The sequence below is a fragment of the Pseudochaenichthys georgianus genome, chromosome 13 (genome assembly GCF_902827115.2).
Source record: "Pseudochaenichthys georgianus chromosome 13, fPseGeo1.2, whole genome shotgun sequence".
NCBI lineage: Eukaryota > Metazoa > Chordata > Actinopteri > Perciformes > Channichthyidae > Pseudochaenichthys > Pseudochaenichthys georgianus.
In genome coordinates this window covers 27498634-27642812 of record NC_047515.1, presented here as the reverse complement: position 1 = coordinate 27642812, position 144179 = coordinate 27498634, and the positions used below count along the sequence as shown (strand labels likewise).

Sequence of the window (144179 nt, the reverse complement as noted above, 5' to 3'; positions counted from 1 at the left end):
TGGATGGATGTCCTCTGGGTCACTCGGTCGGGGCCGGAGAGCCTGGGGTTGACAGTCAGCCTCCTGCGTCTCGGGTCCCCCTTTTGGCGTCAACAACCTGTGTGGAGAAATCTGATACAAATCCCTCAAGCCTACGCTCCGGGCTCTGGGGCCCTCGGCTGTTTGACCCACCAGTGCGTGGCCACTTGGAGCCTGTTGGTGGGGTGTCTTAAAACAACAGACGTCTGAGCACAGGTTTTCTAAATTAATTGTGCAGCTTCAGAATCTTAATACTTGGACTGTGCCAACTAAATAAGAACCCCAACATCTTTAGGTAAACTAAATAACATATTTCAATAGCTCTGAATTTCTGACAAGCATCTGTGTTTATTTTTAAATGAAATACCTGAGATCCCATTAAAAATCTAAATATGATTTGAACTGCTAATGCTTCTGGTAAAGAAACACACTAATGTTATGGATTCAAAAACAACCAAAATCACAATACTAACAAAGTGAATGGCTTCCTGGTGATACTGCTTTTACCCGTCAGTTCTTAGATATTATCCCGCTGAAAAAATGAATACAGAATTCCCACCAACTGTCATCAAATGTCTTTCTAAATGTAGATGAAATGTATATCCCCATAATGACCTAAACAATAAAGTCTATGGCTTTTACTTCTTTACCAGGCTAGTTACATGATGTTGTCCAAATTACATTCTATCTCATTACATTACTATGTTTTAACTTTAACTGTAAATATGTTCTTTCTACATTTCAAACCTCAGTTACTTTAATACCTGTTGAAACATTAGTTGACACATTACTCACAGTTCAGCTTCTTCAGTATTCCATTCTGGACTTACATCTCTCTGGTAGCCCCTTGGCCACTGATTCTTTATCTGTGTTACCTGCTATAACTCAATCAATATTAGAGACATGTCAACATTCATCAAACAGTGTGTTATCCCCAGATATGGAGCAGGTCAATTCTAAAACTGTCAATCAATGGTCAGATTGAACAATGGAGTTGGGCCAGCCGGTTCCTTTCAGTCCCTAAATAAAAAAAAAATGTACATTGTGAAGTTTACACTCCCTCTTTTTTACACATTATCTCATGTGTAAACAAAATCCTGCATGGGAAGAAAACCTTCAGGTCATTTTTCCAAATGTACATCCATAATTTCCCCAGTAAACACTTCAGTGAAATGAAGTGTTTTCTCTCCATCTTTCAGTCCTAAAAGAAACAGAATCTTCGTGTTTTAGTTTGAGTTTCACATTCTGCAAACCGCCACCTCCTGTGGGAGTGAAATATCATCAAGCAGATTAGATACGGTTTCCCCTTTTTTTGCAATGTTAGGAAACCTCTCATTTCACACATTATTATCACACAAAAATAATGTGTTAGTCCAAAACATGCTTGATTAGTAATTGTTTTAAATCATGCAGTTGCACTGATCAGATGCAGACATACACTCACTCACACTGTCAGGTTGTAAAGTCAGGTTTGGTCAGGTTCACCGCAGAGTCAGTCATTGACAGTGCCTTCCCAAGTTACCCTGTCGGTCAGTTGGTCTCAGTCTTTTTGGCCATGTGTCGTGCTCTGCAGAGACTCTGATGTTCCAGCACAGGCCAGCATCCTCCGTCTATAAAAATCTGTATATATGGAGCGCCATCATTTATTAATTCACAATTCCAACTATAATGTTCAAGATATCTCTGTTTTCCCAAATTCCCTGAAAAGTGTTAGCCAAAAAATGTCACTTCCTTATTGTACTACTACTGCAGTTCATTAACACCTAATCAATATCAACACGTCTAATAGATGTAATTCAGAAACTTGTGTACATCACTATTATCTTGTGTCAAAACATTACTAGGATCTGTAAAGCTCTGCTATGTATTCCATAACTCATTCTATTAATGTATCTTCAATTCTGGTGCACTTAAAGAACAATGTTACCCTCTTTAACAGTGCGTGGAACCCTGGGTGTCCTGAACATGTAACAATCACTCCTTCCTTTATCAAGGACCTAAAAACAGAAGTAATTTCATCAATGGTTTGTAGCTGAACTTAGGAATCATCCCTCATGGTAGGTATGTTTTTACTTTTTAACATCTCTAAATGTCAGTTAATTACCAACTAAATGAATGTCCATTAGGAGGTGGTGCCGCTAGTCCTCTAAACTCATAATCTGGTGCTGTGCGCTTCCTGTGAAGCTGCAAGTAAGATTTTAAAACCCACTGCAGGGTGGGTCGAGTGACCCCTCCTCCCTATTGGTCGTCAATAATATGCACCCTTAATGGGTGATTGAAGGCCCCACATTATTTCCCATTTCAGCATCAGCCCTCTTTACTCTAAAATTACTTTTTAAATAGGAATATGTAGAAATGGAACAAATATTCAATCTTCAGAAAAGTTCTTAACCAATGTCTATCTAGTGACCAGCCAACATATTTTAAAATGTCAGATGTATAAAAATAAGCCTAAATACTCCCTTACCATCAAAGTCCAAATCTAGACACAAGGCGAACAGTTTTGGTAACGGACAATTTAATCTAAAAACAAAACAAAATTGGACTTGTGTCCTTGTTTTTTGTTCTTCAAAATACATTAGCAAATACCCTGCGAAGTATTCGCAACCTAACTAACCCTCCCTAGGATATAAAATCCATTAATCCCTTTACTCATAGTTAGTTTATATGTCTAAATTATTATGTGTGACCTAATAATCAGATGTCTTGTTTGTCAACCAAGAATATTAAACTTTAATCTTTTCAGTATTCCAGACCATCGTTTAAACAAGCAGCCTCCCTTCTCAAACACTAACGTTATTGTTGTACACCACCCTCTGGAAAACTCTTGCACAGTTATGCTGTCAAATCATCGCATATTTTCCTCAGAGTCTGAACCGTCTGAGACCAGCCTGTCTCAAGATCTTGTCACAATGTGAACAGTCAGTGATGCATTGTCCTCTGCAGCTGTAGCCAATAGGATCAATGAAACTCTTGCACTGGGATGTCCTGAGGGGGAAGGCACCTCTGGATCAATGTGCTACAGTCAGCAGACACACTTGTCCTCTGCACAGCAGGAATCCCCAAAAAACTGCTGTTCCTCTTCCCACCACTGTTGCCTTGGCAACGAGGTACACGCAAAATGTCAAACCCTCCTCAGGTGCGTTCTTTGCACAGTTCTTCTGTTTCTGTAGTGAGCAACTCTTCACCAACACACTGATTCAGAGTACAACCCAAAGGTGGCGCACAACTATCCAGTGCCGCTGTAAATCACAATAAAACCAGCAACTGGAGATAAACTCCATTTAAATCTCTCCCCCAAAGGGTTACAAAATAAAACGGCTGAGTGTCTATATGGTGAGGAATGCTGAAACATGTGAATGTTAAAACAAATCAATGGCAGTAGTCTACCCAGATTCTTTACTCCATTAAAAGTAGTAAAACCACATTGTAAAATCTCTTTTGTCTAGTTGAAGTCCTGCTTACTTCATCTTTAAAATCTTCTTTAATTTGAAACCACAAAAGGTCTTTAATGGTATCAATTGTGAACTTCCTTAATATGAATTGTAAATGCAACATATGTTCTCTTTAGAACACAGATATGACAGTAGCTGCTGAAACTGGTTAATAGCAGTTTTCTGTCAACCTAGTTAAGCCTGTTGTTGTTATATCTAGTAAATATATTTTTATTTCATGTTTACTCACAAAACAATATGACATTATTTAGAAACAAGTTTTACTCTCTTACCAATAGAGTTGTTCATCAGTGAGTTCAACAGATGCAGCCACCCCCGCTTGTCCCATAAATAAATTGGTTGTGGTTACGTCCCACATGGACATAGCCACCTCTGTGTCATATGCATATGCATAACTTTGGTCGTCTTTTCTATCATAATTTAGCGTTAGATGGGGAGGGTCTGGAGGGGAACCATAAGGCCTGAGGAGGTTAATCCACGGCTTCCATTGTTGAAAAATGGAAAATAGTCCTGGCGTGTTGTCCTGGGGCCGGTCGAGCAACCCCCAGTATATAGTGGCATACTCAGTTGCATCTGAGATTGACCCAACAACATCTGAGAACCTGCGACCATCGCATTGGGTGCAACGTGACCCTGGACTTGGTGTTGGGCCTGTGGGGCTGCCTCATGGGGTTTCTGGACATGCTGCACTTCTGCTGTGTACCCTTGTCCATGCCCTCTCTGTCCCCCTTGTCCCCGCCCTCTCTGTCCCCCTTGTCCCCGCCCTCTCTGTGGTGGGGGCCCATGTGGGCATTGCCTGTACCAGTGGTCGGCCTGTCCACAGGCGAAGCACCCCTGCTGTGGATTTTGGTTCTGTCCTGGAGCTGCTACAAACCCTCCTCTACCTCTAGCTCTGCCTCTGAACCCGCCCCTCTGTTGCTGAAAACCATTATTGTAGCCATATTGGGGCTGGTTATAGGACGGACCTTGGTTGGGAAAACCCCCTTTTTGGTTTGGCTGCCTCGGTGCCTGCTCTGCTGGCTCCAAGGGATGAACAATCAACTGTTTGGCACTCTTCATACTCTCATAAGCCCTGACACCTTCTGCAATTAAGTGAAGTATTTCTTCCTTTGTAGGTGGTTGTGCTGGCACGTGCGTCCCTATACTGTCACTAGAGCGTTGAAACTCCTCTCCCTGGGTCGGGGTTTGGACTGCGACCAGGACTGGGGGAGTTTTGGCCGTGAAGGGGGTAACAGCTACTCCGTTCATGGCGAGTGCTGCATTATGACAAAGCCTCCGTATTTTATCTAACTCCTCCTTTTCTTTGTTTAGTTTCCTCCGGCTTACTAATCCGTGCTTTTTTTGGTTTAGGTCACCCAGTTTTTTTACAAGTTGTCGTTCATAAACATTTAGAGCTGAGCTTAAATTTCCTAGAGCTTCATCTCCTCCCACTATGTCTTCTTCTATCATTATTTTTATGGAGGAACCCAAGGTCGGCACAAGCCTTTTTCTTGTCTCCCTGTTTGAGTCCACTGAGAATCAATCTCTCAGTCTGTCCCCATTTGCTCTCGGAAACTTCCGGGAATTGGGACGTGTAAATCTTTATTTTTAAACTGTCCCTCCATGGTGATTATATCTTATTTATCTGACTAGGTTGCTATGTGTTCAGTGTTATTTATTAATATATTGGACAATACTCGTCGTTACTCCTAACGTAGTTAATGTATTTATTTAACTGTCCTGCCCTTAATTCAAATGTGTAACTATTTTGAGTGTAAAAAACTGAAGTATTACACCCCCACTTTGAATGATGTATATTTATATATATATATATATATATTATATTATATTAATCAAGAAGTACTACCAGAAGCACTTATAATGCTATTAACGGACTGGCTTACCGAAAGGCAGTTGAGTAGTACTTGAAATGTTTTGGCTCTATTAACCCAGATATATATTTCAATTATCCTGTGTTCTTATTTTTTATTTTCCTAGTCTAACGCACTTATTGTGAGTCGCTTCGGATTAAAGGCGCCAGTCAAATGGAATGTAATAATGCAAGAAGTACTACAAAATACCTCCACCAGATGGCGGCACCTCACCAGTTCCACCTCACTTGAGGGGAAAGATGTTTCTGAGAGCAACCAGCTTAAACTTTGCGTATTTATCTGGTCTTTTCTCCCTTATTTATTAGTAGTTATTCACATAAAATTATTCCCCGTACAGTCTATCGAGCTTTTTTGGTGCGATGTTTATTTCAACAGATAATGCGACCTTAGAATGCGCTTCGACACGGCTTTTCAGCTATGTGACATCCTCATGGAGCCGAAACCCAGGTCAACAGAATCCTTTATCGTCACGTTTAGCTTCTTAGATTAATAACCCCACAGAACAAGAGAACGAGATTCCGTTCGTTTCAAAATGGCTTTATGAAATTTGCGTATCTCTCCCTTGGATTTATTACATATAATACACTCCAGCGTCCTATGAGGCTGAAGAAGTATTATTCAGTTTCGTCCTGGGTGGATATCATTTCTTATGAAACCCACTGGACTTCCGACTTGAAATTGCCGACTTGATTTCTGTAAAAACCAACGGGGCCCTGCACCATTTTCTTACATTTCTCGTCGCTTCACGTGTAGCATATCCCCTAGGTTCTCCACCTTTGCTTTATCATCATAGAGTAGTCCAAAGTTACCTACTTTATTCTATATGTACTGCATAATTATACCACAATTATAGTCCGTCGTTACCTATCTATGCTAATGTATGCATTACACTATCTTATTTGATTAGTAGTCCGTCGTTACCTACCTATACTAATATATGCATTGCATTATTTTATCATAAAGTCTATGACACTGAGAAATATTCCTGACAACTCTAAAAAATTTGAATATATCCAAATCACAGATTTCGAGTGTAACGGGTATCCGTGCTTACCTGTGTTTTTGTATAGACCTCTGTTTTTAGTTGTCAGAAGTATTTCGAGGTGCCCCCCTGGACTGCTTCGTCCGCTGGCTCCTGATGTGACTCTCTGTGAACTCCCACTCGCTAACGTCGGGGTCACCACTTGTTGCGAGGTGGGGGTGTTTACAACCCAACTCCTCACCGCGTGTTGTTTTGACGAGTCCTGCTTGAAATCATAACAGGGAAGGAATTAGAAGACACCAGGATACCAGTTAAACAATAATCCGTTTTAATTAAACAAAGTAGTAATAATAATGCAATACGATATAATATAATACATTACTATACAATTCAAAGAATCATATAAGCAACGTGTGGAGTACTCCCGCCCTTATTCACGCCCTGCGGACATCCTATCGTCTTGTCAGCGCATGAAGAGAGACCCAACCACCAGAAAAACATTTCCCTAATACAAAGAAGGGGTGGCGTTTCATTGGGGAGATACCAAAACGCTATCTCACAGGGAAATCAGTGCCTGGCAGCTTTGAAAGCCACAGGTGTTGGGAAGGCACCTCATTAAAACTCAAGGAAAATGTCCCTCCCATTTGTAAAACATATCGATGGTTTAACCCAGAAAACATTATCAGGGATAATCTTTACACTCCAAACAGAAATCACCCTTAATTCTGCATCTTCCTTCTTCACAAATAGCTTAAAACACTCTTTTGATAAACAGGTAAACAGTCAAAGAAAAAACTATTGTGCTCATCTATTTCTAACAAAAAAGGGAACATTGTTTCAGAAATCTATAAAAAAACCTCTCTATATTGGAGAGGAAAAATGTACCTTTTGTTCCTTCAACTATTAACACACAGGAATGTATAAACTCACACATATACTTATTCCAGATACATAGATTTCCTTAAAACCTGGCCTGCCAGAGATCTCAAACAGAATTTCCTCTCCCCACCCTATGTTGCATACCTCGACTTCCCCCACTGCAATAAAACTTATTTTTACAGCCCTTTGTCTCTCGCCATTTTAGTCCTCACATAGAAGGAAAGGATAAAAACAGAGAAATCACTATAAAACACAAACACATGTATTGCTTGAACAGTATTCACTTAACTGCTACTATTTGATAATTACCAGGGAAACTCAACAGACCTCTTTTAGTGTCTGGAGATTGCACCAAGACTTTCTGCCCTTTTACATATATCACACCTCTTTGGTACAATATCTCACATCAATTTCCACAATAATAAAATATGACAATCATGAATGTCTTTCTTTTTATGAAATCAGGATCCCACATTTGTTTTAAACACTTGCAAATTATAAATGCTAGAAACCAATGGATTGATATAATATTTACAATGTAAAGTCCTGTACTGCAGGTGCTGGTAAAGAGCAATACAATGACAAAACCTTTCCAAACAAAACAACTAGTTGGTAGGTAGGTACGTAGGTAGGTAGGCAGGCAGACAGATAGACGGATAGATAGACGGACAGATATAGATAGATGGATATCATATATAGATAGATACTTCATTCATCCCAAATTGTGAAATGTGTGGAAACAAGTATAAACACAATAACATTAAATACAAATGAAAGCAATAGACAGGAATATATCAGTAGAAAGGACACAATGAATATTATAACATGTAATGGAGCCTTACTATGAAGGCTGACCTAAATACGGTGCTTTTCTACAGATTACTTTATTACTGCACTGGTAAAGTAAAATTAGGCCGATTAATAAGATGTGAAGTGCTTTGTAACTTTGACCCGCTTGACTGAATACACAACAAACAATGAAGAAAGAGTTTTATCTGGGCTGCTTCGCTGCAAGCTGCTCCCCCGGGACCCGGAAGTGGCGTATAGCCTGCACTTCAACATCAACGAAGGTGCTCGAGATATACTGTATTGAACCAATAACACAAACTAACTGTATCACTATAACATGATGATGAGGGTGATGGTGATGAAGAATGCATCTAACGTTCCGCTGTTCATTATAATACAAAAACAGAGCATTAAACAAACCATCATGCTCTTACTTTGAAATCATGCGGAAATGTAGTCATCAGCGGGCCATCACGTGGTTTCCGAAAATAACCGAGTGACACGAGTAGATTTTAGCCGAGACCGGCGGAAAATATGTCTCAAAATTCCGTGTGTGTAAAAAGACGATCCGTGAACAGAGATTTGAGATCCGTGAACAGAGAGTTGAGATCCGCGAGCGCATTTTTGGTCCACAAATACAAAATGGATTCACAAATGCCTGATCGAAAGTTGTAAATGTTAAAGAGATATTCACTGATCTTTTTTTTATTTGTGAACATATTTAGCGTATTTGCAGATCCGTTTTACACTTGCAAATGTATTTGTGAGTTTGCAAATCTTTTAAATGCATTTGTGGATGTTGTTTTACATTTACAAATCACATATTTACACACAAATTATTTTTATGTTCACACAAATAATTATGAGACATATCTATGCCCATACACATTGCACTCATATTATTCACCGAAACCATGTAAAGCCGGTCCCGCATGCTGGCTCTTACAGAACCGGCTAACTCCCCTTTCGTGTATGTACAGCTCTCAACGTGTCCAGACTTGTAGTGATGTTCACCTCGTTTTATACTTTTATTCTCATTCTGAAAGAAACAGGTACAATTTGCTAACGTGACGGCCGTCTTTGTGATGGTGACGCGTATTGTGCGAGACCAGAGACCTGTAGTTCACTGAGCGGTTTCACACAAAAAAATGTGTAACTTCACAGTTTTACGACACATTTTTATTTTTTTGACTTGCAAAATATTCTTTAAAATTGACAAACATCATATGTGTCATTCGTGGCACAATTCAAACGGGATCAAAAGATAACTTTTCTCTCTCCATTGACTTCAATGTATAATTTTACGCTTCCGGGGTCCCATGGAGGCTCCCGGAAAGGGAGGGACTTCGCCTCTCTATTCCCATCACTAGAACGAATGACTTCTTCTCAAGGGGCAAACTCTGGGGAACAGCCGGGAAGCCAATACGGAAGTGCCACACACTGCAGTTCATATATTGGCCGATAGGCGATGGCTGCAGAAAGGAGCAATTTCCATAGACCCCCATGTTAAAATGCCCAACTTTACAGCAGAAAAAAACATGTTTCTGTCCCTGGCTCCATACATTTTTATTATCGATATAGTTAGATTCCACCTTCATGATTATGGATCTGTGAGTAGGGTTGGGTATCGTTTGAATTTCCACGATTCCGATTCTACTTTTCGATTCCGGTTCTTAACGGTTCTCGATTCTGATTCTTTGAGGGGCATGGTAAAAAAATGATACATGCTTCTTCCATCAAAAAAATTACATTTATTCGAGAAACTTTTACACAGGTTAGTTTAAAGTAATATTCACATTAATCAGTCTGTTTATATTCACTGCTATGTAACTTTAACCTGAGAACCACTGAAGCTACAACAGTGCAACAGTCCAACTTTTAAAAACAGTTCTTGTTGAGAAAAACAAGCATATCTGCCTTCTCAGGCATACCGGGAAGAAATGTTTGAACATTTTGAAGTAAAATGCTTCAATCTGGTGCACACGCAGAATTACTAGAGACTAGATCTAGGGTGTACAACTCTAAACACCCATATGAAAAAGATCGGTTTACATTTTAATAATTAAATAACAAATAGCCTACATGTAACGCATTTTATTTTTGTTGTTCATTCATATCTTATTTTACTATTTTATTTATGCATATTTTTTTATCTCTCCAGTTTAAAACGATATGTCTGGTTTACTGTCCTATAGTATACATTGGAATGATTTCAAACCTGTTTTATCCCAATAATTATAAAAGAGTGCCTTGGAAATATGTGTTTACATAAATTGTGATCAAAACGTTTGAGACCCACTGAGATAACTTAGACTAAAGTGAACTATCTAAACACTCAGAGTCCTTTACCTCACTGAGCTGAAGTTATCAGCCTCTCAGTCTGACTGGAGAGGACTCTCCCTCCACATCATTGTAGAAACATCTTCTTCTTCCGTTAGAGCAGCTAGCACCAGATGCTAATAACAACAGCGCCGGTTCCAGTGCACCCTCCCTTTCTCCCTCGCTCACGCGCACTTTGGCTGTGAGCTGCGGTTGCCAGATAAGCCAACATCCCCCATTTTCATCACTTGCAGCGCCCATCGTACAGGGCAAATGAAAAGTGTAACCGGGATGAAAAGGGTGTTACATTGACTTAATTATGAATGTTGTTACGACCGGCCGAAAATTAGGATGAGCACCAACGGTCAAAACATTTATTTTTTCTCCCAGAGGCAGCGCCTCCACAGATCTGGCGCCCTAGGCGAACATTTATAATGCCAGTGCGACGGGCCGGCCTGGTCTCAGGTTACACTGTAGGAAATGTAGGCCCAATCCTAAACCACTCCCTCGACGCTACCCCTCCGTGATGGAGTGAACTCCGTCTGTAGCCACACTCGCAGCTCAACGAGGCTCCCTCCTGTCAGATGGAGGAAGTAAATACAGCAGCAAGCTTTGGGACGGCCTCCCCTCTCTCCGGCAGAAACAGGAAATGCCGTAACTGTATGTAACAACGGTTTCAAATCAGCATCTCTTAGACAAAAAGTTAAATGAATAACTCAAATAAAAACATCTTTCATTGTGTTTCAAAGCTCTTTTAGTTTTAAACCTGATGTTTATAAGCTTCTTAGTTTTTGCAACGGTCTGTAAATATACACAACTTTATAATAAAATGCACACATTTACCTTTTTCTAGACTAAACACATGTATGATCCTAAGAAAACATATGAGGTTATCATGAGGCTGTTAACATCGCAATTTATCAGTGGATGTTTGCTGGAACTACTTGTAAACAGCGTGTTTCCTGACGGACATACACAGCGTGACTCCGGTCAGGTAGAGACCGGTCTCAAGTCAGCACCGCTGCAGACTCGCTGTTTGAGGGCTTGATAGCCCACTCCCCCTCCACACTCGTTGCTTTGGAACAGCCCTCAATATGGCGGACCCTCCGCGTGAACGCGCAAACGGAGGGGTAGGGTGTAGGGGGCGGTTTGGGAATGGGCCTTAGATACAACGCTACATTTCCCCGGAGAGCGGCAAGAAATATTTCCTCAGGAATCGAAAAGCGGAACCGAAATTCACATTTCTAAATGATGCCGTTGGAATCGAAATGTTGGAACCGGTTCCGAACCGGAACCGGTTCTCAGTACCCAAACCTATCTGTGAGTGAATTGTTTTCTAACACGACCCTTTTATTTATATTAGGTCTTAAAGTGTTTGCATTAATTAGGGCGTGGTCACGTTGATGGACACGTACATGCCTCACTGTCAGCTAACAGCAACTTGTCCACTCTGCTAGGCTACAACCATAGAGGCTACAACGTTAGTTAGTCATAGTACTGTACTTGACCCTTTAGCTTTAGCCGTGTTCGTGGTGATATACCAGACAATTAAGATGTCGTGCTGTGCGCTTGAATGTACTAACAGAACTTCCAAGAAGTCTACTCTCAGCTTTTTTCGGTGAGTAAAATGATAATATTATACATGTTAACCCCGTTAGCAGGTGTTTGTGTGCTTGTTAGCTTAGCTTGTTATGTAGCTTATTAGCCAGCTAAGGACGTAACCCTTTATACATGTGTATATATACAGTTTAGTTTATGATTCAGCCTTGGGTAAGACGTTTATAGTCTACGGCTATGACGCCCATAATGCTAAATGGGAGCAAATGTTAAAAGGGGACCCAATTATCCCAGTGGTGGCCGCCGGAGTCCGCCGCCGAAGCTAACCGGAGCCGTAGCTAGCCCTTTGCGGCTCCGTTAGCTTCGGCCAGCGGCGGAGCCCGGCGTTATAACTGGAGATCAAGGAATGCAGCGAAACGCGGAATTGGTTCGCCTGCAGCCTGCTATAGTATTAGCTAAAGAAATGATGTTGAACAAGGCTTATTAAGCTGAACATCGCCACAATTGTTCTGCTATGTATCGGTACTTATTTTATTTTCTTAACGTGTGAATGACAAGCATTAAGAATAACAACAAATAGCTATTTATCTTGCATATTGTCTCGTTTGATTATGAATGTAACGCTTATATAGTGGAACTACACTGTTTTATCAAAACCAAAGTGCCACGGAGTAACTTGGTAGGCATGTATTTCAGCAGGAAATGTGCAACCCAGATTACATTTACCAACACAGACTATATAGAAATATTTGTAAAAGTTGTTCATGCGTTATTAAGTGAATATGGCATTAACCCTCCTGTTGTCTTTGGGTCGGTTTTCATGTATTTTTGAATAAAGGTTTCCTTTAGGTGATCCAGACAGGCTGGACCAGTGGGTGCTGAACATCCGGAGGAATACATGGACCCCCAACGTTTCTTCTCGCCTGTGCAGTGCACACTTTGAGAGTCATCCCTTCAGCACGGACTCCTGGGTACAGATCCTTTTTAAAAAAAATAATAACTTGGTTCCATTTGTGAGTGTAAATTGTTGTTACTAATTAAATACATGTTATACATCATACAATGCTAAATAATTGTTATGGCACAGCTTGCACATCAGTGATGAGTAATGTTCTTTTGATTAAAGGCCAAATTAAGATTTTGCCAGTTAAGTATAGAAACATAGAAATCGATTTTTTTTGCAAACCATCACATTTCTCTTCATGTATGCAAAGACTCTTTATCATAGATAGAGAATTGCCATTTCCCCCACATACTCTATGTTAAAAACAGATGAATTATATTACCTTTTTTTACATTATTTTAATAGCAACATTCATTCATCTGTTGTCATCTTATAACTTATTTATCTTAACAGCTATCACTGTAAAAAAAAAAAAAGATTTAATTTAATTTTACTATACAATATTTATCTTTACATTTTGTTCTTGCATATGTCTTATTATATTTACGTGTATATAGATTTCTGCCTGCACTAATTTATTATTCTTAATTTAATTTTGAATTTCTTTTATTGTTTTATGTCTTATATAACTATGTTGCATTGTTGGAGGAGCTCGGGACAGATGATTTGCATTGCCATTCCTACACTGTAGCCTATGTGCTATCAGTGTTGGGAAAGTTCACTTTCTACATGAACTAGTTCAGTTCACAGTTCACATATTTTAAAATGAACTAGTTCAGTTCATAGTTCATAATTCAAAATTTTGAACTAAAGTTCATGGTTTCAAAAATGAACTAATTTATAGTTCATAGTTATTTTTTCAATACGTTGCTGCGAGCTATTATTTGTCTCCTGTACGATGTTAATGGGCCATTTCAATGTTTACAATATCCTCAGAGGGCCGTACAAGTTATTGACCTCTGCTTAAAAAACTAAAATCACAGCCCATTCATTTCATTCTGTGCAAAGAAAAAGCAACCTCTGAATCCAGATATCTCACCATGACTCGCGCATGCATGCACGTGCAGGGTGTGGCGTGACCACCAAAACAGAAAGATAATTTATGGACACAAGATGTGTGCAAATGTATTTAGTTTCCTACAGTATCCATGTGAACATGATTTAAGTGGGGGGGACCTAACCTCCTCTAGGGGGGTCCGGGGGGCACGCTCCCCTGGGAAGATTTGTTGCACTTTGAGAGCAACATTAGGAGATCTATGGACACATCTCTCAACACCCAAACACAACTGTAAGCAGATTTTCTTTTAATTGATGGATATTTGACAAATCACTACCCTTTCAAACTGTATTCTTCTTTATTAATAACTGTCATATAGTATTTTATACCTGTTTACTTTATTCTCTTATTTTTTTATAACTATAATGATCATATAAAGATGTGCCTTTACCTCACTGGTTGTAGACAAAGCTTCTTATATTCGTTAGCATAGCTAGCTAACCAGATGCTAATGATAACAACAAAGTTATTGACTGTATGACAGATGAGCAGATCGCCACTGGGCTTTCAACTAAAGACACAGACACGCAGAAACTGCGGCATGTGTATGGACTTATCGGTACTGCAATTTCTGAAGTGCTGGAGTGGCGTTCTGGTGCTCTCCGTCAGAACTGCACCCCTGTCAGTCGAGACATATACCACGTGATGACACGTTAGGCTCGTGTTGTGTTCAAGGACCCTGACCTTGGCCAGGAAAAACAGGCACTCGCTTGTTTAATTTTTTTGCGGTCTAGATTTCTTTCATTTTTTTATTTTTTGCGTGTGTTTATAAATTACCTCGAGGGCCGTACCAAATTGTCTCGCGGGCCGTATACGGCCCGGAGGCCGGAGGTTCCCCACCCCTGCCGTAGAGTCTCACTCTGAGCGAGTGCTGCTGCAGCTGCTCTCAGCTTCGTCCATACTTCATTCAATATGCTCGCCGGTTCCGCGGTTCCACATTGTTTGTTGTGAGGAGTCTGATATATTTAGTATATTTATATTTTAGTGCGACAGCCAGGGGTGACAGGCGCGTACGCGTCACAGGCAGCTTGCTGTTGCCAGATTGGGTGGTTTTCCGCATTATTTTGAAGCCTGTTTACGGTGTGTTTTAACTGGGTTTTCGGCTGAAAGGCATATGAAATCTGGCACACTTTTGAACGCCGTTATAATACAGTGCTGAGAATGAACGCACTTTTGAACGCCGTTATACAGCGCTGAGAATGAACGCGTTCTCAATTACGTTCATCTAGCGGAAATACAGTACGTTCAGTTCACGTTCGCCCAACATATGAACGCGTTCATGAACAATCGTTCATTGAACGCGTTCAGGTACATCACTCTGTGCTATGACATAAATCCTTTGAATCTGAATCTTGGAAACACGTAATTGTTGAATAGATTAACTGCATAGTTAACATGTTGGCCCTCTATTGTCTTTTATAATGCACTCTTACATTTAAAACAACATTATTCAAAAGAAAGTTGAATATCTACAGACCTCAAAAAGTTATTTTATGTGTTTTTGTTTATTATTTTTATTAGGGAAGGAGATGCCTGAAAAACACTGCAGTGCCCACCATTTTGTATTTCACCAAAGAACAACAGCCTGGAAGGAGAAGCAGGTGAGTAGCAATGACGAGGTCAGTGACAGTCCTAGTTCGACTGTTAACAGCAAGGAGGAGGAGGTTGCAGATGGAGACCATGGTAGTGGTGAAAACAGTCTTGCTGCTGATCAGAGCAATATCATTATGATACAAGGCACGCCTGAAGAAGCCTTTGTTGTTCCACATGTGGAGCGTAATGACATTCCAACAGCCAATGCTTGTGAGGAGGATGTTGGTTTGGGTAGCAGCAGCCAACAAACAGACTCCGCCTCTGTTCACTCTCACACTTGGGCTTTAAACCAAGTACTGAATAGTTTGTGCACACATTTCTAACATGTGATCTTTCTTTCATGTAGGACGCTTGAGGGAAGTTGCAACGCCTCGGCCAATGGGATGTCTTCTCCACGTGAAAGACATTGAAGGCATCATTTATAACTTGAGACAATTTTCCAAAAGTGATGACTTGTATTGGCTTAGAGGCAGTAATGGATTACATCGAACACGAATCAAGATCGTATAGAGAAAAAGGGAAGTGTAATCCTTAGATACAGAGGAAGAGATGTAATCGCATTAGTTTGACTTTTCTAATAATAGGGAAACTCAGGATTACAATCTTATTCAAAACCTAAAAAGAGCATATAGTGCTTGTTGTAAAATGATCAAATGGTATCTCTTCTCTGGAAGCCGTACTGTTCTGTAGGCTAATACTTTCATTGTGAATCTGTACACCTACTGCCTGAATCTGCTTTATGGTATTATATTATACATTTCAGTAAACACATCATATTCATATTTCTCTCTCCTGTGTTTATTTGCATTGCATTTGATATTGAGGTAATCCAAAAGAAAAATAAAGTTATCAGGTTACATTACTTTTATATCTTGATACTCACATGAAGTTACTGGTTGTGTTTTTGGCAAGTAGCCCTCCCAACCCTGTACATAAGTTATATCATTTTAATTACTGATACAGGTGTTGCACATCTTTAATTTATTTTCTAGTGTACTTAAGTCATACAATGATTCGAAACCTTTACTTTTCATAAAATGCAAGATGTAACTTTCAATGTGTGTTTATCACATTTTCAATGTGAAATAGATCTGATTAAATAAAAAGTAAAAGCACAATCTTAAATGTTGACATTTATCATTTTCCTATGCTTATTGTTAATGTACTGTAGTGGTGTTATAAACAAAATGTTGTCGTAAAGGAAATTAAGATAAGTTTATTTGTTGACAAAAGATTTAAAGTTGATGCTCACAACATGTGGGAACATTTATGGAGAAAAATGTTTCTATTGTAAAACAAATATTTATTAGAAGAAGAGCAGCCATGTTAATAGTGTTATGGCTACAGATGTTATATCTAACTCAACATTAGCCATGACAGTCTGGGCTTAGCAAGGGCCTTAGAATACATACTCTAAAGGCCAAATCCAAAGACAGTGATACTGACATTTTAGCCGTTCACAGTCTTTGGAGGTGGTCTTTCAGGCAATTGGCTGGTGACTTAAAAAAAATATCATTTCCCCTAGGGGTGAAATGAACTCCATCTCGCAAAAACATCTTCTTTTTTCTTAATGCTGAAATAAATAAAAATGTTTTAATCAATATAAAAGCACCTTTCTTTTTCTACAGTCATATTTCATTAATCACATTTAATTCACGCAACACTGGCCATATCTCTGCTAGTTTACAAAGTTTAGTTACAAATGACATTTATATTTGAAAAACGGTGAAGCACTTAAAAAACAATTGTATAGTGTAGGTTCAAGAACAGAGGCGGATTTAGGATTGTAGGAGATCCGGGGCTTAGCCCAGGAGTTGTTGGGGGGGGGGGTGCAGGGGTAAAGTGCTATTTTTTTTACAAGTGGGGGGTGGACCAAACATCCTTTAGGGGGGTCGTCACCCGCCCCCCTGCAGGAGAGGGGAGCGTGCTCTGAGATCAGCTGCTGGGCTGCAGCGGGGAGAAGAGGGGGAGAAAAAGAGATCTCCGTCCTCCGTGTTTTATTCTTATATTATTATTATATAGAGTCGTTATTCATTTGTTTTAAAGCTAAATAAATAACAAAGAAGACCTTTGACCGGCACTTTTCTAATTTTGTCCAGAAGATTTAAACTTTAACGGACATGTTGACCGGCGAAATAAAAATCTAACTGAAACTCTGCCGCGCGGTCCCCTCGTTCCTTGGAAGAGCCGGAGAGGAGGGTGTTTGTCATCTGCTGGTGGACTAACCGGAGAGAATTACAGCGAGGGAGGGATTGCATTGAATTACAGCAGCGGGAGCAAACGCTTGCCTCGGGGAGGGAGAAAAAGAGCCAGAGCAGAGTATAAACAGAAGGGCAACCATGCGCGGGAAGTCTTCTTCGCTGCTTTTGTGGCAGACTACAGCACCACTTACAGGCCTGGCATATGTACTACAGCGTTTCCAGCGCAATGGTCGGCCGTGGCCCAACCCCACATTCCTCTGATAGGTGGAGAATTGACCAATAAGCGGAGCACCACTTCTGTGACGTAGAAAATAATTCAAGATCAGTCTGTATCAGATCCGTTGCAGCCCCGTTTTTAGAGATTTGGGTATGGAGGAAAAGAGAGAGGGTTGTGTTTTCTGTATTGTAAACAAATATTTAATTTTCTCTCAATCACAGTCCCTTTAGATCATGTCATTCTCCATACAATACATGTGGGATTTCTATTGCATCCACTTAATCTGCAACGAAAAACGCCAACGCAATTTCCGCCATTGCAAACCCAGCCAGTCAAGCCGACTCCGACTCCGAGCTGTCCGATTTAAGACGAGCTTTTTGACACCTCCCCCAGCTGCGATCGGCTACTCTCGTCTACTTTCGAGGCGAGCCGCAATAGAGAGGCGAAGTCCCTCCCTTTCCGGGAGCCTCCATGGGACCCCGGAAGCGTAAAATTATACATTGAAGTCAATGGAGAGAGAAAGGTTATCTTTTGATCCCGTTTGAATTGTGCCACGAATGACACATATGATGTTTGTCAATTTAAAAGAATATTTTGCAAGTCAAAAAAATTAAAATGTGTCGTAAAACTGTGAAGTTACACATTTTTTTGTGTGAAACCGCTGAGTGAACTACAGGTCTCTTGGTCTCGCACAATACGCGTCACCATCACAAAGATGGCCGTCACGTTAGCAAATTTCACCTGTTTCTTTCAGAATGAGAATAAAAGTATAAAACGAGGTGACTACAAGTCTGGACACGTTGAGAGCTGTACATACACGAAAGGGGAGTTATTCGGTTCTGTAAGAGCAGCGGGACCGGCTTTACAAGATGTTGGTGAGTAATATGAGTGCAATGTGTAACGTTAATGTCAGCTAGCTAACATTAGCTAACAAGGTACACTAACGTGTTTTGTTTCAGTAACTAGTGTTCTCCTTTAGAACTTCGTGGTCTGTGTGTGCTGTGGATAACATTAGTGTTCACAAGAACAAGGTAAACTCCCGTGTTTTGTTTTAGTTGCTCTTCAGATTGAAGCGGCCAGTTTTATATCGACTACAGGATATTCTATACTGTATGTGTGATCTCCTTTTACATCTCGTTGTGTCATTTGAGTTTATTTGCTGTGTGTAGATTCAAGGATTTTGGTGACATGAACATGACCATCGCGGAGGCAGTCCAGTTACCATCCTTCTGTCTCCGTGAGGAGGGTGGGTCATATATTCTCAAGGAGAATCACCCATACTGGCACCAGGTCCAAGGGCAGCTGCACATCACAGACTGGAGTCTCTGCTACTTTGTTGTGTGGACCACGAAGGAGGCGATCATCATCCCTATCCCCAAAGACCCTGCATGGCATGGAAATCTCCTCCTCCTGGAACAATTCTACAGCCAGCATATGCTCCCTGTGTTGGCCAGTAGAGAGGAGGACATTTAAATAAACATACTCTTAACACCCTCAGACTCTGCGTTGTGTTCCGTATGTGTGATGGGGTGTTATGCAGAGGGGAGGAAAACAGGACACAGCAGATTGGGATTGTGGTGGAGACGCTGAGCAGTTATTTAATTGTTGCATGTAATTATTATTATACTGCGTGCTTCTTAGTTATTTTGCTGTAACATGGATCTGTATGTAACTCTATATTCACTTGTTATCTACCACACTTCCTTCTACATCATACACCATCATTATACATGATGGTGTATATAGGATATATATATTTGTATACATTACATATCTGTAAATTGTATAATTTAATTTTTCGTATTTGGGATTGTTGGAAACGTCTTTTTGATCTCTCTGTCTATAAACACAAACTGAGTAAGATTGACAATAAAGTTGACTTTGAAAAATATATATATTCTTTATGAAAATAGTTGACTGTTGGAGAAATGAATCCAAATGAAACGTTGGACTGAACTACAACTCCGCCTTTAAATCTCTACGGACTGTTTTTCAGTGGGATGGCAAGTTCCTATCTTTAAACATTTATTAGTTTTTTCTAAGAACAGATTTGATTTTCTGAAGTTAATTTAACTTTGCCGACCATGTAAGGTCATTATTAAAAGGTACAATCAATTTGTTTAGGGTTGACTAAAATAATGAAAAACATTCATTTGGATAATTTACTGACAGAATAAGAAACTCAATAATGCTCTACTCACCTGTTCCTTTTTATAAAGTGAAACAGTTGAAACGATAGATTTTTAGTAAACTTAAAAACAACCTTCTCCAAAAGCTATCAAGGAATATACCGAATACTTATTTTAGAACGTTATTACATATTATTTGTATATAGTTTGAATGATCCATAATTGACAGAAGCTTGTGTTTACACTGACCCGTTACTCATATATTAATGTCTTTGTAACTTCAGTAAACCACTACCTCACTCATTTCTTTCATTCATCACAGTTCAGTAAACTAAGTGACACATGAACCAGTTGAATCATTATAATAACGTAGGATTGTAACTCTTTGAAACTGTAGGTGGCTCTTAAAAGAGCCGTTGTGTTTGGGTGTGCTGGTCTCAGGTCAGTCTAAGCCCTCTCTCCGCGGATGCAGCTGGATGTCCTTGGGCATGATAGTGACCCTCTTTGCTTGGTTCATCTTACTGGGGGGCAGCTACATGGATGTCGGTGCAGTCCACAGTCATTGTGCAGTTGAAGGCAGAATGGATGAAGGCAGAATGAATGTATTATTGACTCCGAATGAAGCACAACTTCATGTCATACAATACATTGACTTTATTTGTAATTGTGTGAAAACATATGAGCATAATGATTAGCAAGCAGGACCTGCAGGAACAGAGCACGGTGATGGATGGACCTGGGAAGAGAGAAGAATAAATAAAACATATCAACTTCATTTTCGGATATTAAAAATCAAAACAAGTTGCCGGTCCTACAGTTTTCTAGTGTGTAAAGATGATTTCACTTGACCTATGCACAATATCACACTCAATACATGTGTGTCTCTGGGGGGTGCATTGTGCCTTTGATGTATATAAATAATATATATACCATAACCAAATACTATTACGTACAGTGGAAATCAGGTTGCCAGAGCAGGTCAGTGTGTATGTTCCTCAGGGTCTCAGCAGTTACAGGTGAGGGAAAGGAAATAAAAGAGAAAAAGGTCAGTAACAACACTTTAAAGTAACACAACAGTAACACTTTGAATAATTATCCCTTCTAATAATTTTCCAACAAACAGATTGACTCACCCTTACTGTCATCACAATGAAACACGTCCAGAAGAATCTGTCATGCAAAGCTCCCTGCCTGCCTTCGACTCTCCCTGACTGCTTCCTTAGCACCAGGTGGATGGCGCAGTAGGCTAATCTTCAAATGTTTCACGAAATACTTACCATCTACTCTTACTCTTACTTCATGTAATAAAATAATAACTTCATGGTAAGGCTACTAAAAATGACAAGGCTAAGTAATGTGATGCTAACTAACGTGCTCGCTACTCGTCGCTACTAGCTAGGTAGCTAACTTGACTATATGTTCCATGCACAACATGTGTATTACCTGATATGTTTGGTCCAACGACTCCTGGTCCTTTCATCAGACGGGAAGCGATAGAACGAGCAAGTGGTTTGATCACTTATGTGATTACAACCTGGTACAAAGCACACATGCATCTTGTAAAAGTGAAATTATTTTTAGCAATCTCTTATTTATTGGAGGGAATAAATCGGTTATGAGATCTTCTTCTTCTTCTTCGCTTTAATTACGAGTCGCAACCACTTGGAGCATTATCGCCTGTGACATCACTTACGCGAGCCAGAATGGGATTTGGGATTTGTAGTCTTTGTAGTCGCGTATTTTTCATAGTCTTATATTTCAACAGTTTTACGACAAAATGTGACTTTTTTGACATGGAACTTATTGTTTAAGATTTACAAACATCATATGTGTAGTTCGTGGCACAATTCAAACGGGATCAAAAGATACGTGTTCTCTCTCCATTGAATTCAATGTTAATTTTTCGCTTCCGGGGTCCCATGGGCCGGAAGTAGATGGGCGTGACTTCGCCTCTCTATGTGTCTCAAACAAGCCTATTACATTGCAGTTTAAGTGTCGCCAACTCCGTTTAAGAGATCTATCCCCCGTCTGTGTGCGAGGGGGCGGGGCAGTTTACACACACGCAGCTGCTACATGCAGCAACACACACACACGGAGGAGATGGCGGAGAGAACGCGCTCCGAGGTGTGGTTAAACTATAGCCGTGTCGATGTGGAAAATACTCGTTACCAAAAGTGGAATAATAGTTTAGCATGTAAGGGCGGTAACACATCGGAGCAGCGGGAGCGGTATTGCAGTCGCTTTACCGCACCGTTGTGACGAAAAGGGAGCTGAGCCAGAAGGCAAAGCTCTCTGTCTACCGGGCCATTTTCGTTCCTACCCTCACCTATGGTCATGAAGGATGGGTCATGACCGAAAGAACGAGATCGCGGATACAAGCGGCCGAGATGGGTTTCCTCCGCCGGGTGGCTGGTGTCTCCCTTAGAGATAAGGTGAGAAGTTCGGTCATCAGGGAGGGACTCGGAGTTGAGCCGCTCCTCCTTCGCGTCGAAAGAAGCCAGTTGAGGTGGTTCGGGCACCTAGTTAGGATGCCACCTGGGCGCCTCCCTAGGGAGGTGTTCCAGGCACGTCCAGCTGGGAAGAGACCAAGGGGTAGACCTAGGACCAGGTGGAGGGATTATATCTCTTCGCTGGCCTGGGAGCGCCTTGGGATCCCCCAGTCAGAGCTGGTTGATGTCGCCAGGGAAAAGAAAGTTTGGGGCTCTCTGCTGGAACTGCTACCCCCGCGACCCGACCACGGATAAGCGGGAGAAGATGGATGGATGGATGGATGGATGGGCGGTAACACGAGCAATGTGTCTAAACATTTAGCAAAAGTGCTCCACATTCAGACGGAGGAATGCACCGGGGCCCTTTCTCATTTCTCGAACTCCCCTCCTCGACTCCTATCCTCGATACTTAGTCCCGCCCACAGGAGATGCGAGCGGAGGAGCCGAGGAGGGGAACCGAGGAGAGAGGAGGGGAAGCAGCAGGCGGTTAGAGAAATGAGAACTCGGCTGCAGTCGGATAGTTTAAAAATCAGCTCCTAAGTTCTAACCCTATCGTCTATTCCTTGACCTCTGAGTGAAACGTCACGGGGTTAAGGGATAGTGGATAGGAGAATTCAAAAGGACTTAGGAGAAGAGACTGCGGTACTTTAGAGAATCCGAATGCACTTTCACTATCCGACGTGTTTATGATGCGCCAGCGGACGTCATTGTGTGCGTCTGCTGCTGTGGGGAAACTATGGAAACCACAGTTTTCTATACAGCGGACTACAACATGGATGTTTAATAAGAACGAGGGACTGATGTGAACTCATCTAGAGACTCTGCTCCGTGCTCTGATGCTGCTGCTTTGCTTTATGAACGTGGACAACAGAGAAACAGATTCTTCATGACCAAAGTTGGAATTGAAATAAAAAAGGAAAGTGAAACTTATGCTCGTCACCCTCTCCCTCCGGTCCACATTAATACAAATTATCCCAATACGTATGATTGTATGAACTAAAGATCTTAAAATCAATACAGATGTATTTATTATAAACATTAGTGGTCCTTAACATCTATCACTGTGTATATCACCATTCAAACATCTTTTAAAAGTTGAACAAACCCCACACAGCTCAGTAAAGACTGAAATGTTGACTTTATTTGATAATTTCAGTGAAAACTAACGTTCATATTTCTCTTTTTGATTATAATACTGATGAACGTTCAAAACAAAGCACTTTGGCAACTTACCACCTATGTTTTAAAATGCTTAATAAGCACCGTAACTTTCATGATATAATTTCTCCGTCATAATCGGTTGTTTCCGTGAACGGCCGACTGTTGAGTGACGGCAAATGCTGCGGCTGCAAGGCATTGTGGGGCAGCATTTTCGCTTCTCCTGTCGGTTAGGGAGGTCCAGTGGTTCCTAAGCTAAAGGAGGTTATAAAGGAAGTTTGAAACCTCCTTTCCTATCATTCTCATCATTCTAGAGAATTCGAACGGCACTTATCATGGCTGCCACTGAGGGACTTCCGGGTAATTTCACTCCTTTAGGAAGGTTCCTAAGCTAAATGGACTATTCGACTTCAGCCCTCCTCTCCTCTGAGCGGTCATTTTAAAGAGACGTCCATTAATGATGACAGGAGGCAGCAGCCCTCTGTCTGATGGACAGATGTGTTCATGACCACTTATATATTTACTTTGATTCATTCACAGTGCGGTATAATGAGACAATAATGGCTACAGATGCGGACACACACACACATATATATATGTATATAAATATATACAATTTCAGAATCAAGCAGAGCACTCTCATAATAACGTAACACTATCAGAGACTGGATATATCCCCCCCCCCCCCCCCCCCCTCTCTGGTCGCTACAATGTGGAAAATAAATTACGGGCCAAAAGTTTTATTTACAAGTATTAAAAGTAAGCAGAGGACACCAAACCAACTGACATCTGTCTGTCTGCTGCATCGACGCACACACTGTACCACACACACCTACACCACACACACGCATATACAGCTCCTAAAACAGGCTACAGCCGTGGTGTATTTTATTGTGAAGCACTAAATGGTTTTAGAAAAATATCGACTCTTTGTTTGTAGATATCTACTAAACTAAAGCAAAAGTAGGCCTGTTCTACTGAGTGATATATATTATACACACTGCTCTGCTTTCTGCACGGACCTCACAGCTGTTCTCACTGTAAACATCGCGTCGCGATGAAAGCAGTTAATAAAATAATATCCAGGGGATGCATGCAGAGCTGTCATTGGCTGAGATAAGTCCGGCCGTTCGTCACGAGTCTTTGAAACATCTCTGTTGCCGGAAATGCATCCACGAAGCAGCCGTGGAGGACCGTGGAGGACCCATCAGTGTATCCTCGGTTATAGCTCCTCCAGAGAGCCTCCTCGACGCTCGATCCTCGGTCCTCGAAGTGCATTTAGAGAAATGAGATGTCCTTCAACATGGGGCGCTGAAATTCATTTCCGGGTCACTACCGGAGGACCGAGGAGTCGAGGAGGGGGATTTGATGAAATGAGAAAGGGCCCGGGTTCGACCAGGGGCGCCGAAAGGGGATGAAAAGTTAGGACGATTCTAAGGGGCCCGTGACTGACAGGGGCCCCAAAAATGTTTGGAACATTAAGAAAAACAGTTTAAGTCACCTTTCATCAATCATCAACAATTAACATTAATATAACGTTAAATTGATAATGTACTCACTAAACTTACGATTCATTTCACTTTTTTTCTTCCAGAAGTGAATTATCCAAAGCCTTTGTACACCCCCCTCTATTTACATGTAATGGTTTGGTCCTGCCTCCAAACACTGTGCGGCACCCGGCGGCACCGCACTTTCTGGCAGAGAGTGAGAGCATGTGAGGAGGGATGCTAGTACTTACATGTGTACGATGTCTCAACGACTAACAAAGTCAGGCTTTCAAAAAAGAAAGAAAAGGAGAGAAAGACAAGAGAGAGGGACTAAAGGGTGACAGTATGTCACCCAGTTTTTCAAAAGAAAAGGTGGGTGTGGTCCATGAGTGGTGGAAATGAGTCTGTTAGCTAAGCTTAGCCCATTGTAAATAATAATTGTAATGTTTTGCAGACATTAAGTAGCCTACTGTTAATATATTCACAGAAAATGCAGAGGTTTTTCATTTCACTCCTCTTTTAGCTGACATTTAATAAATGCAGGTACGTTTTTAGAGAAACTCCGATGATCTTCTCTGCTGTCCTGACCACTCTCTGCAGAGACTTCCAGTCTTTGGCGTTGCAGTCTCTCGACCAGATGGACATGCCGCTGGTCAGCATGCTCTCTATGGTTCCTCTGTAGAACGTGGTGAGGATGGGAGGGGGGAGCTGTGCAGGAAGTGTAGGCGCTGCTGTGCCTTCTTAAATAGTGATGTAGTGTGAGTGGACCAGGTCAGACTGCTTGTGATATGCACCCCCAGGAACTTGGTGCTGTCTGTAGTCTTCACTGCTGTGCCGTTGATGTGGAGTGGTGGGTGACAGTGATTTTTGTTCCTGAAGTCGACAATAATCTCTTTTGTTTTATTGACATTCAGGATCAGGTTGTTGGTGTTACACCAGTCTGTCAGATGTTTCACCTCCTCCCTGTAGGCCTGTTCGTTGTTGTCCCTGATGAGTCCCACCACTGCTGTATCGTCCGCGTACTTTATGTTGTGGTTGGTACTGAACCTGGAGCATAAGCATAAGCGCTATCGATAAAAGTAGTAGTACCGTTAAAGCCTTAACAATACCCATCCCTATGTGGATGTCAGTTTTACACACATTCTGAGGCCGCCGTGCCTATGTTTTTTGTTTTCACTGCTAATTTATGCTTATGTTCTATTAGTGGCAGTGCATTAAAAAATCATTAAAATCATTAATGAAGTTTCAGCTCAGACCCCACGCTTAATATGTCTCCCCCTGGCCCACCTACATTTCTCCAGGCCCACCCACACAATAATTCCTGGCTACGCCACTGGTGTAAGAGTCACGTTTCTGAATCGGGCACTCTGAGTGGATGCAGTCACAGCCAATCGGATTCAGAGTGTTGCCTGTCAGTTCCGTTGCCTGTCAGTTCCGTTGCTATGGTTCCGTTGTTATGTGTACTGAAACGAGAGCCGGTATAATCCCAAAAACAAAATAAAAATTGGAATACGTTATGTTAGTGTCTTAAAAGTAGACTGAGGTATGAAGGGTTAACGTTACATCTTAGGATAATTTTTAGTCATGTTCTGTATACATACTAACATATAAGGGTATCGACTTAGTGTGGTTTATCTTTTTGTTGCTGCTTTTAATTTAAACTGAGCTGTTGTGTTCATCAGTAAAGTGGAACTTCTGTGTGAACTATTCATATCTTAAACTGCACTGTAACTTTTTATTCATGTGTTTTTTCTTTTAATGTTTCTTTTATTATCTTTTACTGTTTTTAAATGCCTTTGTCTGAATGTCTTTCATTTTTGTAAAGCACCTTGAATTGCCTTGTGTTGAAAGGTGCTATATAAATAAACTTGCCTTGCCTTGGTTACTCCATGTTTACTAGCTATAAGATTAACGTTACAGTACATCACTCTTTTTCACTTCTTACTCAGTCAGCCAGAGTGCAGATATCACCATTAGATTCACAAACCTGAAACATCCATTTCTTCACTGCTGGTGATGACATTGTTGTCAGCTGCTGCTGCTGCTGCTGCTGCTGCTGCTGCTGCTGCTGCTTGTGGCGCCTGCTTCGATGAAAATAACGTTCTAATATCCATAACTTTATAGGCTATTAGCTTAAAACTCGTCAGGCACTAGGAAGGATCACTTCTTCTTCAGGGCAGGGAAGGCTACGCAGTACGCAGGCTAATGTCCCGCAGCGGCTGCCTCTCTGGTGAACTCCGGTACTGCACATTACTCCCGAGACATTTAAAAAAAATATATATATTTTTACTTTTTTTTTTTTTTTAAGTGAAACATCCGGGGCTTTTCAGAAAACATCCGGGGCTTGAGCCCAAGTAGCCACCCCCTAGCGCCGCCTCTGTTCAAGAACATTTAAATCAAAAGGACAAGTTTTGTAAAGTTACAGGGTATCTTACCTTCAGAATATGCCGGGAACGAGGAGCAGTGACCGCAAGCTGGGTTGTTAGCATAGGTTGTTAGCTTAAGGCTGCGGCCACACGAGGACGAATTCGGTCGTTTGCGTTACTGTTTAGTGTCATATAGACCGTTCGGCCACACGAGGACGACCGAATACGGCACTAAACGACTGAGGAAACGATAATGGGTCCCAAGGTGGATAGAAAGGCATACGCAACTCTCTGGGGGGTCAAATGGCTCCGTGTGTACGCCCTATCCGAACATTTTCAGATCACTGATAGTGATTGCGCAATAGCCCCACCTCTTCTGCTCACCTCCGCTTACCCCGCGCCATTGCTGAAGTGTTTCGCCACCAACAACAACAACAATGGCGGATCGCAGAGTTGCTATCGTGCTCCGGACGCTATTGACCATGCTACAGTTGTTTGTGCAACATCTACAGCAATAATGATGAGGCAATAGCCCCGCCTCTCCCCACCTCTGCTGCTCACCCCCGCGTCAAAGTAAACTGCACCCTGAATTCAGATTATTTATCTTTCTCTCGATATGGACCTAAACGCGAGTGAAGTCTAATCTGACAGGACGGAGACACGCAGCTCTGCTCACCTGCAGCTCCTCCCGCTGCAGCAAAACACACACTTCAAGTCAGATCATCACCCTTAGCTATTTTAATTACCTCTCAAACTCCCTAAACTTATTTTTTACTGTCGGCCGGGTCACTCATTACTGGATCAGCTGCTGCATGAGACAGACACTGACGCTGTCCGAAGAGAAGGAGGAAAAAGAGAGGCTCCGTGTATTTTATTATTATAATATATAGAGTCGTTATTCATTTGTTTTAAAGCTCAATAAATAACAAAGAAGACCTTTGACCGGCACTTTTATAATTTTGTCCGGAAGATTTAAACTTTAATACACGTTCACTGGCGAAAAACTCTGCCCGGTTCCCTCGGCCCCCACCGCGGAGAATAAACAGAAGGGCAACCATGACAACCATGCTTCTTCGCTGCTTTTGTGGAGGAAGTTACAGCGCCACGTACAGGCTCCTGCATATGTACTGCAGTTTCTCCAGCGGTTGGAGCTAAACGGAGCGGTCTCGTGTGGCCTTTTAAAGCCCCACCTGTTCCTCATCGCTCCAATAAAATGGTAGGCCAAGCTTAAAATTGTCAAATGTATCGTTCTATAACAGGGGTCTCCAACTATTTTTAGGATGAGGGTTACTTTTAAAAAATAAAACAAGTCGTGAGCTACTTTTACTCCTTTTTTTTGTTTTTTTGCAGTGTATATATTTAGCACATTTTAACATTATTATATGCTACCTTTAACCTTTGAATGCTTTTTGGGTCTGTGGGACCCGTTTTCAGTGTTTACTAAAATAAAATGTATGCAATTTAATTATGTTAACCTGCTTTATTTGGTGGTGGACGTCACATCCTCGAGGGTCCGGGGGCATGCACCCCCAGGAAGATTTTTTTTAAATGTTGAAGTTGAATGCATCAATCTGGTGCACTTTGAACTAGGGCTGCTCAATTAAATCGTATTTTAATCGCAATTACGATTTTGGCTTGCAACGATTATGAAAACAACATAATCGAAATAAAACGATTTTATTTATTTTTTAAATAGGTTTTTCAGTTGAATTATACTTACTTGTTAAAAACATACCTTTCAAATTATTTTCTTCAATAAATTGATGTTTTTCAAAGTAAATGGTTAATCGTTTTTAATAATCGTGATATCAATTATTGACCCAAATAATCGAGATTATGATTTTTGCCATAATCGAGCAGCCCTACTTTGAGCCCAACATGAATTTATGGATACAGCTCTCAACACTCAGATGAAAGGGAGCTGTATACTTTTCAATAATCCAAACATCTTTAGAATACGATCACAACCAATCATTTAAACTTGTTTATTCTATCTTATGTTACCTAGTTAGCATTCTTTCTTTTTATTTATGCATATTTGACTAATCCCTCCCCTTTTAAACTTTTTACTGTCCTATAGTACACATTGGAATGATTTCTTACTTTATTTTGTACAACTTTATTAAATAGATAAAGGTGTGCTCTCTCTCGCTCCACATTGCTTTTCTTCCCGACTGCAACGCTGTTGTGTGTGTCTGTGAGAGCGTTTCACACGTGTGTATGAGAGATTTTTACCAGTGGCGAGCCTGTCTCTGAGGGCCTAAGATATTCTACAAAATAATATTTAAAAACATTAAAACAAATTATATTTTTCTTTATATATTTTTTTTAAATATGTTTTTAGTAATATTTGTCAATAGTTTCACCAAAAATAACTTGATTAAATTGTATTTAAAATAACATTTCCAAAGAAATTAATCCTTTGAATAAATGTGAAAAAAAAATGTAAAAAAAAAATTTGAATTTTTTTTTTTTTTAAATATATATATTTTTTTCGCGACCCACCTATCACATCTCTGCGCCCTACCAGTGGGGCGCGCCCCACACTTTGAGAAACGCTGGCTTAGCCCCACCATGAGAAATTATGTTAAAGTAAGCAAAATAAAGTCTGCCAACTCGCGCGGAGTAAATTGCACAGACAGCAGATTGATTTCAGTCGCCACGGTTTTGAAAACTTTTGTCACGTAGTGATCGTCTTCTCAATAGAACATCTTTGATAACGGCGTGGTGTTGGTGCAGGAAGTCACGACGCAGAATACTTTTTCTGTAGTACAGGGCAGAGCCATATCATAGTAATAATCTTTTCTATAGACGCCGGAGGCGGGCAGCGTCAGGTAAAAGAAGTTATTTAGCCTTCTCAAACCTGAGCCTCACGCGCCGCCTATGGGGGATGTGCTAGTTACTTATCCGACCGGCCCACTTCGGTACCGGTGTTCCGGTTTAACTGGTTCCCCGATCAACTGGTTGACAGATGTGGAGGCGTGGCCTTCGACTGAAATACACATTTCGATCGCTTCTTCTGTCGTTTACATAAATCTTTTGGTATATTTGGCTGGATAGGAACACTTTGATGCACATTCAGTACCAGTGTGTGAGGTTGTGGTTACGATGGCGATATCCGGACGCGAACAGCGAGGACTACAAAAAGAAAAACGAGTTGACATGGGCATGTCTGTTCAAAACATTGCGAGCTCCAATAAATCATTTAAACCAGCTATTGTTGGCAGACTTATTACTGAATATCGTTCTTAATGTGATACCAAGTCCATCTGAGACCTGTGTACACCTTCAGACAGCCTCCAAGTGAAGCACACGTTGTTTACTCACAGTTTGAAAGCAGCGTGGAGAAGTCTTCAGCTGTGTTAAGCTGTGATCCGCTCGAATAAATCCTTAAAACCAGCTATTGTTGCCCGAATTATCACTGAATATCGTTCCTAATGTGATACCAAGTTCATCTGAGACGTGTACACCTGCAGACAGCCTCCCAGTGAAGCGTACGTTGTTTACTCAGAGTTTGAAAGCAGCGTGGAGAAGTCTTCAGCTGTGTTAAACTGTGACCCTCTCAGGTAAACTGTGACCCTCTCAGGTAAACTGTGATTCGCCCAGGGAAAATGGGATCCGCCCAGATTAAACTGTGTTACATCTTCTGTGGCTATCTACCAGCGATCATGTTTAATATGAAAGACACACACATATACATCCCTTATAAAAACGGCATTCTCTAGCACTCATCCAGATCACATGTGACTGTTAACTCGTTTTGCAAAGATAGCAGCAGAAATGTCATTGCTGCATGTGCAGGGATATTTAGACTTTAAAATGCTGATGGGTCATTAATCTTGGTCTCGGCAAACAATATTAGGAATCTTCTATTCCAACTACATAATATTCAGTGTCCATCGACATGAAAATAACAAAAAAGTTCATGCTGGACTCAAACCCGAGTCCCAACAGCGAAAGTCACTCCAGCCCTGCACGTTATGAGTGCGCCACGGATCAACACGATACTTCTCAGAGAATCAAAAATAAAATAACAGTGTTCAAAACACTCACGTCAATTACATTACATGACATTGCATTTACCTGACACGTTTATCTAAAGCGACTTACAATAAGTGCATAAGACCAAGAAGATACAAACTTGAAGAAAACTTAATCATAAAGTACATCAGGTTTCATAGAGCCAAAATATTGCTTTGTTAATAATTCTAACGTCAATAAATCCTTTACAAACTATTCGTGTTGTCAGTCTTACATTTGTATCACATATCGTTATTAATATGATGTCGATTTGATACCCGTTTATACTTGTATAAACAAGGATATCTGATCTCGGCGGGTCTTAATGAGGCTTGATACAGACCTCAGTCAGTATACTATATTATAATATGTATATTATGGCTTAAAGTGTACATACATTCGCTCACATTATAAATGATGGTCGGGTTGCATTTTTCTGGAACTTTTTAACAAGGTTAATCTAAAATATTGTAGTGTGGTGGTTCAATATGTCGTGTTGATCCGTGGCGCACTCATAACGTGCAGGGCTGGAGTGACTTTCGCTGTTGGGACTCGGGTTTGAGTCCAGCATGAACTTTTTTGTTATTTTCATGTCGATGGACACTGAATATTATGTAGTTGGAATAGAAGATTCCTAATATTGTTTGCCGAGACCAAGATTAATGACCCATCAGCATTTTAAAGTCTAAATATCCCTGCACATGCAGCAATGACATTTCTGCTGCTATCTTTGCAAAACGAGTTAACAGTCACATTTGATCTGGATGAGTGCTGCAGAATGCCGTTTTTATAAGGGATGTATATGTGTGTGTCTTTCATATTAAACATGATCGCTGGTAGATAGCCACAGAAGATGTAACACAGTTTAATCTGGGCGGATCCCATTTTCCCTGGGCGAATCACAGTTTACCTGAGAGGGTCACAGTTTACCTGAGAGGGTCACAGTTTAACACAGCTGAAAACTTCTCCACGCTGCTTTCAAACTCTGAGTAAACAACGTACGCTTCACTGGGAGGCTGTCTGGAGGTGTACACATGTCTCAGATGGACTTGGTATCACATTAGGAACGATATTCAGTGATAATTCGGGCAACAATATCTGGTTTTAAGGATTTATTCGAGCGGATCACAGCTTAACACAGCTGAAGACTTCTCCACTCTGCTTTCAAACTGTGAGTAAACAACGTGTGCTTCACTTGGAGGCTGTCTGAAGGTGTACACAGGTCTCAGATGGACTTGGTATCACATTAAGAACGATATTCAGTAATAAGTCTGCCAACAATAGCTGGTTTAAATGATTTATTGGAGCTCGCAATGTTTTGAACAGACATGCCCATGTCAACTCGTTTTTCTTTTTGTAGTCCTCGCTGTTCGCGTCCGGATATCGCCATCGTAACCACAACCTCACACACTGGTACTGAATGTGCATCAAAGTGTTCCTATCCAGCCAAATATACCAAAAGATTTATGTAGACGACAGAAGAAGCGATCGAAATGTGTATTTCAGTCGAAGGCCACGCCCCCACATCTGTCAACCAGTTGATCGGGGAACCAGTTAAACCGGAACACCGGCCCATCGGGATTCGTCCCGATGGCCAGTCCGCCACTGCACCCAGCCCACGTAAACTGTCAACGGGGGGAGCCTCGCTGCGGGGAAACGGTGGACCTAGTGTCCCGATCGGAGTGGGAATAATAATAATAATCCGTGCATTTTATCCATTAATTTCCCCAACATTGTGGTAAAAAACCACACGTTTAATCCACGTTGTTGGTGTACTACAACTACAAAAAGCATCGGTTTGTTTTCTCATCAGGAAATGTAGACCGGCTCAAACAAACGATTTTTAATCATCATCCTCACTCATCATTTAATGTATCATATGTTCGCCGAATTGACATGAAAGCACTAATACATGTAGTTTCATCCACTTGAGTTTATAACCACAAAAATAATCGATTTGTTTTTATATCACATCCGACGGGAGGAAATTCAGCAGCTCTCACTCCCGATTTTTAATCCTAATGTAATCATCATCTTCACCACGATCATTTATGTTTATGTCGCCGAATTGACATGAAAGCACTGACAAATATGAATATACTGTAGTCAACTTCATTAAAACGTTATTAACGTGCCTAAACTCAGTAATTCACCATTTCTACGCATGACACAACACACTTTGTCCGTGTTTGGCTCTCGAAGCGTTCCCGCATTGACGTCACTTCCGGCTTCCCCCAAAACTTCAAAATGAGTGAAGGAATTTCCCCGCGATGTTCGAAATTATTGATATTTAACGAAACGGTATCGCTTTTTCTTTTTTAAACTGACGGTTCGAGATTACTAGTAGCCCAATATTTCATTGCACAACAGTTGTTGGGATGGTGTCACAGGCTCTTTAAGGACTGCCCGATGGCCCGGGGCCATCTAGTATTTAGCTCAGGCAATGAAGCCTCACCTGCTGGTTGCCCGATCGGGCAATCTATTATGCCAGTATCATGCAGCTCGCGGATCCAGTAATGAGTGACCCGACAGTAAAACTAAACATATCTATAACTCGTTTAGGTAGTTTGAGAGGTAATTAAAATAGCTACGTGTGATATTCTAACCTCAAGTGTGTGTTTTGTTCCGCTCACCGCTGCATGTGGTTATGCAGAGCTGCGTGTGGTTATGCAGAGCTGCGTGTCGAGTCTCGACTCGTCAGCAGCAGCTGATCTCTCTCTCCCGTCAGATTAGACTTCACTCGCGTTTATGTCCATACCGATCAGATCCAGCTAGTTCTAGCTAATGATATGACTACCTGCTTATTAAAATACACCTACACAATAAGTGTTGCTATGCAACTGGGTGAGGCCACAAAGTATAGCGCAGCATTATGCATTTGTTTACATGCCCACCGGAACCGAGGCATTACCAACAGATCAACGCACAATCAACCCACACAGGACATCTCTTTCTCCACATTAAGTGTTAGACATTAGAGTTGACTATTCTTGTCTGTCACATACTCTTCTTGTCTGTCACATAAGTGGCGCAACTGAAGCGGTATTGCTCTAAAGGGAAATTATTTTGACCGAAGATATTTAGATTTGCCGGCTAACGGGAACTCTGACGTGTGCTTCGCGGATGCGCTCGGCTCCTCTCGACTGCTGCTCGGGTCTGCTCGGTCAGCTTCCGGATGAGGAGGCATTCGTTCGACCAACTTACAGTAGTTAACATTACAAACATTGTTAACAGGGGCCATAATAGTGTAAATAATGTTTGTTTTGGCAGTTATAACTGAATGTAATGTTTTCTACTTTTTTACATCTGGGAAGGCATTTGCCTTCATCAGACGGAAAGTGTTTTGACCAACAACTTAAGTATTTCCTATAGCTATGCAGGGCATGCAAGCGAGCAAACACAAACAAGAACAAACAAACAAGTGAAATGAAGAATACAATTGAAATTGTACAATATAATATTGTGGTGGTTCACCTTATAATTCAGTCTAGAGAATGCACCAGACAGCATCTAAGACCTGCAAAAATCAAAATGTTCTAGGGGGACGGAGGCCCCCCAAACCCTTCGTGCCATTTCGTCCGCGTGCATTTTTCAGGGCAATTTCTATTGGGCTCAGGGCCATCTGTAAATTAGCTTAGATGGCCCATCTCCCAAAATCCTTGATATCGTGCACTTGGACTGTAGACCACTTGGAGTAAAATCCATGTGAAAATTGCTTCTCACTGTTCTCAGGTGAAATATGTATATTTGATTAAAAATGCGATTAATTTCGATTAATTAATTACAAAGCCTCTAATTAATTAGATTAATTTTTTTTAATCGAGTCCCGGCTCTAATATATATATATACAGTGCAATAATTATTTCATGCTAAATGAAGCTCTTTTGGATATCACTAGATCCTGTTACAGCATAATAGAAGTACATAACGATTGATGTGTACATTAGCATAATTAATACTAGCTAGCCGCTAGCTGCTAACTGCATAATAACAAGCCATTACCATGCTGTCATGAACGCACGGTGCTGTTACGTGTACGCAAATTGACGTGCTTGATGTGAACGAGCATTTTGGTTAAAGTTGCGCATGCGCTATGAGCGCACATACGGGTACTTCTCAGGCATGCCGGGTAATCTGTGACGTTTCACTCTCTCAAAAGTTGGGCCATTTTGATTAGCAACTCTCATAGGAATGAATGAGGCCCCGCCTCCCACGCTGTATCCAGTTCTTATTGTACATCCATGGTCTGCCGGGCTGAAGTCGAATAGTCTATTTAGCTTAGGAACCTTCCTAAAGGAGTGAAATGACCCGGAAGTCCCTCAGTGGCAGCCATGATAAGTGCCGTTCGAATTCTCTAGAATGATGAGAATGATAGGAAAGGAGGTTTCAAACTTCCTTTATAACCTTTATAACCTCTATAACCACTGGACCTCCCTAACCGACAGGAGAAGCGAAAATGCTGCCCCACAATGCCTTGCAGCCGCAGCATTTGCCGTCACTCAACAGTCGGCCGTTCACGGAAACAACCGATTATGACCGAGAAATGATATCATGAAAGTTACGGTGCTTATTAAGCATTTTAATTTAAACATAGGTGGTAAGTTGCCAAAGTGCTTTGTTTTGAACGTTCATCAGTATTATATTAAAAAAGAGAAATATGAATGTTAGTTTTTACTGAAATTATCAAATAAAGTCAACATTTCACAGTCTTTACTGAGCTGTGTGGAGTTTGTTCAACTTTTAAAAGATGATTGAATGGTGATATACACAGTGATAGATGTTAAGGACTAACGTTTATAATAAATACATTTGTATTGATTTTAAGATCTTTAGTTCATACAATCATACCAGGGTTTCCGTTAGCCGGTAATTACCGGTTTTTAGCTGGTAAAATTTATAAAAAACCGGTAAATTCAAAACCTGACGGTCAAAATGTCTGGTAATAATTAGGGAGGCTCCGATCGATCGGCCGCCGGTCATTATCGGCCGATATTCACTCTTAATAGTTTGATCGGTGCTCTCTATAAAGGCCGATCAGGAGAGCTGGATCTGATCGATATGGACATAAACGCGAGTGAAGTGTAACCGGAGCGAGAGAGAGATCAGATCAGCTGCTGAGTCTGACCGAGACACGCAGCTCTGCAGGATCACCTGAAGCCCCGCCCTCTGTTTAGCGGGCTGCAGGAGAAACTGACGTGCTGTCAGGAGAGAGAGGGGAAAAGAGAGGATCCGTTTCTCCCGTGTTATTATTCAAAGTTGATGTAAACTTCTGAATAATGTACGTTATCTACTACAAGTAGTTTGTTTGAATGTAATAATTATGTTGTTTGTTGTTTGTGGAATCATTTATTGAAAAATGAATCTGAATTTTTCGATCTGTTACGATTATAAACTGAAGCAATATAAAAATGAGCCCCGTGAACTGAGTTTTAAACTGAAGCATATCTGCTCATAGTCCGGTAATTACCTGCTAACGGAAACTCTGCTACACAACTCTTATTATTATTGAAATATGACCGATAAGTTTCAAATTAGTCCGGTAAAATAAATTCTGCCTGGACATTTGACCGGCGAGAAAAAATCCTAGCGGAAACAGTGAATCATACGTATTGGGATCATTGGTATTAATGTGGACCGGAGGGAGAGGGTGACGAGCATAAGTTTCACTTTCCTTTTTTATTTCAATTCCAACTTTGGTCATGAAGAATATGTTTCTCTGTTGTCCACGTTCATAAAGCAAAGCAACAGCATCAGAGCACGGTGCAGAGTCTCTAGATGAGTTTACAGTAGTCCCTCGTTCTTATTAAACATCCATGTTGTAGTCCGTTGTATAGAAAACTGTAGTTTCCATAGTTCCCCCACAGCAGCAGACGCACATTCATGAGGTCCGCTGGCGCATCATAAACACGTCGGATAGTGAAAGTGCATTCGGATTCTCTAAAGTACCGCAGTCTCTTCTCCTAAGTCCTTTTGAATTCTCCTGTCCACTATCCCTTAACCCCGTGACGTTTCACTCAGAGGTCAAGGAATAGACGATAGGGTTAAAATTTAGGAGCTGATCTTTGGACTATTCGACTGCAGCCCCGGTGTCAGTACCAGATGTGTTCGGGCTACCAGATATGTTCGGGTGTATTTCCGTCGCACCCGTCATCCGTCATATCCGTCTACTCACCTCCCTCTGCTCCCAGCGCTCTGCTGCCACACACCGGCCGTCTGCGGAACTGCAGCCGGAGGAACTCGGGACAGCTTGTTATGTGTGGGGTGCTATGGTGGGGTCCCATGTACTTGTGCACATAAATAATGTTTCTAATTATTTACAATTAAAAAATATATATATTCTGCGTTACTTTAGCCAACACTTTTATAAGGCCACTAGATTAGATAATTACGAAATGTGTAGATAGAATACATATCTTTCAGGTTGTTATTTTGTCATTATGTTTCATGTTTTATTTACCTTTTAGTATTTTTATATAGTATCTGAACTTTGGAGAGGAGTTGGGAGACACACGACACATCAAATCACATCTACAGATCAAGACAAAGCGAATGGAAGTACTCCCATACTCCTAGCGTGAAAATGTTTGTGGAAACGTGTGCAAAGTCTCCGAAAATCCTAAAAAATAAGCTCATATTTGAATTCCCCATAAAAAAACAAACATTCAGTAAAATCAAGGCCCCACTGATCATCTACTCTCTAAAACGATTCCAGGGATGTCTGGCTTGAGTTTCTACCACCAGGGAAAGTGGACAAAAGTGCCCGAGATCAGCCTCTTAATTTACCCAGGGCCTAGTGCTTGGCTTTGGGCATGAAAATTCAGGAAACTCCCCTGAGTATTTTATTAAATATCTGAACTTTGGAGAGGAGTTGGGGGACACACGACACATCAAATCACATCTACAGATCAAGACGAAGCGAATGGAAGTACTCCTAGCGTGTGAAAATGTTTGTGAAAAACGTGTGCAAAGTCTCTAAAAACGGAGCAGTGGCTGTGATGCTAGCTTTGCGGCTAGCGGTTAGTTGTTGTTGTTTGAAGTTGTTGCTATGGAAACAACATGACGGAGAAAAAATTAATATCTTCTACATTTAATAACGAACAAAGTAAAGAATGAAGTGTAGGCTATGCCTGTTTGAAGTTGTTGCTATGGAAACAACATGACGGAGAAAAAGTATAATCTTCTACATATAATAACGGACAAAGTAAAGAATGAAGTGTCGGCTATGTTTAAATGTTCGGAATTTGACCATCATGGCCCTCTTGAGTTGCCGTAAAATATGACGGATATGACGGATGCGACGGAAATACACCCGAACACATCTGGTAAACACTAGATGGCTCACACGCGCTGCTGGCCAATGGAGACCGACGTTGCCACTTGGCCGCCATCTAGCTACAGGCAGTGCTCTCATTCATAACATTATGGTTTACTATTTAAATAACCATAGCTTGCTCAATTTTCAACCAATTTTCAAACGGTTTGGTTTTTTATAAACATCAAAGATGTAGTTATGATACTGCATACTTATAATCATGGACTTTCATATGAAAATAACATTAATCAGATAAAGCAATAGCTATACACACACACACAAGGTATTTATATTAAATATTTGCCGATGTATATATTTCCATTTATTTTATTATATTGTCAATATTTAAAATAAATTATAAAATTAAAATACATTTATATTTTATATATACAAATCGGTCTCATGTTACCACTCTGTAAGCCAAGAGTTGTTAATTTAGCAATGCCTTAGCTTGAAGAACAGGGACACAACTAATGACAATAGCATATGTTGGTATATTATTTAGATATTCACACCTTTATCAGAAGAACCAAACCAACATAAAATGTGCTCACAGACAGGCCAGTTCTGTCTAATTTATCACAATTATTTTTGACATGAGATCTTCATATCATCCTAGTTTTGTATTTAGTTTCTAGATTTGTAAACAAATCCAGAACCTTTGAAATATGTTATTGAAAAAAGACCAAGAATAATATAAACTGTACCATATGTCCTTCTGTAGTCCATTTGTGGTTTGTCTTGACTCACCCCGGCTGATATATCACAAAATCCACTGTTTAAATTGTTCCCTATATTGCCCCTATGCCCCTGTAAGGTGTCCTTGGGTGTTATGAAAGGCGGCCCCCCAACATAAATGTATTATTATTATTAAGAAGAACAACTTGGTGTGGTGTGGAGGGGATGTAGGAAGCAGGAGCAGGTGGGGAGAGATGGGGCTTCAAGGTTCAAGGTTATTTGTTTTAAATGTGTCTTGCACACAATAAAATAAAATACTGTATACCACAAAACCAATAAGACACACAGTGACACATGGCACACTAACAATCAATCATCGTCCAGCCTCAGCTTTGGTATTCTTTCACAACCATGTTATGGGTTTATTAGACTGAGCAAACATAAACATATGTGGTGATCCCACGGGTTCTTGTTTGCAGACAGCGGCGATTGGAGCATCCGTAGGCTGCACAAAAGTCCGGCATATTCAGGTACTTCTGTAAACACAAAGCCAGCAAATTCCTGTATCATAATGCAAGCTGTTTTTAACAAGCCAAACCACTTGGAAGAAATCATGTGTAACTTAAGTTATGTTGAAAAGAAAGAGCAGTTCTGCCTCTCCCACTGGTGTAAAGTTGCTGGGTGAACTTTGTAATACTAGGTCTCACTGACAGCCTCTTGTTATTAGCCAGCTAATAAATACAACCACATACACAAAGAAAAGCTGCAATTTCAACATGTCCAAGCATCCTGTATCATAGCCATGCTAATAATGTTTATAATAAACCAAACCGTTTGTAAATCAGTCAAGATTTCAGCGAGTTAAGAGTATTTTTGTGCAGATCACTCACCTTACAACAGCTACCATAACGCGAATCAGAGTAACTGTTGACTGTAGCAAGATGGCGGCCAGTCAGTCTAGTGTTTATATATATCTATGGGTAGGATCATAGATATATATAAACACTAGATGGCTCATGGGAGATTTTCCAGAGTAGCTGACTGGCCGCCATCTTGCTACAGTCAACAGTTACTCTGATTCGCGTTATGGTAGCTGTTGTAAGGTGAGTGATCTGCACAAAAATACTCGTAACTCGCTGAAATCTTGACTGATTTACAAACGGTTTGGTTTATTATCAACATTATTAGCATGGCTATGATACAGGATGCTTGGACATGTTGAAATTGCAGCTTTTCTTTGTGTATGTGGTTGTATTTATTAGCTGGCTAATAACAAGAGGCTGTCAGTGAGACCTAGTATTACAAAGTTCACCCAGCAACTTTACACCAGTGGGAGAGGCAGAACTGCTCTTTCTTTTCAACATAACTTAAGTTACACATGATTTCTTCCTAGTGTTTTGGCTTGTTAAAAACATCTTGCATTATGATACAGGAATTTGCTGGCTTTGTGTTTACAGAAGTACCTGACTATGCCGGACTTTTGTGCAGCCTACGGATGCTCCAATCGCCGCTGTCTGCAAACAAGAACCCGTGGGATCACCACATATGTTTGTTTGCTCAGTCTAATAAACCCAACCAAGTTGTTCTTCTTAATAATAATAATACATTTATGTTGGGGGGCCGCCTTTCATAACACCCAAGGACACCTTACAGGGGCATAGGGGCAATATAGGGAACAATTTAAACAGTGGATTTTGTGATATATCAGCCGGGTGAGTCAAGACCTATACAGTCTATGGTCAAGACAAACCACAAATGGACTACAGAAGGACACATGGTACAGTTTATATTATTCTTGGTCTTTTTTCAATAACATATTTCAAAGGTTCTGGATTTGTTTACAAATCTAGAAACTAAATACAAAACTAGGATGATATGAAGATCTCATGTCAAAAATAATTGTGATAAATTAGACAGAACTGGCCTGTCTGTGAGCATATTTTATGTTGGTTTGGTTCTTCTGATAAAGGTGTGAATATCTAAATAATATACCAACATATGCTATTGTCATTAGTTGTGTCCCTGTTCTTCAAGCTAAGGCATTGCTCAATTAACAACTCTTGGTTTACAGAGTGGTAACATGAGACCGATTTTTATATATAAAATATAAATGTATTTTAATTTTATAATTTATTTATAATTTATTTTAAATATTGACAATATAATAAAATAAATGGAAATATATACACCGGCAAATATTTAATATAAATACCTTGTGTGTGTGTATAGCTATTGCTTTATCTGATTAATGTTATTTTCATATGAAAGTCCATGATTATAAGTATGCAGTATCATAACTACATCTTTGATGTTTATAAAAAACCAAACCGTTTGAAAATCGGTTGAAAATTGAGCAAGCTATGGTTATTTAAATAGTAAACCATAATGTTATGAATGAGAGCACTGCCTGTAGCAAGATGGCGGCCAAGTGGCAAAACGTCGGTCTCCATTGGCCAGCAGCGCGTGTGAGCCATCTAGTGTTTATATATATCTATGATCCTACCCATAGATATATATAAACACTTTTCAACACAACTTAAGTTACACATGATTTCTTCCAAGTGGTTTTGTACGGTGGCCCTGAAGTGCAAGACACCACAGCATTTCAGAAAACACCACAGCATTTCACAAAACACTACAGCATTTCAGAAAACACCACAGCATTTCAGAAAACACCACAGCATTTCAGAAAACGCCACAGCATTTCACAAAACACTACAGCATTTCACAAAACACCACAGCATTTCACAAAACACCACAGCATTTCACAAAACACTACAGCATTTCACAAAACACTACAGCATTTCACAAAACACCACAGCATTTCAGAAAACACCGCAGCATTTCAGAAAACACCACAGCATTTCACATTGGACGGAAAGGGTATTCCTTTAGGGAGAACACTTCTTGTTTGTGATTGGACAGAGCCAGCCAGAGAAGCACTGCTGTGATTGGTTGTTTTTGCTGCCAGTCAAGAAATGACGCTTGTGATTAGCCCAACACATCAGCCGTTAGCTCAGCTGTTAGCACACACTCAGAGCTCACAGCTCCTCGTATCTGTTCAGAAACTGGACAAAAGTTAAACATGTACAAACCACAGACAGTCTATGTCATGGTGAATACAGTCGCTGCTTTATTTATGTCTGTATGACGTTGTTGTGAGCGTGGACGGAGCAGCTACAGGTTAGTTTAGCCTGATGAATCCGATTCAGAAAACACGCATTTTAAAAGCTTTTCGCCTGCCGTCTTGTCTGCAGACTTGTCAAAGCGTTAATTCATGGTTTTTACTAACTGCTATCAGTATGTAGTTACTTCGGCATCACTTTGAAACGTGTATTACAATTAAATCACGGTCAAATATGTTCATTTTGTTGTAGGATTTACATGGAGATACGCCCCGTCCCCTCTCCAGCGCCTCTTGTTTGAATGACAGCATTGACAGGAGCAAACACAGCTGACAGCCGCGGTGAAACTCGAGCGATTAGAGCGATGCGAATATTGGGTGGTCTACCATAGTATTTACATGGAGATAAGCCCCTTACAAACCATGAGTTAATAAAGCATTAATTCTGTATTTACTCCTGTCATTTTTTGTCATGTATTTACTCCTGTCATCGTTTTGTGAAATGCTGTGGTGTTTTGTGAAATGCTGTAGTGTTTTGTGAAATGCTGTGGTGTTTTCTGAAATGCTGTAGTGTTTTGTGAAATGCTGTGGTGGTTTCTGAAATGCTGTGGTGTCTTGCACTTCAGGGACACCGTAGTTTGGCTTGTTAAAAACATCTTGCATTATGATACAGGAATTTGCTGGTTTTTTGTTTACAGAAGTACCTGACTATGCCGGACTTTTGTGCAGCCTACGGATGCTCTAATCACCGCAGTCTGTCTGTCTGCAGTCTATATGAAGATCTCATGTCAAAAATAATTGTGATAAATTAGACAGAACTGGCCTGTCTGTGAGCACATTTTATGTTTGTTTGGTTCTTCTGATAAAGGTGTGAATATCTAAATAATATACCAACATATGCTATTGTCATTAGTTGTGTCCCTGGCCTGTTCTTAAAGCTAAGGCATTGCTAAATTAACAACTCTTGGCTTACAGAGTGGTAACATGAGACCGATTTTTATATATAAAATATAAATGTATTTTAATTTTATAATTTATTTTAAATATTAACAATATAATAAAATAAATGGAAATATATACACCGGCAAATATTTAATATAAATACATTGTGTGTGTGTGTATAGCTATTGCTTTATCTGATTAATGTTATTTTCATATGAAAGTCCATGATTATAAGTATGCAGTATCATAACTACATCTTTGATGTTTATAAAAAACCAAACCATTTGAAAATTGGTTGAAAATTGAGCAAGCTATGGTTATTTAAATAGTAAACCATAATGTTATGAATGAGAGAACTCCCTGTAGCAAGATGGCGGCCAAGTGGCAACGTCGGTCTCCATTGGCCAGCAGCGCGGGTGAGTCATCTAGTGTTTATATATATCTATGATCCTACCCATATTGTACAGACATTCTACCCATAGACAGCACAGCAGAGGTTTCAAGATGCCAGAGCACTGTGTGGCGTATTGCTGTGCAAATCGGCGGACGATTGCGAACAGGGGTCGGGGGATACTACTATGTGCTGACATTAGTGCCTGCAGGCAGGCTCCATGGACCTGTCAGCTCCGGACTGCGCAAAATGCGTACATGAAGCGCTACGTCATGAACGCAAGAAATCTACCCTCGTGGGGGCGTGCTCATGTGATTGGCTTAGAATTGAGGAGACATCTGATTGGCTATAGATAGAAAAAATTACAAGTACGAATCGGCTGACCGTCAGGGGAGTCTCAAAAAACCCACACACGAATGCACAGCGGTCCGTGCACAGAAAGCGGTTTGTGTTTGCAGGTTCAGGGGATTTAAACGGAAAAAACAAATATGTGTGGATCAAAAATACATATGTAAAACTTTTTTCTGGATTTGGATATTATTTACATGTATATGACACGGAACACATTTGTATGTGCATTGAAAAACACAAGTGTGGATCCGGAAATACAAGTGTGAATCCTTCTGTGTGCATGTGTGTATTATGAGACTGTTCTGAGCCCATATTGTCTGGATGTGTCTCTTCTTTTCTAGCACTGCTTGGCCACATGTACCACACTTCCTGCATCAAGCCCCTCCATAACCCTCCTTTAAACTGAGCAGGAACAATGGAGACAGGGCTGCAGTCGGATAGTTTAAAAATCAGCTCCTAAATTCTAACCCTATCGTCTATTCCTTGACCTCTGAGTGAAACGTCACGGGGTTAAGGGATAGTGGATAGGAGAATTAAAAAGGACTTAGGAGAAGAGACTGTGGCACTTTAGAGAATCCGAATGCACTTTCACTATCCGACGTGTTTATGATGCAGCCGCGGACGTCATTGTGTGCGTCTGCTGCTGTGGGGAAACTATGGAAACCACAGTTTTCTATACAGCGGACTACAACATGGATGTTTAATAAGAACGAGGGACGACTGTAAACTCATCTAGAGATTCTGCACCGTGCTCTGATGCTGCTGCTTTGCTTTATGAACGTGGACAACAGAGAAACATATTCTTCAGGACCAAAGTTGGAATTGAAATAAAAAAGGAAAGTGAAACTTATGCTCGTCACCCTCTCCCTCCGGTCCACATTAATACCAATGATCCCAATACGTACGATTGTATGAACTAAAGATCTTAAAATCAATACAGATGTATTTATTATAAACGTTAGTCCTTAACATCTATCACTGTGTATATCACCATTCAAACATCTTTTAAAAGTTGAACAAACTCCACACAGCTCAGTGAAGACTGAAATGTTGACTTTATTTGATCATTTCAGTAAAAACTAACGTTCATATTTCTCTCTTTGATTATAATACTGATGAACGTTCAAAACAAAGCACTTTGGCAACTTACCACCTATGTTTTAAAAAGCTTAATAAGCACCGTAACTTTCATGATATCATTTCTCGGTCATAATCGGTTGTTTCCGTGAACGGCCGACTGTTGAGTGACGGCAAATGCTGCGGCTGCAAGGCATTGTGGGGCAGCATTTTCGCTTCTCCTGTCAGTTAGGGAGGTCCAGTGGTTCCTAAGCTAAAGGAGGCTATAAAGGAAGTTTGAAACCTCCTTTCCTATCATTCTCATCATTCTAGAGAATTCGAACGGCACTTATCATGGCTGCCACTGAGGGACTTCCGGGTCATTTCACTCCTTTAGGAAGGTTCCTAAGCTAAATGGACTATTCGACTTCAGCCCAGGACTGAGTCTTACATTTGTTTGGCCCCTGCTACCATATGCAGTGGCGACTGGTCATTAGGGGCAGGTGGGGCACAGCCCCACCTAGTGTCAGCAGAAAGTATTAAAATAATGATTACAACAAAATGCAAAAAATAAATTAAAAAATATATAAAATATATTTTAAGATCATGTTTAATCATCTGATTCGTCTGTACATTGCTGTTTTAGTCTGTGCTCTTCTAATTAGTGTCTACAGTGTGTGCCTATTGAGCTCTTTAGAGCCATGTGGGACAAAACCTGATCCTGCCCCTCCCTCTGACTGTCTAAGTGAACGGTGACTGCAAAAACTACACTGCGCATGCTCAGAGTATTTTCCTATTTAATGTGTGTGGCAACAAATAATGACCATAGGGGCAAAGTGCTGCCATCCCCACCATACGTCATCTCACATCATTCAGAGCTGATTGGCTGTAAGTACGTGTGCCGCGAAAAGTGTGGTGTGTGAAGAGGAGGAGAGAGAGCTGCAGTGAGGCGTCCTAAAACCAGGAAGTAAGCTGCGCATGGCTTCCCTCGACAAAAAAGCAACGAGATTTCTCCATAGGATTTTAGAAAATAGCTCAAAATAAGATCTGTGGGAAACGTAGCTGTTAGATAAATGTACGTTTTGTTCAGCCGGATAATATCCACATGTTTTTCCACTACTTTATCATTTTCGAATAAAAAATCTATTGATTAGATTAGATTTATGATAGACTTTTGAAACTACAAGAAGATAAGGAGGACTTTTACAAAAAAGTAATAGAGATTTTTGTCCAGAAGGATAGGCAAATGGACTTAATCTTCAAGTCAAGGTAAGACTGCAATTTTATTGAAAATGGGATCTTACTAAGAGAGAACAATTCAATATTTAAATGATAAAATTACATTTTTTTGGGTATCCTTCTGTTGAACTGTCTGTTTAAAGGTAATTGAAGCATCAGACAAAAAAAGCTTTTGAAAATAATATTATATTTTGATTTAATATATTTGTAAACCTGAAGAGTCAGTGCCAGTGCCTCACCAGCCATGAACCTCTCTGCAGAAGCTTATATTTAGACATCTGAGTTTTTTGTGCCCCACCACTTTTGTACATATAGAAACGCCACTGACCATATGTACAGAAGCTGTGCAGCCCCTAACAACAAAAGCTCTGCCACGCGTCAGGATGCTGCGTCTCTTTATTCCCCTGACACTGCCCCCCTGCTGCATTCAATCCTCCGGGGGCTGAGCTTTGACCTCAAGGAAGCAGCAGACCCTCCACACATGGTGGACCTGTTGTGCACTTGTTGGGTGGATGGATGAAGGAAGGGATTTCACTTCGTCATTATCACTACCATACTTGTAAATATAATATATTCAGGCATCCAAAACAAAACATGTTTTCGGATAGGCCAACATTTCTAAAATTGCCTAATACAAATTAAAACATGATCTGCTTAATATTTCTTGTCAGACAAGTTTAATCAGGCTTTGTAAAGTGCTGTAAAATAAAAAATGTAAAGTTTAAATGAATAATTATAAACATCCCTTTGCATTTGAGAAGGATATATTACAAATGATAACCCTTAAAAAACATTTTGAATAAGTGTACAGTTTAAAATAATTGCTCGTTGTAATCATCTTGAAAGTCAGTCAATATTTGACCATACAATATGGAAATTATTTTGTGTATAGTATGATTAGTCTTGAGATATTAGATTATTAAAAGCTAGATCAAACTATGTAGACCTAGATCTAATTAATGAATATGTACATTTTTTTGAATATATTCATCTCTCATACCGATCATACATTAAGGGGAGGAGGAGAAGAGGATATGAAGTCCACCCGCACTTAACATAATGTTAACATGGAAAGGACACTATTACATCTGCAAAAAATGTATACAGTAACCTATGTCCATATATGTTTCTGTTTTTGTAGTAGATTGGTCTACTATAGAGATAAGAGATAAGATATATCCAAGCCCCCAATGTTACTAGATCCTAGCAACACCCCTGGTTACAATAACTTCATTAACATTTTGAATACAGGACTTCATTGAGGTATAAGGATAGAGGGTGTCGTTTTTCTCATACTGATATTCTGAACAATCTGTGCTGTTGTATTTGCTGTAAAGTGTCTCTACTGTAGGCTATTTTTTATTATATGTACAGCACTTTGGCTCGACCAAAAATCGTTTATAAATGTGCTATATAAATAAAACTTGATTTGATTTGATTGACACAGTTTTGCTTTAAGGTTACTCTGTGCTCCTCACACTGACTGAACATATCTAAGTAGTATTTTGTAAGCTTAGTGTGTCTCTCAGCTTTGTGTTAATGTTCCACTATATAACAGCAACACCTTGAGCCTTTAGCGGCAGGACAGGTATCCTTCTGGCTGGTAACAGTTTCCCAGGTGACGGAAGGAAGCCACACCCCCTGGAGACCATGTCATGTGCTGCTGACAGACGGAGCAACCAATTCTCACCGAGGAGCTCAAACCGTCAGCTCCACTCACAGAAACACAGACAGACACTGAGACAGAAACACAGGTGTAATGGACGAACTTATTCCCACCTGTGCGTCTCTATTTTAGCTTTTTTCTGTGTCTTTAAAACACTTTTAACTTAGAAAGTTTTGTTTAAGTCAACTCCTCGGTTTTGCAATTATGGATCGCCTGGATGATTGGAGCTTCAAGACCAAACAAATTGACCTGGAGGAGGATTTCTACTTCGACTACGAGTCAGAGGAAATGACAGATTATCAAGACCCAAATGAACTTGTGACTGCATTGAAACAAAAGGAGGAAGAGGTTATTTTGGCAGCCCAGCTGGGAAACGTATTGCTTCTGGAAAACCGTGAGTTGAAAGAGCGGAGCGACAAACTTCATGAACAATACGCAGACAAGCTGGAGGTAAGACTGTATGCTTTATTTCACAAAAACTGCTTAAACATGTTAAATATAATATGCTTTGTGTTCAAAAATATGTATTGAGAAATCTTTGACGATGTGGTTGATGCTAAAGCTTGAAGTGGGACGGTGAAAATGAAAATGTTTTTAGGATTAACAAATGATAACGCTTTCATTTTTTATAACTGGTATCAGACCCTATAGCCACTGACTATAGTAACAAAATGAATCAAGTTTAAGAAAACAATAGGCCTACAACATATCGGAGTAGCTATAATCCAATTTGTATGTTTGAAAAATACATAGGCCTACAGCTGGCAGTTTCTTTTATATTAGATGTCCAAATGACAACTTTAAATACTCAATTGTGATAATAAACAGCAACATGTGACAAATACATGGAGACAAATACACGTTTGAGAAACAATAGACACCGTTCAGTATCATCTACAGCAGGCTTTACAACATAAATTATATATTCCAAAATCTATTGTTAATCTCAACACCAATACATTATGATACTACTTTGAATAAAGCTATAATTTCCATACAAAAGGAATAAAAACTACTATTTATTTTGTGTTTTTCCACTGACTATAACCGTATCTTTACAGAAATGTTTCGCAGCAAGCTATTTTTACAGGTTGTGAAATAAATTGGCAACCTGCTGCAGAGGAACCAAACCTGACTTGACTCAAACGTTTTATAAAACATCAGAAGTTAACTCGTGCATCTATTACAAGCAAACTGCAGCAGAACCCACATATTTACGGGGAGCATCAGAACACTCCTGAAAGAGATCAGAGATGATTCTCCAAATTCAATAAGTGTCTTTAGGACAACATCTAACAGCATTGAAGTAAGAGACAGCTAGTGAAATGAAATAGTCTGCAGATTTTTAATTGTGTTTATATTTGTTGTTAAGGTGTTGCCTACTGCACAGCATCACATACCTGAGCCTTACGACAGACTAAACAATGGCCTGATTGTTTTTCTTATGGTGAATGCTGATTGGCCCTTCAGATGTTTAAACCCAACTCTTATCAGCGATGACTCGGACTTAAATCCGTACTGTTTACAAAGTGCAATAAAGATGTGGCAAGAAGGTATCTGCCTATGATAGTTTTATCTATAATGAAATATATGAAAACAGATTTGACTGATGTTTCTGTAGCACATTAATTAAATGCTGTACATTTCAGTGCAATAGATAATGTTTTTTATTAATACAAATATCCAGCAATAATTCCTTTTGATGATCCTTCAAAGCTCTAGATTAGGTCTGCTGGCACATTCTGTCCCTCAGATTCCTTTTCAAGACAAAACTTTGTTGACATCCTGTTGCTGACTAGGCACATTTAGAAGCATTATAATTTCAGACCTATGCAAAGTATAAACTGCCTATGTTGAGTTAACCGTCACTCTGAATCTGTGTTGTGTAGGCGCTCGAGCAGGGCAGGCATGAGCTGCGGCAGAAGCTGGAGGGCTGCCAGTCCCAGTGGGAGAGCCAGGTGGGCGAGCTGGAGAGGGATGTGAGGGAGCTGAGTGGCCAGGTGGAGTGGCTGACCCGGACCCTCAGCGAGGCCGAGAGGGACAAGAGCCGAGCCGAGCTGGAGCACAGCGAGCACACACAGAAACTCAGAGATCAGCTCAACACTGTGAGTCCCAATAGAGTGTGTGTAATGTCTGTTATCCTGTCTGAACTGTAGACAGTGGTTAAAGGAGAATTGACTTCCACTGTTAACGTCAGGCATTCAAAATGTTACTTAAATAAAAGTAAGTAAGTATAATCAGCTTAAAGTAATTAAAGTATTAAATGAAAAAGTACCAAATCAGAAAAATAAGTAAGTAATAAGTACCTCTTTACTACAATACTTGAGTAAATGTACTTAGTTCAACACTGACTGAAGAATATTTATAGATTTTGGTTCAAAGTACCTGGCTGCTGCAGGTACCCGAGCCTCTGAGAAACAAACACCGAGCTGTGGATCAGAAGCTGCCGACCTTCGAGGTCAAACCAGATAAGAGGAGCTCTCACTTTATCCTCGCACTGAAACATAATGTTCTCTGCAAACTGCTCAGGTATCAGTCTGAGTCTAATCTGCTCTAAAGCAAGGCCAAACTCTCAAACTGTTCACACACTGAGCAGTGCTTACTGTGATAAGAAGGAACTTCTTCATCTGGGACGGGAGGGCCAGACGTTGTTGGTCCGTCAGTAGTTACTTAACAAAGTTGTTGGCTTCAGGCAAATGATCTGATCTGTGGTTTAGAAGGGAAGCGATATGTAAACAACAAGGGGAGTGAAAGTTAATGGTACGATTTAGATTTATATCTAGGACAGAGGGAGGACAGACTAAAAAAGTCCTGACAAATAACGATTGTTAATCTTAAATCACTTCTGGAGGAAAAACCTCTTTCAAGAATCTTGATTGTGAATTTGTTCTGCTTTCCTTATATCATGGCAAACACAATACATCTGCTTATCTCTGTGTTTTGGACTGTTGATTGAACAAAACGCAACCTTAAGACTCTACCTAGTGAAAGGCATGAATCACTATCTTCTTATATAATAATTGATTGATCGGGAGAAAAATGTGCAGATTATTCTATTATGAAAAGAATCATTAGTTGCAGCCTTACATGAGAATATTATAATCTATTTAACCTGATCCAGTTATTATAACATGAAGTCATCTTACTAACGTCTGTGGGTACCTATATTACGTAATGGAAAAAAGACTTGGCAACATACAGCTGATTCAAATCATTATCAGCTCATACGTCTTCAAGTCAAACATTAATGATCTTCAGTGTAGAATCCTTAGGAAACAATTGGAGGAGAATCAAACTGGTGACATATTTTACTGCCTCTTATCAATGTACATGGAGGAGCTGATTGGATCACACAGCTGGACAACCTTCAGTGTTTTTCCAGCCTGAGAACGTTTCACTAAACATTACAGTCGTGACGTGCTGCGTTACGTACTACTAGTAGAGTGGTTCTTTGTGTCGTTTGAAAATGAACAGCAGACCTGAGCTGGCAAAAGTTAAAAATGAATCCAAACAACAGTGAACCACCCCCCCCATGAGTCAAGGTCCACAGAATAAGAATAATGAATGTCTTGCCCCCGTCTGAAGCACTTACTGAGGAAAAGAGACTCCCTAGAAGTTCAGGAAAAAGTCAATTTAGATAAAAGGTGCTATCTCTGTTCTGTTCGGGGAGAAGGAAGTGGAGACAAATGTTTTATTTGGCATCAGACATGGGCAACTCTGGACTCTGTGTGGTTGTAAACAGTAAGAGGAAAGAGAATGTTTTAAAGAACGAAAGAGAGTAAAGAAGCTCCATGTCTGACGTGTTTTTACCGGACGTGGTGGAAAGAGCTGTTGCTTCTGCCGCGGTGAGTTGTGTCTGTATATCTGTGTGTATGGGTGTTTACAGGCGTTCCCAAAGTAACCACTGGAACAGGGACATGTATTATTTACAGTATGTCCTGATTGCATTTCAGATTATGGTTAATATTGATTGATTGTTGTCTTTATAATATGGTGGAGGAGAGTGCATTTAAATGCCCACATGACGTCTTCAAATGTCTTTTTTCTATACGGCTTCAAACAGAAAACTCATATTATTCATCAATGATAGTAAATATTCACATTTGGGGCGAGAAGACAATGTTAGAACCTGTAAATATGTGTTCAATAATACAATTTACATCATTTCCGTCTGCAGTATTTCTGTTATGGATTGTGAGTCTACACATAATGAAACTGTAGTAGGTTTCAGAGAGCTTGAAACACTATATCCTAACTGTGAGAGTGTAACCAGAGCATGACAGGAATCTGGAGGAGGTGGTCTGTCTGTAAATGGCACCAAGGAAACCTGAGCGAAAAAGAAATGCTGATGTTTACCAGCAAAGCTCTGATGTGAGAGGAACGGTTTACCGTGACTTTTCGTTCTAGTGCATTGGAGGAAGCAGCTGCTAAAAACAATGTTGACGTGTGCCAGATTGTCACATGGGTCAGTGCTAACTGTTTAGACAGAGCAGAGAAAAGTAGGTGTTAAAATATGAGAGTGTTGACTGATGTCAAGAGGGTTTTTATTTCAGATAACATTAGCTATAGTTACTGTAACAGACACACAATGTGAGAACATTAAGGCAAGCTTTAATGAGTTTGTCTTGTTTCTGATTCATGTCAATTAAATGTATCACGTGATTCAGTGAATGTTTAACAAGGACATGTCTAACATCTGATTCTGGGGAGCTAGTAAATTACGACATTATTTACTTGGATTGGAAGAAAAGGGAGATTAAGGTATTTTTCTGCTTAAATTGGACTCTTGTGCAAGAACATTTTCCACCGAAACTGGGATATCAACAAATTGGCTGGATATGAAATGCCATACTGGAAAGGGAGTATGGTTATTCAATGATGAACTGGAATTGATAATAATATTTACTTACAACGTTTCCCGGGCAAAGAATTCAATAACATATCCTTAGGGAGGTTCAGGACATTGGTTTGAACCTGTGTAAAGTTAATAAAGTATTGCCATTTAAGAAGCTGGGAATAGTTCATTTGCCTAACAAATAAATGTTGAATCCTTTAAAATATTGACTGAGTAATTGACTAAATTAAGCTTCTATACTACTTATTGAGATTTCAAAGTCCATATTATTCATTGATTATTGAAAAGAGAATTGGCAGATAATTCGATTATAAATATATTTTCAGTTGCAGGTCAAATATTTGGTCCACTGCGTTTCTCTTAAAGGGAAACTGGGTGTAAAGGAAACGGGTGGCGATTTAGTCTTTATGTGGTAAACACATTACCTTTCCACCTCCTGCTTTCCACCTAGTGTTACATGACCTCATGACCTTGCATCACCTCCCCTGGCTCACAGTGGATCCCAGTGAGTTATTGGATGACTGTGACAAATCCCATGCTGTGAGATTTCCGTTATTGTAAAAAGAGATGCTTGAATTGAGGCGAGCCCCCGTGACCTCTGCCCCCTCCACAAGCATCATGCAGCCCACAGACAAAAAGGGAAAGACAATATCCATTGGGGAGAGATATAAATCTTTCATTTGCTCCTTTGATGTTGCCCCTCATACCCAAACATCCCAGGGGAGAGCTATCTTTTCTGTATGCTCCCTGAGGCCCTCATCTGAAGCTTGGGTCGTCAGCTGTTGGTTACCTCAGCGTTTGGATGGCTGGAGGCTCGGGGGGCCGTGTGAGGGGATGTCATCTCTGTGTCTCTACCAAATGGAGCGTCCTCCTTCCACTCCTGTTTTGGTGATTCTCAGTGGGTCGCTGCCTCTATTGTGGAGTAGGGGCCCGTGTTGACGAGATGAGGCAGCAGTAATGACGACTCACTCATGGACACACATGTTCATCAAGCCCCCCCCCCTCTTTTATCCTCCTACTCAAAGTGTGTCTGCATGCAATGTTTTGTTTTTCTCCATCAGTGCCAGATTTACTCTTGTCTACCCGCTAATTTTAGCCCTCACGCCTGCCTCACTTCCTCCGTACATTGTTGCAAACACGACGTACACACAAGCTGCCCCCCCACCCCCACTCCACTTCACTCTAATGAAGTCCAAGTTTGCCCTCCGCCACACTTTTGTCTAATGTGGCATGGTGATGTCACAGCCGAGACCAAGATGCCCTCTGCTCCATCTGCTGCGGGGGCCAGCCTTTCATCTTGTATATATTATGTGGCAATGATAGGGCCTGACAGGGGCCCGCCACACTGCTAAGTAAGGGGAACTGAGCGAGAGGGGGGAGGGGGGGCCAACGGGTGGGTGTTCACCGGGGCTTCAGATCCGTCAAGATCCCAGTTTTTTTACTTTTCTTTTTATGTTTCGAAATTTGTGTAGGAGAGCTAAGTGTTGAGGAAGTAGCTGATTTCCTGATAAACAAGTAGGACAATGTCAACAAGAAATAAATCATTATTTAAATCTTAATATGACATGTGGTTTGGCGGTGACTGGCTAATCATTTTGTACTCTGGATGCGTGAGTGCTCACAGCAGTCAGGTTGTGACATGTTTTAGGATTGTACATCCCTTCTCACTTGTGAATACAAACATAGTGTTAGAGTGACCAGAAACTCCATGGTGCCTTTAAAAAAAAAAAAAAAAAATCCAATATGTACACATTACACTTCATCACAGGTTCAGTTTCAGTTATGAGTTGTTCAACAAAACAAAAAATGTTCAAATAGTTTTATCTTAAGGAGTTTTAGATGTTTGAAAAAGTTAAAATATAAAAAGAAAAGAGTCAATTTATTAAAAAAAAAAGAGACGTTTTTTAATCTTTCTTTACCCTTTAATCATCTTGTGACCCCTTTCGATTGTATTTTCAAACATCTCTGGGGGTCACTGGGTTCCCATGCTGGGAATATTGTAACCATGAGCAGTTCTTACAAAGACAGTAAAGAAAACAAGCTCATTTTCTTGGTGTGCATGGCCAGCAGCAAAAAACATACCCAACACATGTTCAATTTCACCTAATCCCCACCTTTCTGTCAGGTATCATATTGTGCTCCTTCTCCTCTGGGTCTAGATTACAGGATTTAGAACTATGCTATATATGTGGTTATTTTAAGATTCAAGATTGTGTCCTCAAGTCTCTTAAAGCTCATCCCTCAGGCAAGCTTTGCTAAAAAAGTTTTTGATCCCTCCTAAAGGTAAACGCAATTCAGAAGGAAGGCTGTTCTGAGAATTCAAAAGCCACATGTTTTTGACCTTTTTTTGATTCTCATGTGCTCCATGTATTTGTTCTCTAGGCGATGGCGGTGGAGAGAGCCATGTCCGGCGAGCTGCAAGCTCTGAAACAGGAGCTCCAACAAAAAGGAAGCAACAACAGGCCGCAGGACGAGGAGCTGATCAGTGCCATAAGGGAGCAGGTAACTTACATGAACAATATGTACCACTAAATGCTGCAACCACTACGAAGCTAAATCCTGAATTTTAAAAAAGGATGGTCAGCTAAAAAAATTCAGTGCTGTGAGCATCGTGTTCTCCCACAGACACGACGACCAGAACAAAGTGCACCAGCAAGTCTGTGTGTTCTCATATTCTATTTCCTGTCAAAAGTGGTGATTGTGTTGCCAGCTGCTGGTTCTTTTTGCTTTACCGTGTTGCATTTAATTTGAGTGTTGCGATTTAAGTTTTGAAATCAACTTTTCCATTACATGAAGAACATAATAATATTCAATAAAGAGATTCAAAAGAGATAATATCCGTTCTCACACTTAAGCTCTTAAATGACAAATAACCACCCTCAGAAACCTGCAATTACAAATCCACATTCTTGTTTGGATAAACATATTGTTAGAAAAGACCTGTCTACAGTAAACAATGAATGACACTGATGTTTAATGCAACAACACTTGTGGCTCCTTGTTTCCAAAATAGAGAAAGAAAGTGACATTCTCACGGTAAACGATGGAAAGCAGCTCCCTTTTGTTTCTCCAGGGAAAACAAAAAGAAGAAAATCACATATTTCAACATTGGTTTGTTGATATAGGAGTTTGTGAGAGTTTTCCTGGCAGATATGTGGTAACTTTTTTTATCATATTAAGATCTTTGTTTGTGTGCTTTCAGGTGCTGCGTCTCACCCAGAAGGAGCAGGTGCTGGAGGAGCGAATAGAGAGTGTGTGTCAAGAAAACGCAGATCTGAGGGCGAGTTTGGCCTCTTTACAAACACGCCTGGCTCTGCACGACCAACTCAAACAGCAGCACAGCCAGCAGGTACATAAACAAACACACACAGCCGGGGCGACACAAAGCAGCTCAGTGCCGTCGCTGTATTGAATGAAAGAGCATTCGATAACAAAGGGATTTTCTGCTCCCTGCCTGGCAGCCTGGGTTTCGGCAGGATGGTGGAGAGCTTTGCTAAACAATCACCTCATCCCCGGCATTGTGTCTTTCCCTCACAATTCTGGATTCCTCACATGTTCGTTTAGTTTCAGGTGAGGCTGCAGGCTGGAATCTGGCAAGTCTGTATTTCTGTGGCACTGAACAGTAGCAGAAACTATTTTAATGGTGGCTTTTTAAAAAGCACACATGGCCTTGGGTAAAACACTTTTGTGTCCTTATATCTGTTTATCATGAATATAACCTCAGGATGGCATTTATTTCCCTCATTGGTTGTTGGATGCTTACCTACAATTCACTATTGTGCCTGTTGTTTTGTCTCTATGTTTACAGTATGTGTATGCACCTTCTTGTGTTGTAGCTCTCCGAGGCGTGGCAGGAGGTGGAGGCGGCGCAGGGCCGATCACAGCAGCTGCAGGCCCAGGTGGAGGAGCTGCAGGAGGAGGTGTCCCTGCAGGAAGGCAGGAGCCATGGAGAAACCTCCCTGCTGTCCGAGCTGGAGAGCAGCCTGGAGACGGCCGCGCTGGGAGTCAGCAGAGAAGAGGTACTGAAGCAGATTGAAGTCAAACTACAGTGTTTAAACCATCAGGCAAGACAAGGACAAATATTTGGTTGAAAACATCTGGTCAGTGAAATTAAACAGAGAAAAAAACCTATGCTTTATATGAGAAATCTTTATCAGAATCAGAATCAGAATACCTTTATTAGTCCCACAGAGGGGACATTTTCATCGTTACAGCAGGAAAGAGCCACAGACAGCTTAATGTTAAAAAAGTACTAAGTTATGATATAATAAAAACATTATATACATTTTTTTTTTCTTTTTCTTTTTCTTATAGTCAAGAAATCCCATTTAAAAGAAAAAAATCCAAAACCAACAAACGTTCCTACTACAGAATTTACTCATAGCTCACCTTTATATCCAATACAGCGGCACTGAGCCACACTGTTGCACTGGCTGACATATTTCTGCGTGACCATTTACATGGATAAAACTGTTTCTCAGTCTATTTTCTAGGAAATGTACTACGTATGAGTTGTATACAAGGTGATGGAGAATGTATCTGTTCATCCATATCAATCATTCGTAGCAGTAAGCGACTGGATACAGTTTTGAATTCTTCTTAAAAACACAAAACCATCACTCCTGCAGAATAACTATGGGAAGTGAAAGTAGATCTTTGCCCAGATGTAGGAAATACTCTGAATAGCACAACATTCTTGTCTAAGAGGTGGAGACTGTAACAGACAGAAACAGCAGAAGAGTTTAGTTTGGGACTGACTGAACCGACATTGTCTCCATAATGTGGTTGGCAAGAGTTAGTTTTGTTCTCATGCCTTTGTAGTCCTGCCCACAATGATTCATGACTGTTTTGAGGGGAAATTGTTTTCCTGTGATGACTGGAAACACGAATATTAAACAAAGTATTTCCTGCAAAGTGACATAACAGCATAATGGCACCAGAAAAACCTAAAGGAGAAAGTGGAATTTTTAAAGAAACGTATACATGTCATGGCATAGAGACGACATGCTGACAGGACATGTTGTGCTAGTTTTTAAAGGACAGTGTGACTTGTGTTTGATGCAAGGACAGACAGGAGGTGGGACATTGTCATGTATTAAAGTGAAGACACTACAAAAGATTAGATAAGACTCGTTGCTTTTATTATGTCTTGGTGGGAACTGAAAAACGGTCTTTCTGCCCCGCTGTGTTTCCACATTTGTTTCCAGATGTACAATCTGATGTTTAACTGCACTCATGAGTCATACACTACACTTCCTGTTTGTCATAGCCACAGTGTAGGAGAGTGTCCTTGTTTAACAGCTCAGTGCACGTTAACCTCTGTGTCTGTAAATGTATCATCATTTTGCTGTATGAAAGCGGAAGGGGTGAAACCTCAAGATGATATTTAATGAGGACAGTATCACCATGTGATATACTTGACTCAAGAAAGTTAAATAAAGAGATGAGGTAATGCTTGCACCTCCCAGTGTGTATGTCACTAAACCGATGTGTGTCACGCTGAAAGGAAAGGGGGAAAGAAAAAAACAACTATTTTTAACTATTTTAATGGAGGCCATATACAGCGGCAGCCTCATAACTATAACAACTGTTTTTATTGACTATCAATTTATTTGATATGGATAGGAATAAACATCAGTTTAAAAATACAAGGTTTAAATATGCCTGAGTTAGCAAAAATGTACATTTGATGTCCCTAGGCAGGTAAAAAAACAGACAAACATCAAAATAAACTGCGAAACATGTGTTTGTGTTTTTAAGAGTAAATTAACTCTTCAAGCAACCCCAACACAGAAAGTAAAGTTCACTCTTTAAAGTCACAACTTGCATAAATCAACATGTTTCCTCTTGTCTAACTTAGATAACACAAGAAATGGGGTCCATCCTTCAGTTACTGCTCCCACTGACCCAGCACCTGAACAGCTCGGGGGGGTCAGAGGTCGTGGGTCAGCAGGAGGATCTGAAGGCCATGCTGCTCCAGCTGAAGGGAGCGGCCCAAACCCTCGCTCAGGCATCCAACACACAGGTGAGAGACTGAATGAGCATGCGGAGCAGGAGAGGAAATGCAAAACAAAGGGCTGACCTTTTTGATTGAAATCAAAGGAGGACTGGATTTAACACTGTGGCTTATTGTATTATTTGACTTATAAATCAGTATTCAATACATAATAGAGTATTTGCATACATAGAGCTCAAAAGTCTGTAGTGTTTTTGTTGGTTCTGAGGTTGATGAAAAGGTCTGCTAGATAGATAAAGCCAAACAACACAGGTGTGTATTTATTGGACAGAGCAGCCTTTTTCTTGCTTTTTAAATGTAGATTATTCAAATTTCACTATTGCTGAGAGGCAATCTTAGGACATATTCAGTGTATGTTTTTTCATAATCCATAAAAGGACAACCAAACTTAAAATGCTTAACCTCCCCCCCCTTGTTTTTACTTTGTGTGTATATGTTGTATACGCCCTACAAGTACAGTTGTGATTTTATATCTTTATAATTTGATATTTTTCATAATTTTGTAATCCTTTATTACGTTATTGTTTGTATTCTTGTAAATATTTCTTATTCTTGTGGTCCCTCTTATGAACTGTATCCTCATCCCAGTTAGACTGATTACAAATAGATTGAACTATGGAATTAACCATTGAGAAAAGTCCTCTCAAATACCACATTCATCACTATCAGCCTATCTACCCCCTAGTGGCTGTTAGAGGCAGCATGGTGTCCTCACACTGAACCAGGCTGAGGAACTTGTGTGTCCTTGTTAAAGCAATAGATGCCAATGAATTGTTGCAATTGATATCTCATGTGCTTTGCTAAGCCTCTATTTGCCACAAGCAAGCATATACAATTGTCCAGTTGTGTTTAATGGTGTTCAGACCTCTAACAGGCATTTACCTCTGAAACTAAATATCCCTGCCCATCCCCTTCCTCCCTCGGAGCACATTCAAAATAGGCCAACTCTACAGAAGCTCCTTTTTGGTATAAATCTCTGTGAAGTGCACGGACGATACCTGATCTCTTTGTTAATGTCTGTATCCCAGGAGCTGAATCAAGCTTTTGTCGTGAGGACGGGCGATCAGTGTGGGAATCCGAGCGCAGCGGAGCAGCTGAGAGATCAGGTAACTGTGATGAACGAGCACGTCTGTCAGGGAGGAGCAGCGCACACAGCAGCTCATTATATTAGGATTCGGTTGTGCATTAGTAAAACTGACCTTACTGCTGTCACTGTAATCCATCCTGGTTCCACAGACAAACACAGTGACTTCTCTGGAGCGGATTTAACGGAGCGGAATTTTGAAGGCACAACTTCAATATTCCAGTTTTAATCTCCTCTCCTTAGTTTTTTGTAAGCCCTAAAACAAGGGTGTTAACAAATTCCATTAGCGTGCTTTGGTTTATTTTTTGTGTCATCGTCACCTGAGTGCAACAATCTTCTTTTTCAAAACACTCCAAGCTGTTATAATGCTGTTAAACTGCATTTTTTATCACATTAGGAGATCCAAATTGGCTATGTGTGAGCTCCAAAGCCATCAAAAGATTAACATTTATAAAATAAAATTACATTTTAATGCAACAAAAATTCCTTAATTGTGTTATATGCAGAAAAACACTTTGATAAATGCTCTGAATTTCACACTGTGACCCTAACACTGCTCATTTCTCCCTCCTGCAGAACGTCCAGCTGCAGCAGGAAAACTCTGAGCTGAGGCAGAGGCGGCAGAGCGGGCAGGAGCAGACTGAATTTGTCCAGCAGGCCATCAAAGACCGAGATGAAGCCATAGCCAAGTAAAACATTTTCGCCCTGAATATTCTCAATGAAAATAATAAAAAATCCAATATATGCAGCTATCATACTTGCTATTATAATTCTGCAATATTTGGTTTGAACGATAAGAACAAATCGATGAATTTCTGTCCGGCAAATGTATGTTTTAAAACAAAATTAGAGACATAATTTAAAGTTTTCCTTTAGAAAGCTGCTCTTGAATTGATTATTGTTGGTGACAGTGATGTGACTGAAGGGGTTTCTTTATTTTCTTTGTAGGAAAAACCTGATGGAGGCAGAGTTGGTCAGAAGTAAAAATGACATGATGTCTCTGAACAACCAGTTATTAGAGGCCATCCAACGTAAACTGGCGCTGTCGCAGGAGCTGGAGGCCTGGCAGGTGAGATCCCTTTCTGTCTTTCAAACTCTCTTGTCCATCCCATTCAGTCTACTCTCCCCAAAAGAATATTAAACCATCTCCTTCTCTGCCCTTTTGTTTCTCACCAACTGCCCGTCAGATCTGTCAGAGAAACCTTTTGCTTATGAAAAGCATAAATATGAATATGAGTACATTAAATTAACACCTTTCAAGATCAAAATCATACGTTATGTTGTATACAGCAGACGCATGATGTCCTCAGTGGGAGGTCAGTGAAAGACGCATCTGTTTCTCTCTCAGCTCGGTCAGTTTGGAGGAAAATGAGCGGCAGGTGTTTCTGTCAGCGTCTCTTCCTGCTGCTGAGTCACTATGCCAACCACAGCCATCTGCTGAAGAGCCTGCCATCCACGTTTTGGGGACGATAAACCAGATTATAATTGGGAGGATCCATGTTTATCAGCAGAAGTGTACAATTATCCTCAATAATAACGAAATAAGTCATTCAAAATATTCCCTTAAAATATAAATCACAAATAAAACTTGAACAGAGTTTTTCACATACCAATATTTTAATGTGTAGTGACAGACTGGCATCAACTAGTCCACAAATAAAATCTCTTATTTCATAGCTGTTGATAATACACAAAGTTATAGGAATATTTCAAAGCAATCACAATGCTGAATGATCCACGGTAGGGATAGAGAAAGTTATGTGTCTATCATTAGGGAAAACAAATCCTGAATCAGTACACTCATACTAGGCAAAAGATGTGTTGAGTCTTCTTAATTCAATGTGTTGCTACTGATAGCACCAATAACATAAAGTGCTATACAGTTCCATGATCTTTGAGAGAAAGCAGACATCTTTAAGACAATATTTGCAACATTTGGCGAACCAAACCAAAACAGTCTAGAGTAGACTGGTTAAAAAAAAAAAAAAAAAGTTTTTTAATTTGGTTTTAACTATCCCTTTCATAATGAAGCAGTGTTTAAATCTAATACAGTCAGATTGATGTACTGAATTTGAATGATATGAGAGCAGTGCTGACAGTGTTGAGTCCCCGCTGTCCAGACTTCCTGCTAATTTCCTCTTTCTGTCCATCTTTCCTTCAGGACGACATCCAGATCATCATCAACCAGCAGCTTAAGTCCCAGCACCAGTTGGAGCTTCCTCAGAAGAAGTCCACCTCCAACGGCATGTCCTTCTTCCGCAGGCCAAGCCGGACAACCAACGCCTGGAGTTCAGACGCTAATCCGGGCAAAACACAAACCCCCTGGAGAGACTGGTTAAAACGAGGAAAAGGGGCAAATAATGGACAGTGAGCAACACTTACTCCCTGAAGACAAAGGAGAGGATGCACAAGGAGGACAGGACAGAGGGAGGTGTAGCTTCAAGTTCATCTTGTGTGGTGAAATGAAGCCATAAAGACACTTTCAATTTAGTGATGAACAGCAGAGCCACATCGGACAAAGACTTGCCAGATAGGCACTTACTTACACATTTCAATGAGAGGCTGAGCCTTCGTATAAATCTAAACTGTGACAACTTGGAACACTAATATGTTTCTTTCCCTTACGAATTACATTAGGAGATTTGCCTGGACTGTAAATATTGTGCCTTTTTTGTATTATTGTAATGATCCCTATGTCTGAGACTTTATATGGTATACATGCAAAGTGTAGATCACTGAGAGTATTTGTTCAGATTATTTAATGTCACTGATCAAAGAGAGAAAAAAGTCAGAAAATAAAAACGAACGGACAATGAATTTACAGTGGTGCTGACTTGTGTCTTTGCATAGCAAGTTTGATGTGAGAAGTTCCTTTTTTACTGTCGGATGTGCTCTAAAGCTCAATATGTCACAGTTTAATTATATTGGATACACTATGTTTTCATGTACATTGTAGCTGTTGTAGCTGTTGTTTTTTTTATAATTGTTTCTGTTCTATGAATGATTACTTTTGTGGTATGATTCTGTGTGCTGCAAACACAAGTATGATGATTCTGTTTTTCAGTGTTCAATATTAAAGCTGCTCAGTACAGGCTGGGTTGTTTCATACATGTAAACCGTCTTGACTCGCCACATCTGGAATAATGGCCAGATTACTACATAAAACATAACAACATCGTTTCTGTTTTTTGTTCAAAAATGTTAATATGATAAACTAAAGAGGGGAGAAAGAAGGGTTTATTACTACAACTATTATTAGTGTTCAAAGTGTTCAACCACGAACAAGAAACAGTACATAGGTCATGATGCTACATGGAGCTACAATCATTCACTGAAGGTTGACTATTTGTAGTGAAGTAGTTGTTTATCAGTCTTCCAGCCCTGCCCTACTTTGTGTTGTAAGAACATCTGTTCAACAAAACACAATATAATGAGATTTCTTTCTTTTTCTCCTGTTTTAAGTAAAACACATTTTCACCTGTACAATATCAAATGCAGCACTAGACTCAGGATGACCATAAACTGAAATTGTTTGCAAAATACAAAGGTGGTGTCAACATCGTCAAAGTAATTTGTAAAAATACTGGAGGTGCAATATACTGTAGTACATAGCCTATGCCCTGGTTTGTTACCATTTTGAAGTTCACAAAGAAATAAAAAGCCTAGAATGAATTTGAATTCCATTTACACCAAGTATTTCAAAACACTTTCCACACACACACATCTCCCCGGTGATTTTAACATACTTACAAATGCTCAAACATGATACTTTGACTGGTTGTCTCTAAATTGCTTTCATATAAATAATATTTTTTTGTATTTCTTGTGATTTTTTTTTTAAGCAGCATGGGAATAATCCCAGGATAGGATGGGACTCAATTAATCTAAACTACAGTATATGACGTGCAATAGGACATTGTTTTCCATGTTCCAAATCAAATACACTGTCTTCATTATTGAAAGAATCAGTCAAAAATTATTAGAATATGTGAAAGGTGAATGTGAAATAACAAAAATTAACTAAGTTCACAAATCTGTCAGACGGCCTTTCAGTGTGTATTTGACTATTATTATTGTGTCTTTATTAGCAGAGGTGGGAAGTAACTAATGTACTCAAGTACTGTACCTAAGTACAACTTTGAGATACTTGTACTTTACTTGAGTATTTCCATTTTATGTTACTTTGTACTTGTACCCCACTAGAATTCAAAGGTATATCGTGTACTTTCAATCCACTACATTTATTAAATACCTTTAGTTGATTCGGATGAATGATGTGAAATATAATCAATACTTTATTTACACCTGGAGTAAATTCACAATCTACCCTGCAGCATACAAAGTCAATAAAACTATAGCTGCACTTTTAACAGCTTTAATAACACTTTAATGCATCAATACCTATAATCAAAACATACGGAATATATTATTCTGAAATGGACCAATCTGCATAACGAGTACTTTTACTTTTAGTACATATTTGTAATGCTAATACTGTTGTACTTTTAGTAGAGTAACATTTTGAATGCAGGATTTTTACTTGTAACAGAGCATTCATACACTCTGGTACTTCTACTTTTACTCAAGTACAAGATCTGAGTATTTCTTCCATCTCTGTTTATTACAGCTTGATGTTCAACAAGTGAAAGTTTACTATTGTGAAGTCACATCTGCCAATTTCAAGAGGTTTCTGCATGGTATGTTGAGAGACAGTCCGCTGATGCCCTCTGCTGACGGTGAACACACATCAGACAAACATCACAGAACATGCAGATGATGCAAAGAAAAAAATAAAAATAAAATGATATAATATAATAATGTAAAATGTCTCTAAAACTCACACTTATTTTTCCCTGAATAGAATGCAACCTATTATTTTTATATACACAAGCTAAGTTAAAGTTAGTAAAAATGTTATCCCCAGACCCACACAGGCTCTTTAATATTCGACCATGAGGGTTAAGAATGTAAGTTTGTGAATATTACATTAAGAAAAATTAGATTATTGTCATATTCAGCGATACTAATCAATTCATTTTTAGAAGTAGGCTAATATAAAGCGAGGCAGGTTTGAACACTCAAATCCTTGTTTCAGGGTAGCACAATAAATACATATCTAAAACAAAACAGGGATAAATTAGAATCAATTAAGTAAAGTATTGTAAATTAAATAAAAATAAACGTATACATGCTCTTCAATTATGTATTAATGTTGAGTAAAAAGTTACTAAGCAAAAAACACGCCCCGTCTCATTCTGATGACGTGTTCAATTTCAGTTTACCGAGGAACTGTCTGGTTTCGTAGAGGCGATTTCTTTAATATCAGAAACACGCTTCTTCCCGTCAAACAGGTAGGACAGTCCGCTTCAACGTTTGTATCCATTATACAAACTGAAAATACGCTGAATCCGTGCAACAGTTTATCTTATTGGTGCTGAAATAGAGTCGTGGTGACCCCATGACAGCTTAGCTTGCTAACTAGCTAACCAGCTAACTGATGCAGTACGGTCAGGGCTGCTAGCTTACCCTGCTAGCTGGATGGCTAACTATCGCCAAGCTCAAGCTGCTACTATATGGTTAAACCTGTGACATGACATGAAAAAACCTAAAAGTGGCTAGTTGTAAAGCTAGCTCTATAAAGGTACAATGGTTTATAATCGTAAGGTGCTGACTGAGATGATGGGTAACCGTGACAACACGTTGTACCGTAAAGCACTGATCATCATATGTGCTGTGCTCGGTTAGCTGTCAGTGGGAGCTGGTGTCTTTTCATTCCCTTCTCTCTGAATGTCATCACTGAAAGTTTATAATGGCATCAGAGGGAAGTGCTTAAATCAAGATTGAAATATCTCTGTAATGTATTGTTTGCCTTTTACCACAGTATATACAATGTGTTTTTAGGCTAAGATGCCTAATAACTCCTGCTAACGAAAGCTAGCCTTTCAGTTGACACTATTGCTACTTGCATATGTTTGATCCTTGTTTACGTTGCCCCTTTTCAAGTAATGAAATAAAAAAAATACCTTGCAACTCAAATAAGGCGATAGTAAGTAACCAGCATTGTATTGTGATCAGTGTCATAGATATTCATCGAATAGGATGTCCTAATAAGATGCAGGAAATATGACGTACAGAGACAGGAAATGTTTTAAGAAATGCACATATAACCCTCATTTGTTAAAACATGTTAGGTGGTTTGCTGGGGACACAAGTTCCAGTTAATTTGAATGAAGTTTTGATAAAAAAAAGAAGAAGCTACCAAGCTAGCTGTTTAGGACAAGGTTCAGATGTTGTGCAGTTTTGCATTTGACTGGTGTACAGGTCAAGGTGATAGTGGGACAATGAATAAGATGATGAATTGTAGGGCTGCCCCCACTGTGGTAAACATATTGACTTATTGGTTGTTTTGGTCTAAGTCAACTAAGATTTCTTCAGCAGGTTACTCATTTTGATGTTTTTTAATAAATTCAGGACACTTTTTTTTAAATGACTTGCATATTTCTGTTAAAGTGGTGCTTCTGAATGATTTTTTTGCGGACATCTCAGTTTAAGCTACCTGAGAAGAAAAATCAACAAATCTATAAGATGAAAATAAATGTATGAGTAGACATAGGAATTTCTTTAGTCAAATACTTTTTTGCGAGTGAGAGAATATACTCTGCATGCTCCTGTATCCCTTGCTCTGTTATTGAATGTCTTTATACTATTGACAGTTTTTGTGTCTGCATCGCTCCTTAAGGCTGGGATCTTGGATGGAGTGAGTGTTGAGCCCCAATGAGATGACTGACCAGGGCAACAACAACCAGCATATCTCCCGCAACCCCTTTGCTGCTCTCTTCAGCTCAGTCGCTGATGCCAAGCAATTTGCATCTGGCCAGAAACCCGAACAGTCTGCTGAACCATGTGGGTAGAGTTATTCGAGCAATCTTCTGATGAGACGTATTGTCCGTGTTTTGAGGGATGCATACACATAAACACATTTATAACATAATGTCAGTGAAGTAAAGGTCATGTTAACATCTGGCTCAACTGTATCCACATTGTTTTTCATACCTACCCTCTGTCTCCTGTACAACAGTGGAGGACTCGGGAGAGAGCCATTCAGAGTCGGAAAACTCTGTTTCGGACAGCGTTGATGAAAATGACGATTCCGTGGCAGAGATCAGTCGTTCCTTCCGGTCCCGGCAGGAGCTGTGCGAACAACTCAATGTCAATCACATGATCCAGAGGATATTTCTCATCACTCTGGACAACAGTAAGTAGAAGGAGGAGAGTAATATGTTTTTGATCTGTAATTTATACTCCTTTTAGGGCTGCTCGATTATGGCAAAAATCATAATCTCGATTATTTGGGTCAATAATTGTAATTGCGATTATTAAATGCGATTATTCATTTTCTTTGAAAACATCCATTTATTGGAGAAAAAAAAAATGTGAACAGTATGTTTTTAACAGTTGATTACCCTGAGCTTTAAGTATAATTCAACTGAAAAACCAACAATAAAGAAAAATTATTTAAAAAAAGTAATAATAATAATAAAAAAATAATCGTTTTATTTCGTAATCGTTGTTTTCGTAATCGTTGCAAGCCATAATCGTAATCGCGATTAAAATACGATTAATTGAGAAGCCCTAACTCCTTTCATAGAGAATATGTGCGTGGGACTAAATTCCATTGACTATATGATGAACACAATAATATGAGACAGCTGTCACTGCCTCAATTCTGCTTGGTACATTTAGCAGAGACTATGGTCTGCATTGAAGTTACTGATAAAAAGTGTATTTTGTTGTAAATTAACAACAACAAAGTGTTCCGATTAAATTCCTCCTCTTCTATCAGATTCACTTTTGCTTTTGCTTTTGCTCCCTTCTCTCTTCTTCTTTTCAAGTTTGCTTTCTCTCACTTTTGGTTTTGCATGATTAAATAACATTTAAATATTATTGTCATGTCAGGAAACTTTCATGTTAGATCCAATCCATATCAGGGTTGTGACCCATATAAATGGACACAACTAGATGTTAGTTTGACCCTGTCAGAGAGTCAGAATAGGGTTCTATTTCGTCCCTACTGACCGCCAGAGGCGGTGCTTTAGCACTGGATATGTCCATCGCGCGCATGCGCAGCTCGAGTACCAATAACAACAAAGTCACCTGTGACCCACGTGACACCGGTATTGTCAGAGGATCTGTTCCTTTCATCTTCTCGCTGCGCGAGGGTACCGTGGCTACGTTTTTGGAGCCTACAGCGTTCAGGTTTGAACGTTTGATCTGAGGGATTTCTCTGCAAACAGCTGGCCGCGTGCAGCTTCGCGACTGACAGTCGGAGCTACGGGTCGTTAAACGCGTCCTCCAGGAGCTGTGGCCGGCTGTGCAGAGCCTCGACAGACAGGTTTGTTTCAGCTTGTTGCTGGTGATGGCTGTGTTTCCGCACCCGCTCCCAGCCAAGTTGTCCTGATTACCGTCTTATTGTTTGTGGCTTAGACATTCTGGTGACGACAGTGTTCCCGCTTCCTCTCCCATAAAGTTGCCCTTATGCTCTTTTGAAAGTTCTGCTTGTGGCGTTGTGCCCGAGCTATCATTAGCATTTGAGTCCCAGCTTTGGCTGCGTCCCTCATTCAATTTAGTATGGAAGCCCAGAGGGTCATACTTTAAACCCGTTTTTCGTTTAGATGCAGAAAGTAAGGTAAGTACTTTCTATTTCTTAGAAGCTATTATCTGGTCTTAACATTTGTGTTCTGACTTGGTCGCTTGATTGTTAGCAGCAGCCGCTTGGCTAACACCTTGCTGTTGAGCTTAACTATTAACTCAGGGCAGTGCTCCCGCTCCCTGTAGCATAGGGTTTGATTGCAGTAGCGCTAGATCGTTGTACTACTGCTCCTAGTACTAGACTCCTAGCACTAGGATGATATGCAGAGAACATCTTCACGGCGGGTGCTGTGTGCTCGGCATGTGCGGTTACTACTGTAACCAGGCACGGTTCTATGCGGGCTGTTCTCTTTCTTAGAAGCTTAATTATCTGGTCTTAACATTGTGTTCTGACTTGGTTGCTTGATTGTTAGCAGCAGCCGCTTGGCTAACACCTTGCATGTACGGTTAAGCTTAATTATTTAACTCAGCCGGTGAGGGCAGTGCTCTCGCTCCCGCTCCCGGTAAACGCATGGTATGGTTGCAGTAGCGCTATATCGTTGTATTTACTGCTCCTAGTACTAGACTCCTAGCACTAGGACGATATGCAGAGGACAATCTTCACTGTGTGTGCCGTGTGCTCTGCATGTATGGCCATTAAGGAGGATTTCATCCTCCCAATATGATATGGTCTAGTGGGCAGCCGTTGGCTGACACTTTTAGGCACCGGCCACAGTTACTATTGTAACTAAGGTCCTAAGCCGTAAGTACTGGCCATAATTACTACTGTAACTACGGTTCCAAGCTGTGTAAGTACTGGCCATAGTTAATACTGTAACTACGGGGTTAAGCCGTAAGTACTGGCCATAGTTACTACTCTAACTACGGTTCCAAGCCGTGCACGTACTGGCCATAGGCAATACTGTAACTACGGCTCTATGCCGTGTAAGTACTGGCCATAGTTACTACTGTAACTACGGTTAGATGCCGTGTGAGCCCTGGCCATGGTTACTGCTGTAACTACGGCTCTGTGCTATTCTCTTCTTTAGAAGCTAGTTATCTGGTCTTAAACATGTGTGTTATTTGACTTGATCTCGCTTGATCGTTAGCAGCAGCCGCTCGGCTAACGTCTTGCGTATACTGTTAAGCTTCTTTATTTTACCCAGCTAGGTGAAGGCAGTGCTCTCGCTCCCGCTCCCTCTACCGGTAATGCGGATGTAGCTACATCCCTTTTTCTGTTCGGCGAGTAGTAGCACCGCTCTACTCTTCCCGTTCAGCAGGTAGCTGGTGAAGGCTGTGTTCCCGCTCCCGGTTACGCTGCATCTGGCGTTCGTCTCTAACTTAACCAGTGAAGGCAGTTCTCGCCCCCACTCCTGGTAGATGCCAAACTGCCTTGTTTTTCTGTTAAGCAGGTAGCTGGTGAAGGCTGTGTTCCCGCACCCGCTCCCGGTTACGCTGCATCTGGCATTCGTCTCTAACTCGACCAGTGAAGGCAGTGTTCTCGCCCCCGCTCCTGGTAGACGCTAAACTGCCTTGTTTATTCCGTTAAGCAGGTAGCTGGTGAAGGCTGTGTTCCCGCACCCGCTCCCGGTTACGCTGCATCTGGCATTCGTCTTTAATTTAACCAGTGAAGGCAGTGTTCTCGCCCCCGCTCCTGGTAGACGCTAAACTGCCTGTTTTTTTCCGTTAAGCAGGTGGCTGGCGAAGGCTGTGTTCCCGCACCCGCTCCCGGTTACGCTGCATCTGGCATTCGTCTTTAATTTAACCAGTGAAGGCAGTGTTCTCGCCCCCGCTCCTGGTAGACGCTAAACTGCCTGTTTTTTTTTCCATTAAGCAGGTAGCTGGTGAAGGCTGTGTTCCCGCACCCGCTCCCGGTTACGCTGCATCTGGCACTCGCCTCTAGCTCAGCCAGTGAAGGCAGTGTTCTCGCCCCCGCTCTTGGTAAACTGCCTTATTTACTAATCCAGCTACGTGAATGCAGTGATCTCGCTCCCGCTCCCTCTGCCGGTAACGTGGGTGTAATTACATCCCTATTTCTGTTGGGCGAGTAGCGGCGCGGCTCTACTCTTTCTGTTAAGCAGGTAGCTGGTGAAGGCTGTGTTCCCGCACCCGCTCCCGGTTACGCTGCATCTGGCATTCGTCTCTAACTCAACCAGTGAAGGTAGTGTTCTCGCCTCCGCTCCTGGTAGACGCGGAACTGCCCTGTTTTTCCGTTAAGCAGGTAGCTGGTGAAGGCTGTGTTCCCGCACCCGCTCCCGGTTATGCTGCATCTGGCATTCGTCTCTAACTCAGCCGGCAGTGTTCTCGCCCCCGCTCCTGGTAGACGCTGTGTTTATTAATCCAGCCAGGTGAAGGCAGTGCTCTTGCTCCCGCTCCCTCTGCCGGTAACGTGGGTGTAATTACATCCCTTTTCTGTTCGGCGAGTAGCAGCAACGCTCTACTCTTTCCATTAAGCAGGTAGCTGGTGAAGGCTGTGTTCCCGCACCTGCTCCCGGCTACGCTGCATCTGGCTACCTACAGAATGGTTCATTCATGTAGCGCCTGTATGGCTTCTCTTGAGCCCGAGGACGGCCACGACCGCTGCCCCTCCTGCCTCGGCCGCTTCTGGCGGTCAGTGGGGACGAAATTCGAGCATCTGAGGGAGGTTTTCACGGTAAACGCCTGCATGAGCTGTAGCTGCATGCCTCGGGTGCTCAGAGTGGCTAGAATCACTGAGGTGGAACGTCTGGCAGCAGCCAACAGACACCTCTCCTTGTCACGTCCTCCTCCAGATCAATTCGGCCGTTCCCGGCGACTTGAGGGAGCGATGGCTATGTGTGCTCCCCCAATAGAAGGACTAGAAACAGGCTGTCCTCTAAAGTGGATTGGCTAGCTGCCGATAGGGGCATGATGAAGTCGCCTCTTGGCCCTTCAGGGCAGACCAGGCAGCAGCACTCGGGTCCTCGCAGACCTGTGCCCACTCCCAGCAGGCCATGGGGCCGCTCTAGCAGCCGCTCTCAGCCGCCGGATTACAGGGGTGGTCTGCAGAGGTCTTAGTGGCCCACTCAACCGCCTCCCAATGACTTTTGTGCCCCATGTCGCCCGCCTTCCAGGCGGCCTCGTGCCCCAGAGCCTTCCCAGAACCCCCCAAGAGGCTCCAGGGTCCGGGGGTCTGGGCTCTGAAATCCCGGGGTGGTCGGCAGCTGCTTTCCCAGCAGCAGCTCAGTTTCTGGGCAGTCTGTACTTCCGTCCCTTGGGTGGTTTTCACCTTAACCCAGGGGTACGGACCGCAGCTCCGGCCCCTAGCCTTCGGCTGGGTCTAATTGACAGTCGTCAGCGATCCGGCAGGGGCCCTACCTCTGGGCCAAGAGTTGTCCGTCCTTTGTCCAAGGACGCAATCAACCCAGTAAGACCCTCTGCTTAGCCAGGGGGTTCTACTCGGCATACGTTCTCGTGAGCAAGAAAGTCGGCGGATTTCGCCCGATCTTGGACCTCAGAGGAATCAACAGATTCCTGGAGGTGCTGCCATTCTATATGCTGACTACTGCATACGCACAGGTGGAGTGGTTCTCAACCGAGGGATGCCTACTTCCACGTGGGCCGGGCAAGAGGGTGCCTTATATTCAGTTCCTCCGGCCCTTGGGCAGACTGGCAGCTGCCTCGGCCGCTGGGCCCTTAGGCCCGCTGTCGTTGCGCCCCATGCAGATGTGGCTGAACAGCCTTCACTTGGACGCCAAGTGTCACAGGCACAGTGAAGTCAGGGTGTCGCAGCATTGCTCCACTCTCCGTCACGCTGGAGGGGCAGGGCCTATCTCCTGGTAGGCGTGCCCATGGGCGCCATCCCATCCCGCCAGGAGACCATCACCATAGGTGCATGTCTCTCAGGGTGGGTGCAGTGCGGCAGGGCAGGACCGGTCAGGGTCAGCGGTCTGCCCAGCAGAGTGCGCGCCAGGTCAACGAGCTAAAGCTTCGGGCCGTGCAGCTTGCACTCACGCACTTTCTACCCCAACTGGGGGGCAAGAATGTGCGTGTTCCTTGGGGACAGCATGTACATTGTTGCTTAGACAACAGTCCCTTCTAGATAGTGGACGTTCTCACTCCACTCTGAATTTATGTGGCTGCGATTCTGCCCGACATGTTCGGGTCGACGGCGCCACGGCGGGGTGCCACAGGTCGGTGTCCCTCTTTATGAGAGGGGCTTTACGGCAGCGTCCCCCTTGCACCCCGAAGGCTCCGGCTTGGGACCTGCCCTTGCTGCCGGATGCCCTATCATCTCCTCCCTTCGAGCCCCTGGCCCAGGTGGGGCTTAGGTGGTGTGAGGAAATATTTGTATGTATTCATGTTAGTAAACTATCAAGATGCTTAAAAAGGGAAAATGATTTGGGTGAGAAAACTGTGAACTGTTTTTGGGGCCTGTGAACATTTGGTTTTGTGAGGACAAAAGGAAGAGGGGGAAGGTGTGGAGTTAACATACAGTCATCTCAGATCCCTGTGATAAGGAAGCTGAGCCACTGGGATTGGGGAACTTAAGATGTGAGCTGTTGATACTAATTTGGGCAGCCAATCACTGGTCTGGAAGGGGGGCGCAGATAACTCCTCCTCTGGTCAGCGAAGTATTTAGACAGGAACCCCGCGGTGTGCCTCTCTCTCTCTCCTCTCGCTGGCACAGGTAATTATGGGATCCCACAGATAAACTGTATTTAATTTGTACTGTACTTGATTGTATTGCATTGTATATTACCATTAAAATTGATTATTGTTACACGGTTACTTGTATGCTCTGGGTTTCCTTCCTGTAAGATAACGGCTTGTGTAGGGACGCGAGGAGATTTAAGAAAGCGGACGAGTTGTCCACCAAAATCTCCTAACAAAGGCTGCCCACGAAGGCAGCATTTCTGCTTGCCATAGCCTCAGGGAAGCGAGTCGGGGAGTTGCATGTCCTCTCCATAAACAATACATGCCCGAGGTGAGACTCTCAGGCGTTGCCCTTTGGGCAAATGTGGCATTCCCGCCCGGGGTCCTTCCACAAACCCACTTCAATCAGCCTGCCCAGCTGGCACGCTTTGACATTCAGGAGTACGGCACATCGAATTTGCTGTGCCCTGGGGGTGCCCAAAGGGCGTATATCAAGGCTACTGCCTGTATACGGCAGGAGGAGCAACTCTTGAGTTTGCCCTGGCGGCACTAAAGGAGGTTAGGCCCTCTAACCAGTGGCTGCCCCACTGGGTTGTCGATACCATCTCATAGGCTTACGGGGCCAGTGGCCGCCCCCTGCCATCAGGCTGAGATGCCACTCTACAAGGAGCATCTCAACATATTGGGCTGCCCTGAGAGGGGTGCCCCTGGAGACCATCTGCGCCGCGGCGTCGTGGGCGTCTTCTGGCACATTCTCCAGTTGTCATCAGGTCAATGTCGCCACTCCCCATTCTTTGGGCGTGGTCCTTTTGTCGAGCTCCGCTGCTTCCAGTGGTGAGCAAGGGCTTGGATTCTTCATGACATTGTTGGTATAAGTCATCCAGTGCTAAAGCACCGCCTCTGGCGGTCAGTAGGGACGAAATAGAACGATAGTTACGGCTGTAACTACGGTTCTATGAGTCCCGGATGACGGCCAGAGTTCCCTGTCACTCAGAATTCTTGTGTGCTCGCGAGAAGATTCGGGGAACAGATCCTCTGACAATACCGGCTGATATAGCCGGTGTCACGTGGGTCACAGGTGACTTTGTTGTTATTGGTACTCGAGCTGCGCATGCGCGCGATGGACATATCCAGTGCTAAAGCACCGCCTCTGGCGGTCATCCGGGACTCATAGAACCGTAGTTACAGCCGTAACTATCGTTATAGATGTAGAAGTAGTTACTAGTACTTTCGGCAATATCACGATAGCAGACTCTAGCTTTATGTTCATAATGAACCAGCAGCTGGGATTTGTTTATATTGTAGCCCTTTAAAGCCAAAGATGACAGTGTGAAGCCCCACGAGGACGAAAACGGCTAAACGCATAGGATTAACGCAAACGCAATCGCAAAATTATAAAAGTGCTGGTCAAAGGTCTTCTTTGTTATTTATTGAGCTTTAAAAAAATTAATAACGACTCTATATAATATAATGATAAAATACACGGAGCCTCTCTTTTTCCTCCCTCTCTTCAGACAGCGTCAGTGTCTGTCTCATGCAGAAGCTCATCCAGTAATCAGTGACCCGGCCGACAGTAAACATAAACATATTTATAACTAGTTTAGTTTGAGAGGTAATTAAAATAGCTAAGGGTGATGATCTGACTTGAAGTGTGTGTTTTGCTGCAGCGGGAGGAGCTTCAGGTGAGCAGAGCTGCGTGTCTCCGTCCTGTCAGATTAGACTTCACTCGCGAGAGAAAGATAAATAATCTGAATTCAGGGTGCAGTTTACTTTGACGCGGGGGTGAGCAGCAGAGGTGGGGAGAGGCGGGGCTATTGCCTCATCATTATTGCTGTAGATGTTGCACAAACAACTGTAGCATGGTCAATAGCGTCCGGAGCACTATAGCAACTCTGCGATCCGCCATTGTTGTTGTTGTTGGTGGCAAAACACTTCAGCACTGGCGCGGGGTAAGCGGAGGTGAGCAGAAGAGGTGGGGAGAGGCGGGGCTATTGTGCAATCACTATCAGTGATCTGAAAATGTCCGTATAGGGCGCACACACGGAGCTGTTTGACCCCCCAGAGAGTGGCGTATGCATTTCTATCCACCTTGGGACCCGTTGTCGTTTCCTCAGTCGTTTAGTGCTGTATTCGGTCGTCCTCGTGTGGCCGAACAGTCTATATGACACTAAACAGTAACGCAAACGGCCAAATTCGTCCTCGTGGGGCCGCAGCCTGAATCTCTGGGTGTGAGACGATGTTGGAGAATCAAGTCAGATAATCCTCATTGACCTTTTTACATTTCCAGTTCATCACGTTTCCCTGCAGTACTTCCTTTTTTGTGGAAGGGACATTAGGCAGACAGACAGGAAGTTGTCTGATCATGTTAAGTCTGCTCTGTTGTCCCCCTGTTATTTCCAGTGCTCTAGCGACTTGAAAGTGTCATTTCCTGTAAACACTGCAACAAATGACTCATAGTTCTTGACAATACAAAGACCTTGCACACTAAAGTCTTGCTGCTGACTCTCTCGACCACTGAGACCACCTAAGGGTGTGTGATGGTGATCAGGAAATGAATGTTAAATGTCCCCCTGTTTTCACATTAATAAATTCTTTTGCACCTCAGTTTGAAATCAACCAGTAAAAACATTAATTGCATTTAATCCCCCATGTGTCTTTTTGCCAGTTGCGACAGCATTGCTGGTATTGTTTTCCCTGTGGAGTCTGTTTGTGTCTGTGGACATGTCATTTGGATGTCATGGTCAACTGTTCCTTTAAGCTTCATAGGTTGTTTTGTGTAATATGACTTTATTTTAAGGACCCTGGTTCTCACCCTTAGGTGACTCCAGTCTGAGAGGAGGTAATGGGATCCCCCCTCGCTGTGTTTACCTGGAGGAGATGGCTGCAGATCTGGATGGACAGGACTGGCTGGACGCGGATAACATAGAACAGGTCTGACGTCTTTTTGTGTCATCACTCCATTTGTCCCACATCCTGTTTCTACTAAATGTTAAGAACTTCTATCATTTTAGGATGTTTCAAAAATGTATTAGTGAGTAAGTAAGACTGATTTGTGTCTTTAGGCTCTGTTCAACCGTCTGCTGGTGCTAGAGCCGGGGAACAACCTCATCTACATGACGTCGTGCAGCGCTGTCAACCTGTCAGCTGACCGTGACGCTGGAGACACGAGTGCCATCCGTTACCTCTTCGCCTGCTACCAGAGGTCCAAAGAAGAGGTGCGAGTTTTTTCTACAGGACTTGTTATCGTAGCACTTTAACTAATCTTTTTCAGAGATTACCAGTTGTAAATATTCTCATTAATTGGAACAGAAAAATAACCCTTTTGCACTATTGTATATGTATTTACTTGCACATCTCACAACATTCTCTTGCACTATTCTATTTCTATTGTTATTTCTTTCACTATTTGTATTGGTTTAATTTCTTTCATGTCCTATATATATTCATGTTGCATTGTTGGAGGAGCCTCGGACTTAAGTCTTTCATTGCCATATCTACACTGTAGCTACTTTGCGCATGACAATAAAGCCTTGAATTGAATACAATTTAATAACCCATGCTCTTTCATAATTTAGTGACTGGATTATCTGTGTATTAGGTGACGAAGGTCCCGGAGAAGTTGCTGTCGTTCGCTGTACGCTGTAAGAACCTGACAGTTTCCAACACACGGACAGTTCTGCTCACCCCAGAGATCTACGTCACACAGAACATCTATGAACAGCTTCTGGACTTGTTGCTGGAAGGTTTCCGCGCAGCACGTAGGTTCAGGACTGTTTCTTTCCTGCCTCGGTAAAGCTTTGCCTTGATTCTACTCTTCTCTGTTTCTTACAAAGCCGATGTGTTTCAGAGCCAGAAGAGGTGTTTGAGTTTTTGGAGGAGATCATTGCTGGCCTGCTCTCCGACCAGGAGGTGCGCACCTTTGGGGAGGTTATGGTACCGGTGCTGGATATCTTCCAGGGACGCATCAAAGACCTGGACCTGTGCCAACCTCTCCTCTACTCCTACCTAGACATCCTGCTCTACTTCAGCCACCATAAAGATATTGCCAAGGTCAGGAGAAACACACAGATGTTCATACCTTTTATCATAACTTTGACTACTGACAACAACTACAAAGTTCATTGCCCACCACTAATCGAGCAATATACAATAATTCACAGTACATCAAATAATCATATTCAGATAAACAGACATGGCCGAATATTTCACTCAGTTCTTTTTATTTTATTTTAAGGTGTTGGTGGAACACATTCAGCCCAAAGACCCAGCTAATGGTTTGCAGTACCAGAAGACCCTGCTGGGAACAGTGTTGAGTATCTCCTGCTTGTTGAGAACCCCAGGTGTGGTGGAGGGACATGGCTACTTCCTGAACCCCTCCCGCTCCAGTGCCCAGGAGACAAAGGTCCAGGAGGCCAACATCCACCAGGTAAAGAGACTCTCTTCAGCTTGATGTTGCTCCAAACGTCATTGTCTAACGATGTTTACTCTCCTTGTGTTGCAGTTTATGGGTCAGTTTCAGGACAAGCTTCACCAGATTTTGAAAAACCTGCTCCAGCGATCCAGTGAGACGCGTCACTTGCTGCTCTCGTGGTTGGGCGGCTGTCTGCAGGCTAACGCCGGCCGGGCCAAGATATGGGCCAATCAGATGCCAGAGATCTTCTTCCAGATGTACGCTTCAGATGCATTCTTCTTAAACTTGGGTGCAGCACTGCTGAAGCTGTGCCAGCCCTTCTGCCGGCCGCGGTCACCCAAACTCCTGACCTTTAACCCCACCTACTGTGCCCTCAAAGAGCTGAGCGAGGAAGAGAGGCGCAATCGCAATGTGCACGCCAGAGGTTATTACATTTGAAAATTAGCATCAATTTTACCAGTTAAAATACATTATCATAATTTTAAGTATTCGTGCAGCTGCTCTGGTGTTTGTATTGTCTTTATAAATGGGCTCATAGCAGTTTTGATCTATAGCATTTATCATTTTACAATTGTACAAACTACATTTTATGTCTAAATAATTCCCAATCTCTTACGCCAGATCTCGACAAGGAAACCTGTCTGATCCCTTTGCCCCCCCAGCAGCCGGTGGAGTCTGCGCAGTCGTACAGCCTGCTGACCGAAAACCTCATCCTCACACAACTCACCATGCATCTCGGCTTCCACAGGTGCATACCTTCAAAGAACTTTCATAAATAAATAAATAAACTTCCTGTTTTACATACCCCACAGAAATGTAGCATACCTTATGTTCCTCATATTCATTCCATATGTCAGCATTAACCCGTACTGTGTTTTTCTGTTTGTTTCCATGCTTCTGTGGCGTGCATGTGCAGACTCCACGAGCAGATGGTGAAGATGAACCAGTCTCTCCACCGGCTCCAGGTGACGTGGCAGGACGCCCAGCGATCGGGCAACCCCATGTCGGATCAGCTGCTGGAGCAGTTTGAGCGTCTGATGATTGTTTACCTGTCTACCAAAGCTGCCACCACTCAGCCTGCCATGCTGCAATGCTGCCTTAGCCTCCAAGCTTCCTCGGCTGCACTGCTCGTTCAGCTGGGTGTGGGGAACCAGGGGCCTGAACATGTAGCACTCAGTTTCCCCCTGCCCCCCCTACAGAACACTGTGCTCTGCTACGTACCAGGTAGGTCAGGTCTCCCACTGCACTACAAACACAGTTGAACATAAAGCCGCTCAATCTTAAGCTTTGATTGATCAGTGGGTTCAAGGGAGGCTGACATTTCATTTCTATACATTTTTCATGCTTAAATCTCATCAGGTTGTTTCATGTTTTTATGTGTTATCTCGTAATTGGAGCATGTTTAAAAGTGTGTTGTGTAAACTTATACTTCAACAAATAATTGATAGAAATCCTTTTCCTATGATATTACGACGAATTTTAAGATGTATATTTCCCTGTCGGGTTCAGGCTCAGAAAGAGATGTCAGTTAAAATAATTTTGGACCATTACATTAAAACCTTTAACTCTGCTTATATAATATATATAAGCGTCTTTGAGCATTAGGAAAAGCACTATACAAATCCCATATATTATTATATATTGCCTGTATATATTATATGAATGATTATATAAATTATTCAAGGTTAAAGTATACATTGATATTGTATGTTAACATATATTAAGATGTAAAAAGAAAAAAAAAATGTTTAAAAAGGGAGAAGGGGTCGGATTAAATAATTAGCTAAAGCTTTGTTGTTTATTGATATCAGACAATGATACTACAGATTATTCAATTATTAATTAAATATTCGTTTTGTTATTGCATTCATTTGTATAGTACTGTATCATGTCTGTATCATCTTTTGTGTCATTTGTATTTTCTTTAGTTTTACACGCTCGAAACAAATAACTAAACTAAACTAAACAGGTGATACTTCAATATTTAATTTATAAATTAATGAAACCCTCTTTAATGGTCACACATACATGCACACAGCACACAAAGTGAAATGTGGTCTCTGCTTTTAACCCATCCTAGTACTAGGAGCAGTGGGCAGCTATGTGCATGCAAGGAAGGGATTCATCACTTGTGGTAAAATGATTCATTGATGCTGAACATACCTTTTTATGATAGTCATCACTTCTGTGTGCCTGTTCCGACAGAGTTCTTTGCAGAAAACATGGGAGATTTTTTCATCTTCCTGCGTCGATTTGCTGACGATGTTTTGGAGACTTCTGCAGAAAGTCTGGAGCAGATTCTTAACTTCATCACTGTCTTCATGGGAAACATAGAGAGGTACAAAACTACATCTACTATATCAGCGATTGTTGTCAGTTGAAAGGAATAATTGATGTCCAATGGGGTTTGAATGATGCAGACCGCCTTAGAGTGTTTGGCTCAATCCCCTCTGTCCTGCATGCACAACAGGATGAAGAACCCTCATTTAAGAGCAAAGCTGGCGGAGGTCCTAGAGGCGGTGATGCCCCACATGGAGCCGGTGGCTTCTGGTGCTATTCAGCCAATCGTGTTCCAGCGAGAGAGAGCCTTCTGCTCCTATAGACACGCACCTCAGCTGGCCGAGGCCCTCATCTCTGTGTTTGTAGACATCGAGTTCACAGGTATTGTATTCCTCACAATTTTGTATATGCTATCGTCGTAGTGATGCAAGCAGCATCGAACTGTATATAAAGTCCCCTTGAAAAGTCCAGTTCAGGTGCTGTCACAAGTACAATCACCTAGTGAAAATAACTTTATGTAAGGCCGCCTATGATGAAAACAAACATCCAAAAGAGAAATTGAAGAAAAAAGAAAGTAGCAATGTTTGATTTCCTTTATTTTTCCCATTCCTTTTATTAGGTGACCCTCATCAATTTGAACAGAAATTCAACTACAGGAGACCCATGTATCCCATCCTCAAGTACATGTGGACAAAAGAAAGCTATAGAGAGAGTATCAAGGTAAAAAACAACAACTGTTGACTTTGAGTTTTTCCATCCAAGTAAACTGTTTTCAATGTTTTACATTTTTGTAAACAAAAATTGAATGGCCTCAAGTCTCACGTGTTTAATTATTAAATGTATTTGGTGTGTGCTCTCTTAATATCTAATCCTGTCTTAATCATGTTGCATGCTGTTCCAATAGGTAGAAATCAACTTTTGAAATCCGTGAGAAGGAAATCACCACTCTTGGCTTAATAATGAACATTACAATGTTGGTCAAAGACAAGTATCGGCTGGTCGGCCGCTCCTAGGTGTATACAGAGTTTACGATGGGGAAACTTCATCAAGAGCAGACCTAGATTTTTGGTGAACAACAAAAAACTCTGCCAAAATGCCAATGTTTCCTCACTCTCATCACCACTCACTCAAATTGTGTCTATTTCTAGAGGAGTAGTAGAGAGGAAAGAAAACGGCCCGGGTAAACTGTCCAGGGTGTGTCATTTGGTTTCACTCAATGAACGCAAAGATTGGCTTAGGCCTCTTGACTCTTGACTCATGACTCATGACAGAGTGAAGGCAGTAGAGAGTATGAGGGCTGAAACGGGCATCTATGGTTTATCACCAGGGGATTTTATGTATTGGAAAATTGTAGTTTGTCGAGCAGATTGATCTAAATTGGCTCTTTATTAAGTTTGACATCTCTTGTTTCAGCACTTGGCGCACTATGCATCTGAGAACCTGGAGGCCATGAACCCCCCTCTGTTCCTCAGGTTCCTGAACCTCCTGATGAATGATGCCATCTTCCTACTGGATGAGGCTATTCAGGTAAGATAATTCAAACATGCACCACCTGACACCAATATGGCAAATAAACTTGTCCATTACATTACTATTGTCTAGTTTATAGTCAAGTACCATTATGCTTTGTTTGTCTGGTGTTTATTTAATCTTTTGCTGTGCTTACTTTGCATTCATTTTTTGGTAAAGGTCACATTTGCATAAAAACACAAAGTACTGTGCACAAGGAGAACATCTGGCACAGAATTAGTCGATGATGGCCATATAAACGTAATTAATGACTTAAGTTTTTCATTAGCTAAAAAAATCTTATCTTATCTCATAGTACCTGAGTAAAATCAAGGTCCTTCAGTTGGAGCGGGACAGAGGGGAGTGGGAGGGCCTGGCCCCCGATGCCCGGAGAGAGAAGGAGTCGAGCCTGCAGATGTTGGGACAGCTGGGACGCTTCCACAACATCATGTCTAATGAGACCATCGGCACCCTGGCCTTCCTCACATCAGGTCAGAAAACACTTGATTCTTCATGTTGATTCATCCATTTAAAGTGTGTCTTCCCCCCTCCCTTGTGTGTTTTGCTTTTAACAAAGTTCTCTTTTCCAGACATCAAGGGGATCTTCGTGCATCCCTTCCTGGCTGAGAGGATCATCTCCATGCTGAATTATTTCCTGCAGCACTTAGTGGGCCCTAAGATGGGGGCCCTTAAAGTCAAGGACTTCAGTGAGTTTGACTTCAAGCCCCAGCAGCTTGTTTCTGACATCTGCACCATCTACCTGAATCTGGGGTATGTAGTAAACACTGAACATATTCTCTTGTTTTCTGTCGTTATCTTATTGGTGCTATATCCTCTGAAGAAGAAATACAGTGGGACATTGCTGAGTGTGATCATTATTGTGGTCCAATTAATATGTAAATACAATTTTGTTTCTGTCTTTGGCAGTGATGAGGAGAATTTCTGTGCTACAGTCCCAAAGGATGGACGATCGTACTCTGCCGCCCTCTTCTCCCAAACAGTGAGGGTGCTGAAGAAGATAAACAAGCCTGGGGACATGATCGTGGCGTTTGGACTCCTTGCTGATAAAATAAAGGTATCTTTTGTCTTGCAGGGTTCCCCCAGATCCTGGAAAAGCGATTGCCCAATTCTCAGTCATTGAAAACGTCCAGGAAAATTATTTCAAAATTCTCCTATTTTTAGCTTATCATTTATTAATGACTGCCAAGGGCTAGAAAGCGATAAGATTTTCATCTTAATGGTCTAGGTCAGGGGTAGCCAACACGTGAGTCGCCCGCAGGGGCAACGTGAGTCGCCTGCGGGGCATGTTCTAAAAATAGCTCGCCAAGCAAATCCAAAATTTACAAAATACACAAAACAAAAAAGGAAATGTAATTAAAAGAATCTACCCTATGCATAAAGGAAACTAAATCATAGTGAACTCTATCTACAACTCTATATCTATCTAACACCCCTCCTCCCCCCACCCCCACAATGAATATCGACCAATCACGTTCTTGCTTGATTTGCGGAACCAGCGTTACAGTCGGGAAGAAAAACAATGTGGCACCTCCCCGCTGATTTTCCTTCTGGCAGAATCTACACAACACATCAGCCCCATTGAACACAGCCTAGTCGTGCCAGCCTATACAACACATGAGGGGCAGAGTTGCATATATATTTATTCCACTTGACGCACACACACGCATGGCGTAATTTCCACCGCTCGTTTCAAAATCCTGTTTGTGTCCCCCCACTTTACAAATATGTTTATTATTATTTTTTAACGCAAGCCGTCATCGCCACGGAGGAGCACACAGCCTCAGAGAGAGAGAGAGAGAGAGAGAGAGAGAGAAGAAAAAAAAAATAAAATCAATCATTCCAATGTGTACTATAGTCAGTGTTGGGACTAATGGTGCGTTACTGCGTTAGTTTTTTTATATAGTCAACAGCCAGGCGAACAGAGATGAGAACTGTAGTTAAGTACAGTAGCCTACTTGAGTAAATGTACTTAGATACTTCCTGTGTCATATGCGGAGACGGGCTGTGGGCGTGTTTGTGTTGTTTACTAACAAGACTATCATGGCGGCGGCGGAGCTCAAGTCTAGTTTCTCCACTTTTAGATATTCTCACTATTTCACTTTTGTCGAGCACAAAGAAAAGAAAGTTTCTGTTAAATGTAAGTTGTGTCCTGGCGGGTCAAAGGGTCAAAGAGCCTATCTACTGCCCAAACCAGTAATTCAAATCTCTTAAAACATCTGCAAAAACAACATGCTGGGACGAAGCTAGTAACTAAGACCGACCCAGACTCAGCCAACGCCACTCCACCTCCACCTTAGCAACAGCGGCTGGATTTTAACCAAGGGACTGCTAGCCAGGGAAAAGTCAATAAAGCCATTGCACGGTATGTTGTAGAACACATGCAGGCTATTGCTACAGTGGAGTCACCCGCTTTCAGGGAGCTAGTTAGCATGATACCATGTCCGGGCGGCACACGGCATATGGAACGGAAAACTTTTTCCAACTACCTGGAGAAAAAATATACAAAAATGGAAAGCCAGCTAATATCGATGCAATCCAGATTGCATATAATGCATGTCAAGTTGACCAACAGATTGTATTATTCTCCAATGCAATAACAGTACTGAAATGAAGGCTATAAGGGCATTAATGGGAGCCCTTTTTTTAAGTAACTAAAAAGTTACTTTTCACAGTAACGCATTACTTGTTGGTGTAAGTAATCAGTAAAGTAACTGAGTTACTTTTGAAATGAAGTAACTAGTAATGGTAACTAGTTACTGGTTTTCAGTAACTAGCACAACACTGACTATAGTACAGTAAAAAAAAACAGTTTAAAAGGGGAGTGATTAGTAAAATATGCATAAATAAAAAGAAATAATGCCAACTGTAACATAAGATAAGAATAAACAAGTTTAAATGATTTGTTATTGGTTGTGATCATATTCTAAAGATGTTTGGATTATTGAAAAGTATACAGCTCCCTTCCATATGAGTGTTGAGAGCTGTATCCATAAATTCATGTTGTGCTCAAAGTGCACCAGATTGATGCATTTAACTTCAACATTTAAAAAAACATCTTCCCGGGGGAGCATGCCCCCGAACCCCACTAGAGGAGGTGAGGACCCCCCTAGAGAAGGTGAGGCCCGTCCACCCCCAAATAAAGCAGGTTAAAATAATTAAATTGAATACATGTTATTTTAGTAAACACTGTAAACGGGTCCCACAGACCCAAACAGCACACAATGGTTAAAGGTCAGCATATAATAATGTTAAAATGTGCTAAATATATACACTGCAAAAAAACAAAAAAAAGGAGTAAAAGTAGCCCCCGACTTGTTTTATTTTTTGAAAGTAGCCCTCACCCTAAAAAAGGTTGGTGACCCCTGCTCTAGGTTATGTTCAGGATCATATAAGATTCAAATTCTAGTTTATGGACAGGAACATTTTGAATAGGGTACTCTGTTGTTGTGGAAACGCTGTGAACACTTCCTCAAGTCAAGTCATGCAGGTTGGATGACATTACAAGACGTGCTTTCTTTCTAACTTGTTTTAAACTGTTAAATTGTTAAGCATGTACTGTATGGTTCAGTTGTTTAGTTTAGCTGCTTGCTACTTGTTTAGTATGCAATAGTTTTAGTGTCGTCATTAATCTCTGGCTGGGAGAATTGGTTTCAAATGTGGGTTAGGCCTCGGTCAAAACAATGAATTTGACGTCCACAGAGAGGAACAGGTTAGTGTATGGCGTGTTCAGTGTCACTGCATCACTGCAAGTGGCCTGGAAAATAATGTCTAGAAAAAGATTGGGAACCCAGACTTAGAATATTTTTTAGGAATCTTTGCCATGTTCTCTGTGGTAAAGAGAGGTTAAAACACACAAAGGATTCATTGTCATTGCACCTCTCCTTTAGCCCCATGCAGACAGACAGCAGCAGGAAGAGGAGACCTATGCAGATGCCCCGGATGAGTTCCTGGATCCCATCATGTCCACTCTGATGCTCGACCCGGTCCTCCTCCCTTCCTCCAGTGTCACAGTTGACCGCTCAACTATAGCAAGGCATCTCCTCAGGTAGGGTACTTCCTAAAAGCACTAGAGTTACCTGAAATAATTGTCTTTATTTGTCTTTCTGTATGCAGCAAAATTGGTACTGTACATCTTGTCTTTATTGTAATCTGATCACTTTTAACCATCACAATAGACTTGAAGGGAAAGCTTGGTGCGCAGAAGTAGCCATTAATTTATACACATATGTCTTCCTCGTAGTGACCAGACAGACCCTTTCAACCGCAGTCCTCTGACCATGGACCAGATCAGGCCAAACGAGGAACTCAAGCAGCAGATCTTACAGTGGCTGGATAAGCATAAGCAGGAGAGGCAGCAGCTGGGACCCAGTGGCTAGCCGCGAATCCTCGCTGTGATAAACAATGACTGCATCCCTGTTTTCTTTCACAGCTTACATCTAGCGTGCTCCTCTGCTTCTTGTCTAATCCATGGTGTGCTTGCCTCTGTGGATTTCTTCAGACTAACATTGCATTAGCCTTTACATGCAGACTTCACGCTCCGTGGATTCCCTCTGGGAAAAACTGTCCAGGCAAAACTGTAGCCCACAGGCTGGTGACGACTTCAAAATCCATACCAACCCACACAGTAGCTGTTTGAGTCCCATGATGCACCCGCTGGTCTCTCTCCCTGAATACTGTGTATTAATTAGCTCATTATTACAATCAGAACTGTGGCCAGAAGCATCAGATTCAACAGGACTTGTTGAATGTACTGAATGAACTCCTGACTGACCAGCCGGCCCAAACCAGATTTTATACTGCAAGGTGAGTATTTTGGGGAACTGTTAAAGCAGAACATGGAGGAAATGGTTAGGATTTAACTTCATGAAAGAGAAAACACTGCCTCTTAAAGTTCTTGAACACCCAACGTTTCAGCATATTAGGTTAAATCTCAAACGGAATTGTAAATAAAATGAGCAATTAAAGGCAACAGCAAAGGTAAAACTGAAGTTGATGTGTGTGACTTTTATTTTAGTGGAGATAATCTACATTTAGATGGAGATGTTTAAAAATAATTGTCACTATTATAAGCATACTGAAGCATAAAACCATACAGACTACACTTTTTCTGTATTTTAACCTTTATATTTAAGTGTCTTTGCATCTTCAAGTCCACCTGCCTTTAATTAAGTAGTAATGACAGATCTCATTAGGGTCTGAGTCTGAGAGCTTGTTTACTAATAGGTTGTTGGATAAGGATTTAAACTGTGTTTAACTTACTACTCAGTAATAACACTAATCTAAAACCTATTTTCTATTGGGGGCCAGTCTTAACTAAAATCCCATACTAAAATCAGTTAATGGTTGAGCATGGCATTGGTAGCCTTGCTAGGTATGCTCAAAGTGGTTAAAAAAGTAATACTAATTAACAGTGGTGTGATGGCCACACAAAACAAATGTGTTTAGTCCTTGGAAAATAGATTTTTACTCACAACTTGTAATAAAAAATGTCTCAGACTTTAGAAAACTCCTTTCAGAGCAACAGTAGAAATAATACAATTCATTTCACTGAGTACTTTTTATGACATTAAACTCTTCCTCGTGTAAAATCTCTGAAGTGCCACTTTGAGACACACAGCAGTTATAAAAAAACAAAATAACTGCTCTTGGCACAAAAAGCAGTCACAGAAACATGATAAAAATACATCGAGACTAGTTTAAAAAAAATGGAGACACGGAAAGTCTCAACATTTGCTGATCTTGCTTCACAGGGGGCGAAACATACATTTATGAAATGTTATTTGGCTAGTTTATCATAAAAATGTTTAAAGATCACAATATTTTATAAATAAACTCAAACCTTAATTTTGTTGATTTTAAGGTCTTTACTGTACAATGATCACATTTTTGGATCAAAACATAATATAAAAGCTAAATTATAGGGTGTTCAATAATTTTTGACTGGCAGTGTATTTATTAATAATTTTCACTCTTTGATTAAACATTCACCAGATTAACTGATGTATCCTGATCTTGTATTTTGAACTAATTTACTGATTTATTTTAACATATGGGCAAACAAATTATCAATGGGTCAAGAACAGATTGGTGCCTAAAATCAAGAGCCTTGCCGTTAATGTCAGTAAATGAGGATCTGACTTATCTCATACTAAAGAGAAATAATGATGAGTTTGTTTCTTTAGGGTGTTACAGGGAGCTATGGGTAGAATATAAGAGGATCAGAATAAGATGACTCTTTTTTTAGTAGCTTTTTCAATTAAAGAGTTTTAATTCAAAATCGAGTGTGGTTGTAAAAAATGGCAAAAAGTGAGAAAGATGATGTATTAGTTGGCATGCCCTCATACTGTATGTTGAATATCTACCACCTGAATGATTACATGGGTTCAATTATAATGCAATATTTTTGTTTTAATTGTGATTATAAAATGTTTATTTTGGATGTACATTATGATTAATAAATAAAACTAATGTGCGTTATATAACACATTGTAATGTTCTCCTTCAGATATATGACAATAGTTAAGTAGGCTACATTGCAACATGTAAAATGTGTGTTTTGCTATTGGACCACCACAAATAGGGAATGTACAACAAATAAATTGAAGTTTAACTCAAAAGACTACTTTAAATATAGATTATAGTATATTATTTAAATGCCGCATGTTTAAGAACAAGCTTGAGGTACATTTATCTCAAGGACATTATGAATATGAGAATATTTTATTTTCCGTCAATAACTGGGTCTCAGGTTTGAGGGTCCTTAACATTCTTTATAATGTCTCCAGGCTATTTCCAAACAGTATAGTAGTGGTGACTATATGTCAGGAAATGTAAGCAGGTATGTGTGACATTTTTGAGAGCCAGAACCCCCCTTGTTCTCTATGTACTAACAATTCTCACATCTTTAAGAGCTCAAACTAATTTGTTTTGAGACACTCAAGCTCCTATAATAGTGCTTGGAGCTGCTCCTGGTTGTAACTTGCACATAGTTAACATCATAAACTTTAACATTTAACCTAACAATCCCTATTAATGAGAATTGAGAAGCACTTTCAGCCTGTAGGTATTGCACATTTGTTATTGGATTGTCCACTCGATACAGTCCACTTTTGATTGAAAATAAAAAAAATAAAAAGCTTTAGGTGGCATTTCCAGATGCATACAGAAGATCGCTAAAGCTCCTCAAGTGCTCACTCATTGTATGTTTGTGACTATATTATTCCCACCTTTTAGTCCTTGCTGAGGAATTTCATGTACAAATGTATGTGATTATTAATATATTGAAAAATGTAATGACCCTAACTAAGCTTACGAGAGGGACCCAGTATGGCGCTTCTATTAGAAACATTGAAACTAATGTATTTAACGCATGTGTCACTGTGGATGTGTAATCTGCAATTATTTTTTATCTCTGTGTTGTTTTTATTATCAATTGTATACTGATATTGAGCTATAGGCTATGTCAGAAATGAAGTTCAATTGAATTAAGACTTTGTGAAGGATCACACCTGATGAGAGGCTGATCATGTCCAAAAACCCTACAGCTGGCAGGTGGCTGCAGCACCAGGGACAGGGTACAGAAGTTTTCTAGCTTCAAACATTTCAGAGCAGTTTTAAAAGAGAGAAAACATTTATTCTAAAAAATACCAAGTATTGTGGTGTTTAAGGGATTGGAGGAACAGAGCAACACTCTTCAATGGGATGAAGGATTTATTGCAACGCCCCTGATTGATTAATTTACAGGTAACTATTATAATGAATAGGCTACTATTGTTTTCTTCTGTTGTGGTTTGTATTGAAGTTTGTCTGAAGCTTATGAAAGTCCTTTTTAATGTCCTTTTTTAGGAAACAAAATAGTAAGCCAACGGTCTTGTTCTTGCTTACGATTCAAGTGCGAGGCTCCTTTCCCGGGCAAAGCCCCTGAACCTGATTTGGATTCAGCCATGCAGAGTCTGAACAGGGCCGCTGAGAAAATGCATTGTCGGGGTTACTTCAGTTCCGCCCCGCAACCTGCATAACGACGTGTCGGCCAGTGAGAGCGCAGCGCTGTGGTAGAGGTTGTTTATGTGGAGTGCTGGGTTAGGGTTCCGCCCACCGAGGTATCTCTGATCGCAGGGCAGACAGGCAGAGAGTGTAAAATGGCGCACAGCTGTCGGTGGCGGTTCCCCGCTCGGCCCGGAGGGAGCTGCAACTCCGGTACCGGGAGGAGAGCGGGCCGAATTAGGGTTACTGCCTCTCTGCGAAATGTCTCTGGAGCCCACCCTATCGCAGCTGGGCTCGGACCCGGGTTTGATGCTGCACTACAGGTCTCTTCGGTTATCGGGGGCAACCTGCAGAAATTTCGGGATGTTTTGGGGGAATCGAGTGACTCGAGCAGCGGGGAGGTAAGCACAGCACCGGACTGCATCATTGTAACCCGGGAGCATCGGTTAGAGTTAGACCAATGCCGGCCACGGGTGATACGGAGAGCCCGTTTCAGATGAACGGCTAACGGTTACTCTGCCCAACCGTTTACCATATTTTCCTCCTCATAACGTTAAGTGTGACTGTAAGCAAACTTGTCATTTCCAGGATGCTCAGTTAACTTTGAGTTGGTTGTTTGGCCTTAAACTCTACAGTAAGGCGTTATTACGTTGACTTTGGTTTCAAACAACACAAACACCCAATGTTTCTCAGATTTATAGTCACAACGGTCCTACTGGAAATAAAGTTTTCTTCCCCTCAGAGGAGTGTGAGGACAGGCTACATCCACACAGCTTGTTGGACTGGTGCTAACGTTGGTCTGCTAACCCGACCAAAACACTGTAGAGAAACACTGGTGTGATCTAGTTAATTAAAACATGCAATACAATAAACACCTAACCCTTTATAGGCTATATTTATATGACTAACACAGTATGCAACTGAGCTGTACAAATGGTGTAATAGTTAGCTTCTTGACATTAGCTTGACGTGAAGCCTTTAAGGCTGAGCATGTTCCCTTCTAATTCATGTACATCAACACAGTGAAAGTTATCATCAGTTAGCATTAATATTCTTTTTTACAGTGAAATATGAAATAAACATCGATGAATGTTTGTAATAACGAGGGTTCATTGTGGTGTTATAGCACGGGTCCTTCAAGATAACCTGTAATGTGTTTGAAAACAAGAGATGTCAACTTTAAGGAGGTCCACAATTGTGGTTTGTAACAAGCTAACGTGAACTTCGCGTCTGTCTGCAACCTAACCCCTGAAAAGGTTTTTAATTAACCACTTTACCTGTTAGGGTTTTCATATAGGGCATTTTTGCCCAAAAAAAAAATCTTAATATTTACAACAATACCTCGAATGCTGGCTGTTTGCATTGAGGTGTCAACCTTATAGCGATGCTTGGCTAACATAGCTGATTGGTTAGCTCGCAGGCTAGCTGTCTACTAACAGCTAATACTACACCATTATTATCATGTCGTAAGCGGTGTTAAAGTTGCAGGTTTGCTCGGGAGGTTGTTGTGTTTACCTCCGGTCAGCATTATGCTACGTATCGGGTTAATACATACTAGCCAAAGTTGGCGGATATCATGCACAAAACTAAATCATTACCATTGCTGTTTGGTGTTAAGCTAGGACAGCTACCATGCTACGCACTCCGCCACGCTAGCCATCGGGGCTATTGCTGATGCATAGGAAAATGGGAGGTGGACATGTTTTCCCCTTCTCTACACAGCCAGTACGGAGCTATTACCAAAAATAATATCGGTTTTTATCATGCTTGGAGAAGCCGTCTGATACACAGCCACATCTCAAAATCACTCTCCTCTGTGTTCCAATGCCTTACTAAGAGTGTATCGTCAGGGTTTGGCGTGTGATTCGTCTCGTTTTTATTAGAGAAACGATACTTTCTAGTGACAGAGCGCATGCAGGGATGCCTACAATAACAACGAGCCCCTTCTTGACGGGCCGTGTGATGTGGGGGTGTGTTCGCCTTAGCGAACTACCATCTTCCTCTTCCATGATGAGCAGCATGCGTTCATTGCAGTGGGAGTACACTGTGTGGGATGTTTACCAGTAGCTCCACTGCTCCACAGACGGCTTATTTGGTTGTAGCACAGCAGTATTTACATGCTTTCTAGTTAGATATTCCGTTTTCTTATTCTGAACTTTAGAAAACGTGTGTGCATATATTTTTGAATAATTATAATGAGAATATAATAAGTCATTTTATAGCTTGGCAGCAGAATATTTACATATATTTTGGATGTATTTTATAAAATAGTATTTTACACTATGCATGCAATAGAAACATGATTTATTTGTTATAACATATAATATATGTGAGGTGAGCAAATAACTTCTTAGGTAACTATGTCAATACAGACAATATATCCGTATTTGGATGTGTGTAGGCACTGGCAGACTGGACCAATACATCTATGGAACTTGTATTATATAGGAGCATGCAGATTGTGGACAAAGCATGTTGATTTAGTTTACATAAGTTTTACTTAAAATATCAATTGTGTGTTAAAATAAACTTCTTTGAAAGACTGAACATGAGTTAGATTAACAGTATTTGGAATGTGTGTACACAAAGACATTACAATCCAGTGAAACTTCAATGATATAAACATTTCAGACACAGCATGTGGTTTTCCTTGAATTTTATACATGCATGTGTGCTTTACATCCCATGATATTTCATATACACATTCATGTTACGTGAAACATCACCTGTTTAATGAATTGCTTTTTAAGTTTCTAAAGAGTCCTGCCTTTCCATCCTGCAGTGAATGAGAGTTAAGCAGTATTTTGGATGTAAGGAGACAGACTGGGCCATTGAATCCCCATGGAACCTGAAACCTATGGGAGTTGCAGACACAGCATGGTGATTTTATTGATGGGCAGTGTGGTGTCTGTCTGGCCAGAGCAGAGCAGGATTGTTCAGGCTCACTGCAGCCTGCTGAGCCCACAGGGCGACCCTGAACAGAGCGCCAGCCGGACACTTGGCCACCCCTCCTTCTTCCATGCAGGAAGAAAGACCCAAATCCACTTCAGACAAACGCAACCCCGTCTGAGAGGCAGAGCAACTTTTCTTCTGACAGCTGCCACTTTGGAATGGATTACTAAGCCTATTGGGGTGGCTCAAAGGGGTGCTTGTCGGCTGTAGCTGTCTAAATGAAGGCATTTGTTAGCTTTTGTATGTGTGTAGGGAATTCATTTTCTTGATCCGGCCAAATTGGCGTTGCTTTTTTTTGGTGCTGCGTGAACTCCATGTCGATTTTTTTTGTAAATGTGACCTTATCACCCCTACCATCAAAACCTCAACTCCCACTCACTGTCCACCTCATCAGAGTTTTCCTCATTTTCCCTTTTTGTTCTTGGTCCATTAAATCATGCCTTCTGCTGCATGTATTCCACTCACAGATTATTACCAATGTTTAATCGCTCATACAAAAGTGCTGCTGAATAGATGTTTAAACCCAATCATCTCTGTGCCTCACTGGTTTGAGAGAAATAGTGTGTTTGAGCGGAAGGGGCTTCAGTCCAGCAGGTGTTTGGCCTATTTAAATGGAACCCCCCTCATCCTTTTCTCCCCACCCGCTTACCCATCCCCGAGACAGCGTGTGGATTGGAGCAGGAAGCTTTGTGTCTGCTTTTATTCTAGCTCTCACAAAGTGCGGGCGGCTGAAAGAGCACAGGCAGGGATATCAAAGAGTGTGGGGCGACCCCCCTCTTTCCAACGGGACAACGCTGGGAGGAGAATTAGTCACAGACCCTCCCATCCATGGCTTTATTCGGCAACAGCAGAATGCTTTAGGAGTTGCCTGACTGGGAGAAAGGCGGCAATTGTGTTGTCTTTCTTACTCTGTGTCTGTGTGTGTGTGTGTGTGTGTGTGTGTGTGTGTGTGTGTGTGTGTGTGTGTGTGTGTGTGTGTGTGTGTTAGTGTGTGTGTGTGTGTGTGTGTGTGTGTGTGTGTGTGTGTGTGTGTGTGTGTGTGTGTGTGTGTGTGTGTGTGTGTGTGTGTGTGTGTGTGTGTGTGTGTGTGTGTGTGGTGTCCCTCAGACTTTATACCCCTTTTTGCACTCAGGAGTAGGCGTGACTTCTTTGTCTTTAGTTTGATTAGAACTTCAATTCAAGCTGCTTGCATGGGTGGGTAGGAGGGGTTGTGTATTTCTGCCAGCCTGTGTTAGTGTATTCGTTTGTTGGTGTGTGTGTGTGTCTCCGTGCGTGAGAACTAGAGAGAAACCGTGTGCACGTGCCAATCAGTCTGTTTGTCTTTGTCGTTGACTGTCCTACGGTGTAGCAAGAGGTGTAGCAAGAGGAGTCATCTTGCCTTGGAGGGTGTTTGTTTTGGTCTGTGTGCTGTTGAGCAAATGTGAAAATGTTACACTTATTGTTTGGACACTTGAAAAAACAAATGTCCACCTTCTGCTGTGGGCTGACAGGGCTCACAAAGTAGTGCAACAGTTTGTTTAATCTTGTAAAGGAAACAAGATGTTCTGAGAAGTGTCTTTCACACACATGCCTTTTGGCATTACTCATATTTGCTTATTTGTATAGTTGTATCTAGTTAGAGGTATTCTTGGAAGTCCTCTGTGGCCTTTCTTAGAAATGTGTCATCACATCAGAGGGTCATATAGGAGTATTTGCTCATCGCCAATTTACATTACAGGAAGGGATGATGCATCGGTGTACGCTGAATCCAAGAGGAAATCTTTCAGGAATGTGTACGGAAAATGTTGTTTTCAGACTACAAAGGATTCTTAAGATGTGTTCACTTACATCCCTCCACTCAGTCTGAGTCACATTCACCTCAACCCTTTTCTCCTCCTGTTTTGTCAAAGTAGAAAAACCTCAACATTTTAAATCAATTTAGCCCTTTTTATTGTTATACTGTAATATAAGATTTCATCACAGTAGTTCATTTTGTGTTATGTTTTAATGTTCTGAAAATGCAGATGCCACTGTTCTGTTTGCGTAAAAAGGTAACTTTCTTTTACTAAGATGTATGCATTAATGATTTGTTCTTTATTCTATTATAGTATAATTGGGATGTTGATTCATAATTGGAAACTTTAAAAAAAGTGGATCACACTATCATCCGTTTACAAGGGGGGATATGGGGCTTGGGGTGTGTGAGGCAGTTTGGTTGTGGGTGAGGCAGGTGTCGCATACAGTAACTGCTGGGCCTGGGTTTCCAGTCAAACTCAAACAATTTCATTACATCGTGTCTTGTACAGTCATTTATGTTGGCTCTAACCTCGTTTCCATACAGTTATGTTTTGTGTACAAACCCCCTAATTCTTATCACAAGAAAATGCATCTCTTTACGGATTATGAATATTTTCCTGAAGCACTAGAGAGACGGAAATGCATGAAAGTTAAATGTAATAATAACTTTTCTTAATGTTGCCAGTGAAGGTAGTGTAGTAAGGTATTGCTAATTAGCTGCAATAGTATTGCAGCGGAAATGGTCGGCTGATTACGCTAAGAGTTTTTTTTTGGTTTATAAACTTGGTTTTTATCTGCTTCCGTTATTTGGTCAGTTTTTAATCCTCTGATTCCATGAGCATCTGCATGTTAGAGCTGTATGTAAATACCTTTTCTTATGAAGACTAACTGTGGTTGTTACTGTAAATGAGTCTTAATCAATCAAAGTCTTATATTCCGTCATTAAAAATGAAGTTGCATTTCAGAAAACAACTTGTTAAGCAAAAAGTAACTCTTAGGTTAAAGCAGGGGTGTCAAACTCAACTTCATCGAGGGCTACATCAGCATTAAGGTTGCAGTCAAAGGGCCGGTTGTAACTTTAAGATATATAAAAATACATATATAAATATTTAATATATATAAAATAATGTATTATATTACATTATTGCCTCTGCATTGGATTATTATCGGATAGGGGAATAACTTCATAATTAACTACGTCTGAAAGCAGAAGTCTAGGGAAAATAATTGCAACTCTCTTCAGTGAGCATGTCACAAAATGTTTTAAAAAGAAAAGCCAAATTCTAAGAAAAAAGTCAAATTTTGAAAAAAGTGTCAAATTCTAAGAAAAAGGCATATTTGAGATGCATTGTGGGACATGTAGTTTATGGGCAACTTGCTTCTGTAAATCGGCATGTAACCGTAAAATAAACATATTATATTCTTTGCAAGCTCTTGTGGGGCCGCATGAAGTTAAGTCACGGGCCGGATTTGGCCTCCGGGCCTTAAATTTGACACCCCTGGGGTAAAGCAAGGATTATACCATAATAATCCTGAATCTGGAAAAACGATTTGCCTATAACCAGTTTGATTTCTCCTAAATGTTATCTTGAAAGACAGTAAAAGTCCTATTAGCTTTCTCAAAGTGAGAAAATGCTGTAAAACGTTATATAGATTCACATCCGTCTCAAACCTTCAGGGACAGTCCCTGACTTCTGCATCATATGCTAATGTGGCTTCCACAATGACTCCGATCGGTTTACTTTTATTAATCTTTTAGTGATTTAAATAAAGTATTTTTTACATTGATCTTTACATGAGATGGGACAAATCAGCAGGAGGTGAAACAGCTCAGGGTTTCATGCTGAGACTGACAGCAAAAGCCAGAAAATTAAGAAGAACCACTTGAACAATTTTTGCGAAAATAGAAAGAAGCAAAAAGAAACTGTGGTCCTTAAGTAACCTTTTGAACCCGCAAGGAAAAGGAAGTACATGCACCTTACCTTGCTAGTGTACTACAGTGTTTACTTCTTAAAGTTCCCTCCCTGTGTCTGCCCTACAGCTCATGGTGACCCTGGTGTTTCACACGCTGCTGCTCTGTGCTCAGCAGCCAGTGGGTGGGGTGGAAGCGCGCGCGCGAGCAAGCAATGAGTGACTGACTGACGGACTGAATATGTGTTGGGAGCATGGCAGGGAAGGAAAGAGGAGGCTTGTAGTGTGTGGGAGGCCTGTTTAGATTGGGATTTGGCAAGCTTCTGCATCATGTTGAAACCCCAAACCCCTTTCATCCTCAATGCTCCCAGGAGACGACTAAGCTTCCTCTGTTGTTGATGGTGCATGTGGTCAAGATGTTGCTTCCTTGTCTCTTTTCCTCCTCTCCTCTTCACCCTCCTCCCACAGTCCTCCTCCTCTTTTCACTCATGTTTGCCTCGCCTGTGCTCCCCTCCCCCGCATCCTCACTCCTATGTTCTGCTTGTTTACATCTTGCTGTGCAGTTCACGTGCAGGGTATGCAGGTTTTTTTCTTCCTCCAACCCTGTGGCACGTGTAGTTGACAGATTCAGGAGGTACATGTGCGCATACATGCTGTGATGTCATTGACGGTTACTCGCACTATTACAGCGAGTCAGAGCTGGCCATTGGTACGCCGCCCCCCTCCACTCTGCAACAACACCAACCAAGAGCAGAAGCTTGCTCGGAGAGGAGGGGATGCTGGTAGTATATTGAGGAGAGGGGAAGAGGAGAGAGAGGCCTAAGGAGATGAGGAGTAGTGGATGCTGACATCAGTATTGCCTGCCAGTATAAACAGCAGTATGGACTGTCTGTTATTGTTGTTTGTTTATATCTACAACAGATGAAAGAGGCCGCTTTGTTGCGCACATTATTGGTTTTAATATGTATTAATTAGATTCCAAAGTGAGCGTGTTTCAGACACATTTAAGAATCAATTATTCACATTACAATGTGTGTAAGTCGAAGCTGGTACAAATCAGTTTGCATGTGCACACACACTTGCATGGACTACACTTTGGATAGCAGCTGCTCTACAAACTGGGCCAACGAGACCTCCACTGCATCCCTACACGCTTCTATAAATAAAGATGATGAAATGACATGCTCACCTCCACTCTTAAACACACACTGATTGCAAGAAGGATCAGCATACTAAAGATTTTGAATCATCCTCCAGTGGTTTCTCTGTTGCATATTGCAAAGCTTTACTGAAGTATGAGAAGAACGATGGAGTCACTGTACATACCACTTTTCCAGTTTTATAAAAAAAATTCCCCCACCATCATCAAAATCAGGTATACTTTAGAAATGTAAATGTCAAGTGCAACTCATGTTGTATTTGCTTACATTTGTTTTTGGAGTATAGCATGTGTTGGTTGTGCAAGAACATGGCACTTCATTGATTACACATCCTGTTTACATCTGCCATGTGAGGTTCTCACACACGATTAGATCCTAGGACCAGACAGATGGGCGATTAGGCTTTGTTGGTGTTTTTTTAAACATATTTGATTCCACTGAGGTGATAAGATACCATTCACACGGAGATACTTTTATGAGGAAATCTTTAAACCCCATGTGTTTCAGTGGAAAAATGTGACATGAGTGATTCATAAAAGGTCAAACTGTCATAATATAGTATAATAAAGTATAATATCTGGCCAACTATTTGAGGAATGGACTGAATGACATTTGGTATAGACATTCTTGGTGACTGAAGCATGACTCCTCATGTCTTTGGTGATGCCCTTTAAGTGAACGTAACTAACAGGCCAGTCATTTCCTTCCGTTTGAAAAAATCTAGAACTAATGAACAGTCCTCTCAATTTCTTGGGAAATAAACCGTTGGGGTAATGTTAGGATAGTAACCAAAGTAACAGTTAAGTGTAGATGCTTTTAGAGGTTGTCAAAGCTGAGCCACATTTAAGTATAACCAATTCTTAGTTTTTACATCCATCCAAGTTTCTCACTTAGGATAAACCCTTTACATTTAGGCAACAGTGTTTCCTTACCTCTGGTGGTAAGCCACAAGCCTTACATGTTTGGCCTCGCGAGTGGAAAGCTCATAAGCTGATGGTTAATAAGCATTAAAACCTCAAAAGACTGCTCTACAGTAAGAATATAGGTATTTTTTTCTTTCGTTTCTTTTTACTCTAGCTGTCTTTAGAGCTGTCTGTGTAAGATCAACTACCATAGCCTTTTACTGTTCACTCAGGGAGCTGGAACGCAGTGCAACATGTTAGACACCAAGTTAGATTTGTCTTTTCGGTTGTGGTTTGAGCATCCTTTAAGTACAAAAAAATCCCAAAATCCCAAAAGCCATTGAAACGTGTGAGCACCAGAGAAAGCAAGCAGGTGAAAGTGAGATTCAGGACATCATTCTAGCCCGTAGTGTGGTTTCATTTGAGTCACTTAAAAAATGACTCAACCTTTGCATATCTGGCCAACTTCAAACTTACTTTGTGCCATGATAGATGCTGTACATTTGACTTGTTAACCAACATTGCTTCTTCATTGTATTTTAGCAAAATGATATGGTCGCAAAACATTCATAATCTTCTTTTTATTTCTAGGAAGAAGCATTTGGAGGATTTGCACCGGTTGCTGAGCAGGAAAGAATACAGAGCCCTTCAACACCCCCACCAGGTAAAGTGACTTTACTCTTCTCTTAAGATGCCTACGCACAAACAGGTTATTTTTTTTATTTTTTTTATTTAACCTTTATTTAACCAGATAAAAGCACTGAGATAGAATCTCATTTGCAATGCTGACCTGGCCAAGAAGGCAGCAACGTTACACATAACACATAACACAAACATATAAAATACAGAGAACATAACTAAGAAAACAAAAGACAAAAAAGCAGTCACTACATTGTGCACATTAGGACAGTAAGAAAGGTGCACTACTTATTACTGCAAGAGCAGCTAGTGGTAAGGACTTCAGACAACTTCAATTTAAAACATGCTATTGAGACAAGTTCCGTCAGTTTGAGGCGTGATTGAAGGTCATTCCAAGACCAAGGACCATAATAAAAAAGACTCCTTTTCCCAGCCTCAGTCTGCACAGCAGGTACCTGGAACCGTATCCAGGCACTGGACCTGAGGTTGTAAGAGTCACAAACTGGAGCAAATCTGGCACATATGTACAGTGGAAGCTTACCTACAATGGATTTATACATTAATAAAAACAAATGCGGCATCCTACGCATAGTAAGTGAGGACCATCCAGTTAGGCTATACAGTTTGCAATGATGAGTCCTATAGGGTGCATTTGATATATATTTATAATGCAGTGCAGCATGGTAGAGTGGGTCAAGTTTGGCCAAAACAGTGGGACAGGCAAATCTATAAATGGTATCACCGTAGTCCAGCTGGGACAGGAATAAGCCAGAGACCAACCTTTTACGGGATGAAGTTGAAAAACAACATTTAAGTCTGTAAAGGAAGCCAAGAGTGAATTTCAATTTCTTTGTTAGAACTTCAATATGGTGTTTGAAGTTCAGATTACTGTCCAACCAAAAGCCAAGATATTTGTAGGTATCGACAAACTCAACAGAGACGCCATCAAGGGTGTCAATGGAGAGGCAAGAGGACGCTGACTTGGGAGCAAAAAGCATTGCTTTGGTTTTCTTACTGTTCAAAAGCAGTTTGGAATCAAGAAGTGCATGCTGCAGCGTGATAAAATCAGATTTTAAATTGGAAACGGCCATATCCAGAGAAGGAGCATATGAGTATACAATAGTGTCATCAGCATACATATGATAGGTAGAAAATTGCATCTGATTACAAATATTGTTTACATATAATAAAAAGAGCAAAGACCCCAAAATAGAGCCCTGTGGAACTCCCTTCTTCAAGGTGACAGGGTCAGAGACAGTACTACCCAACCTGACGCATTGAGTACAGTCGGTTAGATAACTCTGAAACCAGCAAATGGCATTATGACCGAAACGAGACATCAACATAACATTAGACATAATGTGGTGATCTACAGTGTCGAATGCTTTGGCTAGGTCAATAAACAATGCAACACAAACGGATTTGTTATCTAAAGCATAATATCGTCTAAGACTTTCAGACTGGCAGTCACAGTACTGTGCTTTGATCTGAATCCAGATTGCATAGGGTTAAGGATGTTGTGTGAATTTAAAAAAAGTTTTAGCTGAGTAGAAACTAGGGACTCAAGAATCTTTGATAACACAGAAAGATTTGAGATTGGACGATAGTTATTTAACTCCGTGGGATCACCAGCTTTCAAGAGGGGCGATACCAGAGCTTGCTTCCACACAGCTGGCAGTGTGTGAGTGGACAGGGAGAGATTAAAAATATCAGTTACTGGTTGTGCTATAATCTGAGCTGCAATTTTTAAAAAGAACGGGTCGAGGCCGTCAGGCCCGGCAGACTTTTTAGGATTAATTGATTGCAAACCCTGTAAGACTTCAGAGACCGAGAAATAAGCTAAATCAAAAACAGGGGAGTTCATATCTTGACTTGGGCTGTGAGTACGACAATTTAGAGAGTCATAACTTGCTCATCAAAAATGTGACCAGCCTTTTTGAAGTGAGCATTGAAAGCATTAGACATACCATCTGAATCTGAAATAAAAGAATCACTGACCTTCAGATTTTTTGGGAAACTAGAAACCTTCTTGTTCTGAAGTGATTTAATTGTTTTCCAGAACTTAGAATGGTCATTAAAACAATCAGTGGTTAAGCTCAGATAGTAATCAGCTTTAGCTTTTTTAATAAGGGCTGAACATTTATTTCTGAGGACACGAAAAAGAAGCCAGTCATCACTAGTGTTAGACTTTCTAGCTAAGGACCATTGCTTATTTCGATCATGAATTAGATCAGATAATTCTCTAGTAAACCATGGAGTGTTCCTATTCTTAACTCTGAATTTTCTAAGGGGGGCATGTCTATTAATAGTCGATAAAAAGAGATCAATAAAAAATTGGACGGCAACATCGACAGATGGAATTAACGCTATGAAGTGCCATTTAACCTCCGCCAGATCGTGTAGGAAAGCCTGCTCAGAGAAGTGTTTGAAGCAGTGCCTGAGCACAATAAGGCCCTTGGCTTTGGGCAACTTAGTGCTCCTAACGCAAGCAATAGTACAATGGTCGCTGATATCATTAGGAAAAACACCAACAGACACATACTTATGAGCTGCATTTGTTAGAATGATATCTATGAGGGTATCGTTATTGGGTTTGGCAGGGTTTATTCTAGTGGGACTATCAATAAGCTGAGTTAAGTTCAAAGAATCACAAACCTGCTTAAACTGTGAAGTTTTATCACTCAACCAGTCCCAATTTAAATCATCCAATAATATGATTGCAGAAGAAAACGTAGACAACAATTCAGTAAGGCTAGTAGTTTCATCCATGATGGCCGATGGAGGCCTATAACAGCCAATAACAGTGAGAGGAGCTTTTAAATATGACATGCTTATTACTAAATGGCCTCTGTTTGTTCTCTGTTTTTATCAGATACCCCACCCATACAGGAAAAGAAGCCTAGAGGACGTCCCCCACGGGCCCTGTCTACCCTGAAATGTGCTGCAAGTCTACCTTCCCCCTCGTCCCTTCCCTCTCCCACACAGGCAAAACCTGATGGCCCTGAGAAGGTAAAAAGGCTGCCTGGGAGGCCACCTGGCACTGGGGAAAAGAGAAGAGGTCGACCTCCGTCTTCAAGTAGCAAGAAAGCTTGGAGTGCAGGTGGCCATGCAGCAGGGGAGGAGAGTAGAGCAGCTGGGTCTGAGCTGGGTATGGACACAGAGGAGGAGAAGGACAGAAAGGGCTCTGCCCAGCCACATGACACAGAGGCAAAGCTCCCCAAAGGTGGGCGGGGTGAATCCAAAGTTACAAACCTGAAGAGGCTGAGAGCAACCAAACTCGCCCCTCTCAAGTCACGGCTAAAGACTTTGCCTGGTGTACCCAGACGCAGACGCGGGCGACCGCCCTCAGCTGAACGTCTGAAAGCTGAAGCAGCTGCTGCTGCGGCACAGCTGTCTACCTCCATTGAATATGGAGAAGGTAAACAGAAGGCCTTTAGAGGGGATAGAGGCACAGAAACACACGCTCCTCAGGAGCCCATGCTGAGGAATGTGGGTGATACTGAGCACCAGGACTCTTCCAATCCACCTGCCTCCCCGTCTCCCTCCAAGCCAGGCAAGACAGTGGGCCTCAGAAAAAGCCCCCGCCATAGAAAGCCTGTCAGGATTGTCCCCTCTTCAAAACGCACTGATGCAACCATTGCCAAACAGCTGCTGCAACGCGCTAAGAAAGGAGCGCAGAAGCGTCTGGAGAAAGAAGCTGTAACCATCGGGGGGAATGGGAGAGGAACTATTGACACTGGCATCAGGAAGACGCAGCTGAAGAACATTAGGCAGTTCATCATGCCTGTGGTCAGCACCGTCTCTCTTCGCATCATCAAAACCCCCAAGCGCTTCATTGAAGATGAGGGCAACTTTGGAACGCCACCACCCCAAATGAAGATAGCACGGTTAGAAGCAGCCGCCTCATCTGTCTCCGCCTCTGCCCAACCCACCTCCACCCCCTCCTCTACACTGTCTCCTGCACTGGTCTCACCCACACCTGCTTCTACGAGCAGCGGCACCACAGCTCCCATTGACTCCCTCCCCCCTCCTCCACCTCCTGCCCCGATCCCCGCTGTTCCATCAGTATCCGCTAGTCTGCTCAACAGCAACACCAACAATGGCGCCAACGGGCGGTTTAGCAGCAGCGCGGCGTCTTGCGGCTCCAGTGCTGTGTCGCAGCACTCCTCCCAGCTCTCTTCTGCAGAGTCTTCCAGGTCCAGCAGCCCCAGTTTGGATGATTCATCGTGCGACTCCCAGGCTTCTGAGGCCACACAAGCTTTGTCAGAGCAAGAGGATCACTCTCCCTCCTCCCAGGGCGAGAGAGAGGCCACCCGTTTACACAGCTCACGGCCTCCCTCTCCGCCCTCTGAGCCGGAGCGGGAGCGAGTGAGGATGGAGAGGAGTCGACGAGGGCGGAGAGGACAGCTGATGGGCCGGGGGAGTCAGATCCAGAGGGTGAGAGAGCCTCTAACCGCTGGGGCTAAAAAACCCATCATCAGCCCACCAACAGGAGTGCTGTTGTCCTCTTCTTCACTTGTAAATTCCCAGCAAGCTTCATCCACAGCCTCCTCGTCTTCTTCACCTCCGCCTCCCCCTCTCCTCTCCCCTCCACAGCCTCCCCAGTCAACTTCCTCCAATACAGCTGCAATCGGTGAACACCACTCGCAGTCCCCCTGGATGACTCATCCCATGCCTCAATTCATGTCTGGACCGTCAGTGCTGTCCAGCTTGTCAGACAAACGAAACCGCTCGATTTTGAGAGAACCCACCTTCCGCTGGACGTCCCTGTCCCACCCTGAGCAGCAGTACTTTTCCTCAGCTAAATATGCCAAGGAAGGCCTCATCCGCAAGCCCATATTTGACAACTTCCGCCCCCCGCCTCTCACACTTGAAGACGTCGGGCTGTTGCCCCAAGGAGTGAGTGGAGCAGGGGGAGCTGCTCCAGTGGTGTTCCCCGCACAAGGCAGCGGAGCAGGAACAGGGACTCGACTATTTGCCCCTCATCACTCACACACCCACCACCAACATCCCTCTTCGTCCCGCTTCGATGCTCCACAACAGAAGCGGAGCCCGTTGCTTCGTGCTCCACGGTTCACACCCAGCGAGGCCCACTCTCGAATCTTTGAGTCTGTTACCCTTCACTCATCTTCTGGAAGCAGCCCTGGCTCTCTCTCGCCGCACCAGACGTCCTCGAGCTCCCACAGATGCTCGCGGCGCAGGAGGCGGCTCATCTCTCTAACTCCACGCAGTCACCCACGGTCTCCTTCCCACTCAATGACCAGACGCAGCAGCCATGGAGGCCCGATATCTATGGGGAAAGGTTCCTCTGAGATGTCTGCGCTGTCAGGCTCCGTCTCCTGTAGTAACCCCAGCTCTTTGCCAGGGGTTTCTGCAAGTTCACTAGCCACTAGTGCCTTAACTCCTCCTCCTTTCAGCACCTTCTCCACAGTATCAATGGGTCTGGCCCCACAAGGAACACCTGATAGCAGGAGAGGGGCTGCCGGGAACGCGCCTCCTTTGTCAACCACATCATCCACTTCTTCCCCTCTTTTCCCTCTCTTTCCTTCCAGTGCCCAGGACACAGGGCGAGGAGCTGGGAAAGGAGGTAAAGAAAAATGTATTTCTGCTCCCCAGGAACCTGCTTCAAAGGACAAAGAAAGGGATTCCGAGAAAAACCGAGAGAAGGAGAAAGAAAATAAGAGGGAAGGGAGAAAGGATTTAGAGAAGAGAAGTAAGGTTTCTTCACCAGATGGCTCCCCCAATGCACCTTCCAGCCTGTTTACTGTTGATGGGAGGGACGAAGATGCTCTTTTATATATTGCTCCCAAAAAGGCTCCAGGTAGAAGAAAGTCTACGTCAGTTGACACGGTTTCTGACACTGCTTCCTCAGAGGTGCGCGTGCCCCATTCCACTGTTCCTATCTCCATTGCTAAAGGACGTCTATCCAAGAAAGTCAGACCCTGTGAGAAAGGAGTAGAGGTGGAGGAAGAGGATAAGGAGAAAGATAAACAAAGTGTTCCTAGCCAGCAGACAGCAAACCTTCCAGGGCAGCCAGGCAGACAACAGCTCCCTGTCTCCTCTCTAGGATCAATGTTGGCACAAGCAGAGAAACAGCCTGTGACCGACAAGCGTGTAGTTAGACTACTAAGAGAGGCCAAAGCCCAGCTCTTCGAGATAAAGAAGAATAAGCTGAAGCCTGCAGAGCCGATGAAGGGCCAGGTTAGTTTCTCTGTTCATGTCTTGCTGTCATAGTGATTGTGTCTCCTCAACAAAGCTTCTCTGTTTATCTCGTTCTCATCATAAGGCCAAAAGCAAGTGACTTTACACGATGCTATGAATAATCTGTGTTTGTACTCAAAGTGAAACTTGATAATAGGAAAGTCCCACAGAGGGGGTTACTCAAGGGGAATTCTGTAGCCTCATACATTATGCAGAAAGCAGCATGGGCTGTTCTGTTTAAAGTTTTTCAGAATATACTCATCTAATCTAAACCTTAGATAATTATAGGCAGTATTCGCACGTTTTCAAGAAAAGAAAAATTCCCTGTCCCAGTTGACTCATGGCCTCGACTTTGTTTCGCCTCTGTCAGCTCATTATTATCATCATCCTCATTATTGAGAAAGAGTTTTATTTAGTTAGGTGAATCACTCGCAACAAATTAAAATGACATACTAAGGACATAAACAGAATGCTAAAATGTCAAATTTGTTGCATTGCACATTTGTGGTGGTGTATGTGTCTATTTTTTGATATGATGAAGTTTCTTACTTTTGTTGTGCTACTTGTGTGCAGAGTCAAGAGAGTGACTCTTCAGAGGCCTCGGTCCGGGGTCCACGCATCAAGCATGTATGTCGTCGTGCAGCTGTGGCTCTTGGCCGTAACCGGGCAGTGTTCCCTGACGACATGCCCACCCTTAGTGCCTTGCCCTGGGAGGAGAGAGAGAAGATCCTATCTTCCATGGGGAATGATGGTGAGGCACACTCAACTTCATTCTTATTTGACCTGCATGTGGATAACTGTGGGCTGTGACCCTTTGGCTTTTTTTTTGACATTTTTTTTTTTTTTTTCAAACAATAATACTCTAAAACATATCTTTCAGTATCATTCACATTTTCAGTTATAATAATACAGTACAATATATCTTTCAGTCACATTCACATTTTCAATTTTTACAGTTGTATCAATACAATCCTTAATAGGTTTCAAGTATTAGTCAACCAGTAACAGAGTACCACTCCAGGGTAAAAAAAAGAAAAGAAAGTGTAATAAAGATGGCCTACCTTAGAAAATAGACTGTTTGGCTTTTATATATAACACTTCATATAATGACCGTACAGGAAAACATTTTAAAGATTTGAAAACCAAACTACAAATTAGCAGGATTATAACCTTAATTGTCATATTTATTAGGGTAGTGTGCTGTTTTTTAAAGGTTTAATGTTAGGCACGATTATTGACTTACAGAACTGTCTGAGTGTTTGTTATTTAAGACCCAACACCTGCGTGAGTTCTGAAACGTTGTGCAGCATGCCATGCAGTGATGACGGGCTTATCACAAGAGCAGAGATATCCACTCATCAATCAGAACACAAGTACACAGTGAAGTGGTGATGGAGCGAACAGAGCTTGGCTGCCCCGTTCCTGTTATTTTGACTGCTTTCATGCCATGTAGGAACATGTGAGTTGCTGTCAGGCCAGAGGACCTGAAGTCAGTGACATCTCAATAGCTCAGTTATATATTGCGTTACAAAGTAGATGCATTAAATAATATGTTTTAAATTGAATTATTTCTACCCGTTGAAACTTTTGCTATGGATTACTTAAAAAAAAGAAAACACACAAAAGCCTAGTTTTTGTCTAGCTCAATTTAGCTTTAGCCAATGAGGTGTCCATTGACCAAGGATAAAAGTGTACCCTAAAGGCAATGATTGAAAATATGAAGAGCCTTAATCCTTTCTTTAGAATTGTTAAATTACCAGCTGAATCAGTTGTGTTTTTTTCTCCAAAATTGTAAAATTGTCATGCTTATATGTGCTTGGCAACAATCTAGGAATAACTTTTCTTCCTGGCTTTTTCTGACAGGTCTTAAGACTTTTCAGTATCTAATCCCTATTGACTAGAGTATATCCTGTACAATCTTATGTCAGTAATGATGTTCTATTTGTGATCTCTCCTTTATTATAGACAAGTCATCAGTAGCAGGCTCCGAGGAGGCCGAGCCGCAGTCCCCTCCCACAAAGCCACGGGAGACGCGGCAGAAATCTGTTCAAGACGCTCCTCCCAAGAAGGGCCGCCGGTCGCGCCGCTGTGGTCAATGCTCAGGCTGCCAAGTTCCAGAGGATTGTGGTGTCTGTACCAACTGTCTCGACAAGCCTAAATTTGGAGGACGAAACATCAAAAAGCAGTGCTGCAAGTGAGTCATAGATCATGATCTGTTACAATAGATTATTACAATAGATTATTACAATGTTTAACCAAGTTTTCATAACCAATTGATTTATAATTGCATTTTAAAGAAAATAAAAGTTACATTTTGTCACTCTATTCAGGATGAGGAAGTGTCAGAACTTGCAGTGGATGCCCTCGAAGATGTTTCTTCAGAAGCAAGGCAAAGGCAAGAAAGACAAGAAAAAGAACAAATTGTCTGAGAAGAAGGAGGCTCTCAATCCGGTGAAGGGTCCGATCTCAGAATCTGGCCCTAAGCCCCCGCCTGCACCACCAAAGGAGGAACCTCCCCGCAAAAAGAGTGACACTCCCCCACTCAAGCTGGCAGAGGAGAAGTCGAGACAGCAGTCGTTGTCAAAGCAGTCGTCTCCAGCCCTCGCATCTTCCCCCGCCCCCCTCGACCCCCCCCAGGCGCTCAGCACAGTCCCAGCCCAGTCCCAGTCTCCTGCCCCGACACCAGACTCCAAACCGCCCTCAGTCGCGAGCAGCATCTCCACCAAGAAGGGAAACAAACCGCAGCAGTCTGTCCCAACCTCTTCCTCCTCGTCATCGTCATCCTCCTCTTCCACTTCATCGTCTTCTTCATCCTCATCATCTTCTTCCTCGTCATCTTCAGCCCAGAATTCCCCCTCACAGTCGACGCAATCTCATCAACAACTACAGCAACAACAACTACAGCAACAACAACAACAACAACAACAGCAACAACAACAACAACGGCCTATCACCAGTCAGGCACCTTCAAAAAAAGAGGCTTCACCCAAGATTCCTCTGAGCGAGCTCAAGAAGAAGCCTCAGCAGCAATCATCACAACAGCAGAGCTCAACTACAACCATGTCAGATACAGGTGGATAAAATGTGCACCCTTATGTCCTATAGTAAAGGTAAAATAAATATGTAGTTTATACTTTACTGTATTCTTACATTTATGTCCTGTTTCTTTTGCATAGTTGAATCAAAGCCGTTGAAGAAGCCAACTTCTCGACCTATTCCTCCATCACCTAAACAGAGACCAAAAGACCAGGTAAACAGTAGTCACTTGTATTTTATATATTTTTCCTTTTCACATATGTGGAATGCTCACCTATAATATTCACCCTCCTCTCTCACTCTCCTCTTGTCTAATAACACGAATAGCCGCTGACCACTAAACCCACCAGCAGCAGTACTTTAAACTGGCTAAGCACTCCCTCGACTAGGGGCCAGGCGAAGTCCAGAGCGCCCTGCGACGGAGTGCATCGTATCAGAGTGGATTTCAAGAGGGACCATGATGTGGAGAAGGTGTGGGAGGCTGGCGGCCTCAGCCTGCTCAGCTCTGTGCCTGTCACACCCCGGGTGCTCTGCTTCTTATGTGCAAGCAGCGGGAATGTTGAGGTAAAAAAACGATTTGCTAATGCTAATAATTCCACCTGTATCCTACCGGTGTCTGTATTTATCACCCATCCTTTCTCTATCTGTTGTTTCTCTCTTCTCCTCTATCTAGTTTGTCTTCTGCCAGGTATGCTGTGAACCGTTCCATCTTTTTTGCCTGGGGGAGTCAGAGCGGCCCCTCCAGGAGCAGTTTGAGAACTGGTGTTGTCGACGGTGCAGGTTCTGCCAAGCCTGTGGACGGCAGCATCAGAAAACTAAAGTAAGCCCTTCTGTTCAGTGTTGTTTGTTTAGTTATACACTAAAATGCTACATATGAAGTGAAAGTGTGCAAAGCCTGGACAATCTTCCCTTGAAGGAAACCGGCTAGCCTTTCCAGCAGTCAGCACTTAATCAGCTTATTTGATTCCTGCCATGATGTAATCATTCAATTCAAGTACTGTGTAATTTGTGCATGATGTGAGATGATCTTTGAAGTCCCATTTGAAGGGGCCCTGTGGAGTTTCTGCCTTAGCTGTCTATGTTATTTTTAACATTATACAGCACAGGGGGGCAAAACGGCATTTCCTGACTTTGCTGGTGCATTTCTGTGTTTCTCTGCGTGTTACCGCCACCTGCACATCAGGGAAGTGGTGTAAAACCATTGGCAGGATGTGTGTCAACTGAATGTAGATGCAAGTGCACCAGCGTTCAAGTGGACGAAAAAAAACAGGAACACAATAAAAACAATATTGCTACATAGGGGCAACCTTTGATGTTCCTTGAATATTAAGCAACATTTTTTCAGTTTCAGAGAGAGAAAGTCTCATGAAACAATTGTAAACCTGTCCATGTCTTTTTTTAATTTTGGTACGCATGGATGGGTATTTGTGTGGAAGTAGAAAAGAAAAAAGCTGTGTGTCGCTAATTGTGTCGAGCCAAATCCAAAAACATGATTGCACTTAAGTTGCTGTCTTAAACCTGACGAGTTCCATACAGCTCCCACTAAAGCTTCCTCCTAAAGCCTTAGATAATCTCATGGTCCATGACGCCCGCTTATGAATGTGGCTCTCAATAAACACATAGTTCGAGCTCTGAGTATCATGCTACCACATTATTATGACTTGAGAACACTGTTATGTTGAATCTAGCTCATAACACCGCTGATTGGCTAAGGTGAATGCTACCATTCCAGGTCAGTAAAAGGTGACGTATTTGTATCTAATTCCTGTCGCCAGAACTGTTTTGTTTGTTGTTCATGGACGGTAAAATGTTCGCCTCATTTGCTATTTTTACAATCCCATCTCACTTTTGGCCTCTGTCATTGTAGCAGCAGCTGCTGGAGTGTGATAAGTGCCGTAACAGCTACCACCCAGAGTGCCTGGGTCCCAACCACCCAACCAGACCCACCAAGAAGAAGAGAGTCTGGGTATGGATACACAACACTCTTCCTTTGGACTCCTTTTCACCCTCTCATCTTTATGTAACTGTAACAGTTACACCAGTGTCTGACCAAACTTTTGCAGTATGCTGACACATTTCTCTCTTACCTTTTGTTCACACATTTCTACAAACTCTCACAACAGTGTTGCTTACATTCATGGCACCCTCTCACAGGCAGCGTCTATGAAAACATTGTACTCCTCAGTCCTCACAGTGTCACTTTCACACCATTCCTGCTCTTTACACAACTGCATGCCGGATTTGTCCATGTTGTCACCACCTTATTTATGTGTTCCTTCTTCCTTCTTTAGGTGTGCACCAAGTGTGTGCGTTGTAAGAGTTGTGGAGCCACTAAACCTGGGAAGTCATTGGATGCCCAGTGGTCACATGACTTCTCCATGTGTCATGACTGTGCCAAACTCTTTGCTAAAGGTAAGTGACAAACATGCAGAGCCCAAAAGGATGTTCATGCTTAAAGGGGACCTATCATGCAAAATGCACTTTGTGATGTCTTTTATACATAAATATGTGTCCCCGGTGCGTCGGGGAGCTCATGCAGCGTCAGAAAATAAAACCCTCTCTCTTTTCCTCCGTACCCAAATCTTTTAAAAACGGGTGGACAACAAGCGGATACAGATTCCATCCGAACTGACGTCAATTCGGCGGCAGACCCACAGAAAGTTGCTATCAGAAACAATGCCGGACGTGTTTTGGACGTCTTTGTTTACATTAGCAAGCCTCGCTAACACTCAGAGCTAACCTGTACTGAACAGCACATGTGTTTGAAAAGCAGGGAATAAAAAAGGAACTCACCTTGTGATAAACCCGCAAGGGAAAAAGCATTTGAGCTCCATACTGTTTCAGGATGGCGTTTTATTACAGCAGAATTTAACTTTATCTCCGGTAGAATTCTGATCAGGCATTAGCTCTGCCTCCTCTTATTTATTTTTTTAGGACCCAAAATCTGCATTTCTCTAAACAGGGCTTCAAAAGAGGGGTTTGAGCAGTATGATGCATGGCTACAATGGGTGATCTGTTTGGTATTTTGAAAAAAAAAAATCACAGACATGTTTTATATATGTATACAATACATATACTACAATATATATTTCAAATATAGCATGATAGGTCCACTTTGAAGCAGGGGTAGGCAAGTTTTTGTTGATTTTATATTTCGAAAAAATATCGTAAAAATCTTTCACTATATTCCAATTCAAGAGGTCTGTAAGAAAACTAGACTTCTGCACCTCCTCTTAGCTCTGTCTTCACGCATTTGAAAATCTTGTCTGTGAACTTTAACCAATTACAGGTCCTTTTACAGACCAGCAAGAGAAGGAATTGCTGTGTTTTCAAAGCCTGTTTTTGTTTTTGTGCCTTTTCGTAATAACTGGCTACCCCAGCTTGAAGTAGGCAGTACATATGCACCACCTGGGATTCATTCTGAGATTAAAGAGAAGGATTTCCTAAGAATCTGACCTGTATTTTGAACACTCTTTCTGTAACTTGAGGAAGGTGACAGCCTTGATATTTGAGCGGTTTTAACTCACTGTGCCATCTTCTCTCTCAGGAAACTTCTGCCCACTGTGTGATAAGTGCTACGATGATGATGACTACGACAGCAAGATGATGGAGTGTAGCCGTTGCAACCATTGGGTTCATGCCAAGTGTGAAAATCTGACAGGTATTAAAACACACAACGTTTACTGTGTTTTTACTTCGAGTGCTGACTTTAGTATTCAGCAGCATGTGTTGCACTTAATTTGCCCTGTCAGTTGTCAGTGTCTCTGCAGCTGACTGACAGCCATCCTGTGAGTGATGTCACTTAATAATTGCAGCAATAATGACCTGTCTTCTGTCTCTGGCCCCCAGATGAAATGTACGAGCTGCTATCAAAGCTGCCAGAGAGCGTTGTCTACACCTGCACCAAATGTACTGAGCGCCATCCGGCCGAGTGGAGGACGGTGTTGGAGAGGGAGCTTCAGGGATGCGTTCGCCATGTCCTCACTGCACTGCTCAACTCACGCACATCCTCACACCTGCTACGCTACAGACAGGTGAGATACACACACTGATGTTTCTTCTTCTGTGGTTCCAGTACGAATTCCTTTATAATTTGTGTACTTTTTGTGTACTACTTAATGGATTTTAAGTTTTTTAATTGTATTTGCACGATACACATGTTTAAGTTGCGAACAGCTGAAGCAGTAACCACAGATACATGAGTATAATGGTGAGATATTAACTGATCTTAATGCTTTGGCTTGGGCGCAGGCGGTGAAGCCTCCGGAGCTGAACCCAGAAACAGAGGAGAGTCTTCCATCCCGTCGCTCCCCAGAGGGCCCAGATCCTCCTGTCCTGACAGAGGTCACCTCCACACCTCCCAGTGACTCCCCTGCAGACCTGGAGTCTGTTGAGAAAAAGATGGATCAAGGTCGCTACAATTCAGTGGTAAGCATGTCATTGTTTGAGCAGTATCGCTGGTCAAACTGGATCTGGTGCTTTTTCAAGAGACCATATGAGAGGTTTTGAATTACTTCAAGTATCAACATAAAAAGCTACAGCAGCTTTGACCTTTAACCAGTCTTCATCCTCACTTCACTGTTTTTACAACCAGTCTGTGTGTGTGTGTGTGTGTGTGTGTGTGTGTGTGTGTGTGTGTGTGTGTGTGTGTGTGTGTGTGTGTGTGTGTGTGTGTGTGTGTGTGTGTCTGTTCCTCATTTCATCCACAGTTGGAGTTCAGTGATGACATTGCGAGAATCATTCAGACGGCCATCAACAGTGATGGTGGCCAGCCTGAGAGCAGGAAAGCCAACAGCATGGTCAAATCCTTTTTCATTAGGGTAAGAACCTCAAATCCACTCTAGGTCATATGGATCATATCAGTCCTTTCAACACCACCAAAAACAAATCAAATGAAAGTGCAGTTCACAAGGTCTCTCAAATTCCACAATGAAAAACAGTTGGACAGGTGTACACATTAGGTCATGTCAGGCAGTTTTTATTTTTCAATAACCTCACACAATTTTCAGATATGTATTTTACCCACATGCCTACATGCACATGTTTGATATTTATTCAAATGTAAATAAATATTGTCTTTATCCTAGGGCTGCTCAATTATCGTATTTTAATCGCAATTACGATTTTGGCTTGCAACGATTATAAAAACAACATCATCGAAAAATAAAACGATTATTTATTTATTTTTTATAAAAAAAGAACAACTTTTTATTGGTTTTTCAGTTGAATTATATAGTTCAGGATAATCAACTGTTAAAAACATACAGTTTACTTTTTTTTTTTTAAATAAATGGATGTTTTCAAAGTCAATGGATAATCGTTTTTAATAATCGTAATATCAATTATTGACCCAAATAATGGAGATTATGATTTTTGCCATAATCGAGCAGCCCTACTTTATCCTCTAGGTTAAAGGATATCATAGGTTAAAGGCAAATTTAGTGGCAATAAAAAAAACATTGTACAGACAAAGTAAAAGCGTGTGGCGTGTATACTAAAACGTAGCAACCAGGTGCCAGATCATTGCCAGTTCAATTTAACGAGGCAAAACTCTATGCAGACAATGCTTCTCCCAAAACAAGAGTAAATATGGGGTTGGCGAACACCCTAGCAATATTCTTGTTCATGGAGTATGGAAACATTAAGCTAGCCAAAAGCTTGCCACAAATGCATTTTACGAGGCTGATATGCAAACTTCATTAAATGTTTTGTGTTTCAGCAAATGGACCGAATCTTCCCGTGGTTCAAAGTGAAAGAGTCCAGGCTCTGGGAACGGCAAAAAGTCTCCAAGTGAGTGTCTACCGCACCGTAGTACAAGAAGTTATACCAATAACTTAGTGTCCAGTTTGCAATTGTTACACAGTACAGTTATGTAAACCATAATTTGTCTCTATAAGTTGCTTCTAGAATTTTCTTTACACTGTTATGCGTTGAGGTTTTTGGAAATCAGGTATATTTTGCCATTTTGATTTAAAGGGTTTGAAAGAAATCTCAAACTGACATAACCAGAATTTGACATTCAAAGTGCTCTTAATCTAAATTAGAATTGTGTGTTATGTGCTGGAATTTTCCAAACCTGTAGTGACCGTTATGATTGTTATAACAGAGAACCTTTGAATATAATACTACTCATGTAATATGAACCTTTCCAAAGAGTTTGTTGTAAGCTGCAGTTTTCAAGAACTGTGCTCTATAATTATTGAAATGAGGAGTAAGATGTGGTTTGCCCTTGGAGAAGCTGCACCATCATCTGTATAGAGGAGAAAACCAGAAAGCAGTGAACTAATATTTATCAAATGTGGGGGCTGTCTGTAACAAAACCAATCCAAATTAGTAAGTGGAAATAAGGAGGATCAGGAATTCATCTGATCGTCTCTTTATCATTTTGAGTGATTAAGGACATCTACAAGTCTGTGATGTTCAGTTTTGTTCTCACTCATTTGTGTGCAGAAGGCTTCATATTACTAGCATGCTACAGGCAAAATAATGTCTGTAATGTTCGGGAAGATAGTGGTCACACAATACGCATGACCAGGTGCGAGCAGGACCTATAACATTACCATTGCCATTACATCAAATACAGAAAGAGAGTCTCTTTAAGAATTCAATAAATCATTCATTAAAGGGCCTGAGTGGAGTAGATAGTGGTGGAGTGGTTTTCTTTCAATATGCCTCATTTCAAGATAATGACTGTGATGAGCGAGACCAGTTCAGATGTAAAGCTGGGGTAATTATATTGATTCCACACTTTCTCTGATTTAATGAGCCCAATGGACAGCTTAGTGGTGAATGTAAGTTGGTAATAGACCACAGGAGACCTATACATTCTGATCGATGTCATTTTGAAAGACATCAACAGAGAAGATAAAGTCAGCATGTATGTCTTCACGTGTTTCTTTATTGACAAGAGAATACAGGATCAATGAAACCATCTCCCATAAGATGCAATCAGTTCAGTCAGTGTATTTAAGCATCTGAGCAGTAGCCTCAAACATATTCACGGAGGGCAGCAGCACTATTGATAAGTGCACATGCGTTTACATCCATGATAAATAATGAAATGGTCATAATGAATAATTGATGCTGTTTACAGGGATGACTGGGTAATCATTTGATATTATCTGAAGGAATTACTCAAGGCTCATAGTCAATGCTTTGTGGCTATGTGAACCCTCTGTAATTGAATGCATATTGGATTTGTTCCTACACACACACACACACACACACACACACACACACACACACACACACACACACACACACACACACACACACACACACACACACACACACACACACACACATTTACTAACTCTCTCTTTCACTCGCTTACTCATATAGATATCAGCTTTCCCAGACCATTTACTCTGCCTGTCCTCTAGGCATTGTGGGAGGCAAACCATGAAAGCTTCACATTTCACTTGAAGACTCTTTGATAGATATTTGTGGTTTACTTTGTGGTCAGTGTTGGATTTATTTATTAGTGATCCTTTAAATGCCTGTTTAGCTGCCTCTGCTGCATTAAGTTATGAGACTTCACAAGACACCAATTAACCATCACTGCTTGACTTGGTAAAACTGCTCACATTATAGTCATATGACTTTTATGGCTTCTTGGTAAAAGCCTTTAGATTATAATCTGTATAATAATTTGGAGGGATTAAATACTCTGTTATTGCTTTTCAATATCACTTCAAATCTGTTATCGCTTTCTCTAACACCCTTCATAAAATATTGTATTTGTTTTAATTTCCGTCTGCATTGAGGGATATTTTTCATTTAGTTGATTGCCGGTAAAAAAAAAACAGTTATAACAAACAATAAGCAATCTCAACTTTGTAAATGACCCAATCATTGTTAGCACTGACACACTTATTAATGTTGCCTGTCTCTGTTTTCCGTGGTGCCCCAGCAGCGGGCTTCTCCCCAACGCTGTGCTTCCTCCCTCCCTGGACCACAACTACGCCCAGTGGCAGGAGAGACAGGAGCTCTCCCGCGCTGAGCTCCCCCACCTCATGAAAAAGATCATCCCAGCCCCTCGGCCCAAAACCCCCGGTGAACCAGACTCTCCAGCCTCCCCTCCTCCTCTCCCTTTATCTCTACCTCCACCACCCCCACTGCTGCCTGGTAAGCTATCATGCAAATATATATACAAATACTTACAGGCATGCTTTTTTTGTCACTTATTGATTTTATTATAAATTATTTTTCTACAGATCGTGAAGACAGCCTAGAGCTTCCTCCTCCGCCAGGCGTCAGTGATAACAGGAAATGTGTTCTGTGTCTCAAGTATGGGGATGAAAACACTAATGTGAGTCAGGAACTTTTATTTGTATTTACTTGCACTATTTTATGTTTTATTTGTCCTATGTCCTATATATATGTTGGAAGAGCATGTGACCTACGTTTTTCATTGCCATATCTACACTGTAGCTAATGTGCAAATGACAATAAAGCCTTAAATTGAACCTGTTTGAACTCTCTTTGACAAACATAACAATGACTCTGTCACTGTTTCAGGAGGGTGGCAGGCTGTTGTACATTGGTCAGAATGAGTGGACCCATGTGAACTGCGCACTGTGGTCCGCCGAAGTTTTTGAAGACGACGACGGCTCGCTGAAGAATGTTCACATGGCTGTTCTCAGGGGGAAACAGCTGGTAAGACATTCAGTCTATCGCATCTCTTTTTCTTCACTGTTTTCTTGGCCAGACATTTACAACCTGTTGTTCTTTTTATTCAGCATTGTGAGAAGTGTCAAAAGCCAGGGGCCACAGTTGGCTGCTGCCTCACCTCTTGCACCAGCAACTACCACTTCATGTGCGCCCGCCAGTGCCACTGCGTCTTCCTGGAGGACAAGAAAGTCTATTGTCCAAAGCACAGGGACCTCATCAAGGGAGAAGTAAGAAAAACGAATTACTATAAAATCAGATGTTCATTAATACATTTAGATGGCAGCCACCTTAAAAGTAGGTTCACGTTTTTGTATCTTTGTCATAAATAATAATTCACCTTTCCTATGTTTGTCATTTTTCTCCAGGTGGTGTCTGGGTTTGAGGTGACCCGCAGGATCCTGGTGGACCTGGAGGGCATTAGCTTCAGGAGGAAGTGGCTGGCAGGACTGGAGCCTGAAAATATTCACATGATGATAGGTAGGTTGATCAATGGCAAATGTTGGTGGATAAATGTCCATTTCCTTGATTTACTCCCAGTGTCTAAATGCCTTTTTTAAAACTTTCATTGCAGGATCCATGACTATTGATTGTTTGGGGATACTGACTGAACTCTCAGACTGCAAACGCAAACTCTTCCCTGTAGGATACCAGTGAGTTTTCTTTCTTTTTTTTACCTTTTCATTCACTTGAAAGTCTTCCCTAACAATTGTTTTGTACCTCATCATTATTATCCCTTCAATTAATGTACATCTGCTGGAGGACATTTAAATTGCAAACTGAATAAATTCTCTTTTCTCCAGGTGTTCAAGGGTGTACTGGAGTACTTTGGATGCCAGAAAGCGCTGTGTGTACACCTGTAGGATAATAGTTTGCCACCCAACAGTGATAGAATCTGACCTGAAAAGCATGATGGCTCCTGAGGAGAATCGCACAATAGCCCACAGCCCACTTCACATAGCAGGTAAACTATATTGACTTGATCTAGTTCAGGTTTTAATGTTTTAAAATATGATGTTTATATTTAAATTCTTCTTCTTTCATATCAAGACTTCCCAGATCCATTTGAATCCCCAAGGCGCTCTGAAACCCTTTCCCCCACCGACTCCCCTAAGCTCAGGGTTTACACCAGGAACCGACACCCAAGCTACCCCCCCTGTCAGCGCTTCATAGGCCCCAGACCCATGCCCTCTCCAGGTAAATATGCATCCTTTTTTTTTTAAGAAGACGTTCGTTACATAATTTAGATATGGTTTGTAGAAATGAGTTTCAATTGACCTAGTCCTTGATTCTCACAGATAAGTACCCATTTCAATTTCCCTTTCTTTCTTTTAAGGAGGTACCTCTCATCCCCAAAGCCATGAAATTGTGACAGTAGGCGACTCCCTGGTGAACCCCGGCTTGCGGAATATTGATTCACGTCGCCACAGCTCCCCTTCGCTCTCTCCTTCTTCCCACCAGCTGAACAGACACAGAGGGGTGACCTCCCCACCTCACATTGTGTCACGACCCCTTACCTCTCCCCCTCCCCTCATCCCCTCCCCTGCCAGAGACCCTGAAAAGTCCAGACACATCAGCAAAGACGCTAAGAGTCCAGTCCAGAGAGAAAATGAAAAAGGTAGAACGTTCTCCACAGACAGATACAGACAGCAAGCATCCAGAGACACGGACAAGGGGAGGGTTTCAAGTCAAGACCAAGCTTCTAAGGATTTGGACAAAAATAGATCATCCAGAGAAACAACGCAAAAAGACTCTGACAAGAGTGAAATACCAGCAAAGGAGCCAGAAAAGAGGAGAACGTTAAGCAGAGACCCCGAGAGGGGGCGTCCTCCTAGTAGAGATCCAGAAAAGGGGAGACAAGTTAACAGAGACTCTGAGAAGGGGAGACAGGCTAGCAGAGAGTCAAGCAATAGAGAAACAGATAAAAGCAAATCCTCCTCTAGAGATTCCAGCTATAAGGATACTGATAAATCCAAGTCTCTCAGTAGAGATGCAGGGTTAAGGGACTCTGAGAAGCAAAGACAACATAGCAGGGAAACAGGAAAAGACTCAGGTCAAGGTAAAGACAGACCATCAAGCAGAGACTCTGATAAGGGGAGACCTTCCTCTAGAGATTCCAGTTATAGAAGCTTGGAGAAAAACAAAGACTCTGCCTCGGGGAAAGATAGTAACCCTGGCAGTCAGTCCAAACAGGCTGGAGGTGAGGGTAAGAGCCCCCGACTGGCACCTGCCATCTCAGGCCAGTCCTCCCCCCCTGTGGGCACCGCTGCTCTCACCTGTCAGCAGAGAGGTGGCAGCGCCAAGCAGACGGACAAGCAAGGGAAACATGGAGTCAAAGAACTGGATGTTTCTGCAGGTATGATGCCTCGTCACCGGGCCACCCCCACCTCTAGCATCACCCAGTCTAAGGACAAGCTCAGCTCAGGGAAAGAGAGTAGTAGCTCCACTGGAAATGTAATGCCAGCTTCACTCTACAAGGACTCCGTCGTTGGGAAATCCATGTCCCCACAACCTTCATTCCAGAAGTCCAATTCAAGGAAATCAATTGATCACTCATCAGGTCCAACCACAACAGCACCTATGAAGCCTGTGTGGTCTTCAAGGACACCAGCAGAAGAGGATGTTGTCAAGCGAGGCTCCATGCTCCTAGCCTTACCGGCTACAGCCCTAGCTGCCAAAGACAAACACCCCAAAGTTAAGACTACAGGCAGCAGAGAGGCGTCCAAAGACCGTGAAAGAGAAAAGACTCTTCAAAACAGCAACAGCAGCAACAAATCTCCCCTTCTGAACAATAATACAAAAGCAACCGGCAGCACCAACGCTCATGCTGCTACAAACCCCAGCGCCCACAACAGCAGCAATAGCAAAGCTCCAGTGTTTGGAAACAGCACCAAAGCCCAAGGAAAGGCTCAGGGGGAGAAGCTTGATAACCCAGGAGGGGACAGGTCATCCTCGAAGGGCGGAGAAAATTACTCCTGTCCGGAGAGGAAGAACAGCTCCAGTCTGGAGAACTTACAGCAGCTGCAGCAGGGGGCATTAGCTCCGGAGAAAGGAGTGAAGACCTCCGCTCAGTCTCACACCAAACCAACAACTAACCAGCTGCCGTTGTCCTCTAGAGAGAAGAAGAGATCCGTTAAACCCCCTACTGTAACTGCACTAATCAAGACTGACCCCAATGGGACCGGCAAGGCAGGTAGTATTTCTTCCTCCTGTCCCACGACCACTACCTCCACCGTCTCTTCCGGTCACGGGACCCGTCGCTCTGCACGCTCCGCCCTCTTCTCTTCGCCCTCTGCCAGCAGTAGTGACAGTTCTGAATCTGACACCCAGACTCACACAGAGGAAGAGGATTTGCGCAAGGAGCACTCACACAGCGAGCTCCAAGACCACCACAGCCTCCTCACTCAAGGCACAGAGGATGAGGGTCCCGAAGACAACCACGACAGATGCATGGATGACAAACATCACGAGGACGACAGTGACGGGTCAGGGTCGGCCAAGCGGCGCTATCCTCGACGCAGTGCCCGCGCACGCTCCAACATGTTCTTCGGCCTCACGCCTTTCTACGGGGTTCGCTCGTACGGAGAAGAAGACCTCCCTTTCTACGGCAGTGGGGATGGAACCGGGCCCGTGGTGAAGAGGAGGAGCGGTGGCCGAAAGAAGTCGGCTGAGGGGCAGGTGGATGGGGCAGATGATATGAGCACCTCCTCTTCTTCGTCAGTGGACAGCGGCGACGATGAAGACAGTGAGATGAAACAGAGGGGTAAAGACCCTTACTACTACAACTTCACCCGAACAATAATCAACCCTGGTGAAGGTCTACCATCCATAGAAGGGATAGACCAGTGTCTTGGAAGGGGATCCCAGCTGCAGCGCTTTCTGAAAGACGAGGAGCAGCAACAGCAAATGGCTCAAGGGAAAGCTGAGGAGGACATGCTGAGTGCTCTGTAAGTACACACAATTATTCAGATACAATGATTGCTTTGTATGGTACCAAAGGGTCCATAAGAGTCTATACAAATAAAGTGCTTGCATTCTTATATTTTGTACAAGAGTACAATGTTCTTTGAACTGATGTTTCTTAATGCTAGCAAACAGGCCATGTGTGATGTGTGTCTCCTGCAGGTGTGTGCTTGAGTGATTTGATGCTGAATGAACCCTGTGTTTATCTGTGATTATTTTCTGTTGTCTCTTATAATAAGACATATTTTCTTTGCCGTGTTTGACAGGACCTTAGGCAAGCAGCATATTGGACAGCTAGATGGCGTCGACGATGGCTCGGAGAGCGATACTAGCATCTGCACCACCAGCACCACCACCACGACTAAAGCCACCTCCTCTTCCACGACCCAAAAGAGCACTCCTAGGAGAAGGGGCCGAGAAAGGCACACTGAGAAAGCTGACCCCCATGACTCGAGCAAGGATGCTGACAACAGCGGGGGAGCCACAAGTGGCAACCCGCGAGAAGGCAGAAAGAACCAGAAAGAAAACTGTCTTCCTCTCGGAGGTGGGGTCAAGTCCCAGCCTCAGAGTCAGGGTCAGGATCCTCTCGAGGCCCAACTGTCCCTCAGCACAGACCTTCTTAAATCTGACTCCGACAACAACAACAGTGATGACTGTGGTAACATTTTGCCATCTGACATCATGGAATTTGTCCTCAACACACCTTCCATGTCAATGCAGGCTCTGGGTCAGCAGTCTGAGCCGTCCTCCTCAGAGCTTCTCCTCGATGAGAGCTATGTTGGAGTGGATGTCAACCGGCCCAAAGATATTCTGTTTGAAGACTTTTCCCAGCAGCTGCCCACTGCTGAGAGTGGAGGTGTAGTGGAGAGTAGTGTAAATAGTTCCATATCTGTGGAGGAGCCCTATCTTCCTTTGGAGCTGCCTTCTGACCTCTCGGTCCTGACAACACGCAGCCCTTCCGTCAGCACCAGTCAGAACCACACTGCTGTGAGTCTCATCTCTGAAACCTCAGACCGCACAATGCTGGGCTTGACCTCTGACTCAGAGACCATCGGAGGAGAAAAGAGTGGGGGCAAGAAAAGAGCCGGGCCAAGTGTGTCTCCATCAGAGAAGCAGCATGACACTACAACACAGGTCACAGAGGGTCACATGACTCCTGAGCAGTTTATTCCCAGCCCTGCCATTGGCCAGGTGGTTGAACCCCAAGGGAACCAGGATGTCCCCAGGAGCTCTGGTACCCCGGGTCTGCCGAGGTCACCCTCCCTTCCTATTCAGGGTCAGAAGTACATCCCTGCTTCCGCTGCAGCCGCAGGCAGCCCCGGTCCAGTTCCTGTCCCTGGACCATCCCAGGTTCAGGTTTCCAGCCCAGCACTCATCAAACCGGGCCCTGACAAGCTCATCGTGGTCAACCAGCAGTTCCAGCCTCTTTACGTTCTTCAGACCGTCCCTAATGGTGTTGCCCAAAAAATTGGCGCCGGAGCAATGATGGACACTGTCACACTTACCACAGGGTTGAATACTGCCATATCCACGGCCAAGCCAATATTTCCTGCTGGAGGCAAAGTCCTGGGCACCATGACCCACCCCTCCCAGATTCACACCTTCACAGGAACCACACAGGCAGGTTTCCAGACGGGGGTCCCCAGCACCACCTCAGGGCTTCTCATCGGGTTGCCCCACGAGCCCCAGATTCTGGTCTCAGAAGCTGGTCGGAGTCACAGTGTTGCCATAGTGTCCAGTCCCTCCTCTCTCACTTGTTCCCCGACTGTACTCGCCTCAGCTCACGGCAAAAAGAGGCCCATCCCTCGTACTCGACCAAGAAAGAATAAAAAGCCGGTCCCCTCCCGTAGCCAGCCCACCCTGGCCCCATCTGAAGTTGGCCCTCCCAACATGACCCTAATCAACCTGTCTTCCCCTCAGATTACTGCTACCATCCCTGGCACCCTCTACACTTCTCAGCGCAAGGTCCCAAATATTATCAAGAGACCAAAATCAGGCGGGGTTATGTACTTCGATCCCACTACTCTCCTTCAGCAGAGGATTCCTGGTGTGGCCCAGCCTGGTATCCTGGGCCACGATGCCTCCACTCACCTCATACCTTGCACAGTCTCTGGGCTCAACCCCAGTCGGTCAGTGCTGAATGTTGTGTCTGTGCCCTCTAGTGGTGCCGCTGGCCTTCTTGCACCAGGAACAGTCTCCATCTCCACCCCTGTGCTCGGCTCCACTGAGATCACAGGGCCAATTAGCAACCTCCTGTTCAATGCAGGTCCTCACAGCTTAAGCCTGTCAGATCATCCAATGGTCCTTCAATCAGCAGGCGCTCCTCTGATGCCACAGCTGAGCTCTGTACAGACAACTATAGCCAGCAGCATCTGCGTCCTGCCGTCCCAACAGACTATCAGCATGGCTGTCAACCAGCAAGGAAAGACAGAAGTTAGTCATGTCCACTTACAGCCCAAACCCATCAACAGAACCCACACTGTGGACTCCAGTCACAACACCAACGTTACTCTAGCCACCTCTCTAAGTCCGGCCAAGGGTCGTGTTGTTGGAGTGTTTACAAACACACAAACCTCCGCACACACCCAAAGCAGAAGAATAACTCCCATCTCCAGATCATCGGAGCAAAGGCAGCCTAACTCCAGCACTTCAGGAGCAGAGAAAGGCAAACAGAAAACCAAGAGGAGCAGGCAGAGTTCAGACACAACCAGCGTGAAGAAGCTCAAGGCGGCGCAGGCAGAGGAGCCTCACAGCAACCCCGCAGGACGACATCGCCCAAACCCAAGGTGAGACTGTTATTATTTATGGCTGGTTGAGATGTATTGTGTTTTGGGTTTGTTTCTATTCACATCAATATATGGGAGGAATTGGCAGTGACCTTCTCCAATAGGGTCCTGCATAAAGAATGTGACATTGAGACATTTTTTATTTTGGTTTAAAGTTTTGCCCAGGCAAATTTTCCAAATCACTTTTTTTTGTACCTACATGAACCACCATGTGCATTCCCATACATTATATCAAATGCGCACCACTCATATTAAGAAGGAAATATGTCTGTAGGCCCTATTTCTCACATTATTTCCCTTTTCAAAAACAGCTGTGGAAAACACCAGGAATAATGCCAAGAGTTGAGTTCAACATTATGACTCGTGTGTTAACTGAATGCCAAATTAGTCAGAGAGCCTGGTGTGTGTGTGTGTGTGTGTGTGTGTGTGTGTGTGTGTGTGTGTGTGTGTGTGTGTGTGTGTGTGTGTGTGTGTGTGTGTGTGTGTGTGTGTGTGTGTGTGTGTGTGTGTGTGTGTGTGTGTGTGTGTGTGTGTGTGTGTGTGTGTGTGTGTGTGTGTGTGTGTGTGTGTGTGTGTGTGTGTGTGTGTGTGTGTGTGTGTGTGTGTGTGTGTGTGTGTGTGTGTGTGTGTGTGTGTCTCTCTCCAAGGCTCCAATCTGCCCAGCAACACCATGACAACCAACTGCAGCACTGAGTCCCATAAGAATGCATTGAGGATTATATCTGACAATTTTGCCACCTGTTAAAAAACTATGGCTCCTATAAAAAAAAATACCAGTACTTCTCTCTGCTCTGAAGAAAGATCCGGAACAATTTAACATGCGAATCAATTGGGAGCTAGCTGGACTTTTTGTCTCTTCATGCCCTCAAGAGGCATTTCTTCTTAATTTTTTTTTATTTTCCAACCTAGGAGATGTTTTCCTACGTTTTTCATGAAAAAATATGTCTGAGGAGTGTAGGGTTTGGGAATTATGGCAAGTTTAAAACATTTTTGGGGGAGAATTTCAAGCACTGCTCCACTCTGTTTTGAGATCAAAGCACTCTAGAGCAGTGGTTCTCAACTGGTCAGGCCTCGGGACCCACTTTTTACTTGGTCAATACATCGCGACATTTTGAAGCACTCAAATCTATTCAACAAAAAAACGTGCTGTATTATATACACTTTTCAGCACACAATATTAATAGAAGTGAAGTACAGTGCCTATATCCCTTATATCCCTTCACAGAACTAAAGTATGCTTTTAAAAAAGGTTTAATGAGATGATGGAATCAAAGCTGAACTATATAAAAAGGCACACATGCTGAAAACCCAACCCCAGTAGGGGGGTCTGGGGGGATTCTCCCCCAGGAGATTTTTAGAAATACTAACATAAACTATGCATTCTGGTACACTCTGAGAAGAAAATAAATACATCTATTACTACCCGACATGTTAATAATATTTTTTGCCATTGTTTGTTTTTCACTTTGTTCTGTGTGACTTACTTTAAATTGTGGGTAAGGGTAGATAGCTCCCATTGTTTTGTGACCTGTCAATCATCAAACCGGGGGTCATATTTCATTATGTCTTCATTTTTATCTGAAGTTGTACCCATGGATGTATAAAGAGTAGTTCTACCGCAAAGTTATTCTCCGTGGGGACTTCCGGCAACAATCTTGATTCTGATTGGCCAGAAGACTCGAAAAAACATCAGCAAAGATATTTTATTGAGAAGATGATCACTATGTGACAGAAGTTTTCAAAACCGTTTATGGTCTCCCGTACTTCCAGTCCAACGCCGACTGCATGCACAGCGTTAGAAAATCGGGCCTTCAAAATAGAAGTTTGACTTTTTCCCCCCAAAAAAATCACTCACACATCCGCGACCCACTCCAAACGGGTCCGCGACCCACCAGTTGAGAACCACTGCTCTAGAGTTAACGAGCTGCTCCATCCACACTAATGTTACAATCTGAAAAAGGCCTCTCCACCAAGCTCCAAACTAAGTTCAATATCTCAAAAAGTGTAAAAGATATCAAAAATATCTGAAGGTCTTGTGATCATTTGAAAGTTGGAATGAAGTGTCTAGCTGAAAGTATGTGGAAGGAGTAGCATTTGGCACAAGGTGTAGGAAAAGTGGATTTGAAGGCATCTCCCATTTACTTCAATGTTAAAAAAAGAGTTTAAAAAGCTGAATATTTCAAAAAGTCTAAAATATTTTAAAAAATGTGAAGGTTTCCCATCGATTCCTGAAAAGGCTGAATAGTTTAATATTTGAATGGTTTCTGTAGCTGAAAATAAGCTAAAGTATTGGCTGAAATAATAATAATAATAAGTTTAAGGGGATTAAAGATTCGAAAAACTGTAGTGGAATGCTGTGGCACAGCATTCACACTAATTACCTGTTGCTGACAGGCAATATGGATAATTTTTAAATGGAGTCCGGCACAGAGCTTACTCCATATAAAGACACAGGGGCTTCACTGCAGCAAACTTCACATATAACATTTACTGCAAAATAGCATCTGTAATCTGTTTTATGAAATGATATGTTCTGCCTGTTTATTACCTGTATGCTTTGTTAAACTGACTTTAGCAGGCTTCCACCACTTACCACTCTAACTCTCATTTATTACTCACTACTGCAGAATAGTGAAAACACTGGAATGGATATTTGAAATTATTAGGCCTGACAGGAGTTCTTGTTGTACAATTATTGGGGAAACACTGGTTCAAGTACAGAGAATTGAAATATCTCACCTTGAATTAATCTATAACTTTCAGTTGTTTTTAGTACTTTGCATAAAATATATTCCCATCTTCCTTTCTAGCAGTTCCAAAGAGCTGAGCTACCCTGAACCCATGGACACAGGCAAACCCGCTGACAAGGCAACCAACAAGAGGTATGCAGCCGTCCATTGATTCCAGGTAACCATCGTCATACTGAATATACAGAATAACTCTAATGCTTGCCTTAAATCTTTTCTAGTGTGCTTGGTAAAAAGAAGACATCTGAAGGTCCTGTGGTACCGGGGAAAGTAGTGGGGAAAGACAAACCATCAGCAGCAGGGGGGGCAGCGTCTCTTCCTGTGGCTTCACCACCTGACGAAGAGGGAAACAGCAGGGATACCGGCCTGGACAGCAAACCCAAGAAGGGCATCATCTTTGAAATCTGCAGCGAGGACGGCTTCCACATCCGCTGTGAGAGTATCGAAGGTCAGAACAAAGAACCTCACATTCACTGTTTTAAAAAAGTATAAAGCTATAATGAGCTTGTTGCTGAAAATAAAGTCCACAGTGCTGTTTGTTATCACAAAGAACGGATGCTTTATATTATGTTTTAACACAAATCATTACTGTTCTTGCAAAATGCTCTTTAGAAATGTAATAAAACGTATTAAAATGTGTGTAAAACATTGAACTTAAATATGAAATACTGACCCTTCACAGAGGCTTGGAAATCCCTGACTGATAAGGTGCAGGAAGCTCGCTCCAACGCACGGCTAAATGAGCTCTCCTTTGAAGGTGAGGCATCACTCTAACTTCCCCACAAAACAAAGAATAGATACGTTTTTGTGTTCGTAAAAGATTCATTGTTAACGTTTGTCTTTGTTCCTCCCAGGTGTGAATGGTTTGAAGATGCTGGGAGTCGTGCACGAGGCCGTGGTCTTCCTGCTGGAGCAGCTTTACGGCTCCAGACACTGTCGCAGCTACCGCTTCCGCTTCCATAAGCCAGAGGAAACAGAGGAACCTCCCATCAACCCTCACGGGTCGGCTCGTGCAGAGATCAACCACAGGTAAAGAAGGGACACACACGCGCACACACACGCACACACCTAGGCTTCTTTGTATGCCTTACAATACAGTTTGCCAATACAGTTGTTGTGTATTTTTCTTATGTTCGTCATTGCTGTCTTTATTATATTAACAGCCCTTTGAGTCATGCTTTGTGATATTGGGCTGTTATAAACTTTCACTTGACTTGACCAGGGTAATCAAAAACCCTTTTTCTGACTTAATGCTCATTATTAAAAAAACAGTTTTAAACAAACTTGTAACCAAAAACCTGTTCTGAATCTTGTGCGTTTGTGTTTCTGACTACTGTCTCGCCCACCTGCTTTCCCTTCAGGAGGTCTATATTTGACATGTTCAATTTCTTGGCATCAAAACATCGCCAGCCTCCTGAGTACAGTCAGCAAGAAGACGATGACGATGAAGGGCAGCTCCGGACAGCTAGGTCAGTTTCTAAAAACACAAAATCTCCGTTATGTATTCACAGAAAATACATACTGTCTTTGTGCCACTGCTACACTTCAATGTCTCCCCTAAAGGATCAAGATCAATTAAAGCTTAAGACTGTCAACAGTTCTAAAATAACATTTTGTGAGATTATCACTTAAGACCACAGCATTTATTTGTCATGTTGCTGTTGCAGGCGTGCCTCCATGGAGCTTCCCCTGGCTGTGAGATTCAAACAGCTCAAGGTCACATCTAAGGAAACGGTTGGAGTTTACAGGTAATCATTTATAAATCTTTTAAGCTGATAAAAAGCTGTAAAATATGAAGATAATATACAATGTGACATGACAAAATGCAGTCTTAAACCATTACTGTAATTAACTGTATCCCTCTACAGGTCTCCCATTCATGGCCGAGGTCTTTTCTGCAAGAAACCCATTGATGCTGCGGAGATGATCATTGAATATTCTGGAAATGTCATCCGGTCTGTGCTCACTGACAAACGGGAGAAATATTACGATGGAAAGGTGAGGTCTTAGGATCTTTGAGTTAAAGATGTATTCGTTCAATGTTTTAACCTGACTTATAGGTGTATGACATATCATTCATAAAACCTTAAACCTCTGTTTTTTTTTCCCTCCAAGGGGATTGGCTGTTACATGTTCCGCATCGATGACTATGAGGTGGTGGATGCCACTGTGCATGGCAACGCCGCCCGCTTCATCAACCATTCCTGTGAGCCCAACTGCTACTCCCGGGTCATCACTGTGGACGGCCAGAAGCACATCGTCATCTTCGCCTCTCGACGCATCTACTGTGGAGAAGAGCTCACCTACGACTACAAGTTCCCCATCGAGGATGCCAGCAACAAGCTACCCTGCAACTGCGGCGCCAAGAAGTGTCGCAAGTTCCTCAACTGAACTCTAAACGACTGAAAGAGGACTGCAAATCTGTGGAGCAGTGCTGCCATGTTCTGATTGTTCAGGTGGACTTCCTGTGTCCGGCCTGCGTAGGACCGCTGCCATCAGGGCGCGAGCTTTGAGTGTTTCTGCTGCACGTGTTAGCAGGAAACACTGGCAGCGGCCGCGGGTCGTACTGTACAAATAGGAAGGGCCATTTTGGAGGAGGGGCCACTTGTAGAGATTCCAACATATTGTGCCTCCTTTTGTCTCATTAACAGTTGGCATGGGGAGATCACCTTCAGAGGTGAGTCCTGAAACAGTTTGGCCTTCATAGCATTGCAATATTAACTTTAATTTACATTTGGATGATAAAGTTACCCCTTCATATTTTTTACATTGGCCCATCCTCCTTAATTTTATAAAAAATATTTTACGGTCCACTAATGCTGAGATGTGAAAAAATTCAAAGAACTCGGTTCCGTTTTACACCAAAGTGCAATTTGTTGAAGGGACTGGGAAGAGATATTTTACTAGAAAGAAAAATTGTTAAAATCTTTTTTTTATTTATATTGCAGTGTCGAATGTTATTGATGTACATCTCCCTGTCTGAATATGTGCTAATGCCTTCAGAGCTGTTGTGATTTACAGGAACCTTCCCCTAGGTGTGTACATTAACACTGTAAATAGGAGCTGCTTTTCAGTGAGCAGCCTGACAGGAGCTGTACCGGTCGAAACAGCAGGGGGAGCTGTGGCCACAGAAAGGAAGAGAGAAAAAAGAGACAAGCGGGTAGAAATGTAGATTTGTTTAAAAAAAGAAAACCGTTATTTTTGGCCGTTCCTGTATGGGATGATATCTGAGGTCGATAGCATCCGTTGTACTTAAATTGACTTTGGTCTGACAGCTATGTCGACATGTTATCGGTGGGATTAAGCCTCTGGCATGACAGAGCGAGGCAGCTAGAGATTCTGGTGGACTGACAGCCAAGGGACTGGAGAACCCTACTGATGTGCTTTAGTAGACGTATTTAAAATCTTTTGGAGCAGATCTTACAGAAACACACAGATCCATGCTGTTGTTATTATCAAACGTGCTTTTGGTAATTATTATATAAGCTCTGACTTTTGAGTCTCGTTCCAAATTACAGCAGCAGAGAGAACCAAACATCACGCCCTTGAATTGAATTTTCACACAGCTGGATTTCTTCTTGGCCTGTTGTGATAACCATTACTATGGAAAATGTTTTTTTTAATTTGTATTACGTCTTTTAAACTCTTGTCTGTTTATCTTGTCTTTTTTATTATGGACATGAAAATATCAAGCTTGCTTTGAAAAAACAAATGTAAATAATGTATATTTTTCTACAAAAAAAGACTTAAAAAGCACTCACTAGTGAATAGCACTAAATGATGGTATTTATATTTTTTAAGAATCGTATTTATTTTGTGGCCATTTTTGTAGGAAATAGAGGTTTACAGACACTAATGCTCGGTCTCTATGTTTTGTATTCCGCTGCCTTTTCGAAGTTGTTTTTGTTGTCATTTCATTTTGTCTTTGTTTTCTTTGTAGCCTGAATGTTTTCTTTGATTCCAAAGACTGACACTGGTCTGTGGCTTGGTCCCGTTGAGTTCAGTCCACCAGTAGATCTCTTATCTATCGCGGGCAGTTTGTTCAGAGCTGACGGTTATTTTCCTTGTCCCAGTTCTAGCAGTATGGCAGTCGTGAACTATTATTATGCACTTGAGAGCAAAGATTGTTGATCCATAGCAGATATCTCCTCTCTCCAGCCTTATTGTCACCACATCACACCACACCGAGAATCAAGTCCACTTACCGGCCGCTCCAAGGCAGTCCTAACAAAATGTTTCTCTTGTCACGTTTAAAACGTAAGTCCCATCAAACTGTTTTATCCCTCTGCAGACATATCATAAAGAGGTGCCTTTATTTTAATGCTACCAACAGCATTCACTAAAACCCTGTCGAGCCAATCTGTTTATTAAAGAAACCACTTCCATCAAGAAATCACTTCTTATCCTCTCTCTCCCTGTGGTTTGCCTTAGTTGAAAATGAGCATGCCTTGTCCCGGACCGAATATTTGATCAGACTGTTTAGACTGACAGGTTCCACTATGCGACTTAAGTCTTTGTTTTTGTCCCTTCTTAACTAATTTATTGTTGTCCGTCATTCACGCTGACTTTGTCATCACCTAAAGGCCGTTAGCAGTTCCTCCCACACTTCTTCCTAAAACAAAAGTATGATCCACACGGTTTGCACTTTAGCTGTGACACGGGCACTGAACACACATAGGACAACCCTCTCTCCAGACAATGCAACTCCAATACTGAAAACCACAAGCACAGATAGTCACTGAAAATACTTAGAGTTTGTGCATCAGGCCGTGGTATAAAACTGAGTTTGGTCATTTTGAATTACTCTTGATGATAAGCGTTTGAGGCAAAGTGCACTTGACTCTTTTTCTGCAACTAAGTGAAGGCAGGGACCACTCCGGCAGCCCTTCCTTCCTGAAGGTGCAGCGTGTACAAACCCTCGGCTAGCCTTTTCCATTTAGGGCCCCAGATCAGGTCTTGAGGTGACTGACGGGCCGGTGGTTGTACAGCTGCACCTTCATCGGGCTCGCTGGGATCAGCTGCTAAGGTCAACTATGAATGTATATTCCTTCTCCACAACACCAGACTTGTGATACTTTGTCAGCTACATTTGTTTTCAGTTCTTGCGTCAACAACCTTGGTACATATGGACGATATGTAGATGCTCAAACTGGGCGGCAGCAGCGGTTTAATTTCAGCACTGGGAATAATAATAAAGTGTGAACAGCAGTGGCGTTTCTGTCTGTGGGACAACATGTTCTCACTGGGTTAGCTCAATACTTATCGCCAGCATCGGTGATTAAAACACGTTAACTGATGCCAAGGGCTCTGTACGGCTCTCACTCCTCGAGATCCACTTCGGTGAACAATAAGTCATTCACTCCACTGTTTAACAGCATATATACAATAAGGAAATGGTGTTTGTTGTTTCTCTGGATTTCAGTTTACCACGCCACACCAGTGGCTCTTTGTCATTATCTGTAATTATAGTATAAATACATAACAATATTATACGGAAACATGCATAGTAATTTCTTGTACTTTAGTATCTATACAATATATGGAATGGACAGACACACTTAGTTACAGTAGAAAAACAGCAGATTTATAATGGTTAATAGCAATGTTTCAATGTACTCTATAATGGTTTTGTGTTACAGTACTATCAGATGAAACTTAACGTGCATCATTCTTTCGTATCTTGATATCCAGTACCAATTTTGCTGTGCCTGCGAACGTTCCTCCATCACAAGGAGCACTGCAGTTTTTCTTTTCACTTTTGTTTCTGGAAAGGATCGGTTTTTATGTGATGAGAAATGTAACTGTATTAATGTGGTTGTAAACTTCTTGAGGTCAGCCATTTTGTTTTTATCCCCTCTGGTTGATGTAGTGAATGTTTTTTTTCTTTGTACGTTTTAACAGGGACTTTTTTTTAGAAGGCTTACTTGATGTGGTATAAATTAAGAGTTTGGTTCAGTGGAGACTCACCAGAAGTTTTAAAGATCTTACCAAAATGCAGTTTTACCATTTTGGAAAACCTCTCATGTCTCCCACCTCTCTCCTCCGAAGCTTTGGTTGTACTTATCATGTACTGTTTTTTATTTTTATAGAAAGTCATAATGCTGATGTTGAAAACTTTTAATTTATTTATTTTGTGCAACATCCACCCTGAATTGTTTTTTTACAAGTTAAAGTTTGGGAGAGGTCGGATGAGTACGTATTTGTAATTTTCTAATTGTTTCTTGTGTATAGAAGTTATCAGCCTATGGGATGTGGTGTCACAGAGCGAGCGGCTGTAGGACGTGCAAAAGAGGGATCATGGGTCATGAACAAGCTTGTTTCTTATGCCTTGAATATACCTTTGTCTTATTCCTCCTGCTCTCCATAATAACGGTATTCATGATTTCAACATCATATTTTCTCCTGTTTAAAAAGTGTTCTTTCAATACACATCAACAAAATGAAGGATGACTACCACAGTAAAACAGACCACAAACTACTTGGTTGAATGTATAATTAGGAAACAAAGTTGTAAATACGTGTAAAAAGAAAAGTTTCTAATCATGTTTATTTTCTATGCACTTTTTTATTTAAGTGATAGTTTAAATAATAAACATGTCTCCTTTACTCTTCTTTGTCTCTTGCTTCGTTTAATGAATGATAAAAAACGTATATTGTCTTGAAAAATTCCAGCACTGTCTAGCTAATTTATATCTAACAGAAATATATATTCAATTGAATTGTTTAGGTGCTAGGATTCGATCTAATCTCTGCTCTCTGGATGCTGGAAACATCAGTCTGCTTTTTGACGTGTCTTTCACCAAAATGTCTCAAAAGACTGAGAAACTAGAAAACTTCATTTGAGAGAGAGAACCGGAGATCAGGACTCTCTGAGTGTTTAGATAGTCAGACGTTATCTCAGTGGGTCTCAAACGGTTTGGTCACGATTTATGTAAACAATTATTTCCGAGGCACACGTTTATACGATCATTATAGTTATAAAAAAATAAGAGAATAAATAAGAAAAACAGGTATGAAATATTATATGATGATATGATGACAAAAACTTTAAAAGGATGATTTGTAAAATATCCATAACGAAAAAGAAAATCTGTTTACAGTTCTGTTTCAAATGGGTCTTGAGAGATGTATCCATAGATCTCTTCATGTTGCTCTCAAAGTGCACCAGATTGATGCTTTTAACTTCAATGTTTTAAAAAACAAATCTTCCCCTGGGAGCATGCCCCCGGACCCCCCTAGAGGATGTTAGGTACACACACCACCTATACAAATACCACTTTACCCCTGTTTACACCTATATGCCGTGAGCTGATTATCGAGCCTTCATTGAAACTGTCACACTGTGTATTTGCGTGGGGATTGTTGCAGTAGAAAATGCCACTGTAGCGACCGGTACATTAATGGGAAACCCTAAATGTTTGAGCACCCTCTATGAAACGTCAAGCTACCCCACAGCACCCCCCCACAGCACCCCCAAAAGAAATATCTGGCACCGCCACTGAGCCTGCAACCCCGTTTTGAAGAAATGTGCAGTGCAACGCAGGCACATTGCAGCCACTAATGCTGTGATAAGACACACTTTTTTCTTTTCATTTTTTTGCACAGGTGGCAACGTATTATAACTTATTGTTCTAGCAAAGGGATTGCACAATTGTATCATGTATTTGTTTTTTTGACCACACAGACTTATGGAGCATTGTTTTATTATCACTGTTCTAGCAAAGTGAGAAAGGAATGCTCACGTTCACATTGATGTATTTTAATAAATGTTAACTTGGCCCATTACGTGACTATTTGTGATGGGGGGGCCTGACAGACATTTTTTGAGAACCACTGAGTTAACCCAACCATACGTTTACTAAAACTTCATCAACACCACCCATGATAAATCATTTTATATTGCAAGTTGCCAAGTGCTCTGTGTTAACAGTAAATCCTCAGGGCAGCAGTTTATGGATTCTTACAGGAAATTAATGCAGCTGTCCCAGAATGTGCTGAGTCTTGTAATTAAAAACATGTTTTAACTCCGCTGCATGGCTCAGTTTCAGCTCACTGCCTCCACAGGAGCTCGCTGAAAACCCCTCCTCACAACAGCCTGGTGAGTCAAATTCAAAGGAAAGTCAGAGCTTCTGACCCCCCCCCTATATTCCTCCTTCCCATAAAACCAGCGTTTTAACGTTAAAACACTAAGCAGACCCATGTGTTCAGCCAGGGCAGTTTCACTCTTTGCTCTCATGGGAAACATATGACACAAACAGGGTGTGAGATGTTATTCACAATATTATATCTTTCGAAATTGCCTCAATAGAGTGAATAACATTTAAAGATGAATTTATGTAAATTCAATGATTTACTGTGTAGTTTCTGAACTATCACCACAGCTCGGAAATCCAGCCCTCTAGCGTTAACATTGCTCGGAGCAATTTGCTCCCCTGAGAAAAGAACGTTTTTTACTTTTTACGTTTTTTTCAGTGATTTACAAGCCTCATGTAAATCCATAAAACATCTTAGCCTACTGCCCACACTTGGGTAGAGACGTGAAAACTACCTTGTTCCTTCACCAAGCTTTTCGAATAGCACATGGTGTTTCAGTCCAATATACCTACCAGAATAATAAGAAGACTGATAATTAATTTAATGTAGCCAGAGATGTGTGTTTTCACAAACTTATGTTATGTCATGTTTTTCCAGACAACCGTTAAATAAAGCTCATTATATTCACGTGAGAGTCATCTTTTGCCAAATTAGCACAAAGTTATAGGTGTAAACGTAATGATTAAAACAAAAGTGTTGTTGCTCTGTTAGGCTATATTTGAGCTAAATGCTAACGTCAAAATACCAATACACTCACAGTGACAATGCTAACATGCTAAAGTTAGCCAGATATAATGTTCGCCATGCATGTTTATCTTTATTTGGTGTGTTAGCGTGCTAACATTTGCTAATTGGCGCAAAACACCAAGCAACAACTGCTGCTTATATAAATCCTTTTTTTACATGATGGCGGTAAATGAAAAGTTATGGGACCAATTAAATATACGTAAGTATTTTTAATTGATCCTTAAAACAACAAGAATGTCTGTATTTAATCCATAAAATAGTTTTTTATATTTTTGTCCGGACCATAGCGTTAGCTGACCAAGGTTGCCCTCTAAAAAGTGATTGTTGGATGTAATGTTAAAACAAACCTGCAATAAGTCAATTGTATTCTAAAGTAAGAGAATCAAACATAAACCTGTAAAATATTGTAATGTAATGTCTGCCCCATGGACTGTATATATAAGGTCTGCCCCGTGTAAATTAATACACACTGCTGCAAGCTTTCATCCTGCTTATTGTCTGTTTTCTGTTCTTCCTCAGAAATAGGACAGGTTTGGCACAGTTCTGGTGTGCTGTGGGTCACTGCTGTGCGATTACAGTCAAAACACGTTTTCATTGGCCTGAATTTAAAGGAGCTGCTGAATTAAAGAGCTCAAGTTTGGCTTCCTTGCCAAAAAGATATTAAGAGCTCTCGCTTTATCAATTTAACACGGCCACTGAAGGATTTCAGGGAGAAGAGGATTACTGTCAGAAAGACTTGCCTGAGTGCAAGACTGATAGTGAAGGAAGATGTTATCTTGAAGAAGCAAATTGTCTCATCCTGCAGGCAGATTAAGAAAATCACAGGGAAGAAAACGTGATTGTGTCTGTTTGCTTTTATGTCATTATATATCTGTATTTATCTCTCTGGATCTTACTTTTCAGTCCGTCTTCAAAACAAGTTTTTGTGTTATAAAGCAAGCACATTCTCAGCTGTGTTTGGTATTGGGATATTTCCCTTTTCTGTCCACAGCCCTCTGAACTTTCTGTGGTTACGTCTTGGAGAGTTTTCCAAACAACGGTATGCAATGTCCTAAACATCCCTCCTTATCCCCTTCTCATATCGATTTTGTAACACTTTTGTTTGAAATGTTTCTCTTCTATTTGTGCTGGATCACCTTCACATATTTTCCTCTGTTTCCACCCTGTTTTCTCTCCTCCACCCTCAATTCCTCCTTTCCCACCCACCCCAGTTTCTAATTGGATTTTATTACCATTCCTTCCAGTTTTTCCCAGGCAGACACAAGGAGGGAGGGACGACTTTCACTTCTCTCCTGGACTCTCTCACTTCAGCAGCGGCTCCCCTAAGACTTCATACTGCATCATCTGGTAAGTCATTTTGATATTTGCCTGAGGTTTTATTATGTTGGCATTTCTCGGCACACAGCTGATCTACACATGTGCAGAGCTGAGATATGCCTGAAGGTTTTAGTGTTGGTAACAGCAGTACTGCCATCTTTGTGCCTTCCTTCAGAGCAACCAGTAAGAACTAAATTACCAGAAAGTGCATCATAGTGTAACGTAGACTGACTGCTGTGTAATGTTTAAAACATTAAGGCAATGGAGTATTCAGATCCTTTTGTACATGTAGCACAACCGCAATAAAACGTTTGCATACAAAATCATACTTTAAGTTAAAAAAGTGTTACTGATGTATTCAAGGTTAAGTACTATTTAGATGTTGTAGCTGGACAATGTGGACTAGCATATATTGTTGGATTATTTTTTTCTTAAATCAATCTATCACATTCATGAGCCCTTATTATAATCTAATAATCTTACTATATGAATTAATCAGGCAATTAAAGCTGTCAGTTAAATGAGTGGAGTAAAAAGTACAATGATTCTCTCTGAAATGTATTGTTTAAAAAGTAAATTAGTGGCCTAAAAATGGTACTATACAGTACTTCAGAAAACAACCAACTTCCAAGTGGTACAAAGTCTAAAGAAGTGTGTTGTACAGTTCATATGTCTGTTTTCCACCTATAAGTAAACATACATTCATCTCTTGTTGGTTTTCTTCATAAATTCACGCCTAAAGCAGTCGTTCAGACAGCTGTTCAGACTCTCCAGTATCTGTCCTCTGTCTGCTCTTCTCTTCTGCCAGGAACACTGACATGCTTTTTTCTCTCTTTCTGTTTCTTTCTGTTTCTTGTTGACCTCCTCCTGTGTCTCTCTGTTATTTTACAGCTGTTGTGGTCGTAGCCTCTCAATAACAATAAGTGGACCTCCAGATAGATGACAAAGCACTATTACTGTTCTCATGATTGTCTCACACCGTAAACAGCGGGGTTTTACTCATAAACATGAGTCCACTAGAGAGCTGGTAGCAGAGCTCCTGCTCAGCTCATCAGTTCTCTTTATGGTCCTGTGCCGCCGCCATGCTGCCAGACAGACGGCCGGACAAGGCCACAGGGAAGGAGAGATAAACACAATCCATGCAGGAAAACAATGTAGGGGGGTGTGAAACCAGATACTGATTATACAGGCTAGGTAGCACGACAGTTCATGTCTGTTTTACTGTCCGGTAAATCTGGGAATTGATGATACACAAACAGGAAACAGAAGCAGATGGAAAGAGAACATTTGTGGTTACTTATTTTAACTTTTATGAGTAAGTGTTTCTGAGAAGTCTGTCTGGTATTCAGCAACACATCGCATTTTTACTAGTGAAATCGGCATAGAAACCAAGAGTGCCTTATTTTGTTTTTAAAGATATAAAAAGATATGGCGCCAATAATTAGTGTTATATTAGCCTCCTTATTTGAAAAACGAATATTTCGCATTAAACTTTATTAACTCTAATTGTGTACTCTGCAATTACACCAATGTATAATATAACATTATATATAGTAAAATGCATTTGGGCTCATGGATGATGGAAAAATCTATGTTTGGTTTAATTTTATTTCATTTCTGGTCAATTCCATTTAATTTTTCTCCCCATTACATCCCGCCAAAGGCTTCCCTGAAACAGAGCATGCTGTTTTCACTATCATAACTCTCAACCTTTTATCAGAGAAAGCTGGGGGAAACATAACTACACCTGTGATAATAAACACAAGCTCCATGTCAGTGTGTCTACAGTCAAATCCTAGAAAAGCTCTCCAATTATAAGCCTGTTTTAATATTTTTAAAGCTGATAGATTTAGTTAAGATACCTGGGTGGAGTTGGACACTTTCACAAGTCATCTGTTTTAAATTACTGGTTTCCTATGAATTTTGGCAGTACTGACATATAATGAGTAATGCCGGCTCAGTAATATAATAAGGTAATTTCAGTTTTACTTTGACCTCGTTCTGCCCAAGGCATTTCATATAAAAAAACAAACATTTGTATTATAATAATTTACATTCATTTGATCCATTTACTTAACTGCATCTCAAGTATAGCTTTTGTAATCCTGTGCCACAGAGTGATTGACAAAAAGAGGTAAACTAAAGATAAATGATGATGTTACACTGTGTGATTAAATACACTGCAATTTCAATATTTATATGTGCTTTCCCAGACTCTGTGATCTGATGAAGTTGATTTGCAGTGATGTTTATAGTGGCATTTGTGGTGCTCTTTAGCTTAAACACATCACTATTCTCCCATTGTATGTCGTACAGTCTAAACGTTGGTGTTTCTCTTCCACAGACTCGTTTGTAAACCTTCATATTTCCTTTATCTTAACCCTGTCCAAACCCTTTTTCTCTTTTGTCCCTCAGCCCTGACGCTGCAATGTCTTCGCTCCGGCTGTTGCCTCTGTTGCACTCCCTCCTTCTCCTCCAAGTTCATCTCTCAGACCAGTTAGAAGACAACAAGATCCCCCCCAGTCTGTGCACTGGTCACCCCGGTATCCCCGGCTCTGCTGGAGCTCACGGTGGTCCGGGTCAACCAGGAAGAGACGGGAGGGACGGGAGGGACGCTGCTGCAGGGGAGAAGGGACAGATAGGGGAAACAGGAGACCCAGGTGCTTTATTTAATGTATTCATGTTCGAGTATGTGACAGAGGTGTGGACTCCAGTCCGACTGAAGTCACTAATGTAAAGACTTATAACTCGACTTGGATGACTACACTAATGAGGCTTACGACTTGAAAGTACATGATCACTTCCCCCAAGTCTGAAGATTAAAATAAGGGTACCACAATTTAATTCATGTCCCTTCATTTTGAATTGTTAAAATAAAACTATTCCATACCAACAAGTTATAACACCTATCTTTTGTGGCACATACAGTTCATGTCATGTCATGTGACCCAATGACTGCAAGTCAATGCAGCCTTGTAACAAGAAGGACCTACCTCTTCATATTGGATATTAGTGCTTTTTCTATTTATTATGAATAGTTTAATGAAGGTTCTACATTTTTTGATGAATAGTCCAAATTCTTTTCAACAGCTTCCCTTTCAGGTGAACCATTGACTCCCAGTCCGTATTACTACTACACTGGGCAAGAAATATGCACCAATTTTAATAGGATTTTTATTGCTTTTTCCTTTTGACCTGAATATTGTTATAAAGATTTAGCAGTTTCTGTTTTAAAAGGTCTCATGTCGTATCAATGGCTTCAATGTCATTCAACCCAATGACTCCAAATCAATGCAGCATTGTATTACTACACTTGACGAGTAAGACACGCCACTTTATATAATAATTGTGACTTGGTCCCACCTCTGTTATGTGAGGCATATCTGAAGTTAATTCTGATGTCTGTGCTCCTCCAGGTGAGACAGGAGTGCGAGGCCTGACGGGGGACAGAGGTGATAATGGAGAAAAGGGGGAGAGGGGTCAGGCAGGAGAGTGTGCAGTGGCCCCAAAATCTGCCTTCAGTGTCAAACTCTCCGAGGGCCACGCTCTACCCCTCACTGTGGGTGACGTGGTCCGTTTTGACCAGGTTGTGATCAATGAACAGAGCGACTACAACACGGAGACGGGACGCTTCACCTGCAAAGTACCAGGAGTGTACTACTTTGCAGTCCACGCTACAGTGTACCGAGCCAGCCTGCAGTTTGACCTGATGAAGAACGCACACATTGTGGCATCTTACTTTCAGTACTACGGCAACTGGCCTAAACCAGCGTCTCTGTCGGGCGGCTCCCTGCTCCACCTCGTCCCTGGGGACCAGGTGTGGGTCCAGATGGCTCTCTCGGAGTACAATGGGTTTTACTCCAGCACAAAGACAGACAGCACCTTCAATGGCTTCCTGGTCTACTCCGACTGGAAAAACTCTGCTGTGTTTGCATGACATGTGCCTATGAACAAAACAAAGTCATATTCTACTTTGGGAAATGACACAACCTGCCTTTTATTTTCCTTTTTCAGTTTTCTAATTGAATAGTTCTGGATAGGCAGTGACTTGGTACATCTGTATTTGTGTAATGAGTATAAAACACTCCAGACTTTGTTACTTTAATGGCGCATGCCTTACTGGTGAAGTGTGAGGCATATGCGCTGTTTACTCAGTGTCTGTTCTTTATCTGCAGCCTTTAAACTGCTGCAACACTTCAATCTTGTAACAGATGTTTGACAACGGCCTCCAGCCAACAACAGCCTACAAGTTCAAACTGCTTTTATGTTTTGTATTGTACTTTTGTTTTCCTCAATAATATCTGCACAACAAAAAAATCAGTGTTTTGAAAACACAAGTGACTGATATTTATTTTACCATAAATACCAATGCACGCTTTATACTTATAGCAAGTGAGTTCTACAATTTGAGCTTCAATTTTTAAACTTGATATCTGTGTCAGTTTCACATAACATACCTGCCTGTGGACACCTCTGTTTTATTATATATATATGTACATACTTTACATTACATGCAGTTTTGAGAAAAAGTACTGTGATCCTTTACTATTAGTACCAATGAAACAGTGTAAAAACACAATTCCTAAAAATCCCTACTGAAGTTGATTATGAGCAAATTGAAATTAGATTCTTGACCTTTCCTATCACATTTATTTTTTGTTTTCACTGTGGTGTGTACACATTTATTTTAAAGTTAAGTAGTCTTTCTGCAGAAAAAGTGTCCCTTTCGATATATTATGAAATAGCTACATTTTCTTAGTGTGACTAGCTTTTTACTGTTATAGCTGTGGTTGAGGTGGAGGAGCTGGAACTCTACAAACATATTTAAGTCCAATAATTCTAATGGTCCAACTCCCTGGTTTTCTTTTCCAAAGGCAAAGCACTATCAAAGTAAATGAAAAAGTCTGGAGAATCATTTTTTACACTGGATTTACACTTTGACCTCGGCCTAATGGTTTCACCAAACGCTGTTAGCCTCTCCAGCTTCACTTCAACACGAGAGCTGCTTCATGTAAGTCATCTCCTTCTTCTAGTGATATCTTAAAACAACAACAACAACAACAACATGTTTTAGTTTCCCAGTTTACCTAGCTGAGTCTCTCAGAGTGTCTCCTGACATCTTTCTTGAAGCGGGCTTGTTTATTCAGGAGGGTAAACAAACACTGACAAGACCAGAACCTAAGTAAAGTCTTTCTGTGTCTGTCAAGTATGCTGCCTCACACATGAGGAAATGTCCTTTTTCCTTTACTCCCTGAGAATACTACACATAATTAAGTGTTGACTATGTCCTCATAACTTTCCTTCTCGGGTAGAATGAGTGAAGCAGGGAGTTAATCAATCTTCCCCTCAGTTATTTCCATTAGTTCACAGCCTGTGAATCTCTGCTGGAAGCTGATGGCTAAGCAGTGACAACACTACCTAAAATATTGAGCTCTCATTGGTCAGCGATGTCAGCGGTGAAGGAGGGTAAGAGTCTGATGTCTGGATTAAAGCTTTAATGCTGCAGTAGAAATAGTCAGACATCACCAGTGAGCATAATCAACATATTCATGGCATCCACTGTAAAATATATTTTACTGTCTGTGAAAATGCCTCTAAAGTTCTATACTTTTCCCCCCTTAATAATTAAATTAAGTTGAATTATACTTTGCACCCTGCATGATATTCCTAGGTCAACAAGTAAAGGATGAAAACAAACAAACAAACAGATTTCTCGTTTTATATTTAGATTGTTGGTGTTTTAATTTAGACAATTATGAATTATTTTATTTTCACCCCTATTTGCTAAGCTAAGCTAATCACATGCTGGTGTTACCTTTATATTCACACATTATCAAACACATACGTGTGGGTATCTGGAGTGTCTGCACACCAAAAGATCTGTGAAATTAGACTACTCAGTCAGTTTAAGGATGCTGCCTTGCTCAGAAAACATGCCAATTAGATTTGATCTCCACAAATGTCTTGAGTACTAACCTTTTCAGTTTTTCTTGTAAGACAATCAGAGCCGACTGAGCAGCTTCTTCAGGAGGCTCAGAGTTCCCGGCGGGATGCCAGGTGTACCAGGGAAAGGATAAATACAGGTATGTTCAGAAAAGACATGAGGGAAATGTAAAGGTCACCTATTATGCAAAATCCAGTATGAATACCTTCCGGATGCACTGTATCTGAGACCTATAATATATTGATGAAAAACAGTATAATAGGGGACCTTTAAGGGCGTTCAGTGTAAAAACCGTTTCAAAAAACATGTCTCGATTGTGTTTAATTGTAATTTGTGTAAACATCTTCCTTTAGGTTTCCAAAAATATCACATTACCGGAAACAACACATTAAATTATAGTCCTCAATAAGAGAGCAAAACATAAAATAGAGCCGACACATGTGTGATCAACAAAGGGATACATACAGCTAGAACCAATAGATAACAGGCTTTTACCAACTATTTATCGCTCTGTTTTTGGCTTGATCTCCATCAGCTCTGACCAGCAGGGGGCAGTGGAGCTTCACTGTGGAGCATCACTGCAGCAGCTGACTGTCTGACATCAGAGGAGGATCATGATTCATCACTCTGTGCTTCACATCGCGTGGGCAGGACAGATCATCTCACCCATCTGCGAGAGCAGCCTGAGCGCCCTGAGGAGCCTCTGTGATGAGAGCAACACTGGCTGAGAGTGTCAGAAAGAAGTCACCCAGGAATCTATCAACACCTCTTGGCTACAAATGAGCTCTATTATGTATTAATCATAATGACATTCATCTCAATTTACAAGCTAGTGTAAGAAATTGTTTCCTTTCCAAATCAGATGTTAAGCATTTATAACACCTGCTCGCATGAGATCAACTCAAGATGTATGGTAATAAGGTACATTTTAAAAATAATTGTACATTAATAACTGAACATTTAAGGCTTTAACTGACAGATAAGTGGCATTTAAGTGGACAAAATCCACTTAATTTATTATTTGTTTGGTTTAATATTACTAAAATGGTTAAATGCTAACCAGATTAATCATATTTATTCAAATAAAACCCCATTTGCACTTTTTGCACGCTAATACAGTTACTTAAAAAAGCTGTGAATACTTAATGGGTTTTTGAACGGTCAGCAGATCTACATGCAATATGAATAACTTAATACTACCACAGGGGAGCGAGCAAGGGTTCTATTAGAACTACAGTACTACTGTGACTTTGTAGTACATGTTGAGGACTGTTTTATATATGTTTAAACTTATATAATATAATATATTCTCATTAATTTTCATTATAATTATTAGTTTTCACAATCCTGAGGAGCTACTCAATAGTTTAAAAGTATGTAATTGCAATCTTTACTATGACTGAGAACTTTTGCATGTTTTTGTTGGATTGGAATTTGAGATCACCAATTGTCAATTAAATACATTTGTGCTGAAGTATTGTACTAAACAAATACTTGCTGTTATGACACACATCTTGAAGTTTACTTTACACTTTGTTTCCCTTGTAAGGTTATCTCTGAGAAGACTTTTAAAAGGAAAACATCAGTCTTTGGAGAGCGTCATTGAATCAAGATATTCAGCATGTTCTCCTATTCAGAAGGTGGTTCTTCGGCCTGTTAGACTGCACATAGTTACTAAGCTAA

At 41.7% G+C, this 144179-nt stretch overlaps 5 protein-coding genes across 6 annotated transcripts; all 5 read left to right on the top strand.

Annotated features, from left to right (window-relative positions):
• The first annotated feature begins 11861 nt into the window (after positions 1-11861).
• On the top strand, positions 11862-16529 carry LOC139435003 (THAP domain-containing protein 3-like). Its single transcript, XM_071205285.1, has 4 exons — positions 11862-11931; positions 12709-12841; positions 15353-15432; positions 15771-16529. Exons 1-4 carry the CDS (start codon positions 11867-11869, stop codon positions 15832-15834), a joined length of 342 nt encoding a protein of 113 aa, XP_071061386.1. The 5' UTR covers positions 11862-11866; the 3' UTR covers positions 15835-16529.
• A 31672-nt stretch (positions 16530-48201) lies between these two features.
• Positions 48202-63877, top strand: LOC117457706 (BICD family-like cargo adapter 1). Its single transcript, XM_034097913.2, has 10 exons — positions 48202-48700; positions 50140-50355; positions 55488-55607; positions 56308-56454; positions 56942-57124; positions 58966-59130; positions 60150-60227; positions 60782-60894; positions 61154-61274; positions 62367-63877. The coding sequence occupies exons 1-10, from the start codon at positions 48455-48457 to the stop codon at positions 62574-62576; spliced, it is 1599 nt and encodes a 532-aa protein (XP_033953804.1). The 5' UTR covers positions 48202-48454; the 3' UTR covers positions 62577-63877.
• Positions 63878-65465: 1588 nt separating this feature from the next.
• Positions 65466-88246, top strand: ube4a (ubiquitination factor E4A (UFD2 homolog, yeast)). Its single transcript, XM_034097264.2, has 20 exons — positions 65466-65556; positions 66945-67108; positions 67284-67460; positions 76266-76378; positions 76510-76662; positions 77046-77205; positions 77295-77497; positions 77682-77873; positions 77949-78282; positions 78480-78606; positions 78775-79082; positions 80064-80196; positions 80329-80519; positions 80758-80858; positions 81552-81665; positions 81964-82138; positions 82238-82418; positions 82575-82722; positions 85556-85713; positions 85909-88246. Exons 2-20 carry the CDS (start codon positions 66985-66987, stop codon positions 86042-86044), a joined length of 3228 nt encoding a protein of 1075 aa, XP_033953155.1. The 5' UTR covers positions 65466-65556; positions 66945-66984; the 3' UTR covers positions 86045-88246.
• A 1516-nt stretch (positions 88247-89762) lies between these two features.
• kmt2a (lysine (K)-specific methyltransferase 2A) lies at positions 89763-133005 on the top strand. 2 transcript variants are annotated; one of them, XM_071205195.1, is made up of 34 exons: positions 89763-90052; positions 98944-99016; positions 101864-105192; positions 105766-105943; positions 107158-107386; positions 107523-108265; positions 108369-108442; positions 108556-108792; positions 108902-109048; positions 110096-110194; positions 110520-110640; positions 111776-111889; positions 112078-112262; positions 112480-112656; positions 112938-113048; positions 113948-114018; positions 116144-116355; positions 116445-116539; positions 116749-116886; positions 116970-117128; positions 117267-117378; positions 117473-117551; positions 117702-117862; positions 117949-118095; positions 118235-120845; positions 121128-123647; positions 126458-126529; positions 126616-126842; positions 127077-127151; positions 127249-127423; positions 127756-127863; positions 128062-128142; positions 128263-128392; positions 128510-133005. In XM_071205195.1, exons 1-34 carry the CDS (start codon positions 89807-89809, stop codon positions 128783-128785), a joined length of 13512 nt encoding a protein of 4503 aa, XP_071061296.1. In that variant the 5' UTR covers positions 89763-89806; the 3' UTR covers positions 128786-133005. The 2 variants fall into 2 exon arrangements, with proteins under 2 accessions (XP_071061296.1, XP_033953448.1); XM_034097557.1 differs by having other exon boundaries at positions 116141-116355.
• Positions 133006-136471: 3466 nt separating this feature from the next.
• c1qtnf5 (C1q and TNF related 5) lies at positions 136472-141202 on the top strand. The gene is made up of 3 exons (XM_034097537.2): positions 136472-136582; positions 138968-139212; positions 139969-141202. The coding sequence occupies exons 2-3, from the start codon at positions 138981-138983 to the stop codon at positions 140487-140489; spliced, it is 753 nt and encodes a 250-aa protein (XP_033953428.1). The 5' UTR covers positions 136472-136582; positions 138968-138980; the 3' UTR covers positions 140490-141202.
• The last annotated feature ends 2977 nt before the right edge of the window (positions 141203-144179 follow it).

Coding starts and splice junctions, on each gene's coding strand:
- LOC139435003 (XM_071205285.1), top strand. CDS start 11,867: ATGTCGTGCTGTGCGCTTGAATGTACTAACAGAACTTCCAAGAAGTCT. Junction 11,932..12,708: donor TCTACTCTCAGCTTTTTTCG/GTGAGTAAAATG, acceptor TTTTGAATAAAG/GTTTCCTTTAGGTGATCCAG. Junction 15,433..15,770: donor CAGCCTGGAAGGAGAAGCAG/GTGAGTAGCAAT, acceptor TCTTTCATGTAG/GACGCTTGAGGGAAGTTGCA.
- LOC117457706 (XM_034097913.2), top strand. CDS start 48,455: ATGGATCGCCTGGATGATTGGAGCTTCAAGACCAAACAAATTGACCTG. Junction 48,701..50,139: donor AATACGCAGACAAGCTGGAG/GTAAGACTGTAT, acceptor TGTGTTGTGTAG/GCGCTCGAGCAGGGCAGGCA. Junction 59,131..60,149: donor CTCAGGCATCCAACACACAG/GTGAGAGACTGA, acceptor TCTGTATCCCAG/GAGCTGAATCAAGCTTTTGT.
- ube4a (XM_034097264.2), top strand. CDS start 66,985: ATGACTGACCAGGGCAACAACAACCAGCATATCTCCCGCAACCCCTTT. Junction 76,663..77,045: donor ACCAGAGGTCCAAAGAAGAG/GTGCGAGTTTTT, acceptor TCTGTGTATTAG/GTGACGAAGGTCCCGGAGAA. Junction 80,859..81,551: donor GCTATAGAGAGAGTATCAAG/GTAAAAAACAAC, acceptor CTCTTGTTTCAG/CACTTGGCGCACTATGCATC.
- kmt2a (XM_034097557.1), top strand. CDS start 89,807: ATGGCGCACAGCTGTCGGTGGCGGTTCCCCGCTCGGCCCGGAGGGAGC. Junction 112,657..112,937: donor AAGGTCGCTACAATTCAGTG/GTAAGCATGTCA, acceptor TTTCATCCACAG/TTGGAGTTCAGTGATGACAT. Junction 118,096..118,234: donor CAGACCCATGCCCTCTCCAG/GTAAATATGCAT, acceptor CTTTCTTTTAAG/GAGGTACCTCTCATCCCCAA.
- c1qtnf5 (XM_034097537.2), top strand. CDS start 138,981: ATGTCTTCGCTCCGGCTGTTGCCTCTGTTGCACTCCCTCCTTCTCCTC. Junction 139,213..139,968: donor AGGGGAAACAGGAGACCCAG/GTGCTTTATTTA, acceptor GTGCTCCTCCAG/GTGAGACAGGAGTGCGAGGC.